General features: G+C 36.3%; 9 protein-coding genes and 1 pseudogene across 9 annotated transcripts; 5 read left to right on the top strand and 5 right to left on the bottom strand.

Annotated features, from left to right (window-relative positions):
- The first annotated feature begins 36,290 nt into the window (after window positions 1-36,290).
- On the top strand, window positions 36,291-47,186 carry LOC145574596 (light-inducible protein CPRF2-like). Its single transcript, XM_081632426.1, has 6 exons — window positions 36,291-36,964; window positions 38,438-38,534; window positions 42,175-42,349; window positions 46,196-46,271; window positions 46,360-46,485; window positions 46,591-47,186. Exons 1-6 carry the CDS (start codon window positions 36,527-36,529, stop codon window positions 46,990-46,992), a joined length of 1,314 nt encoding a protein of 437 aa, XP_081488552.1. The 5' UTR covers window positions 36,291-36,526; the 3' UTR covers window positions 46,993-47,186.
- Window positions 47,187-47,853: 667 nt separating this feature from the next.
- Window positions 47,854-49,819, bottom strand: LOC145576312 (pentatricopeptide repeat-containing protein At3g18970 pseudogene; annotated as a pseudogene).
- A 2,976-nt stretch (window positions 49,820-52,795) lies between these two features.
- Window positions 52,796-53,665, bottom strand: LOC145575226 (uncharacterized). Its single transcript, XM_081633123.1, has one exon. The coding sequence runs from the start codon at window positions 53,663-53,665 to the stop codon at window positions 52,796-52,798; it is 870 nt and encodes a 289-aa protein (XP_081489249.1).
- Window positions 53,666-57,875: 4,210 nt separating this feature from the next.
- LOC145576311 (uncharacterized) lies at window positions 57,876-61,701 on the top strand. The gene is made up of 3 exons (XM_081634085.1): window positions 57,876-61,003; window positions 61,083-61,300; window positions 61,475-61,701. Exons 1-2 carry the CDS (start codon window positions 60,053-60,055, stop codon window positions 61,203-61,205), a joined length of 1,074 nt encoding a protein of 357 aa, XP_081490211.1. The 5' UTR covers window positions 57,876-60,052; the 3' UTR covers window positions 61,206-61,300; window positions 61,475-61,701.
- A 4,571-nt stretch (window positions 61,702-66,272) lies between these two features.
- LOC145576310 (uncharacterized) lies at window positions 66,273-74,223 on the top strand. Its single transcript, XM_081634084.1, has 2 exons — window positions 66,273-66,721; window positions 73,553-74,223. The coding sequence occupies exons 1-2, from the start codon at window positions 66,395-66,397 to the stop codon at window positions 73,688-73,690; spliced, it is 465 nt and encodes a 154-aa protein (XP_081490210.1). The 5' UTR covers window positions 66,273-66,394; the 3' UTR covers window positions 73,691-74,223.
- Window positions 74,224-76,388: 2,165 nt separating this feature from the next.
- LOC145574595 (transcription factor bHLH7-like) lies at window positions 76,389-84,713 on the top strand. Its single transcript, XM_081632425.1, has 7 exons — window positions 76,389-77,121; window positions 80,155-80,253; window positions 82,795-82,914; window positions 83,101-83,166; window positions 83,293-83,358; window positions 83,839-83,916; window positions 84,008-84,713. Exons 1-7 carry the CDS (start codon window positions 76,783-76,785, stop codon window positions 84,233-84,235), a joined length of 996 nt encoding a protein of 331 aa, XP_081488551.1. The 5' UTR covers window positions 76,389-76,782; the 3' UTR covers window positions 84,236-84,713.
- A 3,057-nt stretch (window positions 84,714-87,770) lies between these two features.
- On the bottom strand, window positions 87,771-104,533 carry LOC145574594 (mediator of RNA polymerase II transcription subunit 14-like). The gene is made up of 8 exons (XM_081632424.1): window positions 104,104-104,533; window positions 100,119-101,207; window positions 97,421-97,518; window positions 96,431-96,605; window positions 94,185-95,121; window positions 93,096-94,066; window positions 90,568-91,649; window positions 87,771-89,102 (listed from the first exon to the last, which is right to left on the bottom strand). Exons 1-8 carry the CDS (start codon window positions 104,311-104,313, stop codon window positions 88,301-88,303), a joined length of 5,364 nt encoding a protein of 1,787 aa, XP_081488550.1. The 5' UTR covers window positions 104,314-104,533; the 3' UTR covers window positions 87,771-88,300.
- A 4,030-nt stretch (window positions 104,534-108,563) lies between these two features.
- LOC145576308 (auxin-responsive protein IAA4-like) lies at window positions 108,564-109,737 on the bottom strand. Its single transcript, XM_081634083.1, has 2 exons — window positions 109,343-109,737; window positions 108,564-109,217 (listed from the first exon to the last, which is right to left on the bottom strand). Exons 1-2 carry the CDS (start codon window positions 109,519-109,521, stop codon window positions 108,890-108,892), a joined length of 507 nt encoding a protein of 168 aa, XP_081490209.1. The 5' UTR covers window positions 109,522-109,737; the 3' UTR covers window positions 108,564-108,889.
- Window positions 109,738-114,326: 4,589 nt separating this feature from the next.
- Window positions 114,327-115,197, top strand: LOC145576307 (auxin-induced protein 22D-like). Its single transcript, XM_081634082.1, has 2 exons — window positions 114,327-114,591; window positions 114,728-115,197. Exons 1-2 carry the CDS (start codon window positions 114,425-114,427, stop codon window positions 115,062-115,064), a joined length of 504 nt encoding a protein of 167 aa, XP_081490208.1. The 5' UTR covers window positions 114,327-114,424; the 3' UTR covers window positions 115,065-115,197.
- Window positions 115,198-134,445: 19,248 nt separating this feature from the next.
- Window positions 134,446-135,790, bottom strand: LOC145576306 (auxin-induced protein 22B-like). The gene is made up of 3 exons (XM_081634081.1): window positions 135,491-135,790; window positions 135,157-135,359; window positions 134,446-134,923 (listed from the first exon to the last, which is right to left on the bottom strand). Exons 1-3 carry the CDS (start codon window positions 135,655-135,657, stop codon window positions 134,748-134,750), a joined length of 546 nt encoding a protein of 181 aa, XP_081490207.1. The 5' UTR covers window positions 135,658-135,790; the 3' UTR covers window positions 134,446-134,747.
- Window positions 135,791-144,179: the final 8,389 nt, after the last annotated feature.

Below are 144,179 nucleotides of genomic sequence, written 5' to 3'. Positions count from 1 at the left end.
ACTATTTAATAAGCTGGTTAAATTATGCAGTAAACGGATGATTCGGGGGCTATTTATAACCTTTTCTGCACGACAGACTTCAATTCCTGTAGGAAACAGGAAAGCGCGTCTGTCGCGTGGCGACAGGATGGTTTACGCGGCGCCAGTTTATTCCTTAGCAGCATCACCTATTGCGCGTAGGAAACCGTGTTTTTACGTATTTGATTTCGACTTTGACTTGACTTACTGTTCTATTCCTCTTCTCATACCCTCAATATTATGATTTCTATTATTTATTATTATTATTATTATTATTATTATTATTATTATTATTATTATTATTATTATTATTATTATTATTATTACTCCTATTATTATTATTATTATTATTATTATTATTATTATTATTATTATTATTATTATTATTATTATAGTAACGCTTAATTAATTTTAAGCTTGCCTTCATTTTCTTTTTTCTTTTTTTTGGGGGAGAGAGTCGGTACCCTCCATTAATATTAAAAATGACGGAAAAATTTTGCGCAAAAATTACACTTTCTCACACACTTACATACACAATGCATTCATTATAAAGTAACAAACTAAGTAAATAAAATGTTCAATAAATAATAAAATGCATATATATATACAAGTGTCTGGTACATGAGTCATATAAATACAATAGGCAAAGTCCTACAAAAGTCAAACATAAAACAAACACAGGTACAACTATGGCGCTGGAGGTCGCAAGTCGCGAGGAACACCAAATGTATCGAAAAATGCCCTACTCCGCGGAGTATGTCCATCATCGTCCCTTGGACCACCATACGCCGCAAACTGCAGCTCAGGACCAGGCCATCTAACCTCACCCTGAAACCCGACGGAAAGAGGCTGGGGCTGCAAAGGCTGCTGCAACGACGAGCCAAACTCGTATGTCCCACCACCCACCCCACCTCGAACGGTCGGCCCGGTCGGAATGTCCTCAGGTGATGATGCCGAATCCTCCACAGCGGCGGCCTCAGAACGACCACCTCGACCACCAGAAGTAGTCCGGCGACGCCTCGAGTCGGACCTAGTAGTCTCCCTCCTAGGCTCGGGCCTTGATCGAGTGCGTGGAGAAGGAATAGGCTGCCCCTGCAAAAGTAAATCAAAGTTAGCAAATACAACGAAAGTAAAGCCAAAAGCAGTAAAAATAAAAGTAATACCTCCTCAGCGTCGTTGCTACGACAGGTAGCACGGTTCCGCAACCTCACAAGCTGGCTGCGAAAGGCGTCAATGCACCTGGCCATAGCCGTCACCACCTCACGAGAGAACTGCCAAAATAGCCAAAGTCAATAACAATTATACAGCCAACATAAGGATGGTATATAAAAAAAAAAACTACTCACTCGAGTCTCGTGACGAGGAATAGACCGCTCCACAAACTGCTCTCCCTCTGGAGCCGGCGGAATAAGCTCCTCGATCGGTCCATACGTACCCTGGTAGCGTATAGACATCCTCGGAGGGATGAATTCCCTAGGACCAGCCTGCTAAAAGTAAAAGTTAGAAAGATACTTGGGGGCTACCTAAGAAAGATAAACTAAACGAATAAAAGTATACCGCTGCCTCCTCTGAAGGGACAGGAGCCGGCGCTAGCAACGGTAGCAGGTCCTCCTCATAGCTCTGCTCAAGGAGAACGTATGACCTCCAGGGAGTACCTCGCGAAGGCCCACCAGCACGATCCCGCTGCAAGGTATCGTGGAATATATGCTGAGGTGGAGGAGCGGGAACAACGAAAGTATCCGAGGAGTGCTGGATGGCCACCCTCTCCCCTAGGTAGACCACCGAGCCATATGTCCCCAGAAAGTAACGACGCTCAGCTGTATACTGCGCCGCCAGCGCAGAGATAGGAAAAGCAGCCCAAGGCCGATATACTGGGCTAGGCTCCTGAAACATCACTAAGTAAGATACTAACGCTAAAAGGTGATGAAAAAGAAAGTAAGAATAAAAAAAAAACCCACCGAGAGGATCATCTCTCGAAGGCGTAGCACCTCCGGCGGACCTCTGCGGCCTCCCCAACTAGCAGCAATGGGGAGCACGCGAGGAGAAGGCCTTGCAGGCGCAAGAGAAGGAAAGTACTCGTAGAACCAGATCTATACGAAATAAATGAAAATTAGTAAAGATTGTGCTTCTAAATTTAGAGTTAAAACCTCAAAAGGAAAGAAGATGTACCTCTACGACCCTCTAGAAACTGGAAAGGGCTATCTCTCCAGATAAGGCCTTGTGACGACAGGAGCGCCGCAAGCCCAGTAAAAAATCAGCATAGGCCATGCTGGCCCAGTCATATGTCCCGACCAACTAGAGGTCGCGAACGGCGGACAGGTAGTATAGAAGTACTCTACTACCTCGATCAGGGGAAAATGTCCCTGATAGCAGAATTAGCACAAAGATGCGCACCCGCTGCTCTCGGGTAGTCGCATCATCCTCGAAAGCTGCAGCCAGCGTGCCGCGACGGATACATCGGGAACTCAGCTGTCCCGACTGAGCCTCAGCCTGGGCCCGAATAACGATCGGCCCCAATAACTCCAAAACCTCCGGTGAGTAAACAGTAACGCCAGCATCGAAAGGTAGAGGAGTAGACTGGAACTCTAGCCCCGTAATGAGACTAAAGTCAGCTGGAGTGACTGTCATCTCACCCCAGGGAAAGTGAAAAGTGTTGGTAGTGTCCCAGAAGAACTCCACCAAAGCCCGAACGACGAGGTTACCCCCATCGTATGAAAACATGGCCCGGGTGGCCTGCAGCAGAGGAGTCAACCCGCATGACTCCCAAAGACGACGAAGCCCCTCATCGCGGCAGATGAAGTTGTCGTATAGAGAAATGATGGTGGAATTACCTGAGCCATGGCTACGGGTCCTCCCGCTCGCTAGACCTCGTCGGATTCTCTCCGACAGATGATGAACCGGCGCGTGAAATAGAGTGCGCTCGTCCCAATCAGGCATGACACCCAGCCCGGAAGTAGAAGGTACGTCCTCGCCCTCGCTGGTGGGCTCGTCCTCTCGACGCGTGTCCCTCGACCGAGAACCGGAACCACGTCGTCTAGCCATGCTAAAGTATGTAAAAGTAATTAAGTTTAAGGCTCTACAGTATCTAAAGTTCGCCTAAGCCGCATGATACTATGTTAAAAAAAAAAAAAAAAAACAGAGTACGTAGTACTAAAACAGAGCAAAATCTCAAACAAGCATGGAAGTGTTCTTTGAGCAAATAAACAATTTCTTGCAAACATATGATGAATATTGTGACAAATTGTACAAGTAAAAGCAGTCAAAATACAAAGAACGACCCACATTGTTCTTCACGACCTTAAGAGGTCCTACAATGGTGAATTGTTTATTTCTTCACCAAATTGAGTCAAACAAGTCTCAAAATACTCCCAAGGTAATATACAAGCATAATTAAACAAATTCAAGGTATAAAATTCAACGAGCAAAGCAAATTAAGCAAAATGATTTTCGATTTTTTCGGAAAATTCGCAAACAAGAACGTGTAATTCATCAAAAACCGAGTAGAGTTTGAGCAAAACTTACATAGATCAGGAAAATAGATAAGAAAAGCTTCGATTTGCAACAAGTTTGAGCGAATTTGGTTGAGAAATGAGCAAGAACGAGTAAATTGAAGGTTTTCGCGAAATTTGTGAAGCAGAGCAGCGAAATGAGAAAGAAGAAGAAGACGGGTTTAAAACCCCGATTCTGTCGCCAAACGACAGAATTGTCGCGAGGCGACAGACTCTGTCGCGTGGCGACAGATGCACAAGCTCGCGACAGGCACTTCTGGTCAGCGCAGGAGCGGCGACAGAGTGCTGGGCTCTTCCTTATGGTTTTGTGGGTCCGTTTTAGTAATTTTGGGTTCCTTGGTACGCCAGTTAGCCCCTTTGAGCAATTGACATGATTTAGTCAGCTTGATCAAAATACACTGAGTGATCGACTTGATGAAATATCGTCTCACTTTAGCTTAAAGCGCCTATGTATTGGCTCGTAATAAGGCACCGAAATAATGGTTCAAGGCACCGAAATAATGGTTCAAGGCACCGAAATATTGGTTCAGTAGACGCGCCAAAGTAATGGTTTACAAAGGCAAAAGCACCAAAGTACCGGCACGAATATAAAAAACAATGATAAATAATGATATTAAGGGTCAATAGGTAAAGTGATTCTTTGGCAATGTCTCAACATAAAGGGAAATTGTTTAGCGGCGAAGTACGGTCGTGACGAGGTAGTGTCACAAATGGTGGGGATGGCGAAGCAAGGCCACCTTCGGCGGTCCCTCAAGGTAAAGAAGAGATTGTCTAATAGCGGCGACATACTGCTGTGGCGACATATGGCCACACCCAGGAAATGACGACATACAGTTATTTTCGATGATGTTCCCGAAATACTGTGGAGGATTGTTACCAAGAAAATTGAAGACGACGACATATGGTTATCTTCAAGGATGGCGTTCACAAGGCACAGTGGAGGTTGTCACAAACAACAAATGATGCAACAACAAATGGTTACGTTCAGAGACGTGTGCTCGACGGTGCAAGATACGCGTTTCTTAACTCTCTTATCTGTTTAACTAATGATTGTTTTACAGGTATCGGCGTTATAAGAATGATTTGGAATTGCAGAACATTTTGAATCATTCTCCGTCCCTATCGATACTTTGACTTTCGTTTTTCGAAACATAAGTTTCTTCAAACTCAGTCAAAGTGGGGGCTTCTGTAGACACCCATTTGTGTCTCCCCAAAACCAAACCCAGTGATGAATGCCTTGCACGTTGTGTTATTATCGAATTAGGTGGAAGTGATTCGAAAGTCAAGTGTTGCGGTTTAGTTTTAGTTAAATTCTTTTCTTTCTGTTTTCGAAAACTCACTCTATTTTATGAAAATGTCCATTTCAGTTTATTTTGGTCCATGATAAGGGTCCAATAATGGTGTAGATGGATGGGGCTCGAAGAGACCTTTCCAACGATATATTATAAGCCCAACTCCGATGAATATTGAGGAAGTTATGGCCAAAATGCTAAACTGGGCCTGGTTAATTATTTTAAATACGGCCCAATGATCTAGAGGAGGGCCCAATATTAATTATTATTCCTAAAATTATTAGGATTAATTATAGTTTTCTAGAAGTTTCTAGAAAGTTCCTTTTAATTCTAATATTGTTAGATTTAATAATTAATTATCTTTAAAAGATTTTTATTTGGAATAAAAATATTGTTTTGTTATTTTAAAAATACGTATTTTATCTTCTGTACGGATTCCGTAGATCAAGTTGATTAAAGATCGGATTCCGCGTGAAGAGAAAACGCGCTAATACAGGCTGTCGCCACGCGACAGAGTTAATTCCTGGCGACAGCGTGGAGTTTTATTCCTTATCAAATTCTATGTTTTTCCGGATTATTTTCATTATAAATAGCGTCCGAATCTCTGTTTTCAAAATCATCTCTCATCAACTCTTCATCAAACATCATTCACAATCATCAATTCTTCCTTAATTCTTTTCTTTTCTTTCTCTCTCTTTCTAAACAACCTTTTTTCAAATACAATATTCCGCATTCACAAGACTTAGAGTCTCTTAGCCAAGTTCGAAGTTGCCTTCGCCCTAGACGTGAAAGGTTGATAATTTCTGAGGGTTTGGTCCAAAACTAGTCAAAACCTTATTTAATTTGATTTCAATTTAATTCTTTAATTATTGTTCTTTATTATTTTCATTGAAGTTTACTAACTTGTGTATTTTGTTATTAGAAAGAGATACGAGGCTTCAAAGTATGTAATCTTATTACTCTCTTTCAATGTAGAAAGCATGCTTATTATTGTTTTATGATTCCTAGTATCATGTTAGGATGCTTTTAATGCTTTCTAGTATCATGCTAGGATGTTATTTATGCTTTCTAGTATCATGTTTAGGATGCCTTTACTCTTTCTAATATCATGTTAGTACCATATTAGGTTTAAAGCTTTGATCTTTATTGCTTAGTGACATGCTAGGATTTGTTATTAATCTTGTTATTGTCATGCCTAGGATCTTGCTATTATATTTGAGCTTTATTATGCCTTATCATGTTATTATTATCGTTATTATTATTTATTGTTTATTATTATGTTGCTTGATATTTATTTTATATATTATTGTTATTGCTTGATCACACCTTTTATGCAGGTTTAAAGGGAATTTGTACTTGAAATCACGCTTAATAAGATAATTATTAATTTGGTTTAGGCTAATGTGATTTTAACTCAAGTGATCGCCAATAATAGATTATTTGTGCATTAATATTCAACCAACATAGATTAAACAGGGTAGGATTAATATAATGTTTGTATGTTATTCGAAAAGCGCACATGAATACGAGCAGAACAAAGTAGAGGCCTATTTTATAGGGCGGGTCCTTTCTTTTGTAGATTGGATTCGTACCTTCATCCCCGGACCCTATTTGGTTCAAGACCTTATGGAGTAGTTGATGGTCCTTCTGGATTGTCTTTTGGGTTTACAAGTTCCTAAAACTTGTTGGCGACTCTTTTTGCTCTTTGTCTTTCCCTTTGGAACGCCACCATACTTTAGTGTATGATCACAGTGGGGTTCAAGTTTGGGGTTATCATAATGCTTGAAATATTCCCTACAGCTGTAGACACCTAAAAATGTCTCCCCAAAACCAAACCCGATGATAAACAACCATTCACCGCCATTATTGGTCGGGTTGAGTATTTAATCTGGGAGTGCTTAAACCCATGTTCAATCCCAATACATTTCATAAACCAACCCAATTCCTAGCCCATTTCCCCAAACCATAACTTATTTTCCTCTTTTCGTGCCTTTAAACCCAAAATAATTCATTTTGTGTCCTTTAAAATCATTCATTTCGTATTTATTTTATAAAAACGTTTATACCAGTTTATTTTTGTCAATAATCTGGGTCCAATGATTAATAGTTGGATGGGGTTTGAAAAGTTCTTTCTAACGATATATTATAAGCCCAAATCCGAGTTATAACGAATAAGTTATGGTCAAAATACTAAACTGGGTCTAAATCGAACCTAAGCCCACCTTACCTACGACCCAATGATTATGTGGAGGGTCCAAAAGATTTAATCTCATTCTTAAACCAATTAGGATTAATTGGAAGCTTCTATAAGTTTCTAAAAGATCTTAATTATCCTTTATGAAAAGATAAGATTAAAGAGTTTGAAATTGAATAAAACTTTTCTTTTTGAAACTCCTAATTCTATTCGGATTGAGCGACGTTCAAAGATAGTCAGATATGATTTTCGTGCCTCATAGTTTTTATCCAAATATTAGATTGTTGGATATCCCTTGAAATTATCTTTCCAGCGATATATTATAATGTTAATTTCGAGCTATAACGAAAAAGATATAAAAGAAATACGAAACTCTATCCAAAACTAACACCGTCCCACTATTTCGGCCATATCTTTTATTCTACAAAATATTTTAATCTGATTCCAATTGGGTTAGAAAGTAGACTTAAGATATTTCCAACGAAATATTGTTTATCTTATTCCGATTTCTGGATCAAAAGATATGATAAAAACAAAAACCGCAAAAACTGATGTCTATCGCAAGAGTTTTATTCCGATTAAATTCGGATCTTATCTTGATTCTTTGACCCTTCTTTTTTCTTTATAAATAGAAGTCATATCACCCCTTTTCCAATCATCAACAAGCTTGATCACCAAATCATTCTCTCTTCCTCTCTTTTACACCAAAAATCATTCTCCTTTCTCTCTCATACTCTAAGCCGCTAAACCTATATTCCTAAATACACCATTCTTCCCTTAAGCACTCCAAGGAGTCCATACTCGACCTGAGGTTCCGTCCTCAACCCTAAATTTATTTAATTTAATTTCTATTTGATTTATATTTTTATTGAAGTTACTAACAATTTATTCATGATGTAGCAATTTAAAGGAACACGCGGAATGTGAGTAATTAATTAATTTAATTACTTATTTTATTTTAATATTGCTAGTATCATGATTAGGTTAATTTCTATTTGATTTGACTAACGTTATTATGGTTAAATTGCTTCCAATATTAATGTTTATTCTATTATATTTATATTGATCACAATATTGCATGTTTAAAGGGAATATGTAATTGAAAATCACACCTAATAAGATAATTTGGACGACCGATTTAGGTTCCTTTTTAATCTTGTCATTTAATCAAAGTGATCACAATATTTGAGAATAATGTGTTGCATTAATATTCAACCAATGTAGCCTGATAATAGTTTGGAGCAAATTGAATCTTTGTTTGTATGCCTTTGAGATCGCAGGAATCACTTTTCACTATAAGAATCGAGTAGAGGCCAATACGGGCGAATGTGACTCCATGACTCACTTCGTACCATCATCCCCGATCCTCCTTTTGTGGTTCCGAACCATATGGAGTTAGTAATCTCATGGATTATGAATGGGGTGTAACCTTCACGGGTCAATCGTTGTTGCCTATCGTTGTCCCTTTATCGTGGTTGCCTTTTATGATCTGTGAATGGTTTACAAGTTCCTTAAAAACTTGTTGGGGGCTCCCTACTTTATTTGTCCCTAATCATACACGTCAATTCCCACTTCCTATGAGTGCCAAGAATATTCACAACATGCTTAACGTAGGCGCACTTCGAACGACACCTATAAGTGCCGAGAGCTATGCTTTTTATTTTTTATACGTGGCCCCCATACCTTGTACATCTAAGGATTTTCCACTTTCTTTCTAACTTTTTCTTTATTTAATATTCTTAGAGCTTGAGGGAGACAATTTTATCATCATCTTGTTGGCTGTCATTTCGCGGAAGCCTGCGGATCTTTGAGATGTGCAAACTCTTTGATAATCGGATAAACACTAAAGGAGGGTTGGCTGCCGAGAGGGTGGTCGGCCATTGTAATAGGCTTAGCTCTCAACCTTAATAGAAAAATTGATGTATAATATATATTATTATAGCTGATAACTTGGGGTCTAGTCAATTTTGTCCGAGAGCCCCGCCATGATGGGTCCACCGAAGGTTATGCAAGATTGCTGAGAGCTTGGGGTGAGGTGCATGAATTCTGAGAGCTCGGCCTGGGGTTTATAATTTTATATGAGTGTTGTATTGCTGAGGGCCCCGCTTGTGATGTGACCGAGGGCTTGGGGTTTGATAGATCGAGTTGACCGAGCACTAAGGGTAATGTTAATTTTTACTTGGTTTTATTTTGATGTGCCGAGGGCTTAGCCAAACAGTCCGAGGGGATGGAGATGCCGAGAGCCCAGGTTTTTGTTGGGCCAAATACTTCCTTGAGCCGAGAGGAGTGGAGACCTCAGCTAGGCCTGTCATATGGTGCGAAGCCCAGGCTTTGAATTTCTTAGTACCAGCATTTTTTTTTTACCGAGAGCCTAGCATACCCCAACCTGAGGGGTTATTCGTGATCCAAGGGAGTGAGAAGAATCCTGAGCTGAGTGTTAGACATTTTTTAGCATTTCTGAGGGTAGGATGGCATAGTGCTTCGATTTCTAGCCTATCTTTCTTTCATGTCGGCCGAGAGCCTGACCAATTATGCTGAGAGGTGTGAGCTGGCCGAGATCCTAACTTACGTCTGAGGAGTGTGCAGCCCCAATGCTGAGAGCTTGGCCAAATATGCCAAGCCAAGCCAAAGGAAATTAATGTTTTTGTTTTGTGCATTCAAGTAGGCCAAGAATTGGGCCATGGCTGAGAGCTAGGCTTTGAGCACTCAAGGCTTAGTCGATCCCAATAACAAGCCTGTATCATAATAGGAGTTTGCTCTTGGACTTCTTAAAAACCCCAAAAGAGTATCCTTTATTGGGCTTAGCTTGAATAGTAGTTAGTCCGAAAATGTTTGCAAAAAGAATATTTATCTTTATTAGAGAGTGTCGAAGAGTAGGCTAAGAGATTTTTGGTTTTAGCCTTAGAGAGTTATATTTTTTCCTTGCATTTTTCAAGAGTGATGTCAGCCAAGATCTTGGAATTATAGAAATACTTTAAGCTATGCCGGTGAGATTACGGAGATTTATGTTAAACCAACCTTGCCGAGTTTGTACTCTTATTATATGTGCATATTGAGTTTCCTGTAGACTGATATACTTGAACTTTATTTTGAATTATAAGGTACTGAGGGCTTGCTTTGAGCCTGTTCGAGGGAGAAGCAAGCTGAGCACTCAGCTCGATGACTTGATGAAGGAAGTCGAGGGCTAGGCCTATTTTGGGCCTAGCTGAGAGATATGCCGAGGGGTAGAAGACCCAGGCTGAGCGCTCGGATTTTCTTCATTGGATGTACCAGGTGGAGAACCTGGGGGTAGTAGGAATGCCAAGGGCCTCGGCTTGTTCCTTGACCGAGAGCCTAAGGGTGAGTTTGACTTTTTATTATTTGTCTTGAGGACCACGAGGCTTGAGAGTCAAATAGAGAATTAATTGTTATGCCGAGCGAAGGGAGGTTTTATTCTTTTATGTGGATGGACTAAGAGCTTGGGTGTTGATGTGAGGAGAGCCGAGAGTTTTTATACCTCGGGCGGAGGTACTTTGACATTAAAAAAATCCAAGAAATTTTATACCCTGGGCGGAGGTACTTTGAGAATAAAACCAAGTGCTTTATACCCCAAGGCGAAGGTACCTTGAGAAATAAAATAAGTGTAATATACCGCTATGCGAAGGTATCTTGAGAAATAAAATAAGTGTAATATACCCTTAGGCGAAAAATCTTGAGAAATAAACCAACTGCTTTATACCCCCAGTCGGAGGTACTTTAAAAAATCCAAGAAGCTTATACCCCAAGCCGTGGTACTCTTCAGAATAACCCCAAGAATTTTATACCTCAAGCGGAGGGAGGCGGTACTAAGAGAGTGATTGGATAGGCTGAGTGAAGGGAGGCCAAGCTGAGAGAGTAACTCAATAGGCCGAGCGGAGGGAGGCCAAGTTGAAAGAGTGACACAATAAGCCGAGGGGAGGAAGACCAAGCTGAGAGATTGATTGAATAGGCCAAGCGGAGGGAGGGCGAGCTGAGTGAATGACTCGATAGGCCGAGTGGAGGGAGTTGAGAGCTTCTTCTAGGTTGAGCAATGCCGAGAGCTTGGAGATTATTTGTAACTTGAATTTTGTTGATGTTGTAAGAATTGGTTCCCAGGATGTGCTTGACTTGCATTGAAGAGATCCTCCGGCCTTGATGTTTAGACTTTTACTTTCTTTGTGATGTATTGAATATATTAATTTGTACTTGGCATCATCCCTAATTCCCTAGTATGTATTAGGCTTTTATTCTGCCTTTGTTATATATTCATGCCCCTCTGTTTGGCATTTCTCTTTGGTGGCTTGCGGTTTACTCTTCTTGATGATTCTTCATGAACTTTAGTGAGGGCTTGGCACACCTCTATCTCAAATATTGTGATAGTTGAGGGTTAATGAGCACCATGTTAAAATGAGAGCTGAGCAGAATGCTATCTCAAATATTGAGATAAGCTGAGGGCTAAACGAGCCCTAAGTTAAAAATAATGAATTAACGGTATGCTATTTTCATCATAAGACAGGCTGAGGGCTAAAGAAAGCCTCTTGTTGAAAATAGATGAGAGGTATGCCATTCCAAGCATTTGGATTGGCTGAGGGCTAAACGAGCCCCTTGTTATAATTATATGAGAGGCAGGCCATCCCAACTTATGGGATAGGATGGGGAAAGGTACGTTATCCCATATCTTGAGATAGGCTTAGGGCTAAACGAGCCCCTTGTTATATTTGTATGAGATGTAGGTTATCCCAACTTTTGGGATAGGCTAAGGGCTAAACGAGCCCCTTGTCATATATGTATGAGAGCTATGTTATCCCAACTTTTAGGATAGGCCGAGGATTAAATGAGCCCTAAGTTATAGATGTATGAGAAGTACGCTATCCCACTTTTAGGATAGGCTGAGGGTTAAACAAGCCTTTTGTTATTTTAGCGATTCGTCGGGACACTATCTCAAACATTGAGTATAGGCTAGCATCTTGCCCCAAACATTGGAACAAACTTTTTATTAATAACGTTAGTTAGCGACCCAGGGTATCCTATATGCAGGGAGGCCCGTTGCATTTTGAGAATAGAGATGAGTAAGCTCCCGAGCGCTTAGAGCTGTTGGCGGCTGATTTTGTTTCTTACAATGATGCTCTATTATAAGAAAAGATCTCGTAGTATCGGCTATTATTGCCCCTAGGGCATCATTGTAAGATGAGAGTTGCTCACACAAAACCTTCTAAAGTTAACATTCCAAGCATGTCGGTTTTCGCCTTAGCCATATTAAATATTTATGATTGATAGGGAGGGTTGAGGGCCTTGTGTAGGAGAATATTCCAAGCATCCCACACTTGAGCCCCATTGTGATCATAGCCTTAAGCATGGTGGCATCCAAAGGGAAGGAAGCTAGAGCAAAAGAGTCGCCAACAAGTTTTAGGAACTTGTAAACCGTTCACAGGGTGAAGGTTACACCCCTTCACGATCCATGAGATCGCTAACTCCATAGTAGTCCGGAACCATGACTAGATATTCGGGGATGAAGGTACAAATCCAACCTAAAAGAGATTGAACCTGCCCTAATAACAGGCCTCTACTTTATTCTTCTCATATTCATGTGCACTTTCTGACTAGCATACAATCAATAGATTAATCCTAAACCTGTTTTTTCTATATTGGTTGAATATTAATGCACAAACAACACAATTATTGGCGATCACTTGAATTATAATCATATTAACCTAAACAAGATTATTAATTATCTTATTAAGCGTAATTACAAGTACAAATTCCCTTTAATCCTGCAAGAGAGGGCGTGATCAAGCAATAACAAAAATACATACATACATATATATATATCAAGCAACATGACAACAACAATCATCATCATAATAATATTCTCAATCTCATGAAAGCATAATAATAGCAAGATCCTAGACATGAAACTAACAAGATTAATAACAAATCCTAACATGTCACTAAACATTAAAGATCAAAGCTTTATCCCTAACATGATACTAACATGATATAAGAAAGAATAGGAAGCAACCTAAAAATCATACTAGAAACATACATGATATTAGAATTATTAGTTAATACCCTAAACATGATACTAGGAATCATAAAGACATCTTAACATGATACTAGGAATTAAAATAATTAAAGCATGATTTCTATATCAAAAGAATAATTAAAGCAACTTACTTGGATGTCTCGTATCTCTTTCTAATAACAAAATACACGCGTTAGTAACTTCAAGGAAGATATTAAATCAAACAATTAATTAAACAATTGAAATAGAGATTTGTGACGAAACCCTCAGAAATTATCAACCTTTCACGTTGAGGGCGAAGGCAACTTCGAACTTGGCTAGGTGTGTCTAGAACTTGTAAATGCGGAATTTTGTAAAAAGGGAAGGTTTAGAAAGAGGGAGAAAGAAATAAGCTATTGCTTTAAGAGAGAGAAAGAATAGAACTAGATGATTGTTGATGATTGTGAATGAATGTGAATCCATAAAAATGGGGAAATACGACCCCTATTTATAAGAAAATAGTCCGGAATTGATAGAAACAAATCAAAATTTGGATCGAAATAAAACTGCTCCCTGTCGTGAATAACGGAGTCTGTCGCCATGCGATAGGAATCACGCATGGCGACAAGCTCTGTCGTTTTGCGATAATTAAAAGATAAAACGCGCTTTGTACGGAATCCTTTTCTTAATATAATTAAGCAATTAAAACTCCGTTTTAATCAATTTCAAATAAGATTTTATCAAAATAAAACACTTATTTTATTTCAAACCAAATTCATTATTATAAAGATATTAATTATCAATCTTAATGCTATTAGAACTCAAAATAACCTTCTAGACTATTCTTAGAAGACTATAATTAATCCTAATGATTTTAGGAATAATAATTAATGGGCCCTCCACTAGATCATTGGGCCATAAAACCATTTCAAACCCAAATTAGCATTTGAACCATAACTTCCTCATTATTCATCGGAATTGGGCTTATAATATATCGTTGAAAAGCTCTTTACGAGACCGAGCCAACTACACTATTATTAGACCCTTATCACGGACCAAACTAAATTGGACTGGCTATTTTCATAAAATAGAGAAGTTTTCAAAAATAGAAAGAAAGATTTTTATTAAAAACTAACACATCACAAGGCTTTTCACACTTTTTCCTTCATTCGATAATCAAATGACGTGAAAAGTATTCATCACTGGGTTTACTTTTGGGGAGACACATTTGGGTGTCTACAGAAGCCCCCACTTTGACTGAGTTTGGAGAAACGTATGTTTCGAAAACAAAAGTCAAAGTAGCGATAGGGACGGAGAATGATTTAGAACGTTCTGCGATCCTAAATCATTCTTATAGCGCCGATACCTGCAAACTAGCATTAGTTAAACAGATAAAAGAGTTAAGAAACACGTATCTTGCACCGTCGAGCACACGTCTCTAGGGTAACCAATTTTGTTGTTGTTTTTGTTATGACAACCTCCACAGTGCCTCGTGAACACCATCGTCGAAGATCACTGCTTGTAGTTATCCTCGATTTTTTGTGACAATCCTCCACAGTACCTCGGGAACATCGTCGAAGGTGACTGCTTGTAGCCATCTTCAAGGTTGTGGCAGTACCTCACCACGGCAGTGCTTCGCCGCTATAGACAATCTCTTCTCTACCTTGGGACATCGTCGAAGACTGCTGCTTGTAGCTATCTTCAGGGATGTGGCAGTACCTCGCCACGGCAGTACCTCGCCGGTATAGACAATCTCCTCTATACCTTGGGACATCGTCGAAGACCGCTTCTTGTAGCTATCTTCAGGGATGTGGCAGTACCTCACCACGGCAATACCTCACCGTTATAGACAATCTCCTCTATACCTTAGGACATCGTCGAAGACCGCTTCTTGTAGCTATCTTCAGCTTTATTGCGATAATCTTCCTAAAAAGATTATCGAAGATCACCGCTTGTTGATCCTCAGTGCTAATACTTCGCTTTGCTATTTGTTGTTACTTCGTTGTGATTCCTTGTTGTGCCAGTACCTCGGTGCATTTTGTAATGAGCCGGTACTTTGGCGCTTGTGCTTGCTTATGAACCATTACCTCGGTGCTTATACTCACTTTGTGAACCATTACCTTGGTGCTTGTGATGAGCCAATACTTAGGCGCTTTAAGCTAAGTGAGACGATCGTTGTCAGGCAGATCACTTATTGCGATTGCAATCGAGCCGACTACTAAATCATGTCAATTTTCTTATATGGGTTAACTGGTGTACCAAGGAATCCAAACTACTGCATTAGGTCCGCATAAACGAGTATGGGGGCCACCTGTTGTGTCGCTGAGCCAGCGCGCGCAGAAACCTGCTGTCGCAACGCATATGCCTTGTCGCGATGCGACAAGAATCACGTTGCGCGTGATTTCTGTCGCTTGGCAACAGAGTCGGGTTTTCCTGATTTAAATCCCTTCTCCTTCATTTCGCCGCTGCTGTTCATTTTACTCGAGTTTTCGCAAAAACTTCATCTTTCTCGTTCTTGCTCGTTTCTCAACCGAATTCGCTCAAGTATCTTGCAAATCGAAGCTTTCGATCTCTAGTTTCCTTATCCATGTAAGTTTCCTACAAATTCACCTCGATTTCGCTAAATTTTGTGTATGTTTGCTTGCGGGTTTTCGAAAATTCGAACGCCAATTTCGCCTAATTTGCTTTATATATTGAATTTTATTTCATGAATCTATTTTGCTTATACTTGTATATTTCCTTGAGAGTGTTTTGAGACTTGTTTGACTCAATTTAGTGAAGAAATGAACACTTTGCCATTGTTAACTCCTTTGAGTTCGTGAGAACAATGTTGCTCATTCTTGATGCTCTTTCTAGCTATCCATGCTCAATTTGTCACAAATTTTGCCATAGTATTGTAAGAAATTGTTTAATTACTTGAAAATGCTATTTCTGCTTGGATCAGAATCATACTCTGTTTTAGTACTACGTACTCTGGTTCTTTTTTTTTTTTTTTTTGCGAACACAGTATCATGCTGTTAGGCGAACCTTAGATACCTTATAACCGTTTATTTATTATTATTTTTCATAATTTAGCATAGCTAGACATCGCGGCTCTGGTTCTCGCTCCCGCGACGCTCATCGGGAGGACAAGCCTGTTGACACAGGCGAGGGAGCTTCTACTAGCTTAGGGGAGTTCTTTTGCGACACCACTAACACTTCTCATTTTCCGTGGGGCGAGATGACTATCACTCTTCTCGACTTTTCCCTTATTACTGGTTTAGAGTTCCGGGCGACCGCGGTGCCTTTCAGCAGCAACATCACTGTTTACTCTCCGGAGGTAGAGGAGTTGATCGGCCCCATAGCCATTCGGGCTCGTGCCGAGGCTCAACCGACACGGATCAGCGCTCGGTGTATTCCCCGGACCATGCTGATGGAGGCCTTTCAGGACGGTGCGACTACCCTTGAGCAGCGGGTACGTATCTTTGCTCTGATCGTTTTGTTAGGGACCTTCTCCCCTAAGAAGGGTAGCCGTGTGCAACTTTACTACTTTCCTGCTCTTCGTGACCTTCGCATGGTTGGCTCATATGATTGGGCCAGCTTGGCCTATGCTGACTTCCTGCTTGGATTGCGACTCGCTTGTCACCATCGCAGTTTTGATGGGGAAGTCACGCTTTCCAGTTTCTAGGGGATCGTAGAGGTATATTTCTTTTATCTAGAGCTTGCTATTGGTTCTGCGTTTAGCTTCTGCTGACACTTTATCCTGTCTCGCAGGTCTAGTTCTACGTGTAATTCCCTTCTTTTTCACCAGCGAGGCCTTCGCCTCGTGGGCTCCCCATTGCCGCCAGTTGGGGAGGTCGTGTGAACGACCAGACTGCTACTGCTCTTGTTCGAGAACTACTTCTCTCAGTATGCTTCTTAACACTCTGCATTTTTTACCCTTAGCAGAATTTGAGCTTATGGATGTTCGTCTTGTAGGAGCCCGAGGTTCGATTTTGGCCGTGGGATGACTTTGTCCTTCCTGCATTGGTCGTGCAGTACACTGCCCAGCGTTAGTATTTTCAGGGGACATACGACGCTGCTGTTTATCTGGGCGAGAGAGTTGCGATTCAACACTCCTCGGAGTCCCCTGTTGTTCCTTCTCACCCTCCTAGTCACATGTTTGATCAGAAGAGGCTGAGAGCCCGGGCGGCTAGGACATCAACGGGTTCGGATTGGAGGAGTCATATCCATTCGGACCGTTGCTATGAGGAAAGGCTTTTGCCACGCTTGGCTCCACCACCTTGCTTGCCAAAGCCAAGAGAGGTATGCTTTTTGCATTTTTCATTTGTTCATTTGATAGCCCTCGAGTCAATCCTAATTATTCGGGTTTGATTTGACAGGCTTCGACCGGAGAGTTCGTGCCTCTGCCGGTATCAATCGTCTACCAGGACACTTTTGGTCCTGTTGAGGAGATGGTTTCCTTGGCCCCTGAGTCATGGCGCTTCGTAGAGGCTCGACACCAGACTTCGGTGAGTCACTTTATCTATTATCTTTGTCGTGTGATTTCTCTGATTATCACTAACTTTGTGACTTGATAGTTTTCTCGCGAGGTGATGCTAAGGATGGCGAGGGGCATGGACGCCTTCCGGTACCAGTTCGTGAGGTTGAGCCACCGAGCTATGTGGCGACGACGGCATGGAGGTATTTCTCTTGACTCCTTTTATGTTTATATTTGCCCTTCTGTACTTGACTAGATTTACTTTTTCTATTTCAGCCCATTCCTCCGACGCGCACTCGCACGAGACATGAGGCTAGGAGAGAGAGATCGGGATCTAACTCAAGGCATCGTCGGACCTCGGCTGGGAGTCAGGGCGGTCGATCAGAATCGGACCATACTGTTAGATTAGAGGGTTCTGGCTCCTCGTCTGAGGGTGCATCAGGGCGGCCGACTGGCCAGGGAGGCATGACGACAACTCCTTTAGTGGGTGGTGGGACGTACGAGGTTGGCTCGTCGTCGCAGCAGCCTCAAGATTTGGGAGTGCAGCAGGGTGAGCCTGGACGGGCTGGCCCTACTCTCTCGATTCCGGCTTCTTCTGATCAGGCTGCGGACGAGGGTTTGACTCCTCGGACTGTACAGCTTTTTGACATGTTTGGTGTTCCTTCAGATTTGCTGGGTCCGCCATCATAGATGTACCTGTACTTTTATTTATTTTGACCTTGTAGGACTTGCTTTATTTGACTCGGACACTTGTATATATATGATCTCTATGTTTATTTTTAGCTTTGCATTTTTAATTTTCGTTTTATTATGCATGCAAGTGTGAAAAATTATGACTAATTTTGCGCAAAAATTTCCGTCATTTTTATTATCTATGGAGGGTGTCCGACTTTCTCCCCCAAAAAAAAAAGAAAAAAAATAAAAATCGAGCTTAAACTTGATCAAACTCAAGATTTATCAAAAATATTACAAAAATTTTACAATGAGGAAGGATTTGGCAAATTTTCCGAAAAGAAAGGTTAAAACCGTAAAATCACAGTACAAAACTGAGTCAAAGTCAAGAAAAACTTGGTTTGCGTAGCGAGCAAGGCTGGCACGACCGGATCTTGGCTGGCGCGATGCGACGATACTGTCGCATGGCGCAGGGATTATTTTTCCGAATCCGATCAGGATTCGGATTGCGCCAACTTTGTGCATAAATAGCCCCCGAATTTGACGATTTCTGTGTAGTCGAACATATTAAAAAAAATAGTTTTAGCTTTTATTTCTCAATCATGTCTAAGAGTTTCAACAATTTCACTCGTGAGTGGTGCCGGTCTCCGACTGCTAAAGAGAGAAAAGAACTTGACTTTTTCCATATGGGAGGTATATATGGTATAAAGGGGGTAGATCTTGACATAGACTTTATTCATACCGCCTTGGAATATTGGGATTCAGATACTCACTGCTTTAGATTTGGTTATGATGAAATCTGTCCTTTACCGGAAGAATTGGTGCCATACTAGACTTCCCTTCCCTAAATCTTGCGGTAATTCCAAAAGTAAGCGAGTATCATTATAAAGATTTTGAGTGTTTCCTTAACCTTAAGGACAAGGATTTGAAAGGTTTTGTGCATGGTAACATCGTGAATTTGAAAGAATTTGCACGCTTTTATTTTGATAGACCACACTCCGAATCTTTTCATGTTTATAGGAGAAGAGCCTTCCTTTTTTGCATGTTATATCAACATTTGCTTACTAGTGGTAATATTAATGAGGGACTAGCTATTTTAGCACCTGTCACGGAGCAAATTGAATCAGGCATAAATCCAATGCCTTTGATCGTTGGAGAAACCATGCTTGGTTTAGATGAACTAAAAAAGGATCCAAAAACACTTCTTCGAGGTTCTCCAATATTATTACAGGTAGAAAATCAATACTTTTAATTACATAAATAAAAAATATTTAACTTTGTATAGTAATAATAATTATTTTCATTTGAATTGTTACAGATGTGGCTAATGGAGAGGATTGAATTAATTAGCCCTCCTGACAATGTCCGCAACTATACTCCAAATTGCTTTGTAAGACGGAAGAAACTCTTTTCCATAAAGATGGGCCGCCGGGAATGGAGTAGGATCTTTGATTCTTGCAACTTTTCCATCAAGTGGGTCGTTCCTTGGTGGAAAATTAAGAAGATGGTTGGTGTCAATAACCAACCTTTTTTCCGTCTCCCTAGCTTGACAAAGTTGACCTTTTATTATCCTTCCAATGTGAGGAGACAATATGGTCTAGCTCAAACTGTTCCGTCTGGTGATCTTTGTCGTCCCTACGAATTTCCTGTTTCTCAAGATGTAGAAAGGTTTGATGATTATTGGTGTGCTAGACCTTTATGGGAAGTTGTTACCTAAAAGATTCCTCCTTCTTTGTCCATGGATGTGAAGCAATGGTTGCTTGGTCGATCTCAAAAGAACAAGAACAAGAACAAAGCTCGGAAACTGAATAAGACCAATGTGAAAGACCGCTTAGGGGAAAAGAAAATACCTCCTAAGGAGCGTCTAGGTGAAAAAGTTGAATTCAAGACTCCTGTCATGCCTAAGAAGAAGAGTTCTAAAGGCAAAGAAAAAAGAAAGGTTGACTCTACAGAAAAGAAAGTGTGGGTCGAAAAGAAACACAGTGTAATGGCTATTGGAGAAACTATTGACACCAAGGTTGAATGTAGATCTTCAAAAGGATTCTTACTAGAAAAAGTAATGGATGATGAAGAGGAAGCATACAAGAATTGGAATAGAGCTAGGAAGGAGAAGATAGATTAGAGCATTTCTTTTCTTTCAGTTTATTAGACAAATAAGTCAATTATGTTTTTAAGCTTTTTTTAAAATTCCATCAATAATGTAATTTTTACTTTATTTTATTAAAGCAATTTCATCTTTTTAAATTAACTTTTTACATTTAAAATTCTTTTTAAAGCAATGAAAACAACTTGAATTATTCTGAAAATCATTTGAGTACGGAATTCGAAAATTTCCAGAAAACACCGAAATTTACCCAGATTAATGTGGAACATCTGGCGCTTCGATTCAGACATTGTCGCCATCTAGGAGAATTGTCGCGATGCGCTGACTGTTGTCTCTATGCGACAGTTGTGTTGTGTCACGCTGAACTTAATCTTTGTGCGCCGACTGTTCCGTTGCTGATGAACCGATTTTTGTTAGAATTAAAGTTGCCGCATCCTGTAAAGGGTTGCCTACGTATCCTTTCCTAAGGAATCAGGCCAAACATAGCTCTCTTGAGTTTCCTACTCAAGTAATTATGGGTAGTACTTCTTAAGTTGGTCAAGATTTGTCATGTTTGAAAATTCATTACCATCCATGTCAGTTAACTTTGCAGCACCTCCTGATAGGATGGTTTTGACAATGTATGGTCAGACCAATTAGGACTAAATTTGCCTCTTGGGTCTAGAACCTTCTTCCTTAATGCTTTTAACACCAAGTCTCCTACCTTGATATTTCTTGTCTTGACCTTCTTATTAAAGTGCCTAGCCATATGAGTTTGGTAGCATTGAGTATGATGTAGAGCTTCTAGTTGTTTTTCATCAAGTAGAATTAGCTCTTCATATCTTGCTCTAGTCCATTCGACTTCATCGAGTTTACTCTCCAACGCAATGCGTAGGGAAGGTATTTCTAGTTTTACAGGTTGTACGGCATCCATTCCATAGACTAAGGAGAATGGCGTATTTCCTGTTGATGAGCGAATTTACGTGCGATAACCCCAAAGAGCAAAGTGGAGTTTGTCAGGCCAATCTTTGTAATTTTCCGTCATTTTATCGATGATAGTCTTTAAATTTTTATTGGATGCCTCTACTGCACCATTTCCTTGAGGCCTATATGAGGAAGAATGATGGTGTTGAATACCATACTTTTGTAGCAATTCTTCACATTCTGCTTGAAAGTGAGTTCCATTGTCACTTACCATTTCATGTGGGACCCCATATCGACATATAGTGTTTCTTTCGATATAGAGTGCTACATGCTTTGCAGTGAGTTTTGCATATGATGCTGCTTTGACCCACTTCGTGAAGTAATCAATTGCTACTAGGATGTATTCATGACCTCTTGTCCCATGAGGAGTAATCTTTCCAATGATATGTATTCCCCAGGTTGAGAATGGCCATGGTGATGTGTAGGTGTAAAGGAGTGATGGAGGAACATGCTGCAAGTTAGCGTATATTTGGCATTTAGGGCATCTATTCACATAGTGATAACAATCCCTATTCATGGTAGTCCAATAATACCCTTCGCGCATTATCTTTTAGACTAGCATCTTGCCATTCACATGAGTTCCACATACCCCTTCGTGGACTATTCTCATTACCCTTCGGGCTTCTTTTTTGCCTATGCATAGGAGATCTCGACCTTTAGGTACCCTTTTGTGTAGCTCACTGTCTATGAGTACATATTGGGAAGCCAAAAGCCTTAGGGCTTGTTTTGCTTTTTGTCAATATGGAGTGGATATTCTCCTTTAGTGATATAGTTTAGGATGTCTGTATACCAAGGTTCTTCTTCTGCTTCTTCTTCTTCAACTACCTCATCGTCCTCTATTGCTTGAATGTAAGCCGGTTTATGCCTCTTTTTTATTGTTAAAGGCATTTGCTCGATTTCTGTGGGAATTCTAACCATTGAGGCTAGCCTTGCTAAAGCATCAGCAAATTGGTTTTCCTCTCTTGGTAGATATGTGTATTCTACCTTTTCTAACAGATTAGTGAGAGTTTCCAGATATGTTTGGTAAGGGGCCAAGCTTTCACTCCTTACTTTCCACCTTTTAGAAATCTGGTTGATGATCAGAGAAGAATCTCCGAATATTCGGAGTTTCTTTACTCCTAATGCTAAAGCTGTTTTGAGGCCTATCACGCATGATTCGTATTCTACAGCATTATTGGTAACGTCAAAATCTAACTTTATAGAGATTGGGATATGTTCTTCTTTTGGCGATACTAACAATACTCCCACGCCACAACCCTTTTGGTTTGATGCTACATCAAAGTATAACGTCCATGTATCGTCCTCTGTAAGCATTAGATCTTCATCTGGAAACTCGTTTTCATGTATATGGGTTGAATCTTCTACTGGGAAATCTGCTAAGAATTAAGAGACCACTGATCCTTTTATAGCTTTTTGGGGCATAAACCTTACATCGAATTGGGGTAAGTTGACTATACATCTTGATATTCGCCCATTAAGTGTAGATTTCTCGAAGAGATACTTTAGTGGATCCATCCGAGATAGTACATAGACTATATGAACGAGCATGTAGTGTCTTAACTTGATTGTGGCCGACACTAATGCGAGGCACAATTTTTCAAGTGGTGCATAGCGTACTTCATACTCGAGCATCTTTTTGCTTAATTAATAGATGGCGTTTTCTTTTCCTTCTACTTCTTGTGTGAGCATAGCCCCTATTGTCTCTTTGGTAACTATTAAATATAACCTAAGAGGGATTCCTGGGAGCGCAGGTGCTAATACGGGAGGATTAGCGAGACAGGCTTTGATTTTCTCAAAGGCTTTTTGGCACTCATCGTCCCATATAACTGGCACGTTCTTCTTTAATTTCTTGAATATAGGTTCACATATTGTGGTTAACTTGGATATGAACCTACTTATATATTGCAACCGGCCAATGAATCCTCGAATCTGTTTCTCAGTCTTGGGCGGCGGCATTGATATGATTGCTTTAATCTTGGTTGGGTCTATCTCTATTCCTATAGAGTTTTCCTGAGGTTACTCCAAAGGCACACTTAGATGGATTTAACCTCATGTTATACTTTCTCAGCCTTTCGAAGAATTTTCTTAAAGTTACTAGATGTCCTGGACGATCTTTTGATTTGACGATCATATCATCCACATAGACCTCAACTTCTTTGTGCATCATGTCATGCAATAAGGCAGTCGCTGTTCTTTGGTAAGTAGCACCCGCGTTTTTCAACCCGAATGGCATTACCGTGTAACAGTAAGTGCCCCATGGCGTTATGAATGTAGTCTTTTCCATATCTTCCTCGGCCATGAGGATTTGGTTATACCCCGCTTATCCATCCATAAACGAGAGAAGCGCATGATTTGCTATATTATCTACCAAAATGTCGATGTGTGGTAAAGGCAAGTCGTCCTTTGGACTTGCCTTATTTAGATCTCTATAGTCGACACACATTCTTACCCTTCCATCTTTCTTTGGAACTGGCACCACATTTGCAACCCATTCTGGGTATTTGGATACCCTGATAAAACCTGCTGTAATTTATTTTTGAACTTCTTCTTTTATCTTAAGAGCTACGTCATGTTTCATTCGACGTAACTTTTGTTTTACAGGTTTCATTCCTGGAATTAGTGGTATTGTGTGTTGAGCTATTTCTCTATTTATTCCTGGCATATCTTCATATGACCAAGCAAATACATCGATAAATTCTTTTAGTAGATTAATTAGACCGCTTCTTTCTTCTTTAGTAAGAGTTAGTCCTATTTTAACTTCTCTTTTTATGTTTGGATCTTTTGAAATATCCACTGTTTCAGTATCTTCTATTATTGGTGTTTTATTCTCAAGTGTTTCCACTGCTTTAATCATCTCTTTGTCACTTTCATTGTTAGTTAGGCAATGCTCGTCATCTTGAGTTAAGGAATGACACGAGGAGTAAGCAAAACAAGACATGTTATTAAATTCTGAAACCATTACATCAAACAAAGAAATGTCCGTGGGGACTTGACTACTAACTATCCTAGGAGAAGACGCCAAAGTAGAAGAGCTGGGGAGAGGTGCTATATCTAAAGATTTCGAAGACTCGATGGGGGATGACTCAGATTCAGACTCTGACTCTGATGACTCCTCGAACATGGGTCCTTGTCCTGTTGTTATATAGATCTTCCGTCCGCTTGGTGTAGTCACCTTCACAGTCTTTCGCCATCCCTTGACTGGTCCCTCTGCTGGAGTGATAAGCTTGGAGGGGTCAAAGCTCTCACTTTGTAGTGCTGTCTGAACGAGCGCAGAATTATCTTCAACATATTTCGGCTTATTTTTCTCGTGCCCAAAAAGAAGTCCCATGACATTGAAGTCAAAGCATAGAGGTGCTTTCTCCTTATAGATAAGAGTTGAGATGTCATCTAAGAAGTGGCAATCGGAAGATCTCGAACCCAGGTTGTCTTATTCCATCTTTGACAAAGGGCTCGGGAAATTCATAGCAAGGATAATCTTCACCCTCTCTTACAAATTGTCCATTTAATGTGAGGGGATATTAATCCATTGGGATTGCTTTCTTGTGGGTACGAGCATTCCTCCGCACATTAGCCTTTTCCCGGGCTTGCTTATAGTCTTCCAGATTTGCATTGCTTTCTTGTGGGTACGAGCATTCCTCCGGACATTGGCCTTTTCCCGGGCTTGCTTATAGTCTTCTGGCTAGGCGATTTCGTTTGCATGGCTACTCCTTTTTTTCTTTCCTAGAGTCATTCCGGGAAAGTGTCCTGTTTTCGGAGTATGCCATTAACTATCATGTTTGAATGGAGATCATGACAAAGAGGGGTCCCTTCATCTTCCTCGATTAAGGATACCTCTTTTACGTTAAAGCCCCATAAGTCTTCATCGTTTTCATCGTGCTCCACGTTTATGAGAGGTTTAGCAATTGCTTTGATTCTCAATTGGGAGGCATCAATTGTGATAGGGATTCCTCCAACTATGGCCTTTACTTGTTGATGAAGTGATGATAGGACGGGCTTAAGGTCATGGATCCAAGGCCGTCCCAACAATAAGTTGAAAGAGGCTTCGATGTCAACCACCTGGAAAGTTGTAGCGTGCTCTATAACTCCCGCGGTGACGTTCATGGTAATGGTCCCAAGAGCTTGGCGACGAGTGTTGTCATAAGCCCTTATTCCTTGTGTTGATGGAGACAAATCTTCATCCCTTATCCCTAACATCCTCGCAGTTCGTAGTGGACAGACATTAATTACTGACCCATTATCTACAAGAGTCATTGGGACATTCATTCTCTTGTAGACTACTGTGAGGTTCAAGGCTTTATTGTGTTTATCACCTTCTGGAGGTAAGTCTTTGTCAGAAAAGGTGATTAGATTGATGGGACTTGGAAGATCACTCGTGAGAAATTAGTCAACCCCTCAGGAGTGGTTTTTGAATCTATCCCTACTTTAGCCAAAGCATCCATTATCGCGACTCTATGTTCACGAGATGTGGCTAATAGCTTCCATATGTTCATTTCGACCTTAGTCATTTTAGTTGTTTGACAACGTCATTGTCTTCTATAATCGGTATAGGAATTTGTTGAGTGGTAGGGATAGGTTGTGTAGTGATGGGAGGTTGCACTCTCCCTAATCTTGTGAGGACATCTATGGGTGAATCTTCTTCATCCCAAATGTCACCTACTGGGTATATTGTGGAAAGTGGGGTTTCCTCTACATCTTTGAGGTAAACATCCTCATCATCACTCTCCCGTACTCCGTTGATGCTAACATCCTTTTTTGGTGGGATTTGGACCAATTTTTATTGTCGATTAATTTCTGAATTAGATCCTTGAATTTGAAACAGTGCTCTATGGTATGTCCTCCTGATTGATGGTATGGACAATAAAATTTGTCTGTCCTCTTCAATGATTGAAATGGTCTTGGCTCGAGAGGTTTGATCTTCCCACTCTCGAAGAGCATTTGGAACATGTTAGCATAGGAGGTCCCAATTGGAGTGTAGGACTTGTCACTCCTTTTAGGTGTTTCAACTACTTGTAGAGAAAATGGCTTTCTCTTGATAGCCTTTGTAGGTGTCGCCTTTTGAACGTCGTGTTTATTTTGAGTCGTCTTTATGTAATCAAGGGCTTCGCTACAAACGGACATTACTTCCTTCATCAGTTGATTAAGGGCCCTCACTTCCTCCTTTGTGGCAAGTTTGTTGAGTTGGGGGAAGATCACTCATGGCGTCAAAGAAGGTTTCCTCCTCTTCTTCAAGGGCATGAGTTTCTCTGATTGGTTCGATGAGGGATGATGGGTCAATATCATTTTCCTCATCGGAAATATCCAAGGAATCTGAAAGTGGAGCGTTTTTGATACTTGGCTTCTTGCTTGCAGAAGGCAATGGAATCTTGTTGCTATCAATCAGATCTTGAATAGCTTCCTTTAACTTCCAACAGTTTTCAGTAAGGTGACCCCTACCTTGATGGTACTTGCAATGTGCATTGGGGTTCCAACTAGTCATCCTCCTTTTGACCGGTGGATCTCCAAATGGTCCAATGGGAGTTATAAGGCCTTTTGCATGAAGACGATCAAATGCAATGTCATAACTCATGCCAATGGGAGTATAGTTCTTTCTAAATGGCTTCCTTTGTCCTTGATTATTCATAGCAAGAACTTCATTCAAATTAAAGGTGCTAACATTGTTTGAGTGGGTGGTTTTGGAAGAAGAAGGATTGTCGTTCTTCTTTCCTTTCCAGCCACTGTTGGAGTTATTGGCAGCTTTTATTTTTGCAAGGTCATCTTCAATGTTGATTCCTACGTCGTAAATGGCCTTGAAAGTACTCAAATTGCTTTAGTACTTGAGATTCTTAGAATATTTTTCCTGGAGGTTCTTAATGAGCATCGTTATAGATTCTTTCTCACTAGGCACCTCAACCATTTTGGCAGAGGTTTCCCTCTACTTATTGAAGAAGGAAGTGAAACCTTCATTCTCTTTTTGCTTTAGAATTTCAAGCTCTCTATGATCAGTCTCAACTTGAATGTTACACTTGTACCTATCAATGAAAGCATTCACTATCCCATCCCAAGTAGAATCTTTTCTTTGTCAAGAGAAAAGAACCATTGTTGGCAAACAGTTTCAAGAGATAGAGAGAACAAATAATGAAAAACTTTCCTATCTATCCCCTTAATATTCATTATAGTTTCAAAAGCTCTTAAGTGGAAGTAAGGATTGTCAGTAGGTTTGAACCTAGGGATGTCATTGACATTGAACTTCTGCGGAAGAAGCTCCTTGTCCACCAAGACCCCTTGTGAGCTAATGTCCTGGAACTTGTAGTCATTGGAGAGTTGGTTCAAACTTTCCTCCATTCGTTGCATTTGTAGTTGTCTCGCAGGGTCATTGACTTGAAGAGCCATAGTCTTCATCATTTTCAGTCACATTATCCAAGTCTTGCCTAAGTTGATTAACTTCTTCTTGATTTGCCATTATCCTCTTAGCCTTTCTCTTTTGACGAATCGGTTTATCAAAAAGGGAGATTTGAACAAAAGCGTTGTCTTTGATTAGCCGACCTTCTCTTCTTGACCAAGTACTGTAAATTAAACCATTTGTTTTAATGACTTGACTAGATTGACTTTGATGTTATTGGTTTTTTAAAGAAAAGTAAAAAAAAAGGGTACATATTTTTGGGAATTAAGTTTAAGGATCGACAAGTATGGTTTAATTGGAGGATTAATATCCGACTTACCCCCCTAAAAAAAATGACGGAAAACACGCGCACACAAGACTCTCTAGACATGGTCAATGTGAAATATAAAGTGCATGCTCTTAATAGTGAGTGAAATTGGTATGCTTTGTCACTTGTGTAAGACCGTGGGACTATGTGCTTAGACTCAATTAAGAACTAAATAAATATTCTGAAAATCAATTAATTAGACTCAGCGTGAGGACTCGAGCAAGAAACTGGATTGTCGCCACACGCTAAGATCCAACGCATGCGACAGAGTTATCACATAGCGCTGAACACTAGCGTGTTGCGCCACAGTCCAAACTCCTGCGCCATTACTGGAGCAGTCGTCTAAGTCTGTTTCCAGTGCTTTACTCTAAAAGGACGGCCTATAGTCGTATTAAGTCCGGTTTAATTAATTTATTTAGACTCATAGTAATTACTCATATTAATTAATTAATTAATTAAGCAAAGTCCTTTAGTCATTAATTAGTTTATTTAAACTCATTCACAAGTCAAACAAACGGTTAGTGTGAGCACACATAGGCTATGCACAAGTAAGAATGCACAAGTAGTCAAGTAATCACAATATGATGCAATAAGTTTGCAACCTAACCATGGCTCTAGTTCTCTAAAGTTCAGGATATGGGTTAGTCAAAGAGGGTCCATGGTTATGAGTCCGGATGCACCGCGCGGAAGCCTTACCTTTGGAAGGGTTGGTGTGAGTGGATGGGACCCCGCGAGTTAAACTCGCTTCCACGGTTTGGTGAATTCAACAAACTCGGATGTACCCTTCGTTGCCATGAGCGTTCGATTGGGTAGATGGAGCGTGAATTCCCAGAGGGTTATGGCCATATGTAGAACACATATGGGTTCAGAAAAGTGAGAAAAACTCAATCAGGAACTAGAACCGAGTGAATGGTACTAGAATCGGTCGAAACAAAGAAGGTAGATTTCTGGCTCGGTATTGGAAGAACATGGCGCGAGACAACAGGACCCGGCGCCAAAAGATAGCTCTGTCACCAAACGACATTGTTGTCGCGCAGCGACAGATCCATCGCATGGCGCTGGCTCTGTTTTCTCAGCGCCGGTTCCTACATGCCTCAGCAACTTTCTGTTCTTTGAATTTTCCGATTTTTCGTAGCGTTTTTTCAATCCTAGTTGTGAAAGATATTTCCCAAATTTCCTACGTGTAAAAAATCCTATGTTTTTTACGCATTACGGATGGTCTTTCCAATGCGGACCTTTTTTATGCATATGTTAATAATGTCAATCAAAATTACGCACATGAATACTTAGAACTTTTCGAGTCTCATCCACTCATTCTAAATTATTGCCAAAATAAATTTTAGGAATTAAAATAGAAATCCTCCCCAATGGAGTCGCCAAAAAGCTGTAGGGAATATTTCAAGAATCCCACACTTGAGCCCCACTGTGATCATACACTTAAGCATGGTGGCGTCCAAAAGGGAAGGAAGCTAGAGCAAAAGAGCCGCCAACAAGTTTTAGGAACTTGTAAACCGTTCACAGGGTGAAGGTTACACCCCTTCACGATCCATGACATCGCTAACTCCATAGTGGTCCGGAACCATGACTAGATATTCGGGGATGAAGGTACAAATCCAACCTAAAAGAGATTGAACCTGCCCTAATAATAGGCCTCTACTTTATTCTTCTCATATTCATGTGCACTTTCTGACTAGCATACAATCAATAGATTAATCCTAAACCCGTTTAATCTATATTGGTTGAATATTAATGCACAAACAAAACTATTATTGGCGATCACTTGAATTATAATCATATTAACCTGAACAAGATTATTAATTATCTTATTTAGCGTGATTACAAGTACAAATTCCCTTTAATCCTGCAAGAGAGGGCGTGATCAAGCAATAACAATAATATATATATATATATATATATATATATATCAAGCAACATGACAACAACAATCATCATCATAATAATATTCTCAATCTCATGAAAGAATAATAATAGCAAGATCCTAGACATGAAACTAACAAGATTAATAACAAATCCTAACATGTCACTAAACGTTAAAGATCAAAGCTTTATCCCTAACATGATACTTACATGATATAAGAAAGAGTAGGAAGCAACCTAAACATCATACTAGAAACATACATGATATTAGAATTATTAGTTAATACCCTAAACATGATACTAGGAATCATAAAGACATCTTAACATGATACTAGGAATTAAAATAATTAAAGCATGATTTCTATATCAAAAGAATAATTAAAGCAACTTACTTGGATGTCTCGTATCTCTTTCTAATAACAAAATACACGCGTTATTAACTTCAAGGAAGATATTAAATCAAACAATTAATTAAACAATTGAAATAGAGATTTGTGACCAAACCCTCAGAAATTATCAACCTTTCACGTCGAGGGCGAAGGCAACTTCGAACTTGGCTAGGTGTGTCTAGAACTTGTGAATGCGGAATTTTGTAAAAAGGGAAGGTTTAGAAAGAGGGAGAAAGAAATAAGCTATTGCTTTAAGAGAGAGAAAGAATAGAACTAGATGATTGTTGATGATTGTGAATGAATGTGAATCCATAAAAACGGGGAAATACGACCCATATTTATAAGAAAATAGTCCGGAATTGATAGAAACAAATCAAAATTTGGATCGGAATAAAACTGCTCCCTGTCGTGAATGACGGAGTCTGTCGCCATGCGATAGGACTCACGCATGGCGACAAGCTCTGTCGTTTTGTGATAATTAAAAGATAAAACGCGCTTTGTACGGAATCCTTTTCTTAATATAATTAAGCAATTAAAACTCCGTTTTAATCAATTTCAAATCAGATTTTATCAAAATAAAACACTTATTTTATTTCAAACCAAATTCATTATTATAAAGATATTAATTATCAATCTTAATGCTATTAGAACTCAAAATAACCTTCTAGACTATTCTTAGAAGACTATAATTAATCCTAATGATTTTAGGAATAATAATTAATGGGCCCTCCACTAGATCATTGGGCCATAAAACCATTTCAAACCCAAATTAGCATTTGAACCATAACTTCCTCATTATTCATCGGAATTGAGCTTATAATATATCGTTGAAAAGCTCTTTACGAGCCCGAACCAACTACACTATTATTAGACCCTTATCACGGACCAAACTAAATTGGACTGGCTATTTTCATAAAATAGAGAAGTTTTCAAAAATAGAAAGAAAGATTTTTATTAAAAACTAACACATCACAAGGCTTTTCACACTTTTTCCTTCATTCGATAATCAAATGACGTGAAAAGTATTCACCACTGGGTTTACTTTTGGGGAGACACATTTGGGTGTCTACAGAAGCCCCCACTTTGACTGAGTTTGGAGAAACGTATGTTTCGAAAACAAAAGTCAAAGTAGCGATAGGGACGGAGAATGAATTAGAACATTCTGCGATCCTAAATCATTCTTATAACGCCGATACCTGCAAACTAGCATTAGTTAAACAGATAAAAGAGTTAAGAAACGCGTATCTTGCACCGTCGAGCACACGTCTCTAGGGTAACCAATTTTGTTGTTGTTTTTGTTATGACAACCTCCACAGTGCCTCGTGAACACCATCGTCGAAGATCACTGCTTGTAGTTATCCTCGATTGTTTGTGACAATCCTCCACAGTACCTCGGGAACATCGTCGAAGGTGACTGCTTGTAGCCATCTTCAAGGTTGTGGCAGTACCTCACCACGGCAGTGCTTCGCCGCTATAGATAATCTCCTCTCTACCTTGGGACATCGTCGAAGACCGCTGCTTGTAGCTATCTTCAGGGATGTGGCAGTACCTCGCCGCTATAGACAATTTCCTCTATACCTTAGGACATCGTCGAAGACCGCTGCTTGTAGCTATCTTCAGGGATGTGGCAGTACCTCACCACGGCAATACCTCGCCGCTATAGACAATCTCCTTTCTACCTTGGGACATCGTCGAAGACCGCTTCTTATAGCTATCTTCAGCTTTATTGTGATAATCTTCCTAAAAAGATTATCGAAGATAACCGCTTGTTGATCCTCAGTGCTAATACTTCGCTTTGCTATTTGTTGTTACTTCGTTGTGATTCCTGGCTATGCCAGTACCTCAGCGCATTTTGTAATGAGCCGGTACTTTGGCGCTTGTGCTTGCTTGTGAACCATTACCTCGGTGCTTATACTCGCTTTGTGAACCATTACCTTGGTGCTTGTGATGAGCCAATACTTAGGCGCTTTAAGCCAAGTGAGACGATCGTTGTCAGGCAGATCACTTATTACGATTGTAATCGAGCCAACTACTAAATCATGTCAATTTGCTTATATGGGCTAACTGGCGTACCAAGGAATCCAAACTGCTGCATTAGGTCCGCATAAACGAGTATGGGGGCCACCTGTTGTGTCGCTGAGCTAGCGCGCGCAGAAACCTACTGTCGCGATGCGACAAGAATCACGTTGTGCGTGATTTCTGTCGTTTGGCGACAGAGTCGGGTTTTCTAGATTTAAATCCCTTCTCCTTCATTTCGCCGCTGCTGTTCATTTTGCTCGAGTTTTCGCAAAAACTTCATCTTGCTCGTTCTTGTTCGTTTTTCAACCGAATTCGCTCAAGTTTCTTGCAAATCGAAGCTTTCGATCTCTAGTTTCCTTATCCATGTAAGTTTCCTCTAAACTCACCTCGGTTTTTCTCAATTTTGTGTATGTTTGCTCGCGGGTTTTCGAAAATTCGAACCCCAATTTCGCCCAATTTGCTTTATTTATTGAATTTTATGTCATGAATCTATTTACTTATACTTGTATATTACCTTGAGAGTGTTTTGAGATTTGTTTGACTCAATTTGGTGAAGAAACGAACACTTTTCCATTGTTGACTCCTTTGAGTTCGTGAGAACAATGTTGCTCATTCTTGAGCTCTTTCCAGCTATCCATGCTCAATTTGTCACAATTTTTGCCATAGTATTGTAAGAAATTGTTTAATTACTTGAAAATGCTATTTCTGCTCGGATCAAAATCATACTCTGTTTTAGTACTATGTACTCTGTTTTTTTTTTCTTTTTTGCGAACATAGTATCATGCGGCTAGGCGAACCTTAGATACCATAGAACCTTTTATTTATTATTATTTTGCATAATGTAGCATGGCTAGACATCGCGACTCTGGTTCTCGCTCCCGTGACGCTCATCGGGAGGACGAGCCTGTTGACACAAACGAGGGAGCTTCTACCAGCTTAGGGGAGTTCCCTGAGTGGGACGAGCGCACTCTCTACTTTGCTCCTCACTTTCACATCTCAGAGCATGTGCGGCTCGGGATGACAGGCGACCGTATTCGTTGCCACGGCTCAGGCAACGTATCTATCGGTCAGATATACGACCTATATTTTCACGACATCATCGAGTTGCGCGAGATTTGGGAGTCTTGCGGTCTGACTCCCCTTCTGCTGACTACGTGGGCCGTGCACTCTTTCTCGTCAGGCCGTTGTTTGGTTCAAGCTCTAGTGGAGTTCTTTTGGGACACCACTAACACTTTTCATTTTCCGTGGGGCGAGATGACTATCACTCCTCTCGACTTTTCCCTTATTATTGGTTTAGAGTTCCGGGCGACCGCGGTGCCTATCAGTAGCGACATCACTGTTTACTCTCCGGAGGTAGAGGAGTTGATCGGCCCCATAGCCATTCGGGCTCGTGCCGAGGCTCAACCGACACGGATCAGCGCTCAGTGTATTCGCCGGACCATGTTGATGGAGGCCTTTCAGGACGGTGCGACTACCCTTGAGCAGCAGGTACGCATCTTTGCTCTGATCTTTTTGTCGGGGACCTTCTCCCCTGACAAGGGTAGCCGTGTACACATTTGGGTGTCTACACCTTGCCATTTGAAACTTGTGAGCGAAAGACCCTTGAATGAGTGACCTCCTTGATCTTGTAAGGTTCATCTTCAAGAGGGGTGCTAGTACCTTAGCATTACCCTCAGCTAGACATGCTAAGGGATTGGTAGAAGCATAGCCCCTTGGCTAGGCATTCCGAGGGCTTGATAGAAGCATATCCCTCGACTAGGCATGGCGAGGGGTTGACAGATTCATAGCCCTCGGCTAGACATGATGAGGGGTTAATAGATGCATATCCCTCGGCTAGGAATGATGAGGATATGATAAAAGCTTGCCAAGATGATAAAAGCATAGCCTTCAGCTAGGCATGCCGAGGAGAAGATAGAAGCATAGCCCTCGACTAGGCATGCCGATGCGGTTGATAGAAGCATAGCCTTCGGCTAGGCATGCCGAGTAGATGATAAAAGCATAGCCCTCGGCCAAACATGCCGAGGCGGTTGATAGAAGCATATCCCTCGGCTAGGCTTGCCGAGGAGATGATAAAGGCATAACTCTCGGCTAGGCATGTCGAGGCGGTTGATAGAAGCATATCCCTCGGCTAGGCTTGCCGAGGAGATGATAGAGGCATAATCCTCGGCTAGGCATGCTGAGGCGGTTGATAGAAGCATAGCCCCCGGCTAGGCATGCTGAGGGGTTGATAGATGCATAGCCCCGAGGAGATGATAGAAGCATGACCCTCGCTAGGCATGTCGAAGGGTTGATAGATACAAGCCAGGGAAGGGTTGATAGATGCATAGCCCTCGGCTAGGCATGCCGAGGTGTTGATAGCTGCATAGCCCTCTAGGCATGTCGAGGGGTTGATAGAAACATAGCCCTCGGCTAGGCATGCCATGCACCTTGCTTGTGAAGCATAGCTGAGAGATGGATTGATTTAGCGAGTTAGACCAAGTGCCGAGAGCTTAGGGTACAATTTCCTCGACTTCATGCTTATGCCGAGCTGAGAGAATCGAAGCTTTTCTAGTAGCATCTTGATACGTTCGGGGACGCTTAGTATTCACCATAGCTTTTTGTTTGTTATCCCCACAGACAGCGCCACCTGTTTCTGGAAAGAGAATACTCCTCGGGGTTAGGGTAATACTATCAAGATGTCCTAGAGACTAAGTCCAATGAATGTCCAAGTGTCTTTCGGCTCGGCCTAGCAAGAGTATATCCGGGGGCTCCGCCTTGATGTTTGAGAGCTCGGCCTGCAAAAGAGAGAAGGTTAACTGCCCCGGGGGGTGACCTAGGAAAGCCTTTCCGATGCTTAAGTCAGCGAATGTACTTTCTAGAGAGAGAAAGTAGAGAAATAGAGTACTTTAAAGAGAGAAAGTAGAGAGAAAAGGAGAGAGAATTAGGAAAAAGTTCCCATCATTAATGATTGGAGAGCTATTTATACTTGTACTTTCAGGTGGGAGAAGTAGTACTTAGTTAGACAGATTAAGGGTAAATCTGTACTTTACAATGATTAATGATGGGCTGGATCATGAAGGGGTATTTTCGTAATTTTAGATCACTGGGCTTGAGACCTGGCCCAAACAATAACCACTCTTATACCCATTTAATAACCAATGTATTCCAATAGTTAACCATAACTTTTTGGTTATACATTTTATCTCTCCTACTTTTACCCAACCCCACCACACAATCTCTCTCTTAAATCCTATCATATATAACTAATGCACTTGGTAATAATTAATCAAAACTAATAATTATTATTAGCATACATTAATTAAATTAAATGACTTATGTAGGTTTGGATTATTTTGGGGGTTGTGATGAGTTCTGAGATTTTGTAGGTTTTTTTTCCTATTCCTATTGAATTTTGAAATTTTCATCTCTACACAATTTGATTTACAAGAGAGTAATATTCACTTTTATAAAAATGGTTTGAAAATACCTCAATATTGGGCTCATTTTATAGAGCAAAAAAGAAAATAGAGTCGTTGGTATTTTTTTTTTTTTTAGAATTATATTTTAAAAATTATGGTCGTTACAAAAATTACAACGGTTATAAAATTAGAATAAATCTTAGTCATTAATTAAATACATGAGTGTCACCATCTTCTTGTGCCACGTCATCATGGGTAGACATAAAAACCCATCAACTTACAATATTTTATTGCATAACCACAAGCAAATAACCGATTATAGGTTTAACCTAATTATTGCAAAATTTCCCCAAGTTTTTCTCTCTCTTCATTTTTTTTTATTATTTTTTCAGTTTCTCTCTCCCAATAACCAACCCCAATGGTCAATAATTGTGCATGCTCTTAACGAACAATATTTACCCCCCCCCCCCCCGACATCTATGACATATTTTTGAAGGCCAACCTAATTCCACCCGAATTTTAAAAAAGTTCTAAAGGACACTCAAAGCAAGTACTCCGTAGCAACTTGTAGTAATTGTACATACACACATAAATATACATTTTAAATTTATTTATTTATTTATTTTTTTTTTTTAAACAAATAAAATTTTATTATAGTCATATAGTTATAAAAAGAGATTTATTCTTGGACGATTCTCCCATTGGCTTTCCCAAATATACCAACAACCCACCCTCTTTCACAAGAACAACTCAAACTTTATCAAATCAAAAACACCCAAAAAAATCATACCCTCATCATCATCACAATCCAGATAATACCAATCCACATATAAAAATCAAATCTTTACACAAAAATTAAAGAAACCCATTTAAATAAAATCAATTTCTTCCCTCTTTTCCTCCAAAATAACCAAAATAAATAAATAAATAAATAATTAATAAAAAAAATGGACAGAGTCTTCTCAGTAGGAGACATTTCCGACCAATTCTGGTCACCGCCGCCGCCGCCACCGCCGCCACCCGCCGCCGGAGAATCAAAGATGAACAGAAGCGCATCTGAGTGGGCTTTCGAGAGATTCTTACAAGAAACTTCACCTATTTCTGATTCTTCTTCTTCTAAATCAATGGCTGAAAACGACGCCGTTGAGATCAAAGATCCCCCTATTTCTGCTGCTGCTTCTGGTGCCGCCGCCACCTCAGCCGCCGCCGCAACAAACGCCGATGTTACTAGTAAATATAATAATTTGGGTGCGCAATCGTTGGGGAATGGAACGACGTCGTTGAATCGTCAAGGATCGAGTGTTGTTCCTATTGATTCTGATGATTATCATGCTGTTCTTAAGAATAAACTCAATTTGGCTTGTGCTGCTGTCGCTTTGACTGGGGTAATTTTTTATTATTATTTTTTGGGAATTGTTGATTTCTTGTTGAATTTCCTTGAATTAATTTGAATTGGGTAGTTCTTCTTGAATTTCCAGCTCTTTGTTGATTTGGGAATTGGTTAAAGCTTTGATTTTTCTTTTGGGTTTTTTGAATTTGATTGGATGATTTCGTTTTTAATCTCTACGAATTGCTTAGGAGCTCAGAGTTCTATTTTTTTTGGGTTCGAGTGTTTTTTTGATTTGATTGTTTGGTTTCATTTCATCAATGTCAATCGATTTGATTTTGAAGGGGGTTAGTGCTATTTGAGTTGATTGAGCACTTTTTCATGATTTTGGGTCTTATTTTTGAGGTTTAGTGCTCTCTGATTTGATGGATTGTTTATCTATATTATTGATTTGGGGCTTATATATAAAAAAAATGTGTGTTATTTGATTTGGTGAATGGGTTCAATTTCTTGAATTTTTGGGCACAAATTCAAAGCATTTTAGTGAAAATTGATCAACGTTTTGTAATGCTTTATTGCCACTAGTTTGTTCTTTGGCGGATGGCAAATTATGGGTTGAATAAAAATGAATTGGAAGATGAGTTGATCATATAGGATTAAGCTGGCTAGTGTAACCTAATTTTGTCATAGTCTGGTTTGTAATTACTTAAATTGTATATGAAGGAATTGGCTTTAATGCGGCGGTATCAGCTGTGACTGTGATGTGTTATATTGTTTTGCTTGTTTGAGTTGGATAAATATTCATAATTGCAAATTTGCTTTGCGTATTTTTTTGGGCTTATGCTCTTTACCTATGCAAATGAGGCATCTTGACTATGACTTTCAAGTGCTTGCTTTCTTCATATTATATTGCAGCTTCTATGTGCCATGAGGCCCATGAATATAGCCTCTTTGCATAATTTTGAACCTGCCAGAGTTCCAGGCCATAGTAGACGAAATTTTTTGGTAACTGGAATATTTCGTTGACCATTATACTTGCAACGACTTCTAATCGTAATTAAGTGTCCATGACTCTTTAGAAGCTTCACATGAAAGATCTATCAGACTTTATTTGCTAGCATATATGTCTCTGTTGAAGGGCTCTCACCTTATTACCATGTCTGAGGTGGTTGCATTACCATTTTCTTTATCTCTTTTAAATGTCATTGAGATTTAGGAGAGTTAGAAGAGAATAGAATATGTATTGTTTTAATAAATTAGAACATGTCACCCTTTTTTGAACCAGCATAATCTGAGAGAAAAGAAATGTAGTTCCAAATTGTTCATCAGATGACTATGGAAATGTGAACCCCTTCAAAAGCCCCTGAACTTTAAAATAACAAGGTTATGGACTGGTGCTACATTCCGGAATAGCTTTTATTTGTTGTTCTATTGTTTTTTTCTTCTTCACTGTGTTAGTAAGCAGGCATCTTCCACCTTGGTCATTTATTGTAACTTTATCATCTGATTGCTCCTCATCTATTTTTAACAGGCACCCTTTGTAATGAATCAGAATTCAGCCGTTTCAGCAGAAAATGTAAAACAGGGTTCAGCTGATTCACGACCAGCTTCCATTCCACCATGTGAAGGTTTGTGTCTACAGATTCTTAAGACTTGGAATGTAGGCAACCTTACTTTCTTAATTTATGCATCACAGAATATCTTCATTTTTATTTTGTGTTGAAGGAGTTCTATGTTATGTCAGTCTGCTAAATTTGACACTTTTTAGTGGAATTTTACCAATACCCAGGAAGCCGTTTCTTTAAAGCATTGGGTAGTGTTGAATGTTAATGTTGTAGTATACAATTTCTTTCTGAATTCTGCACCATATTATTCTAAGTTCTGATGTGGACCTGAAATAAGGGGCTCCTTGGTTTTGTTCAAGAAATGGAAGGAATAGAGTTGATACCCAAAAATCAGATACAGTTGTTTGGTTAGTTACAGTATGAGGTTCCATTTTCTCCTTCTCGATGTATAAAAAGGCGTAATGAGTCAGTGAAGGTCCTGCAGCACCTAGGTGCACCAAGTGCAGAATATAAAACAGTAAAGAAATTTGCTTATGTGTGCCTCTTTGAATGCGCCTCGCTAGAGCAAAAATGGCATTTTGCCTAGTGCCTGAGCATGCCTTTTTATACACTGCTCCTTCTCTTCCCATTTCACGGGTACCACTAGCAGCCCACCACAATATGAGCGGTCCTTCCTCTCACCAACCCTCTTCAGCTACCCTACTAACTCCATGGCCACATCCTTCTTTGATCATCGTCTGTTTCAGTCTCCACTTTTGTGATTGTTGATTGTTATCGCCTTAAAAATTAAGGCTCTGTTTGTTTAATCTAATTTTGACCGAAATTATTTTATCTGAACTTATTTTATTTATATTTTCATATCTTATTTTATTTTATCTGTACTTATTTTATTCTATTTTGTCTGAACTAATTTTTTTTATTTGAAATTTTTTGAACTTACTTTGTGTGAACTTATTTTTTTTTTTCCCTAAACTTATTTTATTATATTAATTTTTTTTTTTTTTAATTTTTTTTGTCTGAACTTATCCGATCTTATTTTTTTTTGAAATAAGATAAGTTAAAATAAGATGAAATAAACAGACCCTAAGTCTTTCAAACTTAAAACAACTTGTTGAGTTAAATATTGGTTTTGGTTTACAAATTTTGTAAAGGACCTCTCCTATTTGACTTTTTAGGCACTTTTATTCTATTTTGGTGCTCCTTTTTCCATCTTACATCTTTTATACCTTTCCAATCACATTTCTTACTTTTGCTTTTTTCTTATGCCTACCCTCCTTTTCGCTCCATCTCTCTAATTTTATTCACCCTTTTCTCACTTACATTTTTTAAATTCAAAAAATCAAGTTAAGGAATAGTAATTTTAGCTTATGTTTCATTGTGAGGATACCAATCTTTTGAAAATTTTCGTCTTATGAAGTCTACGAATTTTATAAGTGGCCAAAGACAATCAAGTATGAGGTTTCAATCCTTAGTGATAAAGTTATTACCAACAGTAGACCAGTGATGGATTCTTAATTGAAAAATACCGGCTTCCTATTCTGATACCATCCCATTTCAGTCTTTGAAGAATCCAGTGAACTACTGTCACTTGGGCCTCTATCTAGTCTCCTTGAATTTCGGTATCAAACTAATTTTTACGTAAGCATGGTTGTAATTTCCATGTTTCAACCTATTTCTAGCCTTTGTGGGTCATTGTAATGTGAGATTAAGATGTTAACTTGACATAATTGTTGAATATTTTAAGGGAAGTTGGTGATATAATTGTTGGATGAGAATAAACAGATGATTGATACTAAGTTGTAATAGTGCACAGGAATTAATCATTATTCATATTCATTTGTTTTTTTTTTTTTTTTTTTAAAAAGTCTTCTTAACTTTAGATATAGTATAGCCTAGATTGTTCTCCCTTCGTCCATATTAGATGACTAAGACTGCCACAAAGTTCTAGCAAATTTCATTGACTTTCAAATAGTTGACAACATCCATAGAATCATTAAAAGAGTAAAAAATAATATCATTATTACTCTTCTCCAATCCAAAACTATGAATTAGTTAAATAATATCGTTGTGGCTCAAAAAGAGTAATAGAATCTTTCACAAAGGATATTCTTTCCATCTTACCATCTCTTCTCCAATCCAAAACTATGAATTAGTTAAATAATATCGTTGTGGCTCAAAAAGAGTAATAGAATCTTTCACAAAGGATATTCTTTCCATCTTACCATCTCTATGTCTCAAGGTCTATCAAAGATCTCATCTTTACATTTTCAAAATATGTAGATTGTTCAAAAATGATTTCTCGTTTAATTTTTAGGAAAGCAACAATTTCCATCAATATTGGGTATTCGATCTTCATCATAGACAATCATGCTCTTGTACCACGTCGGATTTTGGTTTGGGATAAAAATAAGTCCCCCCCCCCCCCCCCCCCGGGGAGGGTTCTTCCATAGATTTCAATTTTTTTCCCCGTTGATATGATTTCCAAAGTAAACATAGATTCACTGTTAATGTCTTCTTGTTGAACTTTGTGTATCAAATAGCCATTCTTAGGTTCATGGGTATAAAAAGTTAAAAACAGTCATCTTTATTGGATTTTGACCAAAAAAAAAAAAAAAAAAAAGCTTGCTTAAGTTCCCAACTGAACTTTAAATTTTATCTTAAGTCATCCAACAGATCTTTAAATTATTTCTCTAATCTTTAGGAGATTTTGTGAACAATGAGAACACAAGCATCTCTACTATAATCTTCAAGTATGAAAAATGTAAAATATGGGGTAAAGTAATCATCAATATCAAGGATCTCAAATCTATCATTTCCTTTTTATGGTTGGACAATAAAAAGATTCGATGGCAAAATCTTACATTGTCAACTTTAACTCAAATGACTGAGTTTTAGTAGTCAAATAAGCAATCCTATATAATAGCAAGTTCAACTTCACTCAAAAGTTTAATTTGGATGGCGTCAGTTTAACACTTAAGAGTCCCACTGATTTAAAGTGATCAGTAACAACAATTGCCCAAGATAAATTCCAACAGTTACAGTTTGGATCTATAGCACAAAGTACCAATGAAAGAAGCAACACACGAATATTATTGTCAGTAAAATTTAAAACCAACGTACTTGGTCCTTTGGGTGGTTACTAGGTTTTTAATCTTACATAACATAGAATAAGAAACCTCCGTAAAATATGTAGGATAGATCCCCTAGCCGTGAGTTTGAAGTGTTTATGAAGTGCACAAACAACGTGAAAATGGTTAAAGTACAATCTTAAAATTTGATAGTACTTCCAAAATAAGTAAGCGCAAAGGCACAAAGCTAACTTAATGTCAATTGATAAACCTTTGCGTAAAATTACATTGTACAACCTTTTATAGCCACTTATAATATATAACTTATATCTATAATATTCCAAAAAATTAATATTCATGTTAAAAATTAAATATAATAAGTCACAATGCTAGTAACATAAGCTCATTAACATGTTGTATTAACCTAGTTATCAAAACTTAATATGGTAGATTTACCCAGTATATCATTTATGTTGTAGATTAGGCAAGACTCAAAACTTATGAGATCCTACTAAATAATTATTTTTGGATTGGCCAATGCTCCCAACACCCACACACTAACACACACACTTGTTTGTTTGATGAGATCCAAAATTATGTTACTGATTTTGACTATTCACATAACTACCTCACAGGGTCGCTAGATAAGGATTCAAAGCCTATTGGAATTCTCTCCCCTCCCGCCTTGCCCAAGAAACCTGTTGTGCAGGCCAACCAAACCACCAGCTATGATTCTGATCAGTCAGATGATGACGATTTAGAAGGTGAAACTGACAATATGGATCCTGCTGATGTAAAGCGTGTTCGGAGGTAGGTACTTTTTGGAGCATACTCTTTAAATTATTTTTCTGCCATCCCATTGCTCGGTGATGGGGAAAGTGGCAACCTTTTCTTTTCTGACACTCCTATTATTAGTTAGTTCTTGCTGGTGTGACCAGTACTCTATTTGGATTGTATACAACATTACATTTGATCACTAATTAACAAATCTTTTGTGGAAAATATGTTGCTTTCTAAATTAACTGGAACTAAGAAAGCCTAACTTAGAAAAATGCTAGGCGATGGAGTTAAGTATTACATTGGGGTCCAAGTTTTTGATTTTTTCACCTTTTGGGACCTCAGTTTTTTTTTTCACCGTTTGGGACCTATAGTCCAATTTCCGGCCAAAAGTAACTAAAGGTGAGTAAAAAACCATAGTCCCTTAGTTAAAAACTTAGTCCCTTCATTTATTACTCTCTTTCACATGTGGTTAATTACAAGGCTAATGTTTTTCTAATTTCATTTTAGAATAAGCTATTACTTTTTCTATTTTCTCTCCTTTACCTTCAACACTGATTATTAAAAGATTTTTTTTCTCTTCTAAAATTTGATGTTGTTCATGATTGTAGTGCATGTACAATAACATATTAACAATTAGATAGGTAGTCGCTTAGTATGGGTCGATGGTGTACATCACAACTGTCATTACCTCATTATATACAATAATTAGAAACATTATCAACGATAAACAATTGCAAGCACGCTAACTAAACCCACAATAATAAACCAAAATAAACTTGTAAATATATTGTTAAAACAGTAAATTCCCCGTCAAAAAAAATGAAGTATAGTTCAATTTATATACTTGTAATTATACGTAAAAATAAATAAATAAAACTTATTTCAACTTATGCTTCGTATTAAAAGATGATAAATTTTTTTTTTTTTTTTTGAGGGAGCAACCCTTTTTAACTTGGTAATGATAGAAAAGAAAACTTCAGCTTATACATCAGGTTATCATTTTTTAAATAGGTAATTAACTAGTCACATATCATGACTATCGGTCACCATCTATAGAGCCGGTGATTATTGATAATAGGTTATGCTTATGCTAATCCGTATTTGATATGTATATATTAGATATCAAGTTAAGCGAGGTCTCAAATTATATTTGTTGAAGTCACACATAGAAAGTAAGTAATTAGTAGGTAAAAGTATACGAAATCTACACGCAGGCCGAATGATATAAATAAAGAATTAAGCATGTCACGAGTAGAGAGTATCATGCCTCATAAAAAACATAATCCCTTAGTTAAAATTTTAGTCCCTTCATTTATTATTATCCATTTCAGATTTTTAAGGACTAAGGACCTATGTTTTTTGGGAATTTGGCAAGTAATTAATGGGAAGGACCTATGTTTTTACTCCGGTGGGTTGAAGTGTAGTTAGTTGGCCGGAATGTTAACTTTAGGTCCCAAAAGGTGAAAAAAAAACATTGAGGTCCCAAAAGGTGAAAAATCTAAAAACTTAGTCCCTATCTTTATACTTAATTAAAGTATAAAGAAACTAAAGTGATCTTGTATACTTCAGATAATCTGATAGATTACTAATATATAAATTATAATAAGATATCTGGTATGAATCCTGCTGAGGTGTTTGTCTCCAACCTTCATTTAGTCTTTTCTTGATGTTGCAGACTTCATAATTCACTCTTCTATCAACTCAATGTTTACATGGATAGGCTTCTCTTGCATACTTTTAGATTGATTATGAATTTTCTATCATAATTCAGCATGTCATCTAAAGGCTTCATTGCAATTGAATTTGCATGATATCATTTATTTCAGTGCAATGCTTCCATGAGCTCCTCATGATTTCATTTGAATGATGTGTTGCTATGTAAGACTTCACGTGATGCTTATGCCAGCTATATCGAGAAAGTAATTTTGTGATGTCAGTTGTTATATAAAACACTTTCATAAGCTCCTTGTGATGTCATCTGGTTGATGTGTTGCTAAGTCAGACTTCACATGAAACTTATTGGCACGTTATAATGAGAAAGTAATTTATTTGTGATTGCAATTAGCAACATGTTATAAAATTACTATTTCTTCTTATAGGGAGCCAAATTTGCTGAAGAGCAAATTGTTTGCTTACTTTAACTAACACATCTAATTCATAGACACCACTTTTTATAGCAAAGTCAAGTGAGACTATATTAAATAGTTCCTTTTTGGGCTGTTTTTAAATTGTCATACGTCGTTCCATCTCCTAATGGGGAACGTTACACCCCCATAAATGACTTTATTGCCTTATAATAAGCTAGTCAATCTAAATTCAAGCCCCGTTAACTCACCTTAATTCCTCAATTAATCTCACCTTGCCGACTCACTTTCTTTTATATTTGAATCTCCAACAAACATTTTACATCTAATTACAATCTAAAATTTTTCTGTGACAATCACCTCCACCATTTATCATTAGTCACTCTCTCCCCTCCAAAACACTCAAAATTCACCGACTGCCGACAAGCGACAACTCATTTATACTACCCCGGTGACGTGCAAACCTTTAAGATGAGGATGAAGAGGTTTATTCTATTCAAAGAATTTTTTTTTTTTAAAATTAAATTTTGCAAATAACAAATTATTGCAGATCTAATAATTCCCATGTCCTTTTTGTTTGATTTGCATTAGTTTTCAATTTTAAATGAAAAATGAGTGGTGTTGATCTTCTCTCTCTCTCTCTCTCTCTCTCTCTCTCTCTCTCTATGTGGGGGTGTAGAATGGTGACCAAGATGGTGGTGGGTCACAGGGGTGTTCTTGGTTTTGGGTGTTTTTGGTGGTGGAATTGGTAGTTGTATGACGGTGTTGGGTGGGCTCGATTTATGAGGATGGTGGGCGGGATTGGTTGAGGAGTATGGTGATGGTGGCAATGGCTGGACAAGGAACAAATTATGGTGGTAGGTGGTGAGTTGTGTGGGGATCGTTTGAAATAGTGATGGGATGTGCTTGGTTGTGGCCTTGTGGGTTCTTTTGGTGGTGGAAGTAGTGAGAGCAAGTGGTAGGTGGGCTTGATTTGTGAGGGTGGTGGGTGGTAGAAACTGGACTTGGTTCCTCAAAATGCAACCGCAACTGGATCCGCTACAGGCTTTTGGATCATTTTTTAGACTTCTAATAAATTATTGCCAACTTGTTTAAAAAATAAGTCTATTCTCTTATGATATGGTCTCAAATTATTATTTAATTTTTTTGCTCCAATTTTGGGTTTCCTTAGTATATGCTTACCCCTGTTGGGCGGGATTAGGGACTATGATGATGGTGGATGGACAAGAAATGAGTTACGATGATTAGTGGTTGTGGCTGGAGATGGATGCATGGGGGTGTGCAGTGTGCTTGATCTTTGAGGGAGGTGGGCAGGATTATTGGCTTTGGTGACGGTGGCTGGATAAGGAATGAGTTATGGTTGTTGCAGTTGTGGATGGAGGTGGATGCATAGGGTGGTGATGAATTGTTGAATTTGAATCAACTAAACTTCCCCCTTATAACTTGAAGTATCTAATGAAAATGTCCTAATTTGGCCATAATGTTTCTAGGTGATGAAATGCTGTAGAACAATACCTAATAAAAATTTTATATCTATTTTTCAATTTTTGTGATTTGGTCTTCTCAACGTATCTATTTTTCAATTTTTGTGTTTTTGGTCTTCTCAATGTGTTCAAACAAGAACACCTCCAAGTATGGATCCCACTGTGTATTTCCTGCACTAATTTGTCTGGCTCTTTGAGTTGCTATTTGGTTCATGCTTCTTCTTATTTTTTTTGTTCATTTAATGTCTTTATGTTAAGTATCAACTCTCTCTCCATTCATGTTTACATGTGACTGTTCTGTATATCAGAATGCTTTCGAATAGAGAGTCAGCTAGACGCTCAAGGAGGAGAAAGCAGGCACATCTGACTGAACTTGAGACACAGGTATTTTGGGTCTACTTTTGTATTGATATTGATCTGTACAATTATCTATTTTACTCATCATCTTCAATAATTCCTCCGTTCACAATAGGTTTCTCAGCTGAGAGGTGAAAATTCTTCATTATTGAAGCGTCTTACTGACATAAGCCAAAAATTCAATGATGCTGCTGTGGACAATAGAGTTTTAAAAGCTGATGTGGAAACTTTAAGGGCAAAGGTATTCCTTGACTTGAGTAGCACGTATTAAAATTTTTTTTGAAAACCAGGAACTAAAAGTTGTTTAATCTGCTTCCCCTAGTTAATGGAAAAGTTTGTTCTTCAGGTAAAAATGGCAGAGGAGACTGTGAAAAGAGTTACAGGGATGAATCCCTTGCTGCAGGCTATGTCCGAAATCACTGCTATGGGAATGGGACCCTTTGGTGGGAGCCCTTGCCCTTCTGACTCAGCTGATGCTGCTGTGCCGGTGCAAGATGACCCTAAACAAACACATTATTATCAGCCCGTTGATAATCCTCATCCTGCATCTCATCCAAGAGCTGACAATGGTGTCACTGACATTCCTTCTATTGATGATGTGCTGCAAAATGCTGCAACGCAAGTATTGGGTGGCAGCAAGATTGCAAGAACTTCTTCCATGCAAAGAGTTGCCAGCTTAGAGCACCTCCAGAAACGGATTCGTGGGGGAATGGATCAAGGTAGCCCACATGGTGGTCCTGAGCAATAATCATGCAACCAATAGCAATTGTCCTGCAGATTCTTCAGATTCATTATTGATCTGCCATTGTCATGTAAAGTATTGTTAATTTTTTCCTGTCATTGCATATTGGACCATAAGGCATTGTATTGCCTTTGAATTGCCAAATAGCATGAGTTACGGTATTGTCTTGCCGTCTAATCTATTTCATATATGGATTAGCATTACTGATAGCTTCTTGTAGCTGGTAGGATCTACCTTGTGATGGCCTTAAAACCTCCCAACTACAGTAAAGGGATAAGTGTTTCTGCTAATCTCTCCCCCCTCCCTGCAACACCCTTGAGGGCCTAGCTTGCTAATATGAGCATATTAGTTGATCCGTGACGAATCTGGTCCATTTCATCTACCCAGAAAAATAGAAAAACAAAAACAAAAAGTTTGAAGTTTATAAGTAGATTGATTCCCTGTTGATATTATGGTCATTGTTACAAAAAAATAAATAAATAAATAATAAAAATAATCGTTGAACAGATTATATAACATTCATTTGCTTTAATGTGGAGGGTAATGTTATTTGCCGAAAGTTAGTTTTGAGTGGTCAACATATACTTGACAAATTCTTATATGTACGGAGTATTAAAAACATTTTTGGTGTGCGATAAGTTGCATGTGTTTGTTCACTTAGTAAAAGCGAACAAGTTACTATAACTTGAGACACCAATATGGTTTGGGTTTGATGTTGCCTCCATTAGACATTGAGGATTGAAGTTGTTCTCTTGTTTCTAAAAACTTGCACAGTTTTCCATATTATATGCCGCAATATAATCTCTATTTTTTTTAAAACAAAATGATATGAAAGCTTTTACGTACTACTCACTATGTCCCTGAAAGTCTTCCATGAAATAATATGCACTTTCTTGTAAGGTATTGGTCATTACTTTCTTTTATGACATTAAAGCTTTTACATACTACTCTCTACGGCCCTGAAAGACTTCCATGAAAATGCACTTTCTTGTAAGATATTGGCTGTTACTTTCAACATTCTCTCTCTCTCTCGTGCAACTGTAAATCATTCTCATACAATTTCCACACTTGTGAATTCGCTGTCAGTAGAGTAACGGCAGGCAGCAAACCTGCCATGTTAAGCTCCTTCAAAGATTAGATCCTTATGCAGACAGACAAGCTTTACAAACACTTTCAGCCACAACAGCAAAAATTCCTGAGAATATACAGTACAGGTTTCCTGTAATCAAGCATAATTTCAGTCTGTCATCACAAGTCTATCATACTTGAAGGTGAACAACTTAGCTCAGTGAACCACTCTAGTGTATTCATCGGTTTCCATTCGCAAAGAGATTCACTACCTAAACCAGATTACTCAGTGGACAGCACTAGCTGTATTCATTAAATTTCATTCACAAAGAGCTAAACCAGGCCAGATCGTTCAGTAGACAGCACTGCGGCCAGGTTTATTTTCTAAACCCTTCATCCTCATCTCTTCTCTAATTGTTCCTACATCTTCCCATCTTTCTGCCAGAGCATAGACATTCGAAAGCCCTATATAATCTTTACTTGTAGCTCGTACACTCCCAAGTTGTAAATCTGATTGGAGCTGAAGTAGTATCTTCCCCACTCTCTCACCCATCACATAATCCCCATGAAGCCTACATGAACCAAGCAAACTCCTCCACAAGACTGAATTCGATTCAGTAGGCATTCCAACTATAAAATCATAAGCTTCTCTCAAGAGCCCTGCTTTTCCAAGAAGATCAACTACACACCCATAATGCTCAATCTGAGGCGCGACACCAAATTCCTTCTCCATGTTGTGAAACAAATATAAGCCCTCTTCAACAAGTCCTGCATGACAACAAGCAGACAACATACTTGTGAAGGTTACTGTGTTTGGCCTTACATCACATTCCCTCATTGCATTTAATAGCTCTATTGCTTCTCTTCCTTTTCCATAGAAAGCTAGTCCTGTAACCATCGCGGTCCAAGTACGTACATTCCTCTCATTCATCATAGCAAAAACTTTGGACGCGATACCAAGATACCCGCATTTAGAGTACATATCAACCAAACTAGTTCCAACATACACATCATTTTCTGGGGCATCAATCGTTTTGGCTATATACCCATGAACACTACGCCCGCTCTCTAGGGAACCTAGCTGCGAAACAGCGGAAAGCACACAAACCAAAGTCATGCCATTAGGCTTCACATCCGAATCATCCGCCACCATCATCTCCTTAAAAGACACCAAAGCCTTAATTGAATTCTCATGGGAATTCTGTTTCTGTGAGGAATACCCTGTTATAAGCGCATTCCAAGTAGCAGAACTTCTCACAGGCATTTCATCAAACACCTTCCTTGCAAAACTGATACCACCATTGTTCGCATAAAAATGCAATGCAGTCGTAGAAACTAAAAGATCCGGCATAAACCCGAGTTTCATAGCGCGAGCATGTATCTGTTTTCCTTCATATAAACCGGATACAGAAGGCGACCGAGCACACGCGCCAAGAGCAAAAATGAAGGTGTAATCATCAAAAACAACGGAAGAAACAGAAACCCATTTACCAAAAAGATGAATTGAATCTCTGGGTAAGCTGCATTTGATCAAAGTATTAAGAAGAAAAAGTTGGTAATCTGTTTGATTATGGTTAACAATGAGATGAGCATGGATTGGAGCTTGATTAGGAGAGAGTAAAAAATGGTTTTCGATAAGTTTGGCTAATGTTGAAGGAGATTTAAGGTTAGTTGTAATGAGTATGGCATGAATTTGTTTCAATTGGATGAAAGATTTCGGTTTTCGATGAAGAAGAGTGTAGATCAACTTTGAAGTTGAGGACATGGTTTTTCTTTGTGGTGAGTAATGGTTGTTAAAAATGGTGAACTGGGTAGAACACCCAAAAAATTAATTTACCATTATTATGGAACTTGATTCTTAATACTCCGTAATTGTGTTTGGTTGTTGTTAAGTGAATTTATTGATTTTATTTGCTAAGAGGACAAAGAGGTTTGGAATGAGCTATACTCACCCCTAGGGGTGTACATAAAATACCCCGGCCCGAAAATCGGACCGGCAGTTTTAAGTCCATTATTGGTCTACGTAAACCGGTCCAGGTCCAACCTAATCCAGATCTGGATCGATGTTCACCTCTGGGTGTGCATAAAATATCTTGGACTGGAAATCGGACCTGAACCGAACCGGCAGATTCAGGTCCAATACCGATCCGTTTAACTGGTTTAGGTTTGGACCGGTGTTCACCCTTACCCACCCCCCTACATTTCTAAACACCATATTGCACCTTGAGAAAATACAAATTATCACCTTGACAAAGAAAATCGTAAATAAATAATAAACAAATTTTTATTAAACTAGGGTGGCTTACGCGCGCAATGGGCGCAAAGGGTTAGCTCTTGCAGAGAAGTTGTATTGACATGTATTTACACCTTTGGTTTGGTTGGTAGACCTGATAGTTTTAATACGTACTATTTGATTTATGTGCCTATGTGGTGGCTATGTAGAAATATAAGATAGCCACTAAAATCTTTTATGATAATTATTTTTAAAACCCTTAAAAGTTTGACAGTGTTATTTCAAAATTATTATTAAATAATACTACCTCCGTTTATTTTTATTTGCAAATTTTACTATTTTTGTTTGCTAATCATGTGCAACTTTCTATATTCTTTCTATTTTTAGTAAACCAAATCAATTGAAATTACATTATTACCCTTACTTAAAAAATATTAAGTTGTTTATGTTACCCTTACTTTACTCTAAACAACATTAACCTAAAACTAATCAAATTAACCTAATCTAATTACACCCTCCATTTATTATCTCATTTCCCCCCACCTACTCTCATTTACTTTCCTTCCCAACCACCAAAAATTAAATTCTGATGGTTGAGTGTCTTTTTATTTTCTGGAGACTTATTGATATGAACCCTAGTTCATCTCCTTCCTATTTCTCTCTCTTGTTCGTCCCTAATTTCCTCCAACTTTACTCTCAAGATCTTCCCTTTTCTCATCAGATCTTCAAAAAAGCGAGTCCCCTAACATGAAGATCGACCTTGATCCACTTCACGACGCTTACATTGCCACCGACGATGTAGGTGAGGGTAATTTGATTCTTTCCCTAATTCAGTCTATAGAGACCGAATCTCCTTTTCCTCGCCAGTTTTATGAGTCTAGTGAGGCTGGTCCTTACTGTTCATCGACTACATACAAGGCCCTAGGTAAGGTTTTAGAAAGCGTGGATAAGGCTGACCGTTTGTTAAGGGGTGAAGGTGTAAGGGAGTCCCGTGGCAAAAAAAATGCTTGATTTCAGTGCTGAACCTGTAGATCTGGTCCTTGAATCTGGTGAGGGTAGTTTTGTGCCAACTAAGAAGCCCAGATCTAAGAGGGCAAGGCCAGCCCCGAAGCTCCTGGCTAGAAGGAAGGCAGCGTTGGTGGCTTTACGGAGGATGCGAGGCCTGCCAGATAATGAGGTGATCTGCCTATCCTCTGATGAGGAGCCTGAAAAGGAGGAGGGTTCATCACCTCCTTCAAAGAAGGCTGTCACTCCAGTGCAAGACCGTGAAGTTCATGGCCCTCCTATGATCCATAATGCAAGGCGGATGAACCAAGGGTTCAATCCTCCAACTGACTGCTTGCGTAACGATTCCTAACCTAATTTATTTAAATTATGATGTGATGAGTCCCTTTCCTGTGATTTGTTTGATAAATTTTTGAGTTCCTCTGGTGGGTTGTTGAATTTCCTTTGATTTGCTGGATTTCGTTTGATTTCCTATGAGTTGTTGGATTTACTGTCATTTGTTGGATTACTTGTTTGGTTGTGTTGTCTTCATTTCTCTGATCAGTTGGATTATAGGCTATGTTGTCTATGTGTGGTGACTGTGTTTGGCTATGTTGGCCTGGTTGCCTGTTTAGTTGTGTTATGCACTGATTTGTTGGCTATGTTGTGCACTGTCTTTTTGTTATTCATGTAGTCCTGTTGTAATGAAGTATAATTGTTGGTTAGATCTTTTGCCCTGTTGCTTGTGTGCTCTATGTTGGGTTCTTGGTTTATGACTCCCTGATACCTTGTTAGTATGACTTGATGTGTACTATCCTTTCTATGAGTCCCTGTTGCCTTTTTGGTTTAATTTTACTTGATGTATGCCCTGTTGCCTTGTTAGGTTGTTACTGTATGTTGTATGGTTAGTGATTGGATGACAGTTTTGGGAATTTGATTGATGAATGATGAGGCTTTTGTGTGCTTTGTTTCTTTACTGATGAGGCTTCTGTGTTCTCAATGATCATTTTTGTAGAGAACCTAAGTCAGTCCACTGCTTATTTGTTAATGGAGTCCCATATGATTGTCTTCTGTCCCTTGATTTGTAATGAGTCCCCCAGTTAACTGTGTTATCTGCATTCCCAAATCCAAATGATGAAGGGACTCCATTGAATTTCATTAAACACAAGTGTCTTGCTCCAACAATTTGTGTTATGCTATTGTTATTGAGGTAAACTTGTGATTTAGTGTTGTATTCAACAATCACACACAAACCTTCTGATGGATTGATTTCCCACATAAAAGCTGATTGTTTTTCATTCATATATCATCAAAAAAGTGGGTACAAAAGGAGCATAACTTGATCAGAAACATTACATAAGACTGCCTTCAGTGTTTGCATCATTGTAATCAACAAAATACACCTAACCACCTACTAAGTGAATGAGGAAAAAAAAAACTCAAAATAAAAACAAACATTGATTAACATAGCTAAGTGGTTATGTTTGGCAGTCCTTGTGTTTGTTCATTGTTGTGAATAGACCCCTAGTCTGCATCAACCTTCATATCTTCTGTAGCTTGTTCAGTGCCTTGATTTGTTGGCCTAAACATAGTGTTTAGGTACTCAACTGCTTGCAACACTACTTCCTTCTGCACTTCTACTTGGTCTGGCAAAATTCCTAGATTTTCAAGTTTTTTTTTGTTCATGTGTGGTATTTTGTACTTGTTGCCACCTTTTGCCTTGAGGATGTTTAGCATGCATGTTTGCAAAGTCAACCAGATGTACTTGTTGACTTGTGGATTGAATGTGTCATAAGACTCAGTCACTTTCTCAACTAGCTCATCTAGGTTTTGTGGAAAAGACTGATATTGCAAAGACTGAATAGACCTAGATAACCCTAAATCTAGCACATTCAAATCAGGTGACTGTGGTGGCTGAAAAACAAATTGAATATTGAACCCATTTGCTGTTGTTGTTGCTATGAACTCATCATCCTTTGGAACTTGGTGTGGCCTTGCATTGTCCCATTGAATGACAACATTTTTTGACAGACTTTCAGGCCACTTAGACATAATTGCTGGAATAAATTTTGTCAGCAACATATCTCTAATCACTTCTCTGTTTACATTCTGGAGTGCCTTTGTTTCCCAAGTTCCTACAGCTCTGTTTTTGCTGGATTTTTTTGCTTGTTCCTTGACAGTGAATGGGAAAATGCCATACTTACCATCATGTAGGAGTTCCCCATTTCTTCCATACAATGGCTTCCCAATCATTGCCATAAACATAACCTTCAGTTTGAATCTTCTTGATTGTATTGCCCTGTATGGATCTTCCTCACTTGGAAGGAGATAAAACCTCCTTTTATCAAGGTTCAGATAGAACCACTTCTCATCTATGTGTATGGTATGATCCATATCAACAAATGTGGGGTCCTCATTTTCTGCAATTGGGTTAATGTGTGATGGAACCCACTTGAGTCTGGCTTCCTTGTGATCTGATGACAGTGCTGGCTTGTTGCTACTTGTGTATGTTCTTAGCCTTCCCTTTTTTTTTCAAATTGTGCAAAGTGACATGAGATATCTTCAATGCTGTTGCATAACTCCTTTCTGTCTGCCTTAAATGCAATGGGACTGACTGCAAGAATGCATCAGTAAATTGTAGGGGCTTTCTACCTACTCTACCATACTTCTTAGTCCTGACATCAATCAAATTCCCTTGTGCCATTTGTTTTTTGATGTCTGTCAGTATTCTTGTGATTGTGGATTTGTGAACATTGAAATCAACTGATAACTGTTTCATGAGACCCCTTGGTAAGTTACCCTCATGCATTTTAACCAACATAGCATCCACAATCTCTCTCTTCTTTTGCATGGTGAGCTGCTTTCTGTTACTGCCTTGAGTCCCTAATTCATTTTGTTGTTGCATTTCTGGGGAAATCACCTCAGCTTTTGTGTTTTGCTACCCATTTTCTTGTTCTTGGTTGTCTTGCATGTTCTCATTCTCTGATTCATAGCCATCAAGGCCTAGATCTTGCATATCTTCATCATGATCATAGTACATTTCTGCTAGTTCTTCTTCTGTTAGCATATGATCAACATCGAAAAAAAGAGCATCAAAAAATTCTGCCATATGTAGTTTTTGATTTGTTTCTGTTTAGATTCAGCTTGATGGTGTAGGGGTGGCTGCTGTTTTTTTTTTTTTTTTTTTTTTTTTTTTTTTTTTTGGAGTAAGGCACCCCTCTGTGGATATGTAGCTAATCAAGGATGCTAGGATTTAAAGCTTTATTCGGAGAAGATGATGGCTGACCTGTGTGGTTCAGCTTGATGATGTGCAGCACTAACTTCAGTTTAGGGTTTTTTTTGGGGTTTTATGGGCTAATCATGGGTATTTAGTGCTAACTTTTGGATTAAGGGATTCATCTTTTGACATTCAAACTTGATGTTTGTAATTAATGGTGACTTTACGAATGTTGGAATTGTGGAGGCTGAAATTTATATGTCTCTTAAATGCTGAATGTAGGCTTTAAATGCCTTAAAAAATTTGAATGTATGTTTTTTTTTTAAAAAAAAAAAGTTAGTGGGAAAACAAAGTCCACCAAAAATTTCAAATGATTCGAAATTTTGGTGAAAATTTAGGGGGGAAATCCACTCCCTCCTAAAAGTACCAGATTTCCCCACCAAATCTACGAGTGGGTGGGCCTACTTTCTCTTTCCTTACCCTTTAATTTACATCTTTCATTATCTCTAATATATGCCCCTCCAAATTTTGCTTCGTGAACCGTAAACTTCTCCAAAGTTGCAGATAAAAATGAACGGAGGTAGTATTTAATTGATTTGCATCTGATCCCTTCACAATTTAAGCGGCAATTGTCAGTTTAGAACTCTTAATTGATTTGCATGTTTCAATAATACTTAGGCCCTGTTCTCATCAGATTATTTTCAGTTCAGTTCAGTTTAGCTCTAATAAGTTCACTTCAGTTCAGTTTAGCTCCTAATTTCCTTCTCTTATAAAATATTCAGTTCAGTTCAGTTCAGCTCATTTCAGTCAATGAGAACAAGCCCCTAGTGTGTTTTTCTTCAAATGATTTTTTTTGCGAGCTTTGGTCATACGGAGTTTTAAAATGTGAAATGTTCATTGTAGCTAAAAACTTAATAATGTAAGTTATTCACTTAGTTATACTTTTCCTCTTAAATTCACTCCAAAATTAATTAATACCAATTTTTTTTCCTATCATTGATTTCCCTTGATTTTAGGATTTTTAAGTTCTTTATACCCCTTGATAACATCTGCTCAAATATCACTTTTTAATATGAATCCCATTCAAATTCCATAATGTTGTTTATGTGCCATCAAACAATGTAGTTTTCAAAACTAATAAACCTTAACAATAGTTGCAATTAAATAACGACAAGATTGTAAATAAGAAGAGTAACCATGAAGGAGTAAAAATAGATAGTCTCTTGTAATAAACAGTCTCTTCGTACATACAGTTTTTTTTATTTCTTTTTAAATCTATGTTACTCTTTAAAGGGAATACCCTTTTTTGGTTGGGAATTTTCCCTTTCCAAAAATATCCTTTTACAAAAATAACTAGTCTTAAACTCGCGCGATGCACGGTTGTTTATTGTATTGTGATTTTTTATTTTAAAAAAATAAACATCAATAAAAACAATATGGGATCTCAAAATTATACATAACTAGATTAGACTCGTGCGACGCATGATTTTAACAATATGTTACAATTTAATAATTTTTTTAGCTTATTTGTGTGTAATATGTATGTAGTACAGATAATTTAACAAAATCTAATATATTGATAAATTAATAAAGAGTTGAAACTCCATTCATATAATCTGTATAAAATATACGGAGTAGGAAAAAAAGATAATGTTTATAAGAAAATGAAATAGTCCGACCTTCCTTTAATTTTTCCAATGGAAATTGCATAATTAGTCAATTTAAACATAAAAGTTGTTAGGAAAATGTATAATTAAATTACCATTTTTAATTTTTTTATTTATGTTGAAAAAAAATTATGATGTCATTATTAATTTTGGAGGGAAATTTTTTTATAAGAAATGGACATGTGGAAAGTAATGACATCAGCGGTAATTACTTTAGTTATAATTATAGATGGGTTAATATATTTTTTTTAATATATAAACATTACTATCGAATCTTATAGTAATTGGCAATATAATAACAATAGTGTTAGGTTAGCATTTTTAATATACAATACACATAAAAGTTTGTCAAATTTAAACAATTTGTCATCTATAATAGTTACAATTTATAAATGTTGTATTAAAAAAATAGATCAAATAAAAAAATTGTTGCACAAATCTAATTCAAATTTACAAAAATAGTTCTTAAAAAAACAAAAAAATAAAAAAAATCAGAAAACAAAAACGAAGTAACAAAAATTAAATTCATAATTGAGATCGTTAAAAAACAAACTCAAACTTAAACATTGTAAAAGGATTTTTTTTTTTTTGACACGGTAAAAGTAATTAACTACGAAAACTTTTTTAAAATCCAGATGATATTTTGAAACACATTTTTTTTTAACGATAAACACAATTTATTTTTTCTTTTTTAGGCAAGTAAACACAATTGTTTTAAATAAACACTTAAACATCAATGATCCAAAGATACAAAAGCATTTGAAAACAAAATTAAAATCCTATATAAACTTAATAAAAATCAGATATGAAAAAAAATGATATTTGATAAAATTTAAAAATATTGAAAATAATAGAAAAAAATTGACCATTTAACATTGAAATAGAAAAAAAAAAAAAATTATACAGATTTTTATGAAGACCTACACAAATTGTAAAGCAAAATGCGCCTGTAAATTCAATACCACCAATTCCACCATTAGTTTTTGAAATTTGTATACAAATTGAAAATAATTATTTTTTAATTAGTTGATGTAAATTATAGACTTTGGGTGAAAGAGAGGAATGGTAAAATCAGTGAAAGATAGGGAAGGTAAAATATAATTAATTTTTTGTGTAACTGAAATTTATATAATGAATGTAGTGAAACCCAAAAGACACATATGGAAATTGATATTTTAAAAGAATTGTAATCATTTAGGATAAAGATGATATTTTTTTTGTAATTAGTGTTTTTTTTTTTTTTTTAACATTTTAGTTGAAACCAAACCAAAAAAAAAAAAAATGAAAAAACAAGAAGAGGACAAGTGTCCTGTAAACTTCCTGTTTTAAAATAATTGTATATTAAAAAAATTGAAAAAACAGGAAGAGGACAAGTGTCTTTTATACTTCCTGTTTTTTTTGTAATTTTTTATTTTTATTTTTTTTTTTTTGAAGGAACTGCCAACAATCCCTAAACGTGGGATTCAAAATAAAAAAATAATAAAAAAAAATCTACCAAAAACAAATGAGTTAAGTGCACACTAAGGTACTCAACTTTAATCAAAGTTGCAATTAGAGTACCCTAGTTGCAAAAGTTGCAAAAAGGGTACTAAAAACTTACACCGTTAAAGTTCCGTCACTTTTTCTTTTGGCCCAATATGTAAAACTCCCAAGTTTAGTCAGAAAGGTATTGAAACAATACACTTTAATGCCTCCTTTTGATTTTTACTTCCAACTCCCAAATTGATCTCTTCCTTCAGTCAATTTTCTTTTCTTTTTTTTTCATAATCTGTCAATTTTCTTCAGTCAATTTTCTTCAATTACACCTTTTTCATTTTTTTTATTCCAATTTTTCAATCCATTATCATGGTTGAAGAGAATAATCCATGGCTTGGACCACACTTGTCTCCCGCCAAAGGTATGCTACTATAATAAATTTTCAATTTTTTTACTTCTTCTTTTTGTAATTTGTGTAATTTCATTTGTTTAATACTTGTTGTTGATAAAATATAGTTATAATTTTGTTTAGGATTGTGATTATGTTGCTATTAATTTTTTATTTTGGGGTTTAGGGTTTTTTTTTTGTTTTAATTTTCTTTGCAGTTTATTTTTTTTTTAGTACGAATTTTTGTTTAAAGTATGAATAAATAATTCTAATTGAATTATATAATTCAACAGTGTATGTGCTTGAATTGTGATAAAATTTCAATCTTTTTAAATTTAAAGTTGATGTAATGAATAAATTTTAATATATGAATCGATTTTTTTTTTGTTTCTTATTAGCACTCTTATTTGTTTTTTTATATGTTGTTACAGATTTTCAACTTAATCCATGTTTGATAGTGCACCATGGTGGATTTTGGTCAGTTGACAGGGGACTAGTGTATAATGGTGGGAAAGTTGATGTATTTGAGGACATCCCTGATGGTGTTAATGTCCCATATGTGAAGGGAATTATAAACATGTTAGGTTATAATAACATAATTAAGTTGCACTACCAAAACCCTAGGAAAGACTTCAATGATGGAATAAGGCATTTGTGGTATGACAACAGTACCTTTGATCCCTTCTTGGTCCTCCTTTTGAAATTCAAAATCATACATGTCTACACAGAGCATGATCCAATCAATGAACTGGGTAGTGTAGAAAACACAAGTTCTTTTGTTGGCTTACTTACTTCTATGGATAACCCTATTGAGTTTGGAGGCGTGAATGGAGTAGAGATAGACTATGATACAAATGGAACAGATGAGGATGACATGGAAGTGATTAATGCTAGGGAGAGATGTAAGGAAGACAAAAAAAAAACAGCGTGATTATGATGAAGAGCTAATGATGCTTAAGAGGCTAGATGAGACAAAGGGCAAAAACATTGATGATTTTAACATTGAATTTGATGGGGGTAGTGATTTAGACAGCCCAAGTGAATCTGATGAGGATGATTGTGGTTATCTAGTTGCTCCTGAACTACATAAAGACAAACAAACCAAGAAGAATAGGCTATTGGAGGAAGGTGACAGTAGTAGACAGTCAAAGTTTTACATTGGTCAACCATTTGAGAATGCCAAAGCTTTTAGAAAGGCCATAATTAACTACTCCATACAAGTGGGTAGAGACATCCCATTTACAAGAAATGACAACAATAGGGTGGGTGCAGTGTGTTCTAATAAAGATAAAGGGTGTCCTTGGAGGATTTGGGCTTCATGGGAGAGAGGTAAAAGAACCTTTATGGTCAAGACGCACAATCCTGAGCATACTTGTGGGAGATCAGCCAAGGTGAAGAAGATGACATCTGGATGGATTGCATCAAACTAAGTTCAAAGTTAATCCATACATTAAGCTGAATGATATTATGGAGACTGTGTGGCTAGAGTGGGGTGTGAGAGTAAGTAAATTTATGGCCTACAGAGCAAGGAAGAAAGGACAAGCTTTGATTGTTGGTGAATACAAAGAACAATATGCATTACTTCCAAGATATGCAGGTGAGGTACTCAAAAGTAATAGAAACAACACTGTCAAAATACAGATGGATGGTAATGTGTTCAAGAGGATTTATTTTTGCTTTGAGGCTCTAAGGAAAGGGTTTTTGGCAGGTTGTAGACCATTCATCTCACTTGATGGTTGCTTCCTTAAGGGTCCATTCGGAGGTCAATTGTTAGTGGCAGTGGGTAGAGATGGGAACAATCAAATGTTCCCAATTGCTTGGGCAGTGGTTGAGGTGGAATGCACTGATAGTTGGAGATTGTTCTTGTCTTTGTTGGCATTAGATTTAGGGTGTGTCCAAGGGGCTGGATACACATTCATGAGTGACCAGCAAAAGGGCTTGTTAGCAGCAGTTGCCGAGGTGTTTCCCGAAGCTGATCTAGAGTGTGTGCAAGGCATGTCTACTGCAACTTTAGGACTTTGTTTGGTGGTGGAATGGAGTTCAGAAAACAGTTTTGGGTTATTGCTAAATGCGTTACTGAGAATGATTTCAAAGCACAAATTGAGGTTATGAGGGGCATATCTAATGCAGCAGCAGATGACTTAATGAACAGAAATTACAGGAAGTGGTGTAGGGCATTCTACACCTCAATGTCAAGTTGTGATAGTGTTGACAATAACATGAGTGAGGTGTTTAATGCTTACATCCTAGGTAGCAGACACAAGCCAATTATCAACATGCTTGAAGACATAAGAGAGGGCTTGATGGAGAGATTACACAAAAAAAGAGATGAAATTGGAAAGAAAGAGTTGCTATTGTGTCCAAGGATACAACAACAAGTAGAAAAACACAAAATTTGGGCGAGAGGGTGGAATGCATATTGGGATGGTGGGTTTTGCTATGTTGTTAGGGAAGGAGCCACTCAAACTAAGTATGTTGTGAATCTAACTGAGAAGACTTGCAGCTGTAATGGTTGGCAAGTTAGTGGAATTCCATGCAAGCATGCCGTGGTAGCAATATGGAACAAAGTGGATGAGCCTGAACAATATATGAGTGATTATTTCAGAAAGGGCACATACATGAAGGCTTATTCATACCTATTGGAGCCTTTGAATGGACCACAAGAGTGGCCAAATGCTGAGACATTGGTTACTGCCCCCCCATTGAAGAAGGTTCAACATAGGCCTCAGACAAAAAGGAAGTTACAAGTAGGTGAGGTAACAAAGTCTGGTAAAATGAAAAAGGTGGGCATTGTTATGACTTGTAGCACCTGTGGAATTCAAGGACACAACAAGAAAGGCTGCAAAAATGTCCCTAATGAAAACAGAAACAACAACAATGGGCCATCTGACAACAATGAACAGATTAGTTCAAGGAGTATACCAATGCACAATAGGGGTGTGGGAGTATACACATATCCTAGTGGATATCAGAGGATAGCAACTGTAAGTGCCCACTACATTATTCATTAATTTTGCTTAACTTGTAACAATCTGACTATTATTTAATGTCTATTTTGTGTAGCCTGCAAGACCAATAACACAGCCTGCATTCAATTTGAACCATCTTAGGCCATCAGCAGTCTACTCAGACTTTGAAGGAGAGCAAAGTGTGTATTCATTTAGCCAAGAGTACCACTGGTCATAGACTGAAATGGGATCACAACACTCACAATTCATCACTACACAAGGCCTACAAGACTTAGCAATGGCTAAAAGAAATCAAAACAGGGGAAAGTAAAAGTAAGTTTACTCTCATGTAGAAAATTCTTTTTTTATTGCAATAGTTTAATGTAGAAACATATACGGCAATTAGTACCTAGTACATATTTAATTAGTGTTTAATTATTCACATTGCTTTATTATATTAAAATGAAAAAAAATTAAATCAAACTTTTATGAATTGAAAAATGGCAGTTAGTACCTGGGAGCAAAAGTTACAAAAATGTGCGGTGGAAGCTTTTGGAATGGAGCACTAGCAATCTTGATCTTCAAGAAGAAAGACCTTTTGATTTTAATTTTTGTTTTTTTTTTTTTTTAAACTTTGGACAAAGCTGCCTTTTTTCTTTTTTGTGTGAAGAATGCTACCCAGTTGGACCGAGTTGGTGTTGATTTGACGGTTGGGAATTAATAAAAACTTGGTTTTGCAATTACGGCAGCTGATGTATTAATTAGATATTTTTTTTTTTTTGTTAACAACATACTTAACGGAATGTGTTTAGAGTACCCTAATTGCAACTTTTGCAACTAGGGTACCTAAACTGCAACAATCATGAAAGTTTAGTACTCAAGACTGCACTTAACTCAAAAACAAATTATACTGGATAACTACCAAGAAGTTTGATAAAATTATCCTTTTATCTTAATCCTTCCTCATACAAAATTCAAAATCGTTTTAAAAAAAATGGTTCACAATTGCATCAAAATTGGGTGACTCATCAATTTCTCCTCTATCAAATACATATTATAAGGTAAATATACTTCTATTGTCTCTATATATCCGGAAAATAATAATACAAATCTAAAATCAATTCAATTTCTTACTAATGAAATGCTTAATAGTGATTATTTTTATTCAAGTTTCCATCTACATGGAACTTATGTTGTTTGTTTATTTTAATTTTTTCCATTCCCTTTTGGTGTGTTTGGTTATGATTATTTTTATTTTCTCTTATTTTATTGAATATTTACAAGCAATGAGTTTTTACCAAGTCTTAACTTTGACAAATTTGTTGCATTTGATTGTGGGTAGTGAATGTTTGTAATCATTTTTTAATATGGGGTATGCGTAATTATTAGTTTTTAGGGTATGCTTAATTAACTTTAATCTTTAAAGGGATTTCCCTTTTTGGTTGGGAATTTTTCCTCTCCAAAAATGCCCTTATAAAAATATTTATTTTCAAGAAAAATATTTATTAAAAATACAATAATAACTACCATAATAATTTTTTTTTTAAAAAAACAAAAACTACTTAAAAAAAATTGATACTCGATACTCCATCACTGCCAAAAATTTTTAAAAAACCGTCCATTGTTCTAGCTATCATCCTTCCGTCGTACAAAATAAAAACCTTCAAATAAATAAATAAATATATATATATATATATATATATATATATATATATATATATATATATATATATATATATATATATATATATATATATTTATATATATATATATATATAAACCACTCATATTTCTTTGTTTAAAAGTTTTAATACTATAGTCATATTGTGTAAATTTTCTTTTATTTCATTTTTGTACTTTTATTTATATCTTGATCTTGATGTATAATGTGTGTCTTAATCTCCATCTACTTAACTGATGTTTATTATATCTTGAAATTGTGTTTAGGAAAGTCATGGAAGGATTCTTTACCCTCAACTTCTAAATTCAATAAATCTATCCATAATCTTAATCTTTAGAAGATTATATACAACAACAACAACAACAAAAACAAAAAAAATTGTGTTTTCCCATGCTTCCTTGATTTATCAGAACTTCATTTAATTTTTTACAAATTGTGTTTTTGGGGATATTGTTTTATTTTCTTAATTAATTTACTTTCCTTTTCTTTTATTAGTTTCTTTGTGGATCAAAAAACAAAAAAAAATAGTTTATTTATTTATTTATTTATTTTTATTTTATTTTTTTGTGTGTATATATACTTCCCTATAACAGTTACTAAAATTGATAATGAGATTTTTGGTTTCAGAAAAAAAAAAAAAAAGAATGAGATTTTTTTTTTTTTTTTTTTTTTGAAGGATTTTGGTAATAAGAATTTATATTCTATAACAAATTGCAAAGTGTTTAATCGAGGAAATTCATGTTCATCAAGCTGATCTATATGGAATGTACATCAAGGGGCATTTACGTCTTTCTAACTTTTAAGTCAGGGGCTTCAATGTCAAATAACCAATGTGTACCCAAGGCGGCTGTGTGACTAGGCAAACGATGGAGTTAGTTAAACTAACGTTGGAAAAGTCAGTGTTCTAACGTCTGTCTCTTAGAAAATTGCATTCAGATAATTGGTTTTCCAAAAATCATACTCACACCATTACTCGAAACCCTAACTACTGCGAATGAGTAAACTTCGATATCGCGAACCGAAGTCGGAGCTCCGCTATTCCGAGGACGGCATATGAATTATCGGTGAAATTGAGGTATTCGACGGCAATTTAAGTGTAGCCATACCCCGTTTGAAGGTGTTGGGGTTCATTTCACACTGTCACTGAGCAATTGTGAGTTTGTTGATGTAAATGTATACATTGGTGTCGTCAATACCTTTAATTTCTGGAAAATTGCTCGTTCCTGGTAGTTAAATTGGAATTGGGCAGTTAGTTGTTCATGTTGCTAGGTTTTGTGGATAAATTAGTTTGGTACTAGCGAATTCACTTACCTTGTCAAATTCCAACTTATAAAACGACGGAGATCGCCACTCTAATGGTCTTCTCTGCTAGCCGATATGTCATGTCCACTGGGTAATTTAAGAGGAGAACGACGGAGTGAGAAAAGTGACAATGGAGATCAAGGTTGAGAAGTACTTCCTCCGTTCTTTATTACTTGACCCGTTTTGACTTTTACACTATTCACCACCGCTCCTTTGACCGTCTTTTGTGAATAATATGTAACAAAAAACATATTCATGTGAGATCTTTATGAATTCGTCTCGATAAGTACTATCATAATATATAACTTTTATAATTTTTACTTATGAAAAATTAAAGTTATTAATCGTTAAAGTTTTGCATTGGCAAGCGTGATAAAAGAAACAAGTCAAGTAAAAAAGAACAGAGGAAGTATTAATTTGGTTTTTTTTTTTTTTAATAACATCTTTGTCAACAACGTTACTAACACCTTTACTAATGTCCGTCTCACTTGCTAGGTCATCCACCGTACAGAACAATATAAAAGTATTTCTTCTGTTAAAGCATGACCCACAAAATGGGTTGATTGACAAAATTTCGTTGATCAGCCTGATCAACTGGGGCTGACTCGTGTTTAATCCTATCCATATCCACTGGCACTATGAAAAATTACAAATGATAGTATATATATATATATATATATATATATATATATATATATATATATATATATATATATATAATGTATTTTTCTTTCTATGGGTGTATATAATTATAGATTTCAGTTACTAATCGCTTTCTCAAATCCCTTTATTACAATCACACGTGAATATATGAGGTATGTCAATCTTTTGTATGAGAATCAATGTGTGCCCTTTTGTTTTTATGTTTCTTCTATTTTCCCATACAATCCTCTACTATAAATCTATAATCTTCCCTTAAATGATTATTTTTTCTCTTATTTTATTGAATTTTTACAAGCAATGAGTTTCTACCAAAATTTAGCTTTGACGAGTTTGCTACATTTGATTGTATTTGTGGGTAGTGCTTTCAATCATATTTTAATGTGGAGTTTGCTTATTAGTGTCTTTGCTTGATTTTATTATGAGCACATATTTTCAATAATATATGCTTCCTCCATTAAAAAACAAGTTTATTTTTTTTGTTCTCTGCTTGGTATGATATACAATACAACTTCAATTTCTTATTATTTTAGACAATATATAAAAGTGGTAATTGTACACTCATTACGTGCGTCTTTTAGCTTGTAATAATAATAATAACATATGAAGTATAAAACATTAGAATTTTTTTTTATTAAAAAAAAGCATTACAAGTTTTTTGTTTTTAAAAAAAAAAAAACTTTAAATTAATTGATGATAGGTTTAATGAAAAAAAAACATTAAATATATTAATGAGAGTAAAAATATTAATGAGGGTAAAAAAGTAAATACACATTTTTGTACATGTTTTTGAGGATATAGTTGGTAGAACACCATTCCTAAGAGTTATCTTCTATTTTTTATAAGGTAAGGATATGGGCCCGCAGTTCTTATACATTTATGAAAATGTTATGTTGACTGAACATTTTGGTTGATTTATTTATGATTTTGTCACTTCATAACAAAGTTTGTTTATTAATGTGATAAATTGAGGCTTCCTCATTGTACCTTATGGGTATGTTTGGATTAAAAATTGCAAATTTCTTAAACAAACATTAAATATAGATTTTAGATTCTAATTCTAAACCTATACCTCATGACTACTATGTATCTAATATATACAAACCAAATTACCAAACACCTCTATATTTAAGAGTGTTTAAAATAATCATCACATGACAACGAATATCATAAAACGATATTGTTGTACGGAGTATTCCTTAATCTATGCTATACAAAATGAGCATTTGAAAACCAAGCCAAACTTAATATAGTGGGAAAGTTTGCATATGAACTCTACTAGAGGCACTTTGGGCGGGGATTCCCATACCCTCTCCCCTCCCTCCACTCTCAAAGTGTCTAACCCGCTAACTTGTGAGAGGTTCTCGATATAGCACGACTCTTCTACTTACCAACCAAAAAAAATATGAGCATCTGAGAAAATGTAAAAACTAATACGAAATAAAAACACTAAACAAAACATGTCTTATGGAAAAGTTTAGGCTATTTAGGGGTGGGGATTTACCTACCCTACCCTTAGCTCCAGCTGAATACATTATGAGAGATTGTGAATTGATAAAAGCATTTTCCTTGGGAAATTATTTTTATAAAAAAAAAAAAAAGAAATGAAACCAACATAAATCATAATGAATAATCTAATCATTTTCCCATGGATATTTTGTGATAACAAGTCAAAAACTTCCAAAGAAAAATGAATTATCAAACTCCATCACCTCTTATCCAACACCATCATATTTTACCCTGACCTCAAAATTCCAAAAAACCCACCAAAATCCTTTGCAAAAATGGAGATCTTAACACTCTCACCCTCACCCTCACTTTCTCTCTCCTCTCCTCAAAAACCCACCGTTCTTTCTTCCTCAAAATCTTCCTTATTCCTCAACCAAAGCTCCACCACCGCTTTCTTCCGGGTCAACACAACGGGCCTGGACTTGAGGGTCAGAACCCGACCTGCAACCCGAACCCGAAAGGGGTTTTGTTGCAACTCTTTGTTCGGGCTTGGTGTTCCGGAGCTTGCTGTTATTGCTGGGGTTGCGGCGCTTGTGTTTGGTCCTAAACAGTTGCCGGAAATTGGTCGGAATTTTGGCAAAACTATCAAAAGTTTTCAACAGGTTTGTCTACCCCATTTCAATTTACTATCTTTTTTAGCTATACCTTTCATTACTAAGGTAGTTGATTGAAAATATGTTCTATTGTTTTGATGTGTCTTTGAATGATTCAAGGTAATTGATGAATGAATGATTAATGAATAGGGTATATGATAAAATTATTGTGTGTTAAAAAGTTTGGATTTGGACTGTGTTTTGTGACCCAAAATCGGAATTGACTCTATTTGAAATAAACATGATGAAGTTCTACAAGAATGTCGGGTAAAGGTAGGATAGTGTTGCTTAGGGCTGGCCATGAGCTGAGCGAACCTATGTAATGACTCGTCTTGGTAAAAGTAAGTCGATAATGGTAAAACATGTTCTAACAACTAACACAATATAATTGTGATGTTGTTACTCTGAATCTATGATAGTATATGGCTTGGCCAAGTTAAGTTGAAAATTCCCCTACCATGTAAGTGTGCAATAATCTTCAATCTAGTGGTTGAAAGCTTTTTGGTCCTTCCATTTGGAATTAGTAGTTACTTCATGTTGAAAAGTTATTGATGGTTAAAGTTCTGCATCAGCAAGTGTAATAAATGAAACATGAAGTAAAAAAGAACAGAGGAAGTATATTGATATTTGATAGGGTACTTGGAATTTGTAATGCGGCAATAATATCCTTATAGAGAGTTTGAATTGGGTGTTGAAACATTTATCTTATAAATGTGGTAATGTTACCTAGAGAGAGTATTTGAATTGATTTGGGTGTTGGAGGACTAGGTACTACGTACCAACTCGTGAGTTCTAAAGTTAAAACAATATGGTCATGTTAAAATGTTAATTGATTATGATAGAATCTGAGTGAATATGTAGAGGCATGTATTGTGCTTGTGCTCACCCGTGGCAAATTTGTTCATACCAAAGTTCCTTGCTCTTTTGTGGCTGGCGAACTCAATGGTTCATGATTTTTCCATTGCTTAATGAAAGTCGTAATATGTCGTAAAAATTTTGTGTAACTAAATACTACTGTTCTTTTTAGTGGTAATGTAATTGAGTTTTTGAGTAACTATAATATATTCATAATTAAGATATGTCGTCTTTTGGATAAAAGACATGCTTCTTGGGGTACGTAAGACACCTCTTCATGTATCTCCTTTTCTCTATAAATAGAGATGACCTTTTTTTTTTGTTTTGTGATGGATGACCTAATTGTGTCATTCCTTTTGCTTTCCCTTTTAAGATATTCTCTGATTTCCTTTTCTCTATAAATATAGAATGACTTTCTTTTTTGATGGATGATCAAAATGTGTGATTCTTTTTGTTTTGTTTTCTCTTCTAAGATATTCTCTGAGCATTCTTATTTGAGATGTGAGTGATTTTCAATAACACAAACACTTGTTAGATTAACCAAAACTGATTGATCGTCATTGTATCTCAACAAAATTATTGTGCAACTCCATTGTTCTATTAGGGTCAGTAAATTACAATTAGGAAAGCAACATCGTTTACTTGCCTAAATTAAAGATTTTTGGTTGTACCCCCATGCACTATTGTACTTATTCTAACATTGTGTAACTGGTTTGGTGGGAAAAAGTCTATTGTATTTATTTTTTAAATGAAACTTACACTTTTGCTGAGAAGGTTGGCATAGAGGTAGAGAAACTTGTTTCATTTTTAGTAACAAGGGATTTTGTCATACTGCATTCTTTATAGAGCACGAAGAAGGGAATGAAAAAACTATTTACTCATTAAACAAGGGCCTAGTTTTAGATGTTTAGGCACAGCCATAGGAAAATATTTCGATGATGCCTTTTTTGTCACATTTGCCAAAGTTAAGTCTTTAGCATATAATTTACACCAGTGCACAACCCAGCCCCTCTCTGATTTTATCTTCATATTGTCCTTAATAGTGGTTTTCTTTGATCTCCAAATAACATTCTCCATTCTACTCTTAGTTCTATTTTACACTGTATAGTCCAAATATATGCAGTTGGAATGCCCTTGGCCCTTAGACACCTTCATGTAATCCAGCTATATTATTAGTCCTATATTTTTTCCACATCAATAAAAACCACATAAAGATTTGTTTATCCTTGTACTATCAATTAGCGTCTTAAGAACTATATGGATTAAAGTTTGGGAACAAATCCCTACGTTTTCTCTATTCTCTTTCTCAGACATTATTTTGGATGATATTCGAGTTTATACTGTCGAATAAGGTTCAACAACTTATGAAGAGTCAAGAGTCATGATAGTATGAAGATGAGAGCTATAGGAAAAATCAATTTTTTTCTGGTGCTTAATGCTGTAAAAGCAGAAAAAGGTAACTAAGTAAGAAATTATAAGCTGGGCAAGGAGGCAAAGGAGATAGTTTCTGAGATCGGACACCAAAGAAAGATAAATTTTTTTTAATGGGTTGGGAAGATTAAGGGAGTGAAAAAAATCAAAGAACTTTGATCCAATATAGCTACATCAAAAGGTGAAGTATGAAGATTCTTGGTATAGAGGTTAACTATCAAAGATGGGTGAAAAAATGTGCTTTTATGAGCTGATCAATGGACCAGGGGCAAAAGCATTTCTTGGAAGAGCTCAATGAATACAATTGTTACTGTTATGAGGTTTGAAGTTAAGAAGGTGAGTTAAACAAAATGGGATGTTAGTAGGATGGCTGGGAGGAAATGAGATACTTACAGAAATAAGAAGGTGTTTAGGTGAAGTTGGCATCATTTGCTTGACAAAGTTTTTCAATGCTATTCTAGAGTCAACAGTACTTGGGAGTTTGTCATTTTAATCTCTTTATACCAGAACAAGGGGGTCATTAAAGTTGTTATAGTTATAAATCCTGTAAGGTATATTAAGTTACTTAGCCATATGAGTGAATATATATTTATGTCTATAAGGATATATTCTGGATCCCAACATAATAATTATAAGATTGAAGCCTTTAGAATAGTTTCAGTGTAGTGAGTGGGCAAAGTGCAAACTTCTCATGGGGAATAATTCAAGAAACTAGGAACAAAAATTCAATATAGTGGGAGTTCAAATGTCAAATCATTCAAGGAACTAGTCTAGTGTGTGTCAAGATAGATATGAGCTGTGATTGTGAAATGTGAGAAAATTAGAAGCGCGGGTCGCTCATGAGATTATTCCAAAACCCATGATCTCGATTCTTCTTCTTGCTTAATTTCAGGTTCGAATCTGGGGTTCACGTGAAACTTATACCTAGATGAATCCCTCATACCCAGAATATCGTACGTTGTGTTATAAGGTCTATAATATTCAAGATTGGAAGTAGGCAGTTTGTTGACAAATGAGAAGGGGATTTTGTGACAGAGAGTATGGTCTTAGATTGTGCTATCTGGGTCCTGTGACAACTGTCCCTTATGCTAGTTCTTGGAAACTCAAATCATAGATGGATAAATGTGAAGCATATTATTTATTGGGAGGATTCTTGGTATTCCTTTCTCCACTTTCTACTAGCTATCAATTGCTGGTCATATTCCCAGTTGGAACTAGTGGTAATATTATTTAATTATTATTATTATTTTAATATTCATTTTATGGAGGACACTCATCAATGGGAGCCAAGAGACCTGACTAATTTGTCGGGCATTTGTCATGAACTGGCCATAAGCAGGGGTTTTGTTATATTTGCAAAATAATTTGCAAGGAAGCTTAAGGAAAAAGCAGAAATAAATTTAGGTAGGAAGTGGAATGAAGATGTCAGTAAAGACTAAACAGAGGAGGCTAGGAAGAGAATAGATCATGAGAAAAATTGAAAGTTTATTTGAGTATTACTTAGTTAGCTTTGGGAGAACAGAGTCGAGTCTTTTGAATACTTGACATTTATCTTCAATATACTGTAATTTCAGATCTATAAATTATATTTTCTTTTTCCTTTAAGCTATGCTAGTTCATAACATATTCCTAGATTATGTTTCCTTGTAAACTCTTAAGATAGTTAAGGCTAATTCTTTGGGGTCCCTCTTCCTACCTTATATATTCAAGGCAAAAGAGAAGCAAGTGAGAGCACCTACCCAGGTTGCTAGCTTAGAGAGACTCAATATTGGATTTTAGGTAAGGCATTATCCCATCATGTGTGCATTTTGTGTCTTGCTAGTTAGTAGAGTAAGAATTGTTTACTCTTGCTTTGTCAGGTAGGTGTTAGCAACAATTTGTATGGTAAAAATACATTGGGGGTGCTCTGTTTATTGATTTGGGCTATACAATAAATTAGGGTTAGAATAAAAATGAGCCGTTGTTAGGTTGTAGCAAGCTGCTTTTTTCTTTGGCTGTTATGTGGGTGCTCCGTGGCCTATGCTTTGTTAGTTTAAGAGTCTATGGGAAGATAAGTCAAAAATAAGTAAAAGAAAAGGGCCAATATGTTAAGAGGCTAGTAGGCTACCATCCTCAACTCATAAGTTCGATAAGGGTCAATCTTTGGTGAGGGTTAAACGGAGAGCCTTAGAATTTGTACTTTTCACCAGAAATTGACTGATTGGATTTCATATGAATTTATCGTAGTTGTGAAGTAAACTGTAATACCCCTTATTGGATCTTAGTTTCTGTTTTTTCTGTTGTTGGGACTAAAGTTAAGAAATAGACTCTAGCTGCTAAAAAAGGGTATCCTGAACTTATTAGTTTGAGTTGAAAATAACAGTCTTAGTTGGAAAGGAATGATAGAATCTGTCATAGTGGAAGTTTTCTTTGATTTCATTTTGGGATTGCGTGTTATATACAGATGCTCTTTGGATGCATGTTAATGAATCGTTTTGGGTCATATCTTTGTCTGATTTAATGTAAAATTGGAGCTCAATTTTTCCATCTTCTTTGATTTTAGATTGATTTATTAGTCCTTATGTATAAAATTCTTCATTCTCCCTTCAAAGTAGTTTCTTCTTCTTTTCTAAAAGGAATTTCTCTTTTAATTGGGATAAGTATTGAAGAATTATATTTGAAATAGGCCAGGAGTTTGATACCAATGTTAATACGGAGAGCTGGAGGAAAAAAATTGTTATGCTCTCTAGCTATCACAATAAAATGAATTGAAGATAGTGACATTCAATTGGAGCACTTGACTCTAATCATTTGGCAGACCTAGGAATTACAACTTCAGGCAAGAAAGCACTTCTAATCTGGAGGATTTTATGATTTGATTATTTATTTATACAAGTATTGTGGAATTACATTAGCTAGAAACTAAGGTTGTGCACGTGTAGTCAGAGCTCAGAGGTCCAGGGCATTATCTTCTTTAGGACATTACATACACCAATGACTCACTTGCAAACTCTGGAAATAGTTAAAGATAATCCAGTAGAATTGGTCCATGTTTGTCCCGTTGCCATCCCTATATTGATATTAAAGTACAATCAAAGAGCTGGAGCAAAAAGTATTTTGCTCAGAAGCTAAAAGTAAAATCAATAGAAGGCTTGTGATATTCTAAGCAGAGCATTTTACAGTTTTACTCCAATTACATAACAACCTTAAGAAACGAAGCTTCCTTTCATAAGCGTAAGAAAGCACATGAAATCTAGAGGATTTTTTAAATTTGTGTATTTATTTTAACAATGGTTGAAGATCTATAATATTTAGACATTTAGGGTGCCTTTTGTTCACCTAATATTCAACTTATCTAAGCTTAATGTAACTTTTCCGAATTTATTTAAGTTGTAAGTTGAACTGGGGTAAATCTTTATTGACCCTTATTAGAACTGGTTTATCCCGTGTTTGAACTTACTTTTCCTTATATAAGTGGAAATAAGGTGAACTAAAGAGGACGTTAGGGTTTTGCAAGTCAGTCGAAGTCTCAAAGGTCTAGACTTTATAGAGTGAAAACAATCATGCCTCTATGGTTCTAGGGCATTTATCCTCTTTTGGACATTAAATACATTAATGTGTAGGAGCTAAGTCCCATTTTTTATTGCACATCTTATGTTAGAATTTTATCCTTGAAGGGTGCCCATTAGGATAGCTTGTAATAGGCACATCTTTTATCAATGAACCTTTAAATGAAGATTGATATGTTGATTCTTTCGACTGAGTTACAGAAGTTGACACTGAATAATTTTGTGTGGCCAATGATCAAATATCAAATCATCTGCATCATACAAAGCTGCTTTTCCGAAAGTGATTATATCAGTCTAAAACATCAATATTTCATACTGTCATCAAATAGTCTAGAGAAGGAATGATCCCAATGTTGGTGGTTACCTTTCCAAGATGTACCACCTCTTGTATCATGGCATCTCTTCGTGAGGCAATTTGGATAAGGCCAGTCATTTGGACTTTGATATTTCGATTGTCACATCCAGAATAATACACTTAGATTTACTCTTCAAACTGATACTGTCCAAATCTTCAAACCCTTTGATTTCTCTCTCTCTCTCTCTCTCTCTCTCTCTCTCTCAAGTTTGTGTACCACACTTGTCACGATAGAGAACAAGGACATGATATGCCTGCACAGTGTTAGTTAGATCATTCCCTTGCTATATAAGCATATTATTTTCATATTGAAAGCCTCTTTTTAAATCCCTATAGTGCTATCAGATTTCTTTCAACACTCATTTGCAGTTTATGCAGTTACACTTCAGTAGTTCAGTGTGTATCAATATGATCTATCCGTTTCCGCCTTGTTCGTTTCTTGTTTTGTAATTTTTCTTCAAGTCTAACTAAAGCCACTGGAGATAAATATAGTCTATAAGGGTTCAGGTTTCCTGCCTTTCTTTTATCCACCCTTCTCCGTGTGAGGTGTTTCATATACCATGGTTCCAACAATTGCCTAATTGATAAGATAGATTATTTTTCATATTACATGTTAGCAGTTCCTGAACGCCTCTCTTTTTTTCACTGCAGGCAGCAAAGGAGTTTGAACAGGAACTTAAGAATCCAGAAGACAGCGAATCTTCTGACAACGTGATTGAGGCAAAATCAGCATCTGAAAGTTCAGAAGATAAAGAAAATGTTGTCTCTTCATCTAAAGAGAGTTCGTGAGTTAATTTATGTATTCTTCCACTTCATTTAATCCAAAATTTTCTTCATACATTTTCTTCTTGTTTTGTGATGGTTAGCGAGATGATGTGTATAATCGAATACTTGTGTAAGAGATCCCTTTATCTCAAGAGCAAGTTAGCTAATTAGCAATTAGAGCTATATCCAAATCAAATACAAAGTATATTATAACAAAGTTCCTAGAGAAGACAGTATAAGGTAATCATGGACGGCAAAGCTGTGCTAAACTAGTTCATATATATATGCATGTGTCACAAGTCTGGAAGTTGTGGGTGTGGAAGAATGAGGCCGAAGACAAGCTGTTTCGGTAAATACTTTGTCCATCCAAATCTGTCTCTAGTAACATCGTCCCAATTTTTATATAAGACTGAATAACTTTTTGAACTTGAAACTTTGAAAGGTGATAATTTTCTGGGAGATCCTTGATTTTTTGGATGGGTGGTATTATTGTGGTAATGTATTATATCCAAATATTTTCTATGGGAAAAGTGAGCCGGAAATATTATTATATTGTATATAGTCTCTTTTTGGTTTTTGGTACTCTAAAGTAGTGATATAAAAAAAGAAAAATTTGAAGGGAGGTACCACATACTTTTCTCCATTTTTATAAATTATTAAAATTAGTTAAAAATATGTGAGGGCCGTAATTTGCGTGTTTAGAAATACAAATAGAATTGAGAAAGTAGAGAACGTATAAGATATGATGTTGACAATCAATGAAATAGGGAAAAAAAAGTTTGAAAAGTAATATGCAACTAATTGGTACCACAAATTAAAATGATGCTTCTTAATTAAATGAGAAAAAGAAACTTAGAAAGAGGCTACTTTCCTCCGTTTTTTCTTCAACCTTTGTCTTTACAATTCCGTTTTTAGGTGAGTTTCGTGCCTACAAACTTTACAAGTAGTTATAATTGCTTTACTATGATTCAATAAAAACGCTTCATGGTTTTGCACGAGTTTGTTCTTTACACAATTATTATATGTAATCCGTATCATTGTTATGTAAACTTAGTAACTTTGTACATAACTAATACTTGATACATTAAACATGGGATGAGGATTTGATAGATGTAGCTAGCATAAACCGATCATATGTATATATATTGTTATTGTCACTAAAGTTTGGTCATTTGGAGATTGTTTATATATTGTTCAAACACTATTTTTTCATTATCTATAAGGATTTTTATGTAAGAAAATATTTACTTCGTAGTGTTTACTAAGGTTAATATACACGTTCTTTCTATTTTGGAACTTAACACCACAAAATTTAAATTCTTATAAATCTAGAGATCATTTGCAGTAGATCTTTTGTTTCTCTATTCCTCCGGTCTTTCTCCTTTCGTTGTCATATTAAGTGGCGAGACATCATTAGGCCATAGCGCCATGACCCTCCACAAGCCCAAGAGCTCTCATCTATACTATCGACGTTTTTGACCGAAGACCAAGAGCTAACTATCGAGACTTTGGGTTCAATAACAAAATTGTCATTTTGCTAACTTTCAACCACAAACCCTCAAACTACTCGATTTTTTTGTACTCTTCGTTTTCCTTACGAAAAAAGAAGGATAAGTTTGCAGAATTTCCATAACTTCTAAGTTCTAACACCGTTTACTTTGACATGTGCGTGATATATCTCGTACATTAGTATAGGTTCATCCTAATTAACCGAAGAAAAAAAAAGTTGATATTCTTGATGATTTAACATTTTTTGACTTTTCTATTTTCCACCTTCTCAGTCCTCTTTCTTTAATCGTCTAACCTCCATTAACAATTAAGTCTAGCTACGACCTTGTTCATGTTCCTCTTGTCATTCTCGCTCTCTACTTTGATTACTCTCTTTCCACTCTCACTCAATAATTCAACTTCATGCTCTGCTTTCTCTCTATACTGGCCAAATTAACCATACCATGGCCAAATTCAAACAAGGGCAATTTTTAGTCCTTTCATTGTTTGATTAATTTGTTGGTAAAAAGTTTTTACATCTAGGTTTAATTTTCTAAGTTGGTCTATAAACGTTCCTTATTAATTTTTTTCACTGCCACTGGGGGTCTGTTTCGATTTACTGAACTGATTGGAGCTGAAGTGAACTTAACTAAACTGAGTTGAAATGAAATGAATTATTTATAAGCGAAGGAAATAGGAATTGAAATAATTGAAGCTGAGCTGAACTGAAATTAAGCTGAACAGAACAGGCTCTGAAACGATGCTATCTATCTACTTTATAAATATGATTACCCCGTCCTATAGCAGTTTCTTTTCCTTGTAGACAAGATATTCCCACACTCATCTAAATCGATAATGGGACTGTGTCTATGTGTAACACTATTGTGAGAAATACCCCCCTCCCTTTCCAAATGCAATCTTGTACTTCCTCAACTTAACTTCACTTAATAGCTCAAACAAATCCCAATAATTAAACTTAACATAAGGTGTAAGCAATTAAGCATTAGCTAACTACAAAAAAATATGGTAGCAAAGGAAGAATGATTGGGAAGTGTGTCACACCTTCCAAGAGGCAGTTTGTTTGTACCCCTAAAAATTCCTTCAACCACCCACACACACACACAAACACTCAATTCAATTTAAAAAATTAATCCTTTTTTAGTATTATTCCTTTTTGGTCTCTCTCATACTTTACACTACTTGTACTACTAATTATATTACTAATCACCAAAAATACCACTCACTAGAACAAGTCAGACCATTTTTTTTTAAATAAACTACAAAATTATTTAACAAAAAATAAATAAAAATAATCCAGAAAACACTCCCACAATTCTCCCCCTTTTTCTCTCTACTTTTTCTCCTTCTTCACACTATATTTTACATTATATCTATCATTCATCAATTACATCATTTGGGCATTTATTTTTTCTCTTCATAAACCATAAACCCACCAAAAATCTTGTATAAAATCATCAAAAAAATTCAAAATTTCCAACATTTAAACCCCACCAAAAACCCCCTGTTTTTGCCACTCAACAAATTACTTAAAATTAATCAAATTTTCATCAAAATTACAAATACCCAGAAATTTAATTTTTCTGGGTTGATAATTAAAAGCTCTAAAAATGGCGAATAATCAGCCACATCATCATCATCATGAAGGGTTAGGAGATGAATTCTTTGAGCAAATATTATCAGTTCCGGGTTATAATACGGGTGGTGGAAGTGATGGTGGCGGGTTTGTAGGTGGCGGGTCGGGTGGAGGTGATGGGTCGTCAATTTTGTTGGGTTTGGGCCCAGGAGACGGGTCGGGTCATGGAGATGTGAATGTTGGGCTTGGTATTGGTGGGTTTAGAGGTGGAATGGGCTTGGGCTTGCCTTTGGGCCTGAATTTGGATCATGGTAGTTCTTCCACTCATGGTGGCGGTGATGGTGGTAATGCTTCTTCATCTTCTAGAATTAACGTAAGTCGTTCTTTCTTTCCTTCTCTGTTTTCTAGTGTGAATTTGGTTCATGTTTTTGTTTTTATTTTTAATTTTTTATTTGTCTTTTTCCGTGGAAAATTATTCAATACGAAGTATATGTTGTACTTGTACACTTGTACTAGGTATAAAATGTTCCAAGTTCTTAAATAAAATTAATAAAAAAATATGTGTACGGTTTATGGGCTATTTCTTTCGTGAGGAGGGTCTTTCAATGTAATTTTGTACTCGTATTTGTTTTTGTATAACCAAAATTCTTGTTTGCAAAATATTAGCTACTTCATACGAGTATTAAGTTTATTAGTAGAAGTTTAAAGAAGTTTAGATAAAATTAACTTCAAAAACACATGTTTTGCTACTAAGAAAATAGTTTAGATAATTATAATTCGCTAAATTTATTTTGTACTTTAAGTTAAGATAATATTATTTTGTATGGATTACAAAATAAGTTTGAACAAAATAGAGCCCTACTTGTATATATACAAAGTTGTATTTTAGGATCTCTAGAAAAAATTTATCCTATATTGTATCGATGGTAGATTAGTAGTAATGGTTTAAGTCCAGTTTTAACATTATACTCTTTTTAAGGTCGTAAAGGATATGTACTGTTCAATTATCATAACTACGGTCCATGTAAGTGTAATATACTTTATTGTTATTGGTTTAGATAATATGACTCTTAAAGTTTATGGTGGAGGGTTTATATGAATCTCCTTAATTAAGTTTTGGAGTTAACAATGTTCGGGAAACAATTGCCATGCTGAAGTCTAGAGTATCCACGTATGCATTCATGAATACTTTGCTCTTTGAAGAGAGATTGTTATACACATGAAGAGTAAGGGTCTATTCACTTCAGCTTAATTTCAGCTCATCTCCAATAAGTTCAGTTTAGTTCTTAATTTCCTTCTGTCATAAACAATTCAGTTCAGGTCAGCTCAGTTTAGTAAAACAGATAGACCCTAAAAACTAACTTGGGGTTAGTTAGGTGCTTCGGTTCACCCCGGTGTATATAAAAATTTCAAGTTATTTTTTGTTTAACAAAATGTATTCTACAAATTGTTTAGCTTTTTTTACCTCAAAGTTTAAAGAGCATATTGACATAATAATTAAAGATTTGATATCCATATACATTAAAAATAATTATTTCTCTTAGCCTTATTCAATGACGCATATATACTTATGTACCCTTTATCTGCAAGAATTAAATTAATCCTAACTATTGATTTATTTATTGCATGTGTAATTCAGGATCTGATAAAAGGTGGGTAAATTTTGTCAGCTTGCGTTGGGAATTATTCTGTCCTTGAGAATCATTTCCTAAAACTATAGAGTAACCAAGTTGGACAATTTTTCAATATAATAATGTATGATCTTTGAATTTGATTTGTTTAATTGACAAGTTATTGAACTGAAGTCTGAAGGGATGGCTATTATTAGGGGTGGTCTTAAAGGGCGGGGTCCAACTTTGTTTCCTAACACCTAAATCATACAGAACATAGTTAGTTTTGCACAAAGAAATTATCTACCCTCAGTTAATGATTCCACTGTCATCACTCGATTTTAATTTGGGTGTTCAAGCCTCAAGTATATTTGGTTCAAACTATGTTATACCCCTCGTTATGTACATACGAATGAGGAATTGAGGAAGGGGGTCAAAGGTTCGCAACTTTATATACTGTACTTCACAAAAGTGATAAGAGATACGAACGGTTCATGGTAACAAAAGTTTAAAAAGTGGTTAATTTTTATATTATTGGAGATAAGGAAATATTAGTCTCAACTTGGTCACTAGTTGTACTTGATGAGGATTAATTAGTCAAGGAGGTAATAAACCTTTGTCATTGGTTGAGTAGTTAGTGGTCATTGACAATTACATTCTTTTCCCAGGGTATCTTTTGTGTGCTACTTTTTGTCATATACAGTACAGTAATGTCTACTTACAGTAGACAATCAGGAATACATCAATTTTTCATCAACATTCACTCTTCAATTATGATCTAAACAGTACTCTTTCTATGTCCTTTTTCTTGAATTATTTTTTGTAATTATCCCTTTATCTTTAGGTATTTCACAACGTACTCCTAGAATTTCAAATATTCACAACGTACCCTTCAAAACTAATGTCTTACTTATATAGTATCAATAGATAAAATAGATTCTCTTTTTATTTTTAAGTCATGTTTTGTTTTAGAGAATTTAATTTTAAGTGTGTCAAGCATAAAACAGTTGGTAGAGGCCAATGGAAGAGTTAAGTCTAAGGATATTTTACCAGTTAAACTATAATTCAAAGGTATCTTGTAAAAAATTTATGTCGTGTTTATTTTTAGAGAATTTAATTTTAAGTGTGTCAAGCATAAAGCGGATGGTAGAGGCACTAGAGGCCAATGGAAGTGTTGAGGCTAAGGATATTTTACCAGTTAAACTATAATTCAAACGTATCTTGTAAAAACTGAAATCGCAACGATACTATATGTATTCTTTTCTTCTTTATCTTTTTACTCCACAAAGTGAATAAAAAGTAATAGGTGATGCTTTTTTGGGTCAGTTTTCCTTTTTGCTGATAGAAGTGGTCAATGTTTAACTCATCTTTTTCTCCCTAGTAAATCAATAAGGCTTTGTTTGTTTTAGCGGAAAAAAATATTTTGGTAATATGATTCTCCATGGAAAATAATTATTAAGGGAAATCACAATTGTCAAAATAGTTTTCCTTTGTACCTTATTAGGAAAATGAAAATAGGAGTGGAAGAGAGAAGATGAATGAGAGGAGAGGTAAGGGATGTGAGGAGTAGGGAGGAAAACGTGGCATACCTTCTTTTCAAAGGAAAACATTTTGCACTCTTAGGAGAACTATTTTCCACCTTTAGAAAAATTATTTTCTAGTTTTTACATCAAAACAAACGGAGCCTAAGTAAAGGAGGCTTTATTTGATGATTGAAGGAGATTTTAAGATGTTGAAATTAATTATTATTACTTCGTATTATTGTTTTGACGGGATGTTTGATTTGCTTGTTATAGGAGAGTGACTCAATGCATTTATCGAACTTGTTTCCAGCATTTGGTCAGCTGCAACATCAGTCACTTCGTCCTGCACCTCCATCTATTCAAGTTCATCAGGTAACGTTTTCCAGCATCCTTATGTCTTCATTTTCTTATTCTTTCTATTGCTCAACTATGTTTTGTTTGTAGGTATACCGAGGGTTGAATGAAAATTACACATTATGAAGTTTCATTTAGAATTAATAACTAACACCAAATTAAAAGAAACAAACTAGATACTTCTTCATTTTATGTCTAGAAAATGTATGGAAGTTATAGAGATTGGTTAAATGTCAGTTATCACCTTGTTAGTTGTTACTTTTCCATTTATAACAAGTCCTATAGCTTTACTCCAACACGTATGTTTTTCTTAAGCTATATGATTTTGTAAATTTTGGTCGCTTTTCATTATTTTGTTGACATTATAGCCTTACTATATCTATTAGTATCTCCTAACACCCTTTACTTTTTCTTTATGCCAAAATTTTGTATAAAATCGTCTCATAATGTTATTAAAATGTAGTGAAAGCCACAAGGGTATCTTTGTTTAATTCTAGAGGCGACTTATTAATTTTGTTAGAGAGTAACATACTTTTACCATTCCACGCTAAGTCGATTTCATCTAAGACTTGATTTCCACTTATGGGCTGCATATTAATTTATGGATAGGGCATTTCATCCAATTGGTAAACAAACTATGATTGAGTGTTCACTAAATCTTGATAGATGGCCAAGTAGGCCACTAGTATAAAACCTGAGATGATTAAGACATCAAATCATCAAACACTCAAATGTATTAGCATAATAATGAAGAATATAGTTGAGATATGTGAGACTGTGTTGCAACTTGCACGTGTGAAGTGAGAGAGTTGGATTGGTCTATGTTTGCACCACTACATAGGTGTTGGGCCTTCACACGTGCAGAACACTTCCTTACAAATTGTGGGGACCCAATTGTCCTTTCCAAAGTTTTTCAGGGTTAATGATGTCACCTAAGAAGGGGGTAAAACTTAAAAGCATCCTAGTCATCCCACTGTCCCTCCTTTGACGCGCTGGCCAAACATCAAAAGGAGCGCGTGGGTCCCACGCGTGATAAAATTTATCTTATTTTATTTGATTTTTATAATTTATGTTTAGTAGTATCCTAAGAGTTGACATTGAAAGCTTTGGGGTTAGTAAAAAAACTGGGAATATCTGAAGAATATCAAATTCACAGCCATGGCTTTTTCAACAGAAAGTTCATGCTTTTTCCTGGATATCAATCACAGTATTAAATAACAAGTTGCTAAGAAAAAGAAATTTGAATTGGGAGGATCCCTTTATTCCTTTTGAGAACACATTTATTGTTGTTTCATGTATCTATATACTTATTCTTTTGACATATTTTTACTGTTTATGTGAAATTTCAAGATGCTTAATTAAGCAGAACCAAAACTTTATATCCATGATTAGCGGCATAAGTTAATCGAATGGGTGTGTACATGAAGTCATGAAATTAAATATCAAAGAAGCATATTCTTAAATCTTAATTTGGCCCAATAGTAAGGTTTCTCTTTTCTTGTCAATGATCTAGAAAGACTGGATTGTGAAATCTATTTGAAAACAACACTTGTGTCTTGGGTGAAAAAATTCTTCAGTTTTGACTTGTGTGCTTTTTCGTAGACAAAATATTTAGTCTGGTTGTACCCAAAATCATCAGTAATAATACCAGAAAGTACTTTAAAATGCATGAGCAGACTAAAATCTACTCAGATATGTATAGGAGTTCTTTATTTCTTTTACTGTCCATTCTTTCATTAGAAATAAGTTCGCTTAGGTAAAGTGGCCTGTTGAGACCTATTCTTATGTGTTGTGTTTAGGTGAATTGTTAAACGGTGGAGAACATTTCCAACTAACTTGCTTACCGAATTGCTTATATTTGTAATTTGTGTTTTGAGATGGAGCTTTACTTAGAGTTGTAAGTAGTTTAACTTTTTTCTTTCTTTGTCTAAGTCTGTTTCATATATTTTATCAATACCTAAACTAATTTTATCCACTTAAACATCACATCAAGTTAAGTGCCATTCTATTATATATATACAATAATACAAGTAAAGCTGTTAGAAATACAATTTTTTTAGATTAGAAATTTGCTACCTTTTTTTTCATTTTGCTAGTTAGGAATGAAGAAAAATCCATACTTTGACCTCTAGGATTTGAATATATGGAATTCTTTATAAAGCTTGAAAGTATTAGAAAAATATTTATTATGAATTTAGGCAATATTTGAAAGCTAACATCTTCGTTGGTCCTGTATTTGGCTAACATAATTTTGTATGCTTCATGATAAGTTTTTTCTTTGGAATTGCATTTTACTTCGTGTTCATATATATTTGGAATATTTGGAACAAATAATGAAAGTGTTTGAAACAACCCCATATATTTCTATAATTACTTGGTAAGCTTTGAGAAGCTAGCTATTTTTGTCAATCCTTCCGTAGATAATTTCTGCATACAGAATATTAACTGTAAAACTTGTAGGTGAAATAATTTTTTTTTTTTCCCTTCTTAAAAAACATTACTTATATATGCCTCTTGCAAGATGATAAAACTCATTTTGGTTACTGTATGGGTATGCAGACTTTCCAGGGTCATACAGCACCAGGACCAGCTCCACCAATGTCACATCCACCTGCAATCAGGCCTAGAGTGCGAGCAAGGCGTGGTCAGGCCACTGATCCCCACAGTATTGCTGAACGGGTAAGCCTCATTTCTCTAATCTAGGCTTGCATTTCCTATTATGAGATCACTAAAACCTTTTAGCTCAGCTAGCCTCTACTCAAAACATTTACTGATTTTTGCTTCATAACTGACATTAACTGATCATAACTGATTACAAGTTTACAACTGCTGAACTAATAGTATTTATGTCCTTTACATGTGTAGTTACGTAGGGAAAGAATAGCCGAAAGAATGAAGGCTTTGCAAGAACTGGTTCCTAGCTGCAACAAGGTCAGGACCTTTTATTTGGCCTCAACTAATTTGGCTTGTCAGTTTTTGTTATCTCTGCTTTTTTATCAATAAAGAACTGTTAAATGATGCTATTATTGCTCTAATATAATATTATTGCTTGCACAGACAGACAGGGCGGCTATGCTTGATGAAATCGTTGATTACGTGAAATTTCTGAGGCTACAAGTCAAGGTATCCTCTTTGGGATTCATCATGGTTCCACCACATTTGAGGGATATTTTAATCTATTCAAAAGTTGTGTCCCTATTAATGGAAACTTCATCTAGCTTTATATTATACTCTTCTACTGTTCAAAATCCAGATGCCAGCATTTTATTTGAACAATGGCAATTAGCAAAGATCTTTTATTTTTATGTTTATCATATGCTCTGTTACTCGGAATTGGATACCCATGTTGAATACAAGTACTTGTCCAAGTGTCATACTAAGCTACTTGTGAAATCTATAAACCCTTTTAGTTTAAAATTCAAGCGACCATATCCATGTTGGAGTGTAGGAGCTGACACGAGTACTTCGGATGAAATGAAGATTCTGAGACCAACATAGATCATATGCTTTCCTTTTGTTGTTTTAATTTTCTTTCAGGGTGGGGAGTCTGTCTTGCAAATATGTAGTTATCTAAATTTTTTCAGTGTAATTGAAATCAATCAGGTGTTAAGCATGAGCAGATTGGGTGGAGCAGGTGCTGTGGCACAACTTGTAGCTGATGTACCCCCATCATCCGCTGAGGTAACATAATATTGTCGCGCACACTTGTGTTTGTTTCGATTTTATCTGCATTCCAATAAACTGAAACAAAGTCTATCATGATCATATATAGGGGGAAGGCGTTGATGGGGCACAGGCAGCATGGGAGAAGTGGTCAAGTGATGGCACAGAGCAGCAAGTAGCTAAACTGATGGAACAAGACATAGGAGCTGCTATGCAATTCCTTCAGTCTAAGGCACTCTGCATCATGCCTGTATCACTGGCATCTGCTATTTTTCGGTCACAACCACCTCCTGATCCTCCAGCAATCATCAAGCCCGAGGCAAACCCGCCTCCATGATTAACACCCCTTAAGGATAAGGATATCAAGGGCATTGCTAAATGAAGATGAGGTACATTTTAGATGAAGTCATTTTCCCAGTTTTTGTCAAAGAAGAGGATGATTGGCAATGTTTAGGAGGAGAAAAAGCAAATGGTGGGCACTAACATGTTTTTCCTATGCTATGTTATGGTGGTCAAGTCTATAAAGTATAAAGTTTGTCAAATATAAATTTGAAAAAATTATTAATCTTCTAGTAATCAAAGGTGGGGGAAGTTAGTGGGGTATGACCCAGACATTTGTGACCAATGCTCTTTTGTTTTTCCTGTATAGTGGACAAAAATGTGGGACCCAAGCTTTTGGAAAATGTTTGTAGCATAATTTATAGTATGATGTTTAAGTAGAATTGAAATGTATTGGACGTTGAAATAAATTGATTAATGGTTAGTTGTTTGAGAAAGCAATGTTGGAAGCTTCTTTTTGTAGGATATTTATTTAATTTTAATTTACAAGATTAAAAAATAAAAGAGCAACTGGTTCTGCTGTTTTCTTTTGGAAAGTGAGGAGCTTTTGGATCGATTTGGTGCTATATTTTATTTTTTCTTCTCATATCCTTGAATCCTGATTGATTTTGAGAGAAAAAGAAAGCTATTCAATGATTGTTAATATGTGCACTATAATAAATTCTTCACAATGAATTCCGTGAAGATTATGACGAGTCACTACTGGATTTGCAAGATTTTTGGGATGATGACTAGTTTAGTTGGTACTTCATAAATTATTAGGTGATCTTCTAGACTTGAAGATAGGATTTTATATGTATCAGTGTATCACCATTCCTATGCCACTGGGGAGTAATTTGTAGTTTAAAGTTGGTACTCTTTCATGAGATTGATGCATGTGTATGTTAGCGCTTTGAACTTGAGGCAGAATCAAGTTTCGATTTTCCTTTGGCCTTGGACGCCTGATTCATTGGCTGGAGAACATGAATGCAGAGTGCCTATCATGCATGAGCTTAATTGGCTATCATAGCAACCTTCTTGGCTTTTGAAGATTTTCCTTGCGTGCTTCTAATTAGAGGCTCTAAGCTAGGAGTACCCGATGTATTGTCCACCTCAAGGATTCCTGGTGCTTTAGCTAGCTTACTTCTTCATGACTTGCTCCTAACCTTCAATTTTCTCAAACTCCTTTTATGTATGTGATCGACTTGTGTTGGCTAGGGGAGCTTGTCCATTTCACTAACCGTCCTTCAACACTTCATACATGTTCTGTTTGAACATTCGTCATAATAGTTCAAAGATGTCCTAGCATCACTAAGTGACATTAGTCTCATCAGATACAAATACATGATTGTGAATTTGAGATGAAGGCTTAGGTTAGCTATGTCCATGAGCTAGTCTTTCCCTCTTTGGGAGATAATCAAGGGATTCTTCATGTAGTCATTAATCAAAAAGGTTGAGACGAGTATATTTTTTAGCTTGCCATCAGTTGAATAGATCATCTTCCATAGTTACGCATCTTTGAAGACAAACTGCAAAACTATGAAGCTTAATAGTTATGGTCGAATTCACAATCGTGTGCCAAACTCACACTCGCCGCAGTCTTAAGAGTTAGTCTTTAGTTTTGAGGGATAAAAATTAGTAAGAGAATGAGCAAATCAGCAAATTAACAGTGATGATAATAATATATTTCGTTACATCAGACCTAATGACAAAGGTGTTTATAGGAGTTAAGAGTGTTCCAAAAGTTACAAAAAATGTTCATTCTCATTAATCATCAAAGGAGTTGAAAAAATGAGTTGTGAATATGCATCCTCCTTTACTGGTGTGATGAATAATGATGAGTCTTAGTTGCAGTTTAGGATGTATGGACTTTATTAACAGCTCATTCACTAAAATAATAAATTTAACAATTTAGAACATCAAAAAATAACATCCATTACTAGCTTGGCATAAATTAAGATTGGGAATTAAAATAACTTCTTTTAAACCGACTTGCAAAAAGTTTAGTTTAGACTTGGACTCCAATATTGAAGTCAAAGTAATTTTGATATTATAGTGGTGCGCCATTATCTCGATCACTCCATCCGTTCCACTAAAATTATCTCATATTTTAAAATAGGTGTCCTACTCACTTTGTTTCACTCTTTTAATGAAATATTTCCCTTGTTTACAGCCATGTGCAAAAAAAAAAAAAAATTCTCTTAAATGGTGAACAAAAAGTTATCGCTAACATTACGTTCCCTCTAAAGTTTCTCAATTAGGAGGTTTTCCTAACCATTTTTTTTTTAGGCTTTCCTTCTCTCTTCACTTTTTTCTCTCCATCTCTACCATATCTTATTCTCTTTTTCTCTAAATTGGCCTCAATTATAAACCTATGTAGGGGCTTTCACTAGTGTTCTTACCAATAGTAAGCCCCAAAAAGCTTGTAATTACTTTCAATAAATATATCTCATCCTTGAGATGATTTTTCTCATGTTTAATTTCTTTTTCTGGTTGTATGACGAGAATTGAAAATCTAGGGTTTCATAATGTTCATAAGAACCCAAAGAACCACATGAGTATTTTCTTTAGTCGAATCAAAGCTAACTCACAAATTGTACTGCTTCAGATGAAGGTTTTTTTTTTTTTTTTTAGGCAATTATTGATCGAATCTGTGATGTATTTAGTTCTAAGGTGTTACTCCGTCCATGTTTAAATAAATTAAACGTATTGACTTTTTGCACTATTCATCTAATTCATTTTGACTAATGTTTGTGATTTATACCTAAAAATAATAAATATAGTCATGTGGGTACTTGTTTAAATCGTCTCAATAAATATTTTATTAATATTCAGTTGTTATAATTTTTACTTATTGATAATAAAAGCTATTTTCAGTCGAAATTTTTCATTGCCATTACACACAGGAAAACGTTTCACTTATTCAAACATGGAGGGAGTATGTACTGTGTTGGAATTCTTGATTTCTTAGAAATCTGTAAATGTCGTTTGAATATATTTTATTAATAAAATTCCTTTTCTTGTAAAAAAAACAAACCCTATCACGATTTCATATGTTAATTGGAGTTGCTAACCTAAGCCTTAACGCTCGGAAGCAAGCTATTCACTTTAGCCCAACATGCAACAAGTAGAATTGAGTTGATGCACGCCAGTCCAACTATAACAAAATTTATCGACTTAAAGATGGAGTCAGCCAAGAAATGTAGCCTAAGGCTGTAAAACCGAAAGAGGAGTTCTCGCAACAAGTTGGCCAGTGGTATGAAATTGGGTGCTCACATATCCGTGTGACCAAACTAAAGACTCTAGTCCATATAAACCACATGCACACATGCACTAGAGCTGGTGCTACCCGTTTACGTGGAAACTCAAGATATCTCGTGTCTGCAAAAGTTGCAAAGACCTGCATCGGTTCAGATCTGTTGGTTAATTTAACTTACTACGTATTTCTATTTGGAGGACAGTACAATATACTGAGGTGAAATTTAGACCAATATTCCCACTGGAGAACCTAAAATCTGAAGGCGGGCACTTAAGCCTCAATTCAACCCAACACATAAACTAAGCACTATTTGTGGCCATTAGATTAAATTTAGGTATGTACTTATAACAAATACACCAAGCAATTCCAACTATTCCTTTACATAAATTCTAGCCCTGTGACTATTCTGTACAAGATGAACTAATTCCTAATTTAAGCTTTGTCAGATTACATATGGTAATCCCAAAATTATGATACATCATTACATCCTATGACAAATCATAGGTCTTCATGCATCTTCAGGTTAGCTGCTACTGAAGCAAGGCATTGAAATCAACTATACTTTGCAAGCAGATCCAGGAAACTCAGCCACCAGCATATCAATTCTGCTTCGACCGAGGATCAAAGAATCTGCTAGCTTGATTTGTTGATCATCATAAGTTGTGCACCAACCTTTTCTCTGTCTAATATCTTAACCCAAAACTATAGATTCCAAAAAAAAAAAAAAAAAAAAAAGAAAAAAAAAGAAAAGAAAAAGGAATTATCATGATAAAAAAAAAAAAAAAAAAAAAAAAAAAAAAAAAAAAAAAAAAAAAATTTAAAAAATCACGAGCCTCCAGAAGTTCCAGGAACTCCAGCGCCACTATCCCTTAGTCCCTGCAAACACAAATGTAATGCCCTTTGGACATTATCGGCAACTAGCCTTAGCCTCCCTTGAGCAATATCTGCAGGTGAAGATCCAGGAACTTCTATGGCACGAGCCACCCTCTGTTTACATTTTTCCCATTCATCAACTCTCAACCAACAGGCACGACCTCCATGGCTTCCTTCCATACCAAGAAAGGAAACAGCCGTGTTATCTCCAAAAGAGTATCTTAACCTCACTGACACACAATATGGTAACCAAGCAGCACCACCAGCAGCATTAATGTGAGGTATGTGAGCTGGATCAAGAACAACAGTTAGAGCAAAATCAACTGAGTTGTTGGGCCGATCATAATGGATATTACTTTTAGTAGCAGATAAATTTCCCGAAATCCCATCCATATTCAAACCAGCATGGTTTTCAAGACACAATTCTATACGAGGCTTTTGAGCAGGTGCCACATCTCCACCTTGAGATTGGGACATAACTTTTTTCCATGTAATAAGTTTCAAAAACTCTCTTAAAACAGAGATTGGCAATGTAAGAAGGGTGATAAATGATGCTACACGTGACGCATCATATGGCTCTGATGCAACACGATGGCTGAAGTAGTCACATATCTCACTAATTTCAGATTGTGTTAACTCCTCTTGGGCAGAAGCCGAGTTCTGCTGCTGCTGCTGTTGATGAGAGAAGCGCTTCACGCTCAAAACTTGCAGAAGAAGCTGAACTCTATGGACACTAACAGCAAACACATAGCCCCTGTTGCATGCACATTCATAATAAGATGAAATCCAAGAATTCAAAAGGCTTAATTTTTTCCAACTGTGTAAGCTTTGTGTGTGTGTGTGTGTGTGTATTCCAGGGAAAAGTTAAAACACACTCCTCCAATTTTCCAAACCAAATACAAAGTAGTATTCATCAGAATTTTTGTTGTTGAACATTTTCATGTATCTTATGCCAAAAGTACAACAAAATAACAAACGTCAGGGTACCAATGATGATCAATACGCTCCACCTATAGTATTCAGAATTTTTGTTGTTGAACATTTTCATGTATCTTATGCCAAAAGTACAACAAAATAACAAACGTCAGGGTACCAATGATGATCAATACGCTCCACCTATTTCCAACTTTAGTTTTCCAATTTTCCTTCGAAATGTATGATAAGAAAAAGGAGATTGTATAATGTGGCTGATAGGGTAAAAATCCACCAACAAAAAGGAAACCAAATTAATTTATAGTAAGCAAGTAATGAGACTCTGAAGAGAAATGGAGAAAAAAAAAGAAGCTTTTCTTTATCATTTGATTTGGTGATGACAACAGTACAAGTCATATCAAGGCAATTTAATCAATTTTGGGCTGTCACTACATACTGACATACAAAATACTACATACCTAGAAAATATACCTATTACCATACACTTCATAAATTGATTAAATCGTATATCATCCATAACGTTCTTCACTTTAACTATGTATTGACCGTTAAATTCTTCAATCATATAATAGTAAAAACTATAAAATTTTGATATTTAGAAACTTTACATTGAAAGGTATTTCATATTATCCCACAAGATTATGTTTTTCCTAATACCTAAACAACTAATTATAGTTAAGGTTTAACTTCAACCACATTCACTAAATATGAAGAACATGCGAAACAAGGGAATTACTACTACGCAATACATAGTTTGAAAGCTATCAGATAGTGACATGTTTTGAAATGTTGTTATGGGAATTACTAAACGTGGCCCCAATTTTGTTTCCTATTTTAAATAGACAAATTATTTACTATGATTATAGACAAATTATTTTAGGATCCTTAAAACTTCCTAAAATCTTATTTACATTCCATGATTAAATACATACAAGTATATAATAATAATAAAAGAATAAAGAGGAAAAATGTTATATTTCATCTCTAAATTCATTTTCAATAGCACCTACTTCACATCAGTTAAAGTTTGCCGACATGTATTCAAGTACTCCCTCCATTTCTTATTGATTGTCCTATTTGGAATATAGGGAGATTCCAATGCAAATGGGATTGAGGATGCACATATACTTCAAAACATAGTCATGTGGGATCTTGTTAAATTCATCTTGAATTTTAGTTTTCAAACATATATATACACACAATCAATTAAAAACAAAGGGAGTACAACAATTTCATAGGAAGAAACTAATTAAGTATGGATAAGAGAGAAACTGTGAACATCTTACCCCACAAAAAAGCGCAAGGCTGGCTGCTCTTGATCCAAATTCAACAATGCCCCTTCATTTTCTTTTAATATTGAACCAAGGATCTCCTTTAAAAGATCAGGTAACTGTGCAAAGAGCCACAAAACCCCAAGATATTTCAAAATTCCTCTTAGAACCTTTTTAAGAGCAACAAGTGGAACCCAACCACCACCATATCCACCATCATCGCCTAAGCCAATAATAGCAGTATTCAGTTCTCCTCTAACATGAGCAGCGCCACCTGCAGCAGGATATCTCCGTAAAGACAATCCTGGACCAGCTACAGGCATGTTTGTTGGTGCGGTAAGAGGATTTCCAGCACGATTCATAGCAGAAACTTGGTTTCCTGGCCTAGAAAGCCCAGAAGTACTTGGTAGATTAACTCTGCTTCCATTAACAGAAGTTAGTGGCGGACTTAAACCTGAAGTTAGATTGCTGGAATTTGAAAGTCCAACAGTCTGTTGTCCACCAACAAAATTTGGTTCCAAACCATTCAATTCCTGAGCAACATGTTCCATGATGAAAGGTCTGAACTGAGGGCAGGGCAATGATCCTCCAACAGAAGGGCCCCCCTTTGGTGGAGTGGCAGGTTGAAGCCAAACCTGGTCTCCTGCAAAGCATCGCATATCAACTGCAAAATGTTTCCGGTATATTATTCTTATCCAATAAGGTCCCCGTAGCACAACAGAAACATCAATAGGCAACAATGAGCTGGGAACAATGCCTGAACCACCCCTGCCAGCAGCAGCTAACATGACACCTGCATGATTTCCAAGAGCAGCAGCAGCTGCTGCTGCAGATGCAACAGAATTTCCTGCAGAACCAGCAATTCCCTGACCACCCACACTGGGTGACAGGCTACTAGGAGGAGCTCCTAGAGCTGAAGCATAAGTCCCTAGTCTGGATGAAGCCGACACGGTAGAGCCAACTCCCTGAATAATGGCAGCTTGACCAGCTCGAGCAGGTCTTGTTGCTGCAGCAAGTGCATGTAAAGGTCCAGCAGTGAGGCGAATGCAATCCAACAAGGATGCTACTTCACCTCCATTTATAAAATCCTCAAGAAACTGCATAAATCAAATCATACACATCATTTTAAATGCTTCATAACATGAAAGTCTTAAATGGAAATTTTCACACAGATGCAAGAAAATCTAATAAATATACTTAAATAACTCCTTGTTGATGTGCTACCAGAGACACTATCCACCAGAATTTGATTAAAAGAACCACACCATTATTCTCTATCTCTTCCCCAGGCTGACACCAATTAATTCAGACTGTCACCATACAGTCCCCCAATCCATGTGTGTACCGCACTGCTTATCCAACCTCATACAGGTATAAGGTATAAGTTTATAATATACTCCCTCCGTCCACCTATTTTTTCCACATAGGTGTATGTTCACATTATTAATTTTTGGTTGAGTAAATTTGATGAGAGAGAATAATGGTGGGTCCAAAATATTGTTCGGGAGAGGAAAATTGTGGTCCCTATAACTATATATGGTACGGAGTAGAAGAAAGGGACACCCCAAAAAGGAAAGTGAAGCAAAAATTAAGGGATGGAGAGAGTAACTTTAAAGTAAAAACTCAATAAAATTATTTCTTGCAATATATTTTACCAAATTTCTCCTAGCTTACGTCAAATATAACATCTACCTTAAGTAGAGCATATACCATCTACAAAACGCATCAAACTTCAATCCATCCTTCTTATACATTAAACCAGAACTGTTCAGACCATGTTTATAATGGAAGTAATGCAACTTTCATTCAGTACACTTTATTTTATGATATCTGAATTTGAAGATGCCAATCTCCATTGCAATTAAAAGCCCTTTTTTTTATCAAATAAATTCCACTACTTCATTCCAGGTGGAATTTAGTGGAAATTAAAATATTCCTAAAAAAACAGTTTTTCCTCCCATTATTCTTTAACTGCACCATTTGTTAATTCACACTTACCAATTACATAAATTTGGACATTTGTATCTTTAGCTATCTTTTAGTAAAAGTTAAAAACTGCCAGAAGACTTCCGTACCCGTGCATCACAGTACTTCAACAATCTATAGTCTGAACTGCAAATTCTATTATGATATTACTACTTTCTAAAAAATCATTCTTTAAAGTGTTTAAGAGAGCTTGATGACACTATATGAGCTCAACTTAAGGTGTATTCTGAGTTTTCACCAAGTCAAACTCAGTTATAGCAAATTGTCTAAATTTTGGTCAAAACTCAGTTATAGCAAATTGTCTAAATTCATTATCATCCCCTTCAACACCCAAGAGCAAAATGTAGAAACTTCCAAAAAAAAATAACTTACAACTTCAGGAAATTTCAACAAAATCAATGCAGAAAAAAAATAAATAAAAGGAATATATCTTCACAGAGTCAGCCTACAAATAAAAATGAGAAGTTGATAACTTTAAAATGTTACTTCAACAAGTCAAGACAAAAGGCCAGAGCAGAAGAGGAAAAACCACAAACACAATGAATAAATAATCCTACCTTGGTATGAGGCCAAAGCTGATCTGGTGAAACATGCATTGTGCATCCTTCTGTACCAGATTCCCACTCAACAACAAAACGAGCCAGGACCCCAGAACCAAAACTAAACCAGAGACTCAAGAGCCCAACTGCTTCAATTCTGAATGCCCTCCTCATCTGTTCAGAGAACTTGTCCACTCCATCAATAGAACCCTTAGCTCCAACTACTGATTTGCAATCAGAATTGGCACCTTCCTCTAGCTTCTCTTCTGTCTTCACACCTAGCAGTTTTCTCATTCCAAGTGCAAACATTCTTGCATTGGAGAGTCGATGAATGTCTGCTACAAGCTTCTTAATGCTATCCACTTCAACGGAATGGTAGATAAGAACAACTCCTTCAGAATCATAACGGATATGAGAGTCTACATCAGATGTATTAGCTATGCGAACACCATTTCCCCACGGTGTATTACTGCTTCCTTTCTGAAGTTCCCACAGGTCTCGAAAATGTTGATCATTAATCTTCACATCCCAACACAAGCTTCCTGGTTTTCCAAGACGCAAGCAGATGTGTGGCCATGAACCTCCTCTAGCAGATGGTAGATTAAACCAAATGTTTACAGTTGCATTTCTAAGACCTATTTCTTCAACATATGGAATGTCTAGAGCCTCCATCTGACTAGTTAGCATGGCATGCTTGATACAAAGAGAGCAATGCCTAACCACGTGGAGCAGTGCAGATACATATACACCTGAAGGTGCATTTCCCTTGTTTGCTTCAGCTAAGAGATCACCATAAGTGTATCCTTCAGGATTACAAATTGTATTAAATGGGATATCAGAGTTAACTGAATGCTGGTCATTCAATAATTTTCTCCGCTTAGAAACTCCATCAACAAGACCCCGAAGTGATGGTAACGAATTCAGCATATCTGAAACTTTCCTTTTTCTAGAATCCTTATCATGTTCAGAAGCAGTTCTGCAACCTGCATCTGTACATGTAGATCTAACTACATATTAACATTAATCTAGCCAAAAAAATAAAAATAAAGAAGATATAACACAACTCTAAACAAAAACAAACAAGAGGATAATGTTAGATAATCTTACATACGGGAGTAGCAGCCCAGGATTTAAGTGCAATTCCATTAGCATCAGACGCTGATGCACGGGCCCCAGCGGATTGTAGAGACGAAATTCGCAATGACCTACTAGAGATTACATCTCGTGATTTTCCATTAACAGACCTCAAATGATCTTCATCCATTGACCTAAAAGAACTAACTTCCACTGATTGCGGTGACCTAAGAGAAGCAAGGTCCTGCTCGGACTTGGAAACTGAGAGTTTCTGTGTTGCACTATTTCTCTGCTGAGCAAAAGTTAGTGAACTAACAGAAGTTGACTGACTTAATCCTTTGACATTGGCTGCTGAATATAAAGAACCACTATAGTGGGGTGAAAATTTGATAGCAGGATTGATCTGTGACATTTGGGCATTTTCCTCCTGTGTTGATGAACCAATTCCAACTCTAGAAGAGTGGAGATTCATAGGTACAGAGCCCAAATGAGAAGCAGCAGATGTACTAATTGATGAGGAAACATTAGAAACAGAATGAGGAGCAGATGTTCCTATCTCAAGCTCAAAGATTTCATCGACAATAGAGGAAAAACTTGATGGTGGCGGACAAAGAGTAACTGGCATCAACCCCTCGTGACTATAATTAGACACCAGACCAAAATTAGAAGGCTGATTGGGGCTTCCAGCTCCCACTTTTCTTAAATCAAGAATGCTCAAATTCAATTCATCTTCAAGCATCTGCATCTGACCTACATCAATTCTTTTAACACGCCCAACAACAAGGTTGTTCGACTTACCAGGTTGTTCTGGCTGTGTTCCAACCAATTCAAAGACAATTTTAAAATCCTTATCCAATTGCATAAGCAAAAAGTATGAACTGCCACAGTCAGGAAATCCCATCAACAAAAAGCTTGCACCAATTAAGATATCTTTTGGAACCTTCACCGAACAAAAACCATTTTCATACACCTGCAACAGCAAAAGGTACAATCTATAAATTCCAAAAAAAAAAACAAACAAAAAAAAAGAGATCCACCACAATTACAGAAGAACGAAGATTGCATAACCCCATGGAATTCTAAATCAAAAGCCACTTGTTACCAAAAAGGCAAAAAGGACACAAGTGACCCTTACTGGTACTAAATAGTGTGTTGTTGATAAACATGACTACCAAGACAAATGTCTAATGGTACCAATTCAGATCATCTTCTAATTGATAAAGACAACTTTAGTGCCAACAGCATACTTATTGGTACCACTCAAGGTGGCTTATGTCCAAAATGGACAAAAGCCACTTTTGATTTAGACAAACTCGCATAATCCCTCCTATTGGTACCCAAAAAAGGGATTTCCACAAAATTTCAAATGCACGCAAAGATAGTACTATACAAACTCATTTCTATCATGCATATGAAGGACCAAAACAATAAAGATCTTCAATCAACATCACTAAATTTTTAACTTCTCATCTAGCACATCAGAACACACATTCAAAATTCTAGGTTAAAGATTCTGCCAAACTTAAGTCACAAACAAAAAAGAAAATATTTCTTTCATACAGGTAAAACATTTTTTTTATTGAGGTAATTGTCCCCTAATTGTGAGAACCATAGGGTTTACAAATTGGCCATTTATTGATAGACTCACTGAATCTATTTCCAGGCAGACTTAGAGCCCTCTAGCTACGAATCTACGCCCTGGTCTAGCTCAGAAGCATCTATCCAATATAAAATGGTTTAAACTGCCATTTGGATTGGAGAATAAATCAAGGTATCCTTTGGTAATAAGGAAATATAAGTACTCCCTCCGTCCCTAAAAGAATGACCCTTTTGGGCATTTTTCATGGGTATTAAGAAACTTAAGTTGGAAGTACAAGTGTATGGGAAAACTAATAAAAGTACATTAAAAAGGTACAATTACATGAGAGAGAACGTAATAAAAGCACTTTGAAAAGACAAATTTTACATGGGGAAGCTAATTTTGCTCAAATATTATTGTAAATTGGAGGGTGTTTTAATGGAAATAGGATGAATATTTTGGGACTAAAATTTAGCCAAAAGGGTCATTCTTTTAGGGACGGAGGGAGTATATTATAAGGTCAGCAAGCACTTGTCACACACACCCCAAAAGAAAATAATCTTACAGTCAATTTTAAGATTTGATTTTAAGGAACAAAAAGCTCATTATATATCAGCAAAAATCCTTACATAAGATATAGTCCACTCAATTCATAAATCTAACTGCACATAATTTAAAAAAAAAAAAAAAAGCCAATTACCTCAAGGCCCAAGAACTTGCCGATCGATGAAAACAAGTGAAGAATGGATTTGCTCCGCAAATTAATAAAAATTTCAGCAGCACTGAGAGATCCCTGGTTTAAAGAATCTTCGGAATCTGACAATACTGACGGAGTTATGATATTTCTGGACGACTGTAGCTGATAACGTCCATTCCTGCCAAGAAGTAACAAAATGGTACCATTCAGAGAAGCAGTTAGAAGATTTATAAAAAAAAAAAAAAAAAAAAAAAAAAAAAAAAAAAAAAAACTTCAACTTAAAAAAGGATCACACAAAAGTAGTATTCTAAGATAAATTGAATCAAACTAAAAAAAACAACCATCTTTCAACAAGTCCGACATCCCTACTTCCCAAGTGGGCTGAACAATAAAATTCACAGAAATTTCATCCATAATTGAACCATCCAATAACTCTAGAAATTCAAAACTTTCAAACAAACTACTCATAAATATCTAATTTAATTTGTCTTCGTGGTTTATTTCTCCCAATTAGTTTTGCATCTTAATTTCCAATCCTTTTCAGGGAAATAAAAAGTTGGAGAAAAAACGGGTTTAAATATCAATTTCCACTTTATTTTCAAACCCCTTATTAAGGAAATAAAAAGTGGGGTTGGAAAAAAAATTGGGTAATTAGAGATCTAGCGAAATAAAAAGGGATGATGTATAAATGGGAAAAATAAATTAGAAAAACACAAAAACGAATTAAATTTGGCATTTTGCGGAGTTTGCTGGAAATAAATAGATTTTTTTGATCCAAATGTCGCCTAAATTGATTTATTAAAAAAACAAAATTGCGACAGCAGTCATTTTTTTTTTTACCAAACTGTCGCAAGAGTTCAATTTTGTTTAATCTACCAGATAAAGCAACACCAACATGGTTAAAAGGATGGAAACTAGAAGCTAAAAAAACGGAAAATCCATTATAATAACATAATTTGTACTCTTAATAAAAGGGAGAGACAGGGAGAATACCTTATATTTATTCCAAGAATAAAAAATGATGAACCGTAAGCACGCACATATAGTACTTCTTGTCCATCAGATTCCCTTGCAACAGACGCTGCATCTTTCTACAAAACAATAATCAATCACTAAGTAAAGTCTGTGACCATAACATGTCGTTTAACTTCCAAAGGAGCAAAGAATCATAACCAAGGACCACAATGGACAAGAAACCACTCAAACCATACAACCCAAAGTATTACACCAAACAGCATAATAAAATAGAAATACTTGAGACAGGACCCTAAAGCTATTATACCAATACCCAAAAAAAAAGGGAAAAAAAAAAGCACAAGCAGAAAATAAATCAGTGTCAGTTTGGTGTGTTTAAAAGTAATTAGGCAAAAAAAAAAAAAAAAAAAAAAAAAAAAAAAAAAAAAAAGTCTGTAAGGAAAGCAATTAATATTCAAGAAAGAGAGCTGGAATCACCATATTTAAAAGGGAAATACAATCATTTCCTCCTATCATGTTAAGTAAGCATAAAGAATCATTCTTTCAAACCCTAATCCCCTCCTCATCCCAAAAAATGTTACAACCCTTTCAGTGCCTCCTTCCTTCTCCTCCTACAGATAGACATGCTATCCCATCCTCTGTCTCCTCCCAACGAAAACCAAGTACTCATTCTTCTCCATGACCAATGCTCAGCATTGTCCTTTGCAATTAGACCACCATCCTCTTCTTTACTTTCCTCTCACCACCACTCAACAAACCACTCACTTTGCGATTTAGAACTAAGCCATCCTCCCCTCCTACAATAGGCTGCATTTGACCATTACATGATCTGATTGGACCATCAAAGCTCTTAACAAAGTGTCATACTTTTCCATCATTTAAGGTATGTGAATCTATAGCTGTGGTGACCAGGATATTCCCGTTTAAGGCCAATTTAAGGGAGGTGGTTGGTAAGGATGTATGTATAAGGATATAGAGTGATGAATGGATGACAGCAAGTTGTGAGCAGGTGGCTATGAGGGTTGTCTCAATGGTAGTGATATGTAGAGACCTTGTGGAAGCAGCCAAGAGATGGAGGCGGGAAAGGATTGATGGTGGCAGAGTTTTGCGTCACTTGATGGATTAGTATAGCTTTAATTATAAAGCCTAAGAGATGAATAAAAAGCCTAGGAGGGATGAAAGAAATAAGGAAGCCCTGAATTGGGGTGTACCCATCAAATGAGATATACAGAAACACTCAAAAAGAAAGTATTTTTCTGTCTATTAATACCTTTTACAAAATACCCTCTTACCATACTAAGCACCACAAAGAGACCAGGTATGAACATACAACACTTAACATGCTCCAAGTTCCATAGGAGCCTAAGGTTCAAATAATTGATCACTAAAGCTTCAAGTTGAAAACAATCATTATATAGGAAGCACAAGACAATAACAAAAGCTTCACCATTAATCAACAACAAATACACTCTTTTTTGGAGTACGGGAAAGGATTAGGGGAAGAAACAAAAGTCAGTGCAAAATCTCATTTACATTCATACAAACCATTCAGTGTACAGGATATCATAAAAGAAGTTATCCTCGTAATAGATTCAACTCAATTTCAGGACATGATTCAGCCCAAGATTACCCTGTACGATGGATCTTTGAAGAATGTAAGTTTTACAAAGATTAAACCAAAAGAGAATTAATTATTGAAAGTCTTCATTTACAAGCAAGAATAATAATAAATAATCTAGTGTCCAGGAAATAACAGATCACAATCAATCCAGCAAGTCATTTCATTAAAGTCAGCTACACAAGTTAATAAATATGCTTGAAAGCTGTATCCAAAGCACTTTTGCAACAAAGGCCTCTGCAATGGGCAATGGCACATTTGTGCAACTGAGTAACAGACTGGGAGGATGAAGGGTCAAGTGACCCAGCCTTGGGAGAATTGAGATTTTCAGTTAAAAGAATAGAACCTACAGCCCTCAATTATCGTTTTACCAATCACTCTCCTTGTCTCCTCTCTACATTGAAAAAACTTGTCCAGAGGAATCAAAAGCCAACCTATAAGTGTTGTAGTCAGATCTTCCACCTCTAATTCATGTGAAACAATATTGTTATGATATTTTTTTTTTCCCCGTAATTTCATATTGCCTTGAATATATTGAAGCAAAGTCATCAAGTGAGCTTGAGCTTAAACCCAAGATTATAGAAGGTCCAATGGTTTCCTAGGTCAGCACATGAAGATTGACCATCCAAGTTTTTTTCCTTTGGAATCATCAAACATTACCCGCCTATGCCCAACTTAAAACCCACCCCAACCTGACACTATTGGGCCCTGTTCTCCTCAACTTTAAAAATAAAAAAAAATAAAAAAATCAGCATATATAAGTTTGGTAGAAAAGAAACTTAAGTTTTGCAAAAATAAGTTTAAATTAGTAGAAAGCAGTTACTTCAAAGAACAACATAGTGTAGAACTAAAAACAATAAGTTTTAATCTGTTAAAATAATATAAGTTCAAAAAAAAATACTTCTAGTTCAGTACAAATGATTTTAGTTCAGCCGTAAATATCAAGAACAGAGCCTTAGAGCCTGAGCCTAAAATAAATAAAGTAGGGGGGGTTGAGGTCGTTATCAAGGCCCCTTCCAATTGAACAGGTACATTGTCATCATACATTATAAACACTACCAACACACCCAGTAAAGAGATAAAACATGTTTTACTAACCTTCTTATGGTCCACACCAATTTCATCCATGATACCCTGAAGGAGAACATCACCAGTGCCTCGAAAAATTTGACCATTCTTAGTAAGCTCTTTATTAATTTCAAGTAAACGTGTATATCTGTTGCATCGTATAGCTTTAAGCAACAACTTTTCCACGTCAATGCAGCCCTGATCTAGATAAAACTCGGCCTCCTTGCCTGTTAATGGATCTATAACAAATGTACTATGTATACATTTGATCTGCAGATCAGGACCAGATTCAATCTTGATGAATGGGCATATTCCACCATCAGACGTACCAGAGTTCTTATCTAAATCCAACCAATAAACAATCTTCACCCCTGGAGTGCGTTGACCAGATGTCTCATATTCTCCATCCTGACTTATTTGTGTGGCTGAAGCAATCCCTCCTAGCGTTGTGCTACCGTCAGAGATAAGTTCAAACTTAATTGCATCTTTCCATCTTCCCTGACGAAGAGCATGGACCTGTCTTATAACAGTATCCATGATCAGCGCCACACAAAACTCATGCAGAACTGAGTACAATATCATAAATGGATTTTGTTGTTCATCTGCTGCAGCCATTCTTCGCTCTAAATCATCCCCCAGAGCAAATCGTCTCAACTCTTCAAGCTTTATGGCCCCATTTCTCTCACCAACAAGAAGCTCCATATTTAATATCCTCCATAAATTCAAGTGACCTCTGTAACCAAGAGTAACTAGCACCTGAAATTCCCCATCTACACGTAAAAGTGCTGTACCGTCTGAAACTTTAACCTCAGATATCTCCTTCGGAAGTGAAGTCTCAACCAATTTCGACCGCACAAGAATGTCTAGCTTTTTTAAAGCTGGCTTTTGTTGGATCTCATTCAAGGAACTTTGCATGCCCACATCTTCTATACATTTAGGCAAACGCTCATACGATCCAGTAAGAAGGACTTCAATTGCTGATGGCACATCATATATAGGTGCACGTGCTTGCTGGAGCCCTTCATGCATAAAAAATAGTGAATCCGCTGTCTGTGAGAAACATGTATCATGGCTAGATAAAGTGGATGCAAGTTGTTGACAATATTGTATCAACGGAACCTAAAGAATGAAGCAAACAGGATTGAACGTTAGTGATGATATTAAATTAAAATAAGCAAGTAAAGCAACCGAAAAAATAATTAATACTCCGTAATAAAAACTGAGCTTTTATATGTCTTATTTCCTACTCTGTCATTTTTTTAACGTTCCATATTGACCTTTGCACTATGACATTTCTTCTTTAACTATATTTTTCTGCCAATATACGTATATAAACAACTATTACTATGTAAAAGATAATTTGATTCGTCACAAAATATAATTATATAATTACAACAATATAGTAACGTTATTGGTCAAAGTTGTGCATTGACATACTCCCTCTGTTCTTTTTTTATATTTCTACTTACTTTTCATATATTCCTACTTACTACTTATTGTTTATATAAATGTAGTACGTGGAAAGTGGGTCCCTTTTTTACTTTTTAGGTAGGAGAGAGAAAGTTGTTTTATTTTGCAATGAAAGAGAAAGTTGTTTAGAAACATTGGTATTACTATGTGGTTTTAGTGGGAAAAGGAATGATAAAAGTGAAAATTTTCTGTACCATAAAAGGAATAAAGCAAAGTAGGAAGATAAAAAATAAAAAAATAAAAAAAAATTAAAAAATTATCTTAATGGAAAGGTTAAAAAAAATGTACATGAAGGGAGTATGAAAGTCAAAAGTAAAATTTTTATTAAAAAAAAAAAAAGAAAAGAAAAAAGAAGGAAGCGACATTAGTTTAAATTTGACGTACAAACAAGTGACTAATACTCTAAAATCTTAATGATGATAAGAAAGACAAAAACAAAAACGTAGACATTCAAACTCAAATATTGAATTGGATCTGAGCTTGAAAGATTCAGATCATTAAAATACGGCATCCAATAACAGTTGCCATGAATTCACAATTCCACTCAAAAACAAAATTGCTTTTATAAAATACCCTATAAAACCTATAGGCATTACATAATTTCATAAAAGCTTCTATAAGGACTGAGCTAAGTCCAGAATTGTTTTACAACTTGACGTAAATTCTTCTGCTATCTTAGAAAAAGGTGCTGATTATAAGAGAATGGCTAATTGACACGTCAATGCAACTCATATTTCAGGTTTCTTTCCAGCTTTAGATCATGGTAAATCCTAGTTTGATTCTATATAGGCCTCATAAAAGCATCGTAACCTCAGCTACCTTGTTCAAGTTTTTTTTATAAAAAAAATTTTAAAAAATAATAATGATTAAAAGAGAAGGGGAAAAAAAAAAAAAAAAAAACTCCCATTATGTTGAGATTTTGCCCACTGTAGAACTTCAGTTCTCTTACCCATTACATCAATATTAAGCCCCCTTCCCCTTGTCTTCAGCTAATCTCATTATTAACAATATTAAAAAAGATAACAAAATGTTGCCTCCAATGTAATATTGTACTATCCTTCCAGAAAACATGTGATATTGTACCACACTCTCAAGGTCAGGTCTTCAATTTCAAATTTTCAAGAGACATTTTATTCGTAAAATTGAATCTTGCTATTTTACTTTCTAAAACTATGTTCGGCACATTAAAATCAATTCGAAATTACCAAATGCAACCTAGATGATAATCATCAAACAAGCCAAAATGATCCAAGCTTTCTCAAATCACTTCATCCATGTATGTTACAGGATGAGGATGGTATACGCCTATACATAGCAGGAAAACATTGGTACTTTTGACACCTTGAAAAGAAATCTCATATTTGCCAACCATCTACAAAACCCGAAAAAGAACCAAACTTTCTCAAATCACTAAATTTCGAAATCATTCTAACATTCAACTCCCCAACAATTAAGCAACCCTAATATAGATTAAATCAGCATTGCAACTCAATCCCATAACAATTTCAAAATTCAACTAACATTCGAGTCACAAGCAACAGTCTAAACCCCAAAAAGTCGCCTCTACTCCATAATCTTGGAATCAAATTGATCATACTCAACAACAAAAAACTAATATACTAACCTGCTGACACCACTTAGCCAGAATGTTAAGGAGCAACCTAACAATGTAGAAAAACATTAATGGGAACTTTCAAATCCTTGGAAATAAACCTCATATTAGCTACCCATGTACCAAAACCCATAAAAAAACCGAACTTTCTCAAATCACTAAATTCCAAATTTAAAATAAGATTCATTCAACTCCCCAACAATAAATTCACCCTAATCTAAATTAAAGCAGCATTACATTTCAATCCCATATCAATTCCAAAATTGAATTAACATTCGAGTCCCGAGCAATAGTCTAAAACCCAAAAATCCAACTCTACTCTACAATCTTAAAATCAAATTTATCATAATAAACAACAAATGAGTAAGAAACTAACCATTTGAAACCACTTAGCAAGAACATTAAGATGCAACATTACATTTAGAAAAACATTGGAAATAAATCTCATATTCATTACCCATCTACCAAAATCCGAAAAAATACCGAACTTTCTCAAATCACTAAATTCCAAAATCAAACTAACATCCAACTCCCCAACAATTAACTCACCCTAATATAGAGTATATAAGCATTGCAATCCAATCCCATATCAATCCCAAAAATCAACAAACATTCGAGTCGCAAGCAACAGTCTAAAACCCAAAAATTCACCTCTACTCTACAAATTTAAAATCCAAAATCAAACTAACATCCAACTCCCCAACAATTAACTCATCCTAATATAGGTTACAGCAGCATTGCAATCCAATCCCATATCAATTCCAATATTAAACTAACATTCGAGTCGCGAGCAACAGTCTAAAACCCAGAAATTCACCTCTACTCCACAATCTTGAAATCAAATTGATCATAATCAACAACAAAAAAGTAAAAAAAAAAAAACAAAAAACAAAAAACAAAAAAAAAAAAAAAACAAAAAAAAAACAAACTAACCTGTTGACACCACTTAGCAAGAACATTAAGCCGCAACATACGCTGCTGAGTCTTGACAATAAACTTAAGAAGATTAATCTTCTTCTCAGAATCAGACATATCAGAAGACTTAGATTTCTCAACCAATTCCTTAAGAGAAATAAACGATTCTTCCGCCGCTCGGCTGACCAGTGTCGAAAACTCCACCGTTTGTTGCCCTAATTCCGCCATTATTACCCCCAATTTGACAATCTACAACCTTCGATTCAAGTGAATGAATCTAATTATGCATTACGAAGAGCGTAGTAGCGTGGGAAGTGGATTAAATGAGTAAATTAGGGTTTGAGAATTGGGGAAATTGAATTGGGGAAAATGAAGAAGAATTGAAGAGAGAGAAAAAATGGAAAGTGGAGAAGTAGCGCGAAGGTGAGTTTCTCTCTCCGCCTCTCTCTCGCGTCTGAGTCTCCGCCGTTGTGATCTTGAGATTGGCCGAAGCGTGTAGCGGGGATTGGAGAGAGAGAGAGAGAGAGAGAGAGAGAGGAGGCTGAGAAATTAGACTGACCGTTTGAGAGGTTGAATTTTTTTTTTTTTTTTTTTTTTTTTTAAACTTTTCTATAGTTGTGTAAATTGACAAATTGTTAAGGAAATTTTTTACAAGAATAATTACACAATCAGACAATCTAGATCATAAGAAAAGGAAGGCTTTTACACGAATAATTACACAATCTAGATCATAAGAAAAAAGAAGTTTACATCTAGATCATACGTAAGTATTACATAGCTATTTAAAAGTATTTTTAATTCTTATTCTTTTAAATAAAATATTATTTTAGATAAAATAAGTTTATTTCAAAAAAAAATCAGACATTAATAACATAGTACGGGGTATTATACTACTTCATACGGAGTAGTATATAAGAAGTCCATTTGGTTTTCTTATTAAAATAAAAAGCCATTACTTTTGTTCCTTTTTATTTCCAAATTTCCTATAATAAATAATGAAATATGGCTCGCTAATAATTTGAAGGATTTTACAAGAATATTGTACATGTAATTTTAATCAAGCTCTTGGTGATTTAACTGATTGACAAGGCAAGAAGTGTATTTTGATATGATATGATCTAATAATTTATTGTATAGCTATTTAATTAAGCATCAAAACGTCATAACACAACAAGATTTTTATTTATTTTTGTAGTAGCCATTTAGGTACGATTTTCCAATGCCATAGTATTGAAAAATCGACATGTACTAACCCAATATAGCATGGCTTTATTTTCTTGGCTCACTCAAAGCACGAACGATTTAAGCACAAGGCAAGTGAGCATGAAACATGGACTTACATTGCTTGACCCATGTGTCGTGCAGTGCAGGTCGTTAGGTACCCTTATACAAGTAGATATTATATTTTTAATAAATTGGTCAAAAATAAGGTGTTGTTTGTTTGATATGGGAATTTACTTTCTATGGGAATTTGTATTTTATGGGAATTAAATACCTACATCCAGTTCCTAGGAATTGTCTAAACTTGTTTGGTTGGGATGAAGAAAGTTGCAAATCATGAGAACTTTGACTTACCTAGGGGAGTTAGGTAATTAACTTCCCATATTTTGTGGGAAATCACAATACCCATGAAGTTGCAATTCTCACATTCACACTTTTTATTGTCAACCAAACAATTCATAAGCTGCTGACACATCTTTTTGAAAATAACATCCAAATAAAACACTGAACACAGCCAATGGTCCATCGATGTGCTTCTAGTGTCTTATTGGGCTTACATCAATAAGCTTGGCTACCTAGACTACGTTTGTGTCGTGCCTATTAATAACCAAGGGGGCGCCCCAGTTTCTCTTCTTGAGAAACAAGTAGCGTTTCTCTAATGGCAATTTTGAAATTTTTGCGCTTTGGGAATTGTAAACTACTACTATTTTTTGCTGACTGTAAATACCACTCAACTTGCTTATGTGGGCCCTAATAAACGGTGTTAATTTCTTGAAAAACTGCCGCTAAATCTCGTTTCTGAACATTCATCCAAGCATTGTAATTTGAAGGGGCGATCCAGTAGCAAAATCCAAGGACCCATTGAAAAATTTGAACGAAAGTGAAGTTCGCACCCTACCTTCTTCAACCTCCTTAGCCTTTCCGGCGGCTTCGCCGCCAAATTAAACGAAAAACCCTAAGAAATAATGGAGAAATTAGGGCTTGGTTAACCCTTAAGGGCAGGGATTTAACTTCCACCTCCATTGAAGATGTGCATGTATTTTGATTTCTCCATTGAAGGTTTTTTATTCCATTGATGGAGGTGAAAGACTGGAGAATGGATGGAGGAAGGGGGTAACTTCGTTAACAGTAGACTTAACGCTTGGCAATTTACAAATTGACAGAAACTAGAAAAAGTCGCTCTTACCCTTAACTGTGCGTGGGATAATTCCAAATTTAACCCCATGAGATACTAACTTTGTTTCTCAAGAAGAGAAACTCGGAATTACCCATTAACCAACCCTCATGTGTCTGACCCATGCTTATCAACTATATAGCTGCAAATAAAGCTGATTAAAAGATAGCTTAGGGAGGGAAGGGATCAAGATCAACACCAACTCTGTTATACACTTATACTAATGCATGGTGTAGTTTCATTTAAAAATAATAATAAAAAAAATTAAAAAAAATATAACAAACTTTATAATTTTAAAATTGAATGAAAATCCAAATTAGAGCATCTTTTTTTTTTTTTTTTTTTAATTTTATTTTTTTGGTGTGGAATAATCTAAACTACTCCATACATTACTTAAGCTTTGTTCAAATGTTTGGTTTCATGATCGAACATGTCTTAGCTAACTTGTTAATGTCCAAAAATAATGCAGAAGTAATAAAGACGTTAGACGTAGACATAAATATACAATTACCTACGTACTACGTAGAGTCGTTGTCATGGTGCTTCATGTTCTTAGACATTACAGGCACGGGACTTGAGACTGTGTTGTGCTTTGGCCAGCTATGCTTGCTTGGCTTATAGCCTTATGGGTACATAAGTCGTAGTGGCCACACCAATGTTGAAGCTCGATGACAACAAGGGCACGGAGGCCATGCATTGATGGAGGAAGGATGATGGTATTGGTATAGAACACTAAACATGCATCTATCCAAATTAATTAATGGATTGGAAAATACTACGAAGCTAATTAAGAGTTTATGGTGAAGATGTTGCTTAAAATCGTATGGGTATGTATGTTACGTGTAGGCTTTGACATACGATTTACTTCATATTTTTAGATTCTTGGTACGTACTCTATAGTAGGGATTATCTTTTTTTAATAAAAATATGAAGTAATTTTTATAAAAATTCATTCATAAAGTCGAATTTGTGATGCTTGTGAAGTGTTTATTAGCCGAATGATACAATTATTATACAACTTACTACGGAGCACATATGAAGTAAGATTTTGCACTATAATGAGAGATTATGATTTAAAGATATAACAATGTATGTAACATCTCTTTATCTATTATCCTAATTAATAGAATAACAATATTATTGAGCATTTGTAAATTAATGTATGTTTAACTAAGTAAAGGCCCGTACCTATTCAAAAAAAAAAAAAAAAAAAAAAAAAAAAAAAAAAAAGGTAAAGGCATGATGACTTTTGAGTGGCTACAATAAAATTGTAGTCATTATATTAGATTAAATCTCAGTCGTTTGTCAATTTTGACTAATCTAAGCCATTAAATAGGATGACTTTGAAGTTAAAAAAATATATTAGACAAAAAAAGAAAAAGGATTGAAAATAACAGAATCATGTTCTGTTATTTTCTTCTCCTTCGTTCAATCAATACTTTGGCTTTCTATGTACCGCTCTTCTCCGATCCTTTGTAATCCCTCTCTGTTGAATCTATGGTTCTTGTTCCCAAAAAAAAAACAACTAGGGCTACGAATCTAGTGAATTCATCACTTCCAATTACTTGCATCGCCTCTTGGATCGGAATTAATTCGGTAGCTTTGCTTTTCTATGAGCCCTAATTTTTTTAAAAACAAGAACCCTATATTCAATAGAAAGGATTGCAAAGGATAATAAAAGGTACATGAGAAAGCAAAATATAGAGTATTAGATGAAGAAACTGAAAGGCCTTAAAAAAATGAAGAAACTAAAAGAATGTGGGTTATTTTTTTATCTTATTTTTTTTTTATCAATTTAATATTTTAGAGTACAAAGTCATCCCATTTAACGGCCTAGATTAGTCAAAATTAATAAACGATTAAGATTTAATCTAATATAATGACTACAATTTTATTGTAGCCATTTGAAAACTATCCCTTAAGTATTCACATTGTCTCATTGTATTCATTATCATACTTGTAATTATTTATTGTCATCTACACTTGTGTTTTTAAATTTGATGTTGCGCCTATAAATGATCTTCCTGAACAATATCATCAATTCAATTCATACTAAGCTATTAGGTTGTAACAAAGGATAATGATTATGCCAGTACACTACAACATCAGTTTCATGGTATAAAACTTTTGAGATGAGTTTATACATATATTATATATCTATAAGACTATGAATTGATAAAAAAAAAAAAAAATTGATCTAACTAATATTTATGACTAACCTAAACTAGATCGTATACATAAATTTGTAATTTTCAACCAGTCTCTCAAAAATTATATGATATGATCAATTGTGTAAGTTCGATCACAGATCCAAAACAAGTCTGGCTACTAGGCCGTACATTGTATAGTACCATGATATATAATGACAAATTTTAGACCAAGCTAGCTAGCTTATAAGCAAGCCAAACCTTAATTTGCTTCAGATCCTTTCATTAACCTAAGCCGTTTGCAAGAATCAAGAAACATTTCCCACGGAACATCTCCAACCAACATCCAATCTCCATCTTTGTCTTCATAAGTTGGTTCATCCTTTCCAGCTTTAAAGGTGAACAACTCTTCTAATGCCTTTAAGAGTTCCTTGTAATCTTTGTATTGTTTTAGATCAACCTTTCTTAGATAAGGAGTTCCATCCATGCTAACCTTGACGTACATCCTTGTGGATTCTTCTTTTGATTTTGTGATTTGGAGGCTATTTTTTCTATAAGATCTGATCGGAGGCCATCCAATTGCTTGTACCCTATAGATAACAAGTCGCAAAATACAATTAGTATCATGAAAAAATTATATAAAATAAAAAACATATTAGTGAAAAAAAAAATCAGGTGAATCAAACACATTTGAATCTAAATGCGATCCACTTACTTTGGTGGTGGAGTTGGGTGGTCATCATGGCAATCTTCAACACACGAAGTGGTAGATGACTCATCATCATTAGTTTCCAAAAATGATCTTTTCTTCTCATTAGATCCATTAGTTCCTGGTAACCCTAATCTCAACTCGGTGTCTTCATGAAAACCCAAGTTATCGTTGCTCTTTTCCATTGTTAATGATACACAACCACGAAAGCAAAAACAAAGCTCGATTTGGATCCTTTAACAACTTTGAATCAGTAATCGAAGCTTGCAATAATCTTGTGCACGTTAGAAACAAGTTGTAGATGCTTTAAAAATAATGAATTGAAAGTTAAAGTTGTATTGATGATGAGATGAAGCACAAAACTATGTGCTATATATACACACATAGAATTGTATAAAAGTGGTTATAGTTAGAGCACGTTTGGTGTAGTTGGCATTGTGATTGGAAGACAGAATTAGCAAGTCATTAGTTAGTTGTCTCTTAACAGCACATGCCCTTGTTTATCACTACTTTTGGTCTGTAGAGTGTATATTACTTCCTAGCTTTTAAGACAATTATTATTTTGGACAAAATATAACTTTTATTTACTGTCTTCTACGACTGTATTTCCTCTCTATTTCTCTAATAATGTTATATAAAGTTTTGTTTATTTGTCACCATATATCATGACTAAAAAATATGGATACAACCTTTAAAAATAAATTTGATACTTATGCATAATTATTTGGTAAAATTAACTAAGTTTATTTGTATATGATCATAACTCTATAGTCAGTAATCCATCAATTTCAATTACTCACTACTCAATTTATTTGTGATCAATCCGATCATAGCTCTAAATTATAGTCAATACGCCGTCTATATCAATTACTCACTACTCAATTTTTTTGTGATCAATCTGGTCATAGCTCTAAATTATAGTCAATATGCTATCAATTTCAATTACTCACTACTCAATTTATTTGTGATCAATCTGATCATAGCTCTAAATTAGTATGCTGTCAATTTCAATTACTCACTACTCTTTTTATTAAAACAGTCTGCCACATTCATGATACGCGCTACCATACACATGTCACGTGAAATACAAGTAACAAATAACATACCTCATCATTTTGTGTATAGTGTAGTGTATTCTTGTGTTGTGTTTCTTTAGTTTCTTTTGTGATGAATGAATTCACCCCCAACCTATTATCTCATATACACTCATGTATGTATGTGTCATCTCTTGTGTGAAACTCTTTAATCTCTCACTTTTCGTTATTAATTGCATTTCTTTTACCAAGTTACACTTAATGATTTAATATTATTATAGCGGTTAGATTTTGAAATTTGATTTAATATATATATAGTCAACTATTCCATATAGAGTAAAATTACAAATTATTTCATAAAACACCTACAACAACATAAAATATGACATTTCTAACCAAAACATGCACCACGTTAGTTATACATCAATTGATTGGTGATTATTTCACCCTAGGGTGGAATACAAATTAAACAATAAACTACAAATTAAATTTCGATCATAAATATACGATACACCCGATTTGATATATATTATCACTTCGTATAATGAAAATCGCAAATCCACCCAAGATACCAAAGTATATATACACATTATACATATAATGTACTCATTATTTTGACAAGAATAATAAGAATGTTGATTTGTATCCACACCACATATCAAATAATTAATTCGATCATATATGTATCCGCATGACCGCGTCCTCCGACCCAAAGTCATGGGTGTCAATTAAATGGTCCAGATCTTCAAGCTGTTGTTTGCAAGATTTTGCAGGGCATTTTCATGTGGGATAGTTCTCTCAACCACCACCATCTACTCCCATCCAACGGTCCACATTACTTTCCAAATTCAATCATAACCACCCAAATTAGGGTTCTTATTAATTAAAAAAAATAGGGTTTGCATTAACGTATGTCCTAAGCTTGTCCCTAAAATTAGAGCTAGTGTGACCTACACGTCTACGTTACAACTACTATCCTTATCCAACTACATGCATTTCAGATTTCTTGCTTTCGAATTGTCGGTAAAGTAATAAAAGTCATTATATATCTCATAATTATGATTATGACTTTATTTAATTTTATATAACCTATGATATCATGTATGTTTTTTTTATAACACTATAAAATGGGTTATATATTAAGTAGTTATTTGCTAGACCACAATTATAATTAAGATCATATTTCATTGAACACGTATATAGATATGATCAAGTTTATATTTAAAGCCCTTAATTAATTTAGGTCTTTACAAGCTTACACACTTAAATTAAAATAAAATATGCTTTGAACTCATAACCTCTAATATATATATATACATATATATATATATATATATATATATATATATATATATATATATATATATATATATATATATATATCATCTCAACCAACTATTATTAATGTTTTAAATTTTACATAATATTATACTATCTATAAATACATATGATGTAAAAAAAAAAGTGACATCTGAGACAACGCCCAAACCACTACACACTAACTATATAAATAGTCGAACATAATTGTTAAATTAAAGCAAGAAGTATACAAACTAACAATGCGGAACATCACTAGTTACTTTAATAAAGTGATTGCATACATAACCATTTGTTAGAAGTTATTAAAGAGACAAAGGTTTAATAGATAGTAATAAAAATTAAGGTAAATCTTTGGAAATTGGTGATGTCCAAACTTTAAGATACATCAAATATTCTTTTACTTCTATATCATTTTAGAATCTAATGTTTTCAATTTCAAGGTATTATAGTCATTGCCTATTCGTACTTGTATGGTATTTGTTGTTACTACTCCGATCATTCTAAATTTAATTATGTGCGGCTGTAAAATCTTGTTTCTAGGAGTGGGATGCAAGTGGGTGTAAGAAAAAAAAACATAGCTAAAGTTAGAGAAAGAAAACAATAGAAAAGGTGTAGATATTTTGAGGTACAAAGAGTAACACTGCATTATTGTTACCTTAATTAAAAAAATTAAGTGTTAGGACAAAACAGGTTGAATTATTATGACTTATTAGGTACAACCAAGTTTAAACATAATATAGTGTAAATTTTTAATAGACTTGTGGGATTCAAATCTTAATAATACATTAATGTAAAACACACTTGATAATATGATGCAATGTAACCAACAAAGTCCTCTATTCCATAGAGTTCGACTGATTACTTATTGTGGACTTTTGTTTCTAGTAATACATGAAAAATGTGGATGGTGTATTGAAGTGAATTATCTAATATAGCTAGATGGGTAATAAGGTGGATAAAATAGTTGATAAAATAATATCAGAGATAATGTAAAAAGTACAAGGACGTAATAAAATAGAATTGAATAATTGAATTTTTTGATTAATTCAAAATTGAAAAACGAGTCAAACTTTTAGCAATAAAGGATAAAATATATGTTTGTGCATCTTTATTAAGAGAGTATATATCAACAGACTATTACGCTGGTATGCAAGATTTGATCATAAGTCTTGTATCAAATTAATTTATTATTAGTTGCCGTAGTATCATACACACATTTACATAACCTATATTCATAGCTATAGACTTATAGATGGAGCTTGGAAGAAATGGCCAGAAGATTCCATAATTCCTTCTTACTCTTATATTCTAATATTCTAGTACGTTCACGAACCATGTATTCTAAGTTAGTTGCTTTCAATGTCAATAATACTCTAGAATGTTCGAGTAGATAATTGTAGAGAAAAATATGAGCAATTACTAACTTTGTTTGATTTTCCAAAAACTTTTAGAATGTGCACAAATACTCCATTAAAATAATGGGCCTATAAAATTTGGGCCACACCCAACACAATTTTATTATAAATTTATAACGATTTACAATTAAATTAAATCAACATACCATACTATTTTATTTTCAACAATTTTTTGGTGCAGCAGGCCACATCATGCAGCAGGGATTACCTGAGTTTTTTTGTTAGAGGTTACCTGAGTTTTTCAGTCAGGGGTTACTTGAGTTTTTCAGCCAGGGGTTACTTGAGTTACTCGATCAGGGGTTACTTGAGTTTTTCAGTCGGAGGTTACTTGAGTTACTCGGTCAGGAGTTACTTGACTTTTCCAGTCAGGGGTTACTTGAGTTACTCGGTCAAGGGTTACTTGAGTTACTCGATCAAGGGTTATTTGAGGGGTTCAGATAGGGGTTACTCGAGGGGTTCACTCGGTTAAGGGCTACTTAGTCAGGGGTTATTCGAGTTTCTTAGTTAGGGGTTACTCGAGTTTCTCGATGAGGCCGCATTCAAAAAATTGTGACTCGAGTAACCCCTGACTGAGAAACTCGAGTAACCCCGGTAACTCGAGTAACCCCTGACCGAAAAACTTGAGTAATCTCTGACCGAGAAATTTAAATAACCCCGGAAACTCGAGTAACCCTTGACCGAGAAAATCAAGTAACTCCGAAAACTCGAGTAACCCTGACCGAGAAACTCAAGTAACCCCGGAAAACTCAAGTAACCTCTGATCAAGAAACTCAAGTAATTTCGAAAAGTCAAGTAACCCCTGACCGAGAAAATCAAGTAACCCCTGCCGTACAGTATAACAGGCTGCATATAAAAGTTTGCGTTTATTTTAATGTAAGGTATTAACATACCATACTATAGTAATAATATTTTTATTATGTTACACGTAGTATTGTAGTAACTAACGTTGATAAAAATCAAACACTAATTTTTTGAGAGAAAGTATTAAAACGTTGTCCTAGAATCATGGCCTTAAAAGCCAAGTTTCTCAACAGACCAAAAGGATCAAACAAGGGCATGTGCAGTTGAGCGACAAGTAACTAATGAGTTGATAAGTCCTGTCTTCTAATCAAACTGCTAAGTACACCACACGTGCTCAAAGTAGACCCACTTTTATATAATTCCATGTCAATATATATAACCCATGGTTTAAGCATCTTCTCATCAAAACATACATCAACGAATAGTTTGCTTTCTAACCTACACAAGATTAAAACTTCTCCCTTTGATTACTAGTTCAAAGCTTTCAAAACACCTTAGCTTTTGCCTTAAATCTAGCAATGGAAAAGAGCAACGAAATCTCAAGTTATCATAATGATACCGAGTTGAGATTAGGCTTACCAGGAACTAATGGATCTGAAAAGAAAAGATCATATTCAAAAATTAGTGAGGAATCTACTTCTGGTGTTGAAGATTGCCATAACGACCACCAAATCTCACAAAGAAAGTAAGTTAATCAAACTTTGATTTGAATCATATTCGCTCCACCTGATTTTTATCTGAATTTTTTTTTTCCCAATATATATATTTAGTCACATACCACATGATCATGTTACTTATTGATTTTTTTTCTACTTATATAGGGTTCAAGCAGTCGGATGGCCTCCTATTAGATCATATCGAAAGAATTGCCTTCAAGCTACGAAATCACAAGAAGAAAGCACAAGAATGTACGTAAAAGTTAGCATGGACGGAGCTCCTTACCTAAGAAAGGTTGATCTTAAACAATACAACGATTACAAAGAACTCTTGAAGGCCTTAGAAGAGTTGTTCAAATTTAAAGCCGGAAAGGATGAACCAACTTATGAAGACAAGGATGGAGATTGGATGTTGGTTGGAGATGTTCCATGGGAAATGTTTATTGGTTCTTGTAAACGACTTAGATTGATAAAAGGATCTGAAGCTAGAGGGTTGGCCTAAAAAATCTAATAAATCAACTTTTTGTGACAAATACATCGTAAATAATTAGTATAATTTTGTGAAGAATGATTTGCAAATCACAAAATTATGTAATACTCTATACTTGGTTTAGTTTGATCAAATTTTTATGTAAGATCATCTTTTTTTTTTTTTTTTTTTTTTTTTTGCCAAGGTGTAAATGAATACTCATCTCAATTTTATTCATGTTATGAAAATTGCAAAGTTCTCTTATAATCTTGATAAAATAAAAAAAAAATAAAAAAAAATAAAAAAAAGTTCTCTTATAATCATAATAATTAATTTTATCCAAGAGGCAAGAGCTTCATACGTATGGTTGGAATAAGTTATATAATTTTTTTATTATTTTTATATTAAAAGAAGTTACTAATTTATTCATCAATTAAAGCCTTGGCTCAATGACAAGATATAAAACAAGAGGTAGATATTATTTTTGGTGACCACTTGAAATTATTACGGTTGAAAATGATCTTATCCATTGTCCAAATATCTTTATAGGTGCGATTGCATTTAATAGGTCTTGATTAACAATGACAATTGGTGATTACAAACAATAATAGAAAAAGATTATAAATACAGTAATAATAGAGAAAATAAATAAAATTTAGGCCTAACATGTTAGGAAATAATTAAAACATTTATTGAGCAAAAAAATCAATAATATACATGACATGATAACATTATAAGTAACAAAATACGTACAATAATGTCACTCAGTATATAATAAATACACAAATATAAGAATATGGATCTACATCTCAAATATACACAAAGTATGACAAAATAACCATTCAAAAGAAATTCAAAAAAGATTTAGAAAAAAAAAAATTTAAAAATAAAAATAAAAAGAAAGATACTTGTATGATTTAATATTGATGAACCATGGCCCTTGGGTAGTTGGGTTTTACCAATACCACCTAAAGGATCTAATCTAGTGCATCTCAAGTAATGGTTGAAGGTTTTGATGAATAATGAGGGAGTTTTATGACGGAGTTTTCATGGTGTTTTGAATGTATGTGAAGGTATTATAGGGTGTTTGAAGGATTTAGAGAGAGAATTAGGGTTTATGGACTGGAAAAAATAGGTTTAGTGGCTGTCAAACTATGTAATTCAAGTCAATTGGTTGGACGCCCCATATTCATAAGGAAACAAGAAAAAAAAAGGACGAAAGGACATATTTGTATCCAAAATAGGGCTAACGTTAACACAACACTCTAATTCTTATTGTGAGAATTGAATCTGTGTTTCCCCAAATGTAGTCTAAATAAACAGTGCATTGCACAACTCTTTAATAGAATGCACTAGACTATGTAGTATTGTGTAGGTCATACTAGTTGGTTGATGGCTTATCTTGTATTGGCTTAGTTTTAGACTTTGTTGGGGTCCAATTTGGCTTAATTGGGCCTGCTCCATAAATGATTCAATCATAAGCCCAAGGTTAAAAGTTCAACTCTTCGGTCCATGTCAAGTCAACGTAGCAAGCCCATTTGGCTTTAGGCCCACTTCTCCTCATGTACAAAGGTATAAAAGCCTTCAATTGTCTTATTTTACATTAATTCACATCAAGCCTCAAGCAATTAATTCTCTTACATAGATTTCTTTCTACGCGTTATACTGACTTCGGCATCGGAGGGGCCTTCCTCGGCATAACCCCCGAGACTAGTTTACGTGTGTTTGCTGTGTAGGAAATCCTCGGCCCAACATTACTTGGACCGAGCCCAGTCTTCAGTCACCTTAGAAGGGCCTTGCCGAACGTCCCATTGTTTTACTCGAAATAATTTGGCTCCGTCTGTGGGGACATCTTTCAAAAAATCTTTTAAGCCAATCTCAATCGTTCTACTCTAATCTTAGTGCAATAACTAAGAACCGTAAGAACAAGAAATCGGACAGTGGCCCTTCTTCAGCCAAGAAAGGTCAAATGACACCGGGGAAAAGGCCGTTGGACCCACCTTCTTCGTCGCCACCGCCTTCACCGTGCATGCACTCTTCTAGGGAGGCCAGCTCGGGAGGGGCATTTCGGGAGAGATCTCAATCTCCCTCCATTGGCTCTCAGCGCCGGACGAGCCCTCCTCCTTAAAGCTTGTCCCATGCTAGAACTCAATCTATAGCTCGAAGCCAGCCTTTGAGCGTTCACTCTCACTCTCGTTCTCAGCCAAGGACCCCTTTGACGGGGCCCAATTCTGAGGAAGTGGCGAGAGCCCTTGCGGTCCTCATGGATGCTATGAGGGCCCAAATCATGCCACCTCCGCGCGATCGATCACCTCCGCAAACAAGGCATCAGCGGAGGAAAATCGACCAATAGGGGGGGAAACCCTCCTCTTTTAGGGAGTTGACGGGAGAATGGGAAGAGGATACCTGGAGGACTGAGCGATAAAGAAAAAGAAACTCGCATTACTTCAGGGAGTCCAACACCCAAGACTTCCAAAGCAAGACCAACAAAAGCAGCAGCTCGGCCTCTCGGCCAGAGACTGCCCGCCGAAGCGTTCTCGACCGCCTCGGCAACAGGGAACCAAGTGTGCATAGCCGCCTTTCCTTCCCTGACAACGCTGAGGCCCAACCTTCCGAGCCGGGGACGAAAACCACTTCTACCTCTCTAAGAGGGCGGAGCGCGGTCCCTTCGGCTAGGAATAAGGGTAAGGCCGTGATGCTTCCCACCAGTTCTCCATTCGAGCAGTGGATTCTGGAAGAGCACGTGCCGACGGTCAAAATCCTGCCACACATTACTTATGATGGTACTTCGGATCCGAAGGACCACATTGCCTCCTACGAGGGGCATATGCATCTGAACCCCAGGTCCGAAGCGACCTGGTGCAAATACTTTCCCGCTACTCTCAAAGAGGTTGCGCAAGCGTGGATCTCCAAAGGGGTAAAGGAAGGCTCGATAACAGGGTGGGACGATCTGTCCACCAAGTTCAAGAGCAAATTTTCTATGGCAAATCGCCGAGAGAAAACAATTGCAGAGCTCATGAGCCTGCAACAAGGGGAGAACAAAAGTCTCTGAGACTACCTAACTCACTTCAGCAACGAGTCGTCCAGCATATCAAGCCTGGATCAAGGGTTGGCTATTTTTGCTCTTCAGTATGGCCTCCAGACTGGACAGTTCTCCGACTTCATGGTCATGAATACCCCTCAGACCTTGGAGGAAGCTCTGAACACTTCGGATAAATTCATTCGAGCCGAAGAGTAGAACAAAACAAAAACCTATCCTCAAACTGGGGGCGGGAAGCAAAAACAGCAATCGTCCAAAGGCCAAGGCCAAAAGACGAAAGGAAAGGCGAAAGCCCCGAAACAATCTTCAGCCAACGAGCTGAAGAAGGACAAATCTGTGCCTCACCTGGGCATATATGAGTCCTACACCCCTCTCGCCCTCCCGCGCACTAAGATCTACAGCGTGACGAAGGAGGAGCAGAGGTACAAAAAGCCGAGACCACTTCCTCAGTGGTATCAGCAGAAGCACAAGGACCAATGGTGCGAGTTCCACGAATCGCCGGGACACAACACCGAGGAGTGCATTCAGTTGAAGGACCAGATCGAAGATATGGTCCGAAAAGGCTATCTCAAAAAATATATCGCGGATCACCGCGAGAAAAAAGAAGCTGAGAAGTCCGAAAGAGACCCTCGGCAACAAATTGACTTCCCTCGGAAGAACAACAACAAAGCTTCGGAGGAGAAATTTCCTCCAATCATGGCCATTTCCGGGGGGACATACTCTCGGAAGGAGCACAAGCGTCACCTTAGGGCACTCGCCCATCAGGTAAACAACGTTAATACTCAGCCTCTAGAGTCGCCGGTGCCGAACATGACGTTCACAGCCGCCGACTACAAGGGGGTGACGTACCCTCACGAGGATCCGTTGGTAATCACCACCAATGTGGCCAACCACAACGTCTGGCGAACTCTCGTCGACGGTGGTAGCGGAGCAAATATTTTGTTCTGAAAGGCCTACAATCAAATCAAGCTGAAGACCAAGAACCTCACGCCGGTACCCTACCCGGTATCCTGATTCAACGGGTCTTCAACTTACCCCGATGGGAAGATCACTCTTCTTCTCACCTTCGGCCGCGACGAAGCAGCCAGGAACGTCATGACTGAATTTATGGTCATCGACACTCCTTTAGTATACAATGTGATCATGGGGAGACCTATGATTCACAAAATTCAAGGAATAGTCTCCACGTATCATCAAATCATGATCTACGTTTCGGACGCCGGCTACCCCGAGAGAATTGAGGGCAGCCAAAAGGAAGCCCGAAGGTGCAATTACCCCAAGCCATCCACCAGTCGTTCAGAAGATGATGACGACGAGGATGAGGAAGACAAAGAAAGAGAAAGAGAGCCCAGCACAAAGAAGCCGAAAGGCCTAAGTGCTTCAGCTCAAGGAGTTTTGGCGAAAGAAAAGTCGCCAGAATAAGAAAAGGCTGGTTCTTCATCTGAGCCGAAAGACTCAGAGAGCCAGCCGAAGAGAAATTCTAGGAAGCCTGCTGATATTGATAGCAGGCCCGATCATGAAGAATCTGGCCCCAAAGCAATGGAGCTAGATCAGCAGACTAAAAACATTGAGTTGACTGAAGGAGACCCTGAAAAATGCGTCACAATCGGGCAGGATCTCGATCCAAATGTCCGCGTTGAACTCATCCAACTCCTTCGAAACAACCAGGATGTGTTTGCTTTCTCGGCAGCTGATATGCCCGGGATAAGCCTTGACCTCATCTCTCACAAGCTTAATGTCGACCCCACGTGTTGGCTAGTTAAACAAAAGAAGCGGAATTACTCCGTAAGTAAGAACCGAGACATCACAGCCGAAGTCAAAAAGTTGCTGGATGCAGGCTTCATCGAACCCTATCAATATCCAGAATGGCTGGCTAATGTGGTTATGGTTCAGAAGGCTAATGGCACCTGGAGAATGTGCGTTGACTTCACGGACCTAAATAGGGCTTGTCCGAAGGACTTTTATCCCTTTCCTAGGATCGATCAACTGGTCGACTCAACAAGTGGACATGCTCTACTTAGTTTCATGGACGCATTCTTGGGGTACCACCAGATCTTCATGCACCCTGACGACCGAGCAAAGACGACATTCGTCACAAACGCCGGAGTGTATAATTACAAAATGATGCCCTTCGGATTGAAAAATGCGGGGGCAACATATCAGAGGCTGGTGGATCGGATCTTCGCCGATCAGAAAGGCCGAAACATGAAAGTCTATGTTGACGACTCAATCGTCAAAAGCAAAGAAGATAAAGACCATGTTACGGACTTGGTCAAAACCTTCGCCACCTTAAGATAGCAACAGATTAAGCTGGATCCGAAGAAGTTTGTCTTCGGCGTGAAGTCAGGAAAATTCATTGGCTTCATGGTCAGCAAGAAAGGGATTGATGCCAATCCCACAAAGGTGCAAGTAGCGTTCGATCTTCCCGAGCCGAAAACAAAGAGGGATGTTCAACGGTTCACCGGAAGAATGGCAGCCCTGTCTAGGTTCATTTCTAGAGCCTCGGACAAAGGGTTACCCTTCTTTAAAGCCCTTAAACTCCCAAAAGTAAAAGAGCTCATCTGGGAAGATGAGCAAAAAGAAGCCTTCAAGCAGCTCCGAGAGCACCTAGCTCAACTCCCAACACTGGCTCGTCCAGCTGAAGGAGAAACTCTGTACTTATACGTGGCAATCAGTCCAGCCACTATAAGTGCGGTGCTGCTGAAGGAAAAAGAAAAAGTTCAGCAGCCAATCTACTTCGTCAGCCACACTCTGACGGATGCCGAGACTCGGTACCCCCTACTCGAAAAAGTTGCATTCGCAGTAGTGGTTGCCGCTCGGAAGCTGAGGCCCTATTTTGATTGTCATCAAATAGTGGTCTTAACTGATCAGCTGCTGGAAAAAGTCCTCGCCAAAGTTGAAAAATCTGGTAGGCTGGCTAAGTGGGCTTTTGAGCTCACAGAGTTCAGCATAAGCTACCAGCCGAGAGCAGCCATCAAAGCTCAAGCCCTAGCGGATTTCCTAGTCGAATGCTCGTACTAGGAGACGCTAGATGAGGAAAAGAAAATCTGGACCGTTTTTACGGATGGATCCTCCACCGTAAATGGTTCGGGGGCAGGGGTAGTGATAACCACTCCCAAAGGCAAGTCCTTCGAGTATGCACTAAAATTTTCTTTCAAAGATTCGAATAACGAAGCCAAGTATGATGCAGTAGTTGCTGGCTTAGAACTGTGCATCTCTCTGGAAGCCAAACATGTCTGTCTCAAGATGGACTCTCAGCTTGTTGCATATCAGATTAGGGGCGAGTATGAAGCCAAAGAGCCCTCAATGATAGCTTATCTCACCAAGACCAAAACAATTATTGCAAAGTTGAGAACTTTTGTAGTTCAGCTGATTCCAAGGGGTCAGAATGCTCAAGCCGACGCACTCTCCAAACTTGCTAGTTCAACTCTCACCAAGTTGAACTGATCTGCTTATGTGGAAGTGCGCCGAGAAAGAAGTGTTGACAAAGCACCAGAAGTGTGCTGCGTCAACCATGAACCAAGCTGGATGGACCCCGTCTTAGCTTTTAAGCTTCGGGGAGAAATTCCCGAAGATAGAATCCTAGCCTCCAAGCTGAAGCGAACCAGCTCAAGGTTCATAGTCTTTAGAGGAGAGCTCCTGAAAAAATCCTTCTCAGCCCCATTGCTGAAATGTGTGGGACCAACATATGCTGACTATATCCTTCGGGAAATTCATCTCGGCATTTGTGGGAACCATATCGAGGGAAGAGCTTTAGCCCACAAGGCATTGAGGGCAGGGTATTACAGGCCCACCATGATCTCAGACGCTAAGGAGCTGGTCAGAAGGTGTGAAAAATGCCAAAAATTCGCACCAGTTATCCGTCAGCCGGCCCGAGATCTTCAGCCGATCTTGAATCCACTTCCATTTGCCCAATGGGGGTTGGATATCTTAGGTCCTTTTCCGGATGCCCCATACCAGAAAAAATGGCTGATAGTCGCCATTGACTATTTCAGCAAATGGATCGAGGCCGAAGCAGCCTCGAACATCACAGAGCAAACTGTTAGAAAATTCATCTGGCAGAATATAATCACTCGCTTCGGTATTCCGATGGTTTTTGTCTTTGATCACGGGAGGCAATTCGACAACTTGCCGCTGCGGCGATATACTGATCAGTTCGGCATTAAATTGGCATACTCTGCAGTGTGTCATTGTAATACCCCGTATTTTTATGTATTTTTATAAAGTATTTAAGTATTAATAAAATGTATTGTTAAGGGCTCAAGTATTTTAATTAAATATTTTAAAGGGTTAAAGTATTTTAAATATAAGGTTTTATAAAAGTTAAATATATTTTGGGCCAAACGTTTATTAATTATTGGGCAATGTAAATTATTCCTACATACTCTTATTGGAATAACCTATTCCAAAACCCATAACTTAAGCCCTATCCCATAACTTAAGCCCACATTTTTATATGCCCAAATTTAACCCTACACTCTCTACTCTATAAATACACCATGAATCCCCAAAAATTTCCCACACAAAAAGGTTAGTCTTATTTTCTTTCTCCTTTGTTTTATTAATTTGTGTAATTATAATTATTGAATTATACGTTTGATTTTATTGTTTGAAATTAATTTAATTAGTATCAAATTGTATTTTGTTGATTAAAATTTATAATTTCAGATTTTATAAATGTCATAATTTTCATATTTTGTAAATTTATAACCTAGGGTTTTTAATTATTGAAAATCACGATTTTAGGGTTTTTACGAACAATTGATTTAGGGCTTTTATAGTAATGATGTTTGAAATTTTGGTGATTATAACTACTGATTAGTTTAACTTAATTCCAGATTATTTTGAACACGTAAATTCGTGTTTTAATTTTTAGATTTCCGTTCATTAATATAAATCCCGTTTTAATTCCGATCAGGTTCTGAACTCATCCGATTTTGATAAAAAAAAATTAGTGTTTTCCATGTGGAAACAACGTTTTAAGAAAGACTCACTACCTATGGTAGTGAGCATCACCCTCTCGTGGCCAAATTCAGCCTCTAAATGTGATTTTCGGGCAGTTTTTGATTTTTCACGAAGTTTTTTTTTTATGCTTTAAATTTTATCCTTAATTGAGTTTAAAGGGTAAGAGATAATTTAATGTTTCTATGGATAATTTAAGTATAAAGATGTATTTTGATGAAGTTTTAAAAGGGTTTTTGATTAGCTTAAAATGCTGGAATTTTATTTAAAGTAATATAATTGTAATTTTAATGAAAGGGTGTGATTACCCATTAAAAAGGAGTTTAGTTAGGGGTTTTAAAATAATTTTCAGATTTTTTTTAAGTAGTCTAAAGTAAATTTAAGTTGCTGGAAATTGCGTATACAAGGAGAATTAATATAGTATTATTGTCCCTTTATGTAGGAAACTTGATTCGGGAATTGTTATAGTGTAATCGGCTACTTTAAGGGCTTATTTGAGGTACGTTCGCGTACTTAGCATAATTATGTTGATGTAGTAGCATGCTAAATGTGTTTGGTTGATTACAAGTAATATCATGCTAGGTTTGGAATGGAAATTATGATATGGATGTTATTGGTGATTGGATTGTGAAGCATGATTTATTTGTGATGGATTATTGAATGGAAAATAATAGCTTGGAATATTATTTATGAACCACATATTTATTTATGGCATGGTAGAGAGCATGTTTAATTAAATTAAATGTTTAATTTGGTTTGGAATATTGAAAAGGAATTTTATTATGGTTCATATAATTTTTATTGATGCTATAAGCATGAGGAAAGAGCTATATAAGTGTCCATGTACACGAGGAATAAATTGTATGTTGGTGCCTTAGTGCACTTAACGTGTTTTTAACACCGAGGGATAGGATTTGTGGCGCTTTATGTGTTTAAGGTGTCATTGGCACCGAGCTAGAATTAAAAAGGGTTCAACATTAAATATTATGTGGTCACTAATTTAAATTGATATATTTGATTGTTTGAATAATTATTGTTGATTGAATGATTATGGTTTGAGAGTCATCACCAAGTTTAATAATCGGTAAATAACGTAAAGTGAAAGAGATTACGCACCAAAACTCTTAGAACGTATATACCTTGAGTATGAACATATGGGGGGAGTTATGGGGTTTTATATTTAACTATAACTTCTGCTGGAGTACAGGACGTTGTACATTCCTTTTATTATTATTATGTGCAGGAATTCCGCCACTTACGAGTGGTTTTTGATGCTGGCACAGTTAGCTCCCGTGTTAGTAACCTCAATTTATTGGCGGAGGTTAGTGGGAAACCCGTTCGATGCGTAATCAACGCTAAATAAAATATTTAGTGTCTAGTGAGAACTTTTATTGAATTTGTATGCTTGAAAAACAGGTGCAACAAGGTAAGTCGTGTGTTGATAGGGAATTGTATGCTAGTGTGTTAATTACGCTTATGTACTCAGCTTTGCTGATTGTGTGTTATTGGCCTTGTCTTTAACATGGCCCTATGATGACCCATTTTTAATGGAGAATAGTGGAAATAGGTAGAGATAAGCTTTTCAGGTGATGAAGCATTTTCATGAATGGGCATGAGTAAAGAGCGAATCATGCTAGTTTCTATAAGTATATGATGTGTTTATTGCTTTATTTATTTATGACTTGATTATTATGCGTGACTAACGAAAAGAGTTTTGAGTTCAGTTTTGGTTTTAATAAGGGCCTATAATGGTTCCAAGTTGTAGGTTGATTTTATTTTATTTCGTTTGACTTTGGTTTGACTTTATTTTTGTCGATTGACTTTTTCAAGTTGCCTTAACCGTTTTCACAGTGGCGGTAATGTCTTAGATATTCCTATTTAAAGTTTTAAATAGGGCAAAACAGGCATTTTAAAAGAAAGGAATTTCTAGGGTGTTACAGTCATCCACAAAGCAATGGTCAAGCCGAAGCTGCGAACAAGCAGATCCTCAACGCTTTGAAGAAGAGGGTTAAAGATCAAAAGTCCAAGTGGTTAGAAGAACTTCCCAGAACTCTCTGGTCACTTCGGACAACTGAAAAAGAGGCAACGGGTCACTCACCTTTTGAGCTAGTATATGGTGCCGAAGCCGTCCTTCTAGTGGAAATAGGTTCTGAAAGTCTGCGAGTGCACCACTTTTCGGCTGAGAATGAGCAACTTATGAAAGAATCCTTCAATTTCCTTGACGAAGTCAGAGACTCAGCTAGAGACAGAATGGCTGCATACAAGCAAAGAATCAGCAGATTTTACAACCGAAGGGTTCATACGAGGCCCCTCCGAGTTGGAGACCTCATCCTTCGGAATACTGCAGCTGTTCAGAAAAGCCGAATTCATGGGAAACTCTCAGCCACTTGGGAGGGACCTTATGAAATTTATGATGAGCTTCAGCCAGGAACATATCGACTTCGGCAGTTGGATGGAACTGAGCTGAAAAATCACTGGAATGATGATGTGCTTAAGAAATATCATGTGTAAGCCCTTCGGGGCAAAACAATCTTTGTAAGTGCATTTTCAGTTATTAATGAAAGGGCTCAGAGCCACTATTTCTATAAATACTTGCAAATTTTTATTCTTTCATTTTTTTTAGTCTATCTACTCTTTAAGGGTTTTCTTCAGAACCGTCTGAACCTCCGCCTTTAAGGCACAAGGTTTCGGATTGCTGACAAACTCTCCTAAAATAGTCTTTCAGCCAAAGCGAGCGCTTTGGCAAGATTTGTTCTCCGAGGCAATGAGTCCATGGACGAATCCGGGGTATTGCCTTAATTGAGCCCTGTACCCAGAGGGTTATTGTCTGGGACATTGCCTTAAGTTGGCCCTGTGTCTCAGACATCCATTCTTTCAGATAGACAGAAAACCAAGAATAATAGCACGAAGTATTAGAAATTCCTTAAGCATTAAAAGCTTCGTCCAATTAAAAAGGGACAAGTAGTCGTCTTAGAAATCGAAGGCAGGGCCTTCAGATTTCTGGGGGACAATAAGCATACAAATGCAGATAATCATCAGTTGGAATCTTCCAAGCCGAAGCCTTTTGCTTAGCAAATTTTCAAAAAACTCAAAAAAGCAAACACGCAAGTACCAAAGCAAGTCAATGAAAAGAAAAACATCAGATTCAAATCATGAAAAATATGCTCGGATTCCGAGCTACGTCAAACTAAGCGTTCAGAACATACTAAAACATCGGCAACCGCCCACAAGCGGATAATTACAGCTGCCGAATGCGTACAAGGCAAAAAATCGAAGTTTTTGTACATCAAGGCAAGCTGAAGCAAAACAAAAGGCAAAAAAATTTCATAAGCGGCAAGTCAGAAGTTAAGTACTTGTAGATCCGCAAGATTCTGAAGACGACTGCCCGAGTTCCTAGGCTTCAGTTGAAGGGTTAGGCTGTTCAGCTTCGCTGGAGTCCTTGGTAGCTTCAGCTCCAGCCACAGAAGAGGCAGGCTTACCATCGTTTGAGCTTCTCTCTCTTTGTTCTCAGCCTCCCTCTTCTCTATGGCTTCCTCTTCTGCATCAAGGTGAAGTTCAAGGTCTAGTTCAGCCTGACTGGCGTACATCATGTGAGGGTCATCGGCATTTTCAGCCCAGATCTCACACTGCTCCCAGTTCAGATTGGGCTCAGCATGAAGGGCCAGTCTCCTAGCCACCTTGTAGCCATTTTCATAGCCCTTCTCATACTCGGCCTTGGTGTAGATACGGACCTTCAACAGGGCTTCAGCATCAGCTAACTTCTTCTGAACCTCCTCTAAGTTCTTCTGGGATTGCTTCAAGTCAGCGACAACCTTAGAGGAGGATTCCTTTTGAACCCTCAGCTGTTTTTGGGCTTTGCCCACCTGAAGCTGAACTCTAGCATCTTCATCATTTTGAGTCTGCAGTTGACTCCGAACAAACTCCACAGCAGTTTTGGCCTGGGATAGCTCCGTCTCTTTTTCCTTCAGTTGGGCACTTAAGTCCTGAAGCCTCTGACCTTGAGCCTCGGCAGCAATTTGAGCCTCAGAGAGCTGAGCTTCTCTATTCCTCATAGCCTGGTCAACGGTCTTAGCCTCTTCTTCTAAGACATTGATCATCTGCTGCAGCCTTTGTTCTCGGCCAGCTACCCGAGCATGAACTTCCCCCTCTATTCTGCGCTCAATTCAGGCTCGAAAGCTGGGGATGTCAGCTGCCCCATACTCGTTCAGCAGCTTCTCGCCTTCGAGTATAGTGGGCATGACATGGTTCTGCATTTTAGCGCAGAAGGTGCAGAGGGCTTCTACGGCTTTCTTCTCGTATTTTTCAGCCTCCGCACGCTTCTCATCTGCTGCCTCAGCTTGCAGCTTTGCCAGCTTGGCTTTTGCCTCAGCCACATCAATTCTGTGCTGGAGAGAGTCAATCACCTCCACAGTCAGAGTATGATTGTGCACAACCTGCAGATCCAGGACGCAGTTTAGCTGAAGTTTAAAAAAAAAATGAACTGAGGCAGAGGCTAAACTGAGACAAGTTACCTTCATCAGCAGCCTTTGGTTGTCTCTTGTAGGATCTGGAACCTATGGCCCTGGTTCAGCAATCCCAGCAGTGGCTCTGAGGGACCACTCTCTAGCCCGCTCTACTTCAGATAAGTGGGAACAGTCTCCAAAGTAGGCCGCAGCCCCCTCCCGATGCTGTCCCCAGATTGCTGCCCGAGCACTGTCGGGGATGGGGATGCAGGGTGCTGAAAACCCCATGTCTCCAGACTGGAATGTCTCGAAAGAAGGAAGGGAGGACTGAGGAGCCTCATCGGCACGATTTAGTTCAGCTTCGTCCCTAATCTCATCAGGGCCCAACTGGCCTTCCCCGAGGTCAATGACCTCTACCTCTTCTTTTGGCTCACGGATAAAGGCGTCAGCGTCTCATTGAAGATCCGCTGCGAACCCTTCAGCAGCAATCTTCTCAGCAGCAGCAGCACTTCCTTGATTCAGCGCTTCCTCCCTTACCCCCTCCTTCGGATCAGGGGTCTTTTGGTTCACCTCCACATCTTGAGTAACTGAAGGTGGTGGAGGGGTCTGGGGAGGAGGGTTCACAAGAGGCGGAGGAGCCTTAAGCGGAATGCTGCCTTCAGTGGGCTCCCTTATGTTGAGCCCCGGCATCGGCCTGACCATGAATTGATCAGGGCCCAACACTGTCATTCTTCTCCTCTTTCTCAAAGGTTGCTCGTCCATATCCGAGTCCGAAGTCTCAGACTCAAAGAGGTCTTCGGGGTTGGCAGGTGCTTTCCCTTCTCTTCTTTTTCTGCTTTCCTCTTCAAGCTGCAGAAAATAAGGGGTAGGAAAAGGGTGAGCAAATAGCTGAAAGAAAAGCTCAAAAAAAAAAAAAAAAACGCTAAGTCAAGTTTGAAGAGCTCACCGAGGTTCTCAGCAGAGCCTCGTCTTCAGTGACTTCTGCTTCTTGCGCTTCAGTGGTTCTAGAGGGTCCTTCACCACTCTCAAAGGCCTTAACCACCTTGGCTACTTCAGCAACAGTCCTAACAGCCTCCTCCTCTTCAGGGGTAAGTCGGATAAAAGGATCCCGCTTATCCCACCAAGGCTTCTGCTTCAGATAATCCGCAGCAGGAGCAATCTAAAGCTTGTTAGAGTGCAGATGCAAAGGGCAATCTTTAGGGTCAGTTATTGAAGGAGTGTTGTTCAGCACGACCTTTTCAGCGTTGATCCCTAAACGCCCATAGTTGATCTTGATGTTGCCCCGTGCAACTCTGAAAAACAATGTTAAAACACATCAGTATAACTGAAAAAGATGCTGAAAGTGCGAAGACATAAAGCAAAAGCGATAATTTAAAGCCCTCGGCCCCAACAGAAGGATCTTACCATTTTGGTACTTTAGGCTGAGGCCGACAGTAGCAAGCAATGGCTCCTGAAAGTCATAGAAAGAGTCACGCAGCCAATTCTCTGGCACGAACTTCAATCGACCCATCCTTCCGGGATTCTCCTTCTTCCCGAAGAGCTTCAGCTATTTGTAGCTCGGGTGATTCTCGGCACCAGGCTCCTCGGGACCGAGGTCCTCCATGCTCAGATCAGGTTCGGACAGATATCTGGGAGCCCCAAAATAGTAGGGGTGTTCGAGATCCGAAGGAGCCCTGACCCAGATCCAATGGCCTCGCCAGTCCTTGTCTGAAGAGTCGTTCGACCACATTGTCAAATACTGCGGGTGACTCTCAATTCGCCACCAGCCAGAGCCATGATGGCCATACCCACTCTGGGTATTCTGCACCAGCCTGTGCAACCTTTTAAAACAGTGCAAGTTCGGCTGAAGGCCGTAGAACTGGCACACCCATAAATACGTCATCACCCTTCGGATGCTGACAGGTGTCAACTGACACAAGGAAATGCGGTACTTTATCAGCACGTCCCTGACGAAGGGATGCAAGGGGAACCGAAGCCCGTACTGCAGTTTCCGAGTGTACACCCCCATATATCTTGGGGGTGGACGATGGATTCTATTCGCTGCAGTGGGCATTCGGCACCAATACCCATCTTGTTCAAAAATGCCGTAGTACAGCTCGATCTGTTCAGCGAGGTGGTAAGCTTCAGTATTCCGTACCCACCAGGAATAAGGGGCATTTGTCATCAGACTCGAATTTGATTCAGCGTTCAGCCACTCAACAGCCCCATGGGGCAATTCCCAAAGCGCGGCGGCAGGAGGTTCCCCCGTCCAGAAACGCTCGTCTCCTCCGTTCCTCGGGGAGGCGCTGAAGAGAGGGGCACTGCTGGAATTCCTTCTTCCTGGGTGGCCTAAGGATTTTCCCCATTCCAACTACTAACTCGGTCCCTCGGCTGCCGAGGTTGCCGAGGTTGTCTAGTCCTACCTCTAACCATGGCGGAAAATCGAAAGAAAAGAGGGTACTTTGGAATTCAAGAAAAGCGAAGAGAATTCGAAGAAAATTACCTTAATTTGAAGCGGAATTTGCCGATCTACAAATTGGGAGCAACAAATTTCAATTTCAAAGTCTTAATTTCGGGGATTCAGCGAAGTTCCAAGTCGGAATCGAGGGTTTTACGCGAGTTTGGAGTGTGATTTTGGTGAAGAAATGAGGAGAGAGAGTGCGAAATGCGGTGTATATTGCCAGAAAAGGGAATTCTAGGAGTCCGCGCCTTTAATTTCTCATTAATCCTCCATTAAGTAACCGTTAAACACACTCCCTCCAAATTGCCCATTATCCTTCCAACTTCCTCCATTATCATCCAAACTGCCGTTAATTTATTAATTACTGTTCAAATTCAAATTTTTTGGATTAATTAAATCATTTTCTTCCCTCCTTTTTGTTAATTAAAACCCGACCCGTCACACTTCCAAATCGGGTCTGGGGGGCAAGTTGTTGGGGTCCAATTTAGCTTAATTGAGCCTAGTCCATAAATGCTTCAATCATAAGCCCAAGGTCAAAAGTTCAACTCTTCGGTCCATGTCAAGTCAAAGTCAAGTCAACGTGGCTAGCCCATTTGACTTTAGGCCCACTTCTCCTCATGTACAAAGGTATAAAAGCCTTCAATTGTCTTATTTTACATTCATTCACATCAAGCTTCAAGCAATCAATTCTCTTGCATAGCTTTCTCTCTACGCGTTATACTGACTTCGGCATCGGAGGGGCCTTCCTCGGCATAACCCCCGAGGCTAGTTTACGTGTGTTTGCTGTGCAGGAAATCCTCGGCCCAATATTACTTGGACCGAGCCCAGTCTTCAGTCACCTCAGAAGGGCCTCGCCGAAGGTCCCATTGTTTTGCCCGAAACAGACTTGTTTGAATATTAAGAGATCGTGAGTCAATTGATGTTAGCATACACGAAATATTTGACTTGTGACACACGAATTTGATTCTTTGAGATTAAGGTTAAGCTATTATCGTCATTAAATGCTTATTTGAGGAGGCAAGATAAGCTGTGTACAAATTTTCGCCAATTTTTGCTGTAAATTCATTTATTTACTATTGAAAAAAAGTAGAGAGTTGAGAATATGTAATAAAATGATCATCTTGCCTTAATTCTTATGTATTGTTGTGTAATGTATACTATCAACTTAGTTTTTGAATGAATAATCTTTTAGTAGTATTATCACTTATGTTTGGGTGCTCAAATGATGCCTATTTGGGCCTCAAAGAATAAAGCCCAAAGTGAGGTTCAATATAAGTCAAAGCACAAGCTAGACCGTGGACTACATGACAACCAATTAATTAAGGGCGGAACTCACTTGGTGATACAAATGAAAGGTACTGTTTTATTTAGGGATATCAATGACGCGAGACAATGCTAATATTTACCTTCCCATCCTCACCTTAGTTAATATTTTCATCCTTATCCTTGAGATGGGTCCAAAATCCATCCTCATCTTTGGCCAAACGAGTGCAAGTTTAAAACCATTCATGCCCCACCTACCATCCACATGGATATCTATAGTCTATACCCATCTTATCCCCACCTTTTTTTCCCGCCTCACCATCCAATTAATACTCATGTTAGACACGACTCAAAATACTTTTATTTAGTCATTAAAATATAAATACTAACAAAAAAAAAAAAAAAACCAAATAAACGTTTTGGGTATTACATATAAATATGTAAAAAAAAAATAAAAAATAAAAATTAGAGATAACAACTTGAAATAATATTTTTGTACTCTATTTGTGTATAAACTCAATTTTATGACAAATCACAAAATTAAGTTTTCATTTAATCTTATCGTCTAACGGCAAGTTCACTAAAATATGATATGGGTCATTCTTAACCTAATTTATTTCAACTTCTAAAATCGTATATTTTTCTATGGCTAATACTTAATACATGAGTTACAACTAATTAGATTGGTCTATGATTAAAGTAAACTTGGACCCTTAACACAGTCACTCATACTGTACCCAAACCCATGTGGTCTAAAAATTGTATCCTTAATTAGTAATACTCCGTATGACGGTATGATCAATCTTTTAAGGACGTACTAAAAGGGAAGGACTAACTTTAAGAGATGGCGGTAGTAATGGTGGGGCTTTTAGATTTGGAGGGGGGTGAGACAGCTGAGGGTTGATTGCCGTTGTAACACAATATATTGCTCACACTTTTGCTGTTTTGTTGTTGTTGTTGTTGTTGTTTTGGTACATTAAATGGACAAATTCAAGCCTGGCAGAGGATGCTTCGCGCTTGGCCCTTCTTGCCAGCCCACATCCTTCAGCATATCCGTTGTATTCTTAGTTGGGCCTTGTCCCTCAATTGTCTATCACACCTTCCATTAAGGCCAGTTTATAATTCCTTAATTATGAATCAAAACAATTAAATTCACCAACTTATTAGTCACGTTTATAGTAAAATTTGAATTTGTAATTCGTATGGTATTATTTGGCGGGATGTTTGTGATTGTCAATTCAATACTTGCTCGTTTTATGTTCTATTTTCTGTTTCAAATGTTATAAATTTTGAAAAGTAATGGAGCATGTGTCACCCAACACCCTCACTAAATTTTCTCACATGCGAAGAAGTATTTTGATGAATATGTGTACTATAACATATGCAGTTTTATGAGTAAACTTAATGGGTAGTTCCATGATAATCCTTTGCGACTACAAATTCATATCAAACGGATAGTTTAGACTTTAGAGAGCTCCAAAGGCGGAGATAATTGTTAATAAAGTAAGTTTTAAGGATTTTCTCATGCTAATGTCTTGTAAGACATAAATCAATTTTCGTACATGATCCCTAAATAATAAGGTACGATTCTTACAGTTGTTTATAGTCTGTCTAACATGAAAATTTGTCGCTAAAGATTATAAAAGATTACCTATGCAATGGTAAGAACTACTCAATAAACAGAATTATCTAGCTGTACAAACATATATGCTTTAGGTTGTTGAATAAATGGTTTTTTTTTAATCATAATGTTATACTTTTAGTCCATAAGGCAGTACTTTAATAATCACGGCTGTTTGGGAATAATGAACATAGATCTTAATCAACGCCATATAACTACTTTCTGCTTGATTAATCAATTAATTAATTGATTAATTAATTAGTTAATTAATTAATTATTCGGTTTTCATTTTGGAAAATTATTTTGTTAGTTATTCTGCTTTCGTAGAGTGTTCCCCTGAATCAAAGGCAAGTTGTACAGTTGATGTTGGGTAGGTTAAAGCACTAGCTCTAAACGCGGCACATTTAATTATTGTTAATTATTATTTGCATGAAATTGGGCGGTGGAATTAATCATTTAAAAGATTAGATTTATGGATTCTACTATTAAAAATAAACCAAAGTTGAATTTTTTTTATTTTTGTTTAAATTGAAAAAAATGAATCAATTATGTCGATTCTGACCTTATGCTTATATGCTATAAGAAATTGAACTTTCAATTAGATTTGAATTTATATGCTTAAAGACTTAAAGTTGGAAATTAAAGTTAAAATTCATAAACTTACAAGTCTAAAATTTTTAAACATCCCTAAATTTAAATTAAATTTCATGAACTTACAAGTCTACAAACTTAAAACATCCCTACATTTGAGAATAAAAATTTACAAAGTCATATATGAATGTGTTTCATTACCACAATTTTTTTTATATTTATTTTTTTATTTTTTATTATTTATTTTTGGTTTTGGTTAAGTTGAAAATAAAATTATTTAATGTACTCCTCTTGTCTCTAAAAGTTAATTTAGTATGAGTAAATATAGAATATTTCTATATTGTATGATAGTACTAGGTAAGATTCATATGACAGATTGAAAGTTGTTAATCTAGCTAATAAATGATACTTCGTACTTTGATTCTTAGTAACAAAAATTCTTTGTTAAATTATACATTGAAGATCACCCTATTTAGTTCATCTTACTTTGAGATGAAGAAATAAATTTAGATTATGAGAAATGAGATAATTAAACTTAACTATACTACATTAAGTTTAAGTTTTATGCCTTTAAGTTTCTTTATACAATCAACTCGTTTTATTTATACAATTGAAATTCAACAATAGATTCATCGATCTAAGACAATATAGTTAAATTATTGAATATGATAGATTCTTTCCCCCACATTCCAATCAATAAGGATCACAAAGAATTAATAAGTAATAAACTTGTTGATTAAGAATAAACTACTACGGAGTACTAAATAATTACTCTTTCAAAAAAAAAATATATAAATACCTTAATTAATAATTAAGGTTAAGAAGAACTTCTAGTTGTATAGTTAGTTAGTTACCATACCCTGGCATTTAATAAGCCGTCCATAGGAATTAACAAAGAATGTTCGATCGAGCTAACTTATTATAATTATCCTTTTATTTTCGGGTAGTACGAATTATTAGGTGTTCCGGGGAACATAATGGACAGTACAATGAACAACTGAAGTAAAAGAGGGCTGAATTTTCTTTAACATTGAAGACAAAATGCAGCACAAACATTGTAATTCAAAAGAAATTCTTGATCTTTTTCTTTCATCAATATATATATTTACATATAGGATCTTACAGAACTTTTTGTGCCAAAAAAAAGGTGTTCCTTTTAAACTTATAAGGAGCATTATATACATGAAAATGAGATGCTATAGATCAAAAAGCTGATCATCTCCCAAATTTACATGAAAATTTTTTTACTCCTTTTCCAAAATTATAAAAGAAAAAGGGAAAATAAAATTAAAAACTCCATTTACCCAAAAAGTAAATAAAAAAAAAATTAAAATTAAAATCCTTTGATTTTTTAGGTTTAGGCTAAGCAACCTAACCCTCTTGCATCTGATCCTTTCATAATTCTTAGCCTTTTGCAAGAATTAATGAACATATCCCATGGTACATCTCCTAATAACATCCAATCTCCATCTTTGTCTTCATAAGTTGGTACAAATTCTGATCCATTATATCCTTCTCTTTCTGAATAATCACCTATAATAATGGAAAAAAAAAAAGATTAGTATATTCATCAAAATATGGGATTTATGACAACATGTAATAATATTATTTGAGTCGGTTTTGGATGTTACTTAGCTAAATGGCATATGTCTATCTCTAGATGCAGTGTGATTTGTTATGGTGTATATTTTCATGTTTCAACTTTAAATCTCTTGTAACTTATCAAGATTTACTTATTTACGGAGTACAAAGTACAAAGTGCTTACCAAGTGTAACTTTGAACATGTCTTGTAACGCCTTGAGAAGTTCGGAATAGCAATTGTACAATTTCATGTCAATCTTTCTAAGATAAGGAGCTCCATCCATGCTAACTTTTACGTAAACTCCTCCAACTTCTGCCTCTTTTTTCATTGCTTGAAGACAATTTTTTCGGTACGATCTAATTGGTGGCCATCCCATAACTTGTGCCCTATAATTATAAAAATATGATAAAAAATAATTAGTAATCCATTAATTGTAACACTTAAAAAATATATATAAACAAAATTTCATAAATTTTATTTTTTTTCTAAGAATTAAAAAGAGAAGAAAAATGCTTACTTTGGAGGTGGAGCGGTTTTATCTTCAGATTTATCAACATTTGAAGTAGTGTTCTCTTCCTTAATATCAGAAAATGATCTTTTATTATTCTGATTTTTGAATTCAGTTCCGGGTAATCCAAGTCTTAACTCGGTATCTTGATGATCAACTTTCTTGTTCATCTCCATTTGATCTTCAAATTAAAGATCTAAGCTTGATGAATAAATGAAAGATTATATAATATGGTTGAAAATATGTAATTTTATGAAAATATTATGTAATGGGTTTGTATTTGGAAATTGGAATGATAAAGGAATATATTTTGGGGTTAAGGCTATGGTATTATATATAGAGGTATATTTAGTAGGCTAGTAGCACAACTACTAATAATAATTGAATTTTTTTGTAAGATTCTAAAGTTGCAGACATGAAGAATAATCATTGCTGTAGTGTACCTCACGCTGCGTTTTGATTGGTAGACAATGTTTTTAATACATTAATACATTGTCTCATTTCTTGACCTAACACCATAACCTCCTCTATTTTTTTATTTTTTATTTTTTATTTTTTTTTCATTTTTTGTGATGGAAATTTGATTATATTTAATGGTTGAGTTAATTTGGGAGCCTTTTCATAAATACGTGCTAACTAACTTAGTTGGTAAATTACTTAGACATCATAGTATCGTCGAATTGTATAATGATACTAGGATCTTGTTTGGTAAAAAGATGATTGATATAATTTAAGCTCTTGAGAGCAATTAGATGATTAGTTTGACCACATAACAAGCTGCTATGGTTCAAAATCCTTATTGGAGTTTAATACGAGTAAGCTGATTTGAAATAGGTTCAATCCAGCTTTTGTAAGAACTTTCTGAGTAATTGTTGCAATAAGCTAATTTTGTATTTGGTAAGTAGATGTTTGTCAAAGAACCTACTCAAATGAGTCAATCTAATACATAGTTGCATAAAATCAGTTATCAATCGACTACTAAGGGCCTGTTCTCTTCAACTTAATTTCAGTTCAATTCAGTTCACTTCAGTTCCTAATTTCCTTCTCTCATAAACAATTCATTTCAGTTTAGTTTAGTTCAGTTCAGCTCCAATCAATTCAACTCAGTTCAGTTCAGTAAATCAGGATAGGCTAATTATTACCATAAAGAGCATAAGGCTTGAGATTAATTTTCATCTAAAGTGTCTCTAGCTGCTCCTGATGGGTCAATATTTTATTGAATAAATGGGACACTTTTGTCATAGTTTTTTAAAAGGGTCAAATTAAGTATTGATTAAAGGGCATGACTTAATTTAGGAGGGGGTACTTTAAGGACATGGATAACCCAAATGCATGTACTTGGACAAGAATGGCAGCTAAGTATTTGAGGCAATTGTCCTAATGTTTATGGGACAGGTTTCGGACAAACCTTACCACACCATATTGGAAAATGGGATGATTATGGTGGACGGTTAAGATTCATTCTTGGGGTTATAAGAGTTTATGAGAATTGTTAGATTTAATTGAAATTGGGTTATGGGTCCTACCCACATGGTTGCCCTTATTTGGTAATGATAAGTGGATCTTGATTAATTTACTGCTAGACTAGACTTATGAGGTTGGGTCACTATATTTGTGGATATAAATTGCTCCATTTTCCATACCCTTAAGTTATGGGTTTTAGCCCAATTGGTTGAATATACTTTACTTGTTCATAGTTTGAACCCATTCATGTTTACAAAGGTTAGGATTGTACTTAAGATTTCTGATAATCAAGTGAAAACTCAATGGTAAATAGAATGAAGTAGCTTTCAAGCATGAATAAGTTTTGATACAAGAAAGATAACAAATGATTTTATTATTTGTTGAAAACGATGATTTCCATGCTCTCGGGGGAGGTCGAGGAAATTTTGACAAATGTGGCAAAATATAATGACAGAGGGAGTAGTTACTAAGTTATCGAGCATTTTTAATCTACTTGGTAGCTATACAATTAATTTATAGTCTAAACGACTATATCAAATTACTCCGTATTATTAGTGAAACATAGAATTGTTATAGAAATGAAAAGAACGAGCCTTGAGATTACATGTTTGGTTGTCGTTTAAGATTTGTTTTTTCACTTTATTTGATGTATATTGATGTAAATTTTTAAAATTAAGATCTGGTGTGGTTTTACTAGATTTGGTATAGTCTAATTTCTATTTCTAATTTGACTCATGATCCTTATATTCTTGTCTAGTTTGATTTGATTTTTTTTTTTTTTTTTTTTGGCTGTTCTAATTAAATTTAATGAGAATAAGGCTAGGTGAAGATCGAGAACAAAGTTTAATACTTGTATATACTACGTAGTTCCTACTGTCGTGATTGTTTTTCATTTATTTTCTACCAATAATATCACCAGTAGGTTTTTTTTTTTTTTTTTTTTTTTTTTTTTTTTTTTTTTTTTTTTTAATTTCTCTAACTAATTCCATATTAGACCTTTATGTACGTGATGTGTGTGTGTGGATATTAAAAAGTGCGTGTAATTTAAACTGACATATACATTAAGCGAAATTCATTATTACCTTTTCCGTTCATTTTAGTAGTAGTATATAATTTTTAAAGCGTGAATTCTAATTATTCAATTCTTTATAAAAGAAATTCTATGGTTGACTATAGAATAAGTTTGTTTGACTTTTGAATTAATTAGGTTGAATATTGTGTGATTTTTTATTTTATAAATATGATTAGCTACAAATTGCTTGATTAATTTATTTATAATTTGACAATTTGATCATATTTGCCTTTATTTTCATTTCATCTTTATATGCTTGATTATCGAATTGTGATGATGATTTTGAGCTATATCTATAATAATAATTTTGTGATAGAATAAGGGCGTTGGGAATATAGGGGATTTATACTTACTCTCGTTTTCAAAAGTTTATTTAACTACGTATTTATAGTAATTGAATAAAAAAAATACCGATTATCCTCATATTGTCTTTGTTTGTTTGGCAATGGCATACTATTTTGTTATAAGGATTGCTACATAACTAAGATAAGCCAAGGTGACTACATACACTTTGTATATATCAAGCTTAATAATTCATATGATCTTGGCCTCTAGCTCGTATATATCAAGCTTAATAATTCAATATGATTGCAGCCGCAATGTATGCAACTCTACATTCTCCAGTCTTTTATTCAATCAATGACTTTGTCGCTTTGCTTGGTACTCAAGAATCCAGACTCCTTAACTAAGTTCCATATTTCTTTTCACTCCCTATTTACATGGTCAGAGTTAGAAAACTTTAATTTCATCATTTTGTTATTTATATATACTTCTAAGAGAAATAATCATTATGTGAATCTTGTTAGATTCGTTTCAATATAAAATAACATTATATTAACTTCTTTTTTTTTTTATATAATTTCTATTATATTAACCCACTAACTCCTATGGCTTGTAATAACTCTAACTTAGCTCATTCGGAGCAACCTTAATCTAGTCTTCAAACCCTTTTAACCAAAAAAGAATGTTAAAATTGAGCTATAACTTTGTGGAATTGAGGGAGTAGCTAAACGGGAATTGTGAACTGACCAAATTATTCAACTTTTTAATTTTATGTAATTTTTGTCTAATCGATCCTTGCATTTTTCACCTTTTGTACAGTTATGTTGGATCCTCAAAAGTATGAGCGTCCTTAATTGAGAGGATACCTAATTTATCCTGAAAAGAATTAGATATACTTTCAGGAAAATGATATATACATCCCTAAATATATACTTGTATAAAGCGAAAATATTAATCATTAATCAATCAAACTTTACTAACATAGGTCCAGTTGTGATTTATCATACATTCTCATATCAATTGTAACCCGAAAGATTTATGCAATCATAAATCATAACCAATAATTTTAAATAATCATAGAAGATATATGATCCAAAAATAATTTCGTTGATGCAAACACTGACACACATAGTGCATATATTCAGTGATTCATTCCAATGTGTTTATGTGTACATCAAATTCATGTCATGTACAATGTACACAAATTAAATTTTATATAGTTTATAAATAATTCTACTACTCTTCATAAATGAATAGCATTATCATGTATTCCCGTAATTCTACAATTTTATGTCAATAACTTATAGTTCTATGCATGCGGATGTCAGTTCCTTGAATCACAACAATATATCCAAATTTTGCCACAAGTTATTAGCCTATTTATGATAAATTTTCAACCTTTGATTTGTTTCCTTCAAAGCCAGCATAAAATAAGAGTATTATAAATCCAAATTGTAACACCATTTATGCGTTTTGTGTGGAGGGCACTATGCCACATCATGTATATGCGCAGCCAATGCAAAATTTCACTTCCCGTTACTTTGCTTTTTCTTGACAAGTTTTGACTATTGACACTATATACAAATTACTTTGTTCGTTACTTTGGTTGACAAGTTTTGACTAGTGACAGTATTTACAAATTTCAATGTACTGTAATTAGTTTGTGACTTATAATAGAATGTTAAAAATATAGTTATACTTGATCTTGGTAGAATTGTCTCCATGTACCATGTTTATTTTTAAATTACCATCCTTTTAAAAAAAAAATCTTGATGATTAGAGATAATAACAATTGATTTTATTCATTGGCTAATAAACGCGTCAACTAGAAAAGAATGAAGGGTTTTCTTTTTTTTTTTTTTTTTTTTTTTTTTTTTTTTTTTGAAGAAAAATGAAAGAAATACTTTATTTCAACAAACCTAATTTATGCCTTGGAGTTTTTTTTTTTTGAAATAAAAATGATATGCGCAACTTTAAGAGATGTACATAAATTTGTATTTTCTAAATTTTATATTATTGATATTATTAATTTAGTAATGCATGACAAAATTAGGCGTCGATAGAATATGATATATTCCATTTTCCATATAAATAATTAATGATTTATCTAAGTATAAAATATTTTTAATTTTTTCATTTCTTGTATTTTTTATATTTTCTTAAACTATTAACTACTAGCTACTAAGTACGGAGTACATTATATGCCTTAGGTTTTTAATCTTGACTCATTGATTCTTCAAGAGTTGCAATTTGCAAATGGCATTATTTGATTACATTAAACGCATTAGGCCTTATTATATCATAACGACAGTTGAAAAAATTAGTGGGGTTCACAATTATATGTTGTTTCGTGTTCTATTATGAAATTGTTGTCTAATTTTGGTGCAAAATAATTGTATAGCTACAAAATACCATTCAATATTCACCTAACTATGGAGTTTCTAAAGATGAAGGATATCTAACAATATACAAGTACATATCTTTGTAATACATGGTTGGCATTGTTTGATACATGTTATGTACACATTCTAGCCATTAACTTGGTGCTCATATCAGTCCACTAGGATTTCTCATTAGTCTTTATCATTTAGGAGAACAGACATATCTCCCAGCAATTGTCAATTTTGAAGTTAATTGCCCAATCAGGTAAATGGCCTAAGTAAACCCGGATAGAGTAGGTGATCAGATTTAAATAATTGCGCAGATATGCATGTATAAACAAAAACAGAATTGTGGATGAGATGAGATGCAAAGGTATGAGTCACCCTATTATTATTATTATTATTATTATTATTATTATTATTATATTTTCATAAAAGTTATAACTATCATGTATTATCTGATCCATATAATAAGAGATAGGAGCACCAAACCTAATCAACACCCGTCACCTTTCTAGTTTCAATCAACAAATTAGTAAATTGAGCGCTTCAAACCAATATAACCGGTTACCCTTGTCATGAAGACTAGCTTATTGTAACGAAATGTTATGTTGTGAGGTCGTCGTTCCATTAAAAATTGAATTAAGGAAATTCAATAGGATAGTATCAATGGATGATTTTTAGTTTACTCAAGTATGTTAACTACGTCGATTAAGGCTTGATCTCGTGTCGAAGTCCAAGTTTTGGATGATTGCTTACGTATACATGGAGTGTTATGGTGAAGGTGACATGTCTGAATGTTAGAAAACAACCTTTAGCTAAAATAGATATGGTTATGGATCATTCTTCAGGTTGTATACATGCCAGTTAAACTTTGACTGGCAGTTTTCATTGGATTGTGAAAGCACTGTTTTATACATTTAATATATTTATTGTAGCAATTTTTTTTATGTGGAGAATAAATATAGTAAGTACTATACTCATATCTTGATGTCTCACTTTAATCTTCTCTTATATAGTGTGTGGCCTAAGGCTGTTTGATACAATAATGTTCTGATGGGGATCGTAGTGATGCATTTCTTATGATTAGGATATTGATATTATTTTGTCGGATTATATGCATGTTACAAAGATGATGAACACTAACTATTAAAATGTGTAAGAGCTGTGCCCTAAAGCCCTTAATATTGTCGAATTATAAATTACTCAATATACCTTGAAATTTGTAACATTCAGCCAGTATTACGTGTGATTAGCCATATGGTATATCTATATATGTGTTTATAAGAATAACTTTTAGCATTCACATAACTTTATTTATTAATAAGGGTAACATTATTCAATCCATAAGAGGACCATCAATTCATTAAACATATGAATAGCATTAATTATTAATTAAAAGATTAAAATACTACCTCCGTTTCATAAAATCTGCAACAATTTCCTAATACGGAAGCTACACATTATGTGCAACAAAAAAAAAAAAAAACTTTCCTAATACAGTAAATTTTTTATGTGAATTTACCAACATACCCTTACTTAACTTAAATAAACCACCTATTAACTTATTAACCTAGTTTAATCAATCCATAATTAAAACCCAAACCCATATTCTCTCTCCTCCCTCACAGCCCACATCCACCACCATCTCCACCAACTTTACTTTCTCCTCCCTCTCAACCACCAGCAACAACACTTTTCTCTTCTCTCACCACCACCACTCCACCACCAGCCACTAAGTTTGCCGCCCTTCTCGTCATTATACTACCTCCCGTAGTTGGCGCTCCTCCTTGTGGGTAAGTTTTGGTGGCTGCGAGTTAGGTGGGGTTGGGGGTTTTGGTGGTTATGGTGCGTAGGGGTTTCGGATCTTGGTGGTGAGAGGGTGGTGGGGTTTTGGGATTTTTGTGGTGAGAGGGTGGTGGGGGTTTCTAATCTTGGTGGTGAGAGGGTGGTTGGGGTTTTGGGATTTTGGTGGTGAGAGGGTGGTTGTGGGTTTCAAGATTTTGGTGGTGAGAGGGTGGTTTCGGGATTTTGTGGTGAGAGGGTGGTTGTGGGTTTCAGGACTTTGGCGGTAAGGGGGTTTCGAATCTTGGTGGTGAGAGGGTGGTTGGGGTTTCGGGATTTTGGTGGTGAGAGGGTGGTGGGGGTTTCGGGATTTTGGTGGTGAGAGGGTGATGGGGGTTTCAAATCTCGGTGGTGAGAGGTTGGTTGGGGTTTCGGATCTTGGTGGTGAGAGGGTGGTGGGGTTTTGGGAGTTAGTGGTGGTGCGAGTTGGCTGGGACGGTGTAAGTGGTGCCGCTAGTGGGTGGTGCGGGTTGGCTGGTGCGGCATTAGTGGTGCTGCTGGTGGGTGGTTGGAGGAGAAGATGGCAGTTGGTGGTGGAGTAGTGGTGGCCTTGATTAATTAATTATTCCTTCTTTCTCTCTCCTACCCTTAATCACATACCCTTCACTTTGTTAATCAAGCATTAACAAATTTCTTTTTGGGAAACGTGCAGCCAAGATTGTTGCACATTTTATGAAACAGAGGTTATAATAACTTCAAATCTTCAATACCCAATTTGTTCATTTGAGTAACGACCATTTTCCTTTGTTCTAACTATGGTTGATTGTGGCTTGAAATCAATGAAGAATAGCAATAAGCTGACTTCAATTGCACCCATCTCTCAATTGAGCAATGACTTTAACGTGATTCAACTTGATTGGAGGTGATAGATTGTTTTGATGGCTTTCCAACAATGATTATTTATATATATGTCTATTTTCAATAAGAAGCGAGAAAGTAATTATGGCCATTTTCTGAAGAATGTAGCTAAAAGTTTTTGCAAACACTTCGCCCAAAATTTGGTAGCTAGGTTAGCTCGAACCATGGGTAGGTTTGCCTGAACTGACCATTTTGACGGTTGTCGGAAACTCTTAAAATGTTTTTTTTACAATTTATTTTGGGTTCCTTATGTTATAAAAGTAACCTTTGGGTTGTCATTTAGCTTAGGTTGAGTCACATTAGAAAAACTTCCTGTAATCCTCTTGTTATTTCTCCATTGGACCATTGAAGATTAGAAAAACTCTTAATCTTCCATATGTGGACTAAGTCTTATTAATCAAACTACGTAGATCCTTGTGTATTAATATTGTGTTGAAAAACACAATGGTTCACAAGTTAAAGAAGATGTTCGTTTGGATTGCCTAGAGTTAGTAGGCATATGGTATATTGTTTAAGATGGAGAATTCAAGTTTGTTAATCATATTGAGCATTACTTCATGGTTTTTTGTTTCATACATGGACTTCAAGTCAAGGTGGAAATTTATTAATTATGCCTTGAAAATAATGATGAATAATTAATAGCAATGAGTTGACTTCAAATTATGCACGTGTCTCTTAATCTACAAATGATTTTATGGTAATTCAAGCTGGAGGTGATAATAAGTTGTTTCGATAGATTTCAAACGACTAATCATATGCCCATTTTCAATAAGAAACAAGAAAGTGATGGCCTTTT

The sequence above is a fragment of the Chenopodium album genome, chromosome 13 (genome assembly GCF_948465745.1).
Source record: "Chenopodium album chromosome 13, dcCheAlbu1.1, whole genome shotgun sequence".
NCBI lineage: Eukaryota > Viridiplantae > Streptophyta > Magnoliopsida > Caryophyllales > Amaranthaceae > Chenopodium > Chenopodium album.
This window is presented reverse-complemented; position numbering and strand designations above follow the sequence as displayed.

Excerpts from the sequence above, each read along its gene's own strand:
- LOC145574596 (XM_081632426.1), top strand. The coding sequence starts at position 36,527 with ATGGACAGAGTCTTCTCAGTAGGAGACATTTCCGACCAATTCTGGTCA. Across the intron at positions 42,350-46,195 it reads GATGTAAAGCGTGTTCGGAG|AATGCTTTCGAATAGAGAGT; the intron begins GTAGGTACTTTT and ends TCTGTATATCAG. Across the intron at positions 46,272-46,359 it reads TGACTGAACTTGAGACACAG|GTTTCTCAGCTGAGAGGTGA; the intron begins GTATTTTGGGTC and ends CGTTCACAATAG.
- LOC145575226 (XM_081633123.1), bottom strand. The coding sequence starts at position 53,665 with ATGGATCATACCATACACATAGATGAGAAGTGGTTCTATCTGAACCTT.
- LOC145576311 (XM_081634085.1), top strand. The coding sequence starts at position 60,053 with ATGGAGTTCAGAAAACAGTTTTGGGTTATTGCTAAATGCGTTACTGAG. Across the intron at positions 61,004-61,082 it reads GATATCAGAGGATAGCAACT|CCTGCAAGACCAATAACACA; the intron begins GTAAGTGCCCAC and ends TATTTTGTGTAG.
- LOC145576310 (XM_081634084.1), top strand. The coding sequence starts at position 66,395 with ATGGAGATCTTAACACTCTCACCCTCACCCTCACTTTCTCTCTCCTCT. Across the intron at positions 66,722-73,552 it reads CTATCAAAAGTTTTCAACAG|GCAGCAAAGGAGTTTGAACA; the intron begins GTTTGTCTACCC and ends TTTTCACTGCAG.
- LOC145574595 (XM_081632425.1), top strand. The coding sequence starts at position 76,783 with ATGGCGAATAATCAGCCACATCATCATCATCATGAAGGGTTAGGAGAT. Across the intron at positions 80,254-82,794 it reads CATCTATTCAAGTTCATCAG|ACTTTCCAGGGTCATACAGC; the intron begins GTAACGTTTTCC and ends ATGGGTATGCAG. Across the intron at positions 83,917-84,007 it reads TACCCCCATCATCCGCTGAG|GGGGAAGGCGTTGATGGGGC; the intron begins GTAACATAATAT and ends GATCATATATAG.
- LOC145574594 (XM_081632424.1), bottom strand. The coding sequence starts at position 104,313 with ATGGCGGAATTAGGGCAACAAACGGTGGAGTTTTCGACACTGGTCAGC. Across the intron at positions 95,122-96,430 it reads GCAAGTTCTTGGGCCTTGAG|GTGTATGAAAATGGTTTTTG; the intron begins GTAATTGGCTTT and ends TTGCTGTTGCAG. Across the intron at positions 91,650-93,095 it reads AGCTTTGGCCTCATACCAAG|TTTCTTGAGGATTTTATAAA; the intron begins GTAGGATTATTT and ends TGATTTATGCAG.
- LOC145576308 (XM_081634083.1), bottom strand. The coding sequence starts at position 109,521 with ATGGAAAAGAGCAACGATAACTTGGGTTTTCATGAAGACACCGAGTTG. Across the intron at positions 109,218-109,342 it reads CACCCAACTCCACCACCAAA|GGTACAAGCAATTGGATGGC; the intron begins GTAAGTGGATCG and ends TGTTATCTATAG.
- LOC145576307 (XM_081634082.1), top strand. The coding sequence starts at position 114,425 with ATGGAAAAGAGCAACGAAATCTCAAGTTATCATAATGATACCGAGTTG. Across the intron at positions 114,592-114,727 it reads CACCAAATCTCACAAAGAAA|GGTTCAAGCAGTCGGATGGC; the intron begins GTAAGTTAATCA and ends CTACTTATATAG.
- LOC145576306 (XM_081634081.1), bottom strand. The coding sequence starts at position 135,657 with ATGGAGATGAACAAGAAAGTTGATCATCAAGATACCGAGTTAAGACTT. Across the intron at positions 135,360-135,490 it reads AAAACCGCTCCACCTCCAAA|GGCACAAGTTATGGGATGGC; the intron begins GTAAGCATTTTT and ends TTATAATTATAG. Across the intron at positions 134,924-135,156 it reads CATGTTCAAAGTTACACTTG|GTGATTATTCAGAAAGAGAA; the intron begins GTAAGCACTTTG and ends CCATTATTATAG.